We start from the raw sequence: 142855 nt of genomic DNA on the forward strand, positions 1-142855 counted from the left end.
CCAGTTAGAAGAGATAGAAAGATGTTGTTTAAGCGAGAGCCATGGGTCATAAGGTGATTTCTAGCTTTGATACTATGAGAACCTAAATATGCAGAGCTTTCAGTATTTTCTGTATTTAGTTTGACGAGAGCTTTCCAGTTGTCATAGGAGCACACCTTCCATACAATTTTCTCCCTGGTCAAATGTTTTATTGTATAATTCTGTGATCTAATGTTATTCCTCAGTATCCCCACAAGGAGGCACCACGTCACGGTCAGAGTCCATGGAGGAGACTCTTTGGACTCCACAAGGCGTCACAGAGCAAACATACTTTTATTCCTGTACGTCCTTTTATCTACAGCAATGTTACTGCATCTCACTGAATATTAACAAATACTAAAAACTGCACTTAGGTTGCTGCTGAATTGCATGTGGTGATCTTTTTGCATGTTGTCTGTTCAAAACTTCTGTTCAGCAGCATCCACATTGACTGCAACCCCCCCTTTTTTTTCTTCCAGCGTTATTAAGCTCTGTTACCAGCACAAACTAGGGAACTTTGCATGACAGAAGAAATTCGAGACACCACACACCACAGATGCATCTTGATCCCCTGCACTTCTCAAGGTCTCCTGTCTGTTCTGGCATGTATTTCTGAATATTCTTGTTTGTATTCACTGGTTCCCTTCAAAGCCTGGCAGTCACTGTAATTGTGGTCAATTGTGGTGAGTTGTTTCCCTCTTCTCTTTAGGCTGAGGCCAGGCATTTCACTGGCCAGTCAAATAGTGCGGAGAGGAAGTGTTCCCGTCTGGAGCGGGATCTGGAGGAGGGCTCCCGCCGGCTGGCAATGGCTCACAATGAGATCCGACGTTTGACTGATGAGTTGGAGTCTGCACATTTGACTCAAAAAACCTATGGTGAGAGATATTAATCAGCTACTGATAAATGGACTGTCATTCTCACAGATTCCTCATGGTGATAATATAGTAGCTGCTCATTAAATCAAGGTTGCCAAACTTTCAGTCTGATCCTAAATAATAAATATTTGTATATTACTAATGTTGTTATTTTACCATCATTTCTGAACTAAAACTGAAGTTTCCGCCAACTTCCGCTGCTCTAAGTTGAAGAGGAAACTCTGCCAGGAACTTTGTGAAGTGCACTGTGCAAACATATGTGTTTATTCTATCATTTGTGATTATCAGAGCCTGAGCTGCAGGCGGCACAACAGGAGGTAGAAAACCTGAAGAAATACGGTGAGACTTTTTTTTTTTTTTTCACATTTAAGGTCTTTAAAATAATGTGCAAAAATAGAGAAAAGATCTGTGTTACAATCTCCACACAGCTCAGATCTATCTATTTTGTGTGCATCACTATTAAAATAAAGAGATTGACTGACAGTGGCCTCTCTCTCGTACTTGGGTCCCGAAATCACAGCCCACCACTGAAGTGACTGATTAAATCACACGTAGTCCAGAAGTTCAGATGAGGAGGCCTTTATTACTGAACTGAATAACAGGGTCTGTCAAAAGATCCCTTTTGTGCATGCAGGGTTGCATATGGTTTAGTGTGTGTGGTTTCTGGAAGGAGGAGAAATAACCAACATAAAAATAATATAGTACAAACTATTACATAAATAACACCTTGCTTGAACAGTTTCCGTTGCCACATTGCCACAAGGTGGAACTATGAGACACTATGATGCCAGATAAGAAACAAGTAACCACTTACTCATCAAAGCAGGTTGAACTTATAAAAATGAATGATACATTTCCACTTGCACAAAAGATAATGTGCCTACAACATGGTGAAATAGAAAAACAGCCAATGCAACAAACCTAAATGCACAGCCATATGAACAAACGTGAACATGAAATTCCAAAAAAACAAAAACAAAACAAAATGTACTCACTGGTCAATGGACGCACACGCAACAGTAAAGCAAAGGCATTCACACCAAAACTCAACTGGTCTCTTAGAAACGCTCAAAATTCAGAGAAAAAAATCCAAACACCAAAACAAAGTCTACATGTGTTGCACTGGTGAGCTGGAATGTACCACTCAGAGAGGGGTGATGTGGAATCTTCCAACTGGTACTGGCCTTTTCAACTATCCTGTTTAGATGCTGCCAGGTCGCCGGTGTATTGCATGGCTAGCACTCATACACATTCATTCATTCTCTTTACTATAAAATTTGGGCTGATGTCCCTCTGCTGCAGCTCAGCAAGGAAAGACTGTCCACTTAAATTCTGAATGTTTGTGTTTTCAGTTAGTATACTTAAAACCAATCAGTATTTCATAGAGAAGAATGCATGATAATAGATTATTTCATTCCTCTGCATGTGCTATTTATAGTCTGATGATTGCATTATCTATTTTCTCTAAAGAAATGGTGGAACTGCGAAAGACCAAAGAGCTGAACGATCGTCTGGACCTTGAGATCAGAGCCTTGAGGAGCAGGGTACGCTCCCTGGATGCTGAGAAGAGTTCTCTGCAGCAGACGGTAAGATATGATAAAATAAGATAAGATGATGGTGAGGTCACACTGAATTAAAGAATTTGTTTTCTACAAAAGACTTTTGACTTTCAATCATTTCAATTTCAGTTTCAATAATATGCTGTAGTACCGGTAGGAACCACACACTTCAGTGTCATTATTGCTTTGAGCTGATAAATTATATGAGGGGTCAAATAAACTCATTAATTAATCCTTTCTCTCATTTGTGTCAACAGAGGCAGATATTTCAGTCGACCTTATTTCAGACCATGGGTCCATATTAAAAGTGCAAATGAATCGTACTTTTGGGAGAGTGTGTTAGAGTTTACAATTAAGCCTGAATGAAGTGCATGGTTAGTGCTGTTGCCCTTGTAATGTCTATAAATCTAATTTCTGGCAACCTTACTGTCCCAATAGTCATAATAACAAAGCAGTGGACTGATAGTGTTAATAAAGCATTAACTCTTCTTCTTAAATGACAGTTACAGCGAGCAGACTTTTGACCACATGCCTTTCCTGTAGCAGTGGTTAAGTAACCAACCTTGTGTCTAGAATAGCTAACCATGGAGTGACAACTGAAAGTTGAATATATATTGTAAATGTTTTCTTCAACAGTAAACTGTACATCTTTGGATTTTGGATTTGAATACATAAACTTGTGCCAGGGGAAATTGTAATGGACATTTTTCACTACTAAACCACATGAGTAATTAGTTAAACGAAAAACAATCATGTGTCTTTGTCTCAGGTTGTATCTCTGCGGGAGGAGATGGAGCAGGTGCAGTCAGCCTTGCAGCAGCAGCAGCTCCTCACTGTGCAGGTTCAGGCCGACCAGACCACAGAGCTGGCTAAAGTAAATCTCATTGCTTAAACTCATTAAATGTGAAAATAAAATTGCTGTCATTCAGAATAGTAGCACAGTATTCAAGGTCTACAGTGTTCAAGTACTGATTGAAAATTCCATTTAAAAACTATTTCTATATATGTATGCTGTCAAGATACAATTTTTATTGGTTTTAACTTGCCTGAACTATCATGGGCCCTGGTCAGAGACACAGTTTCAGTACATGAGTATGTCATATCTGATCATATGTGTTTCGATGTTTGTTTTTTCTCAGGTTGTATCTCTGCAGAAGGAGGTGGAGCGGTTGGAGTCAGCCCTACAGGAGCAACATCAGCAGGCGGAGCAGCAGCTGCAGACTGTGCAGGTTCACGGTGGCCAAGCCAATGAGTTGACTAAACATGTATTGTACAGCAGAGATGCCACTTAAATGATTGACTTTTCTGCCAAGACACCAGTTCAAATGCCTTGTTCATGTAATGCTCCAAAATGACCCATCTGATGGATGCATGTGTGTGTGTTCCTGTTGAAAATGTACCTCCTTGTTCCTTTTTTTTTTAGTTCCAAGCAGCAGAGATGGCACAGAGCAACACGACCTGTAGAAATTTAAAGGAGAAACTGGCTGCTCAGACAGGATGCCTTTTAGATATGGAGCAGACTGTGAGTACATACACGCAGGAAAAGATGAGCAGATAACTGAGACACAAAGTGACAATGATCTGACTGCTTCATTTCACCTCTCTCTGAAGCAAATTGGTAGTTGGTAGTTTGACAAAGCTACCATCAAATGTGTCTTTGTAGTTATGAAACATACTCCAAGTGGCATGATTCCAAATCCTTGCAGTAAGTCCTAAAAGTCCACCTGATTATCTCCAATATTTATGTCACTGAAACTTCTTTTTAATTTGCATAGTTTAACTTCCTAGTGCAATATGCTGTATATACGTTTAAGTCATCAATAACCTCTGTCATGTGTCAATAAAGAAAATCCTGGGGAAAATACTCTATATCCTAGGAATTGTAGACTAACCTTGAAATTGCTTTGAGACAAGAACAAGCGCAACAAGTATAAAATTACAGTACAAATGAAATCACTGTGAGTGAGGTGGCTGATGTGAGACTTCAGTGTGTTTTTTGGAATATAGAATGTGGCAGTATCCGATGCTTTAAATAATGCTGAGGTATTTGTTTTCTATGGCGCATAAAAACGTTTGTAAAATTCATGAGAAAACATGGAAATTATTCCGTTTGGGTGCAGTCAGTTTTAAAGACATGGATTATTTGCAAATTACAGATAATCACCTTTTGGAAGTTTTGGTGCCTGTGTTGTTATCAAATGTAAAAGCTCCCATCAGTTAAACCTCTAAAATGCATTATGAATGTGAACCCTGTGCTGTGACAGACATTAGATACCTACATTGATCTGTGCTACATTTCTCAGGTTGTATCTCTGCAGAAGGAGGTGGAGCGGTTGGAGTCAGCCCTGCAGCAGCAGCAGCAGCAGCTCCAGACTGTGCAGGGTCAGGCTCAGCAGGCCAATGAGCTGGCTAAAGTAAGTCCAGTTGTGGAAAACCTTGATCATTATATGGGAAGATTACACCTGTCATCAGCAGAAAAGTATTTTATATTGATATCAAAAAGTGCGGTAACTAGTTTTTACATGGTTAAAAAAATGGTCAGAAATGGTGGGAAAAAAACTATTTTTTCACCAAACAGGACTGTATGACTGACTCAGTCTTTCTAGAGAATCTTATTCCCACGAAACATAATGTTGAACACATTAATATAAATAAATGTAACTCAAGAAAAGGAAGTCGTGGTCAATACATTCCTGATTGTTGTTTTTGTTGTGTTTCTAGTCCCAGGAAACTGAGTTGAATCAGAGCAATCAGATGTGCAGAGCTTTACAAAATACACTCAGTACTCAGACAAGAAAGAGCCTCTTGGAGGAGGAGTCAGAAGTGAGTGAATCAATATATTTAAAAGATTAGTAATATGTTTCAGATCATTACATTAAATGCAAATTAAGTAACTGATAATCTGGTTTATTTATAAGAGAAATGGGCTGCAATGGCAGATTAAGACCCTCCTTGTTTCCTTTTACGTTATGTTAAAACTTTTCCATATCCTGTCTGATACATTCCCTTAAACAGCATCTGGATAATTCCCATGGAGATCTGGATAACGCCATAGCTACCATCTGCAAGAAAGACCGCAATCTTCAGGATCAAAAGTAGGATATTCTACCTCCATACCTTTCAGCTCCAGTAAATACACTATGTCCATGTCAACTCTTAATGTTGCAGTAAGTGAAGGTTTAACAGTATGTGTGTGTGTGTGTGTGTGTGTGTGTGTGTGTGTGTGTGTGTGTGTGGTGGGGTGTGTGTGTGTGTGGTGTGTGTGTGTGTGTGTGTGTGTGTGTGTGTGTGTGTGTTGTTGTGTGTGGTGTTGTGTGTGTGTCTATGTGAAGGCCATGGAGGCAAAAAGAGGTAGATATGCGACATAGTGAAAACACTCACTGGCAACTGGAAGACTCCTATACAGCAGAGGATAAAGAGCCACAGTCACAGCTGTGCAAGGAAAACAAACTGCATATGGTAATTTCTTATACAGTAGGTATAGTATATTTGAATATACCAGAAATATATCAGCGCTACATCTGGTTACATATTAAAACTTAGCTTGTGTTAGCGCAACTATTTGCATGTAGTAAAGAGGAGAGACAGTTAACCAACCATGTTTTAAGCCCAGAGAAGACAAAGATGTAAAGATGTAAGTGAGTTGGATAATGTACTGTACAGACTAAACACTGAAACCATCAATCCCTGTCACTGCTGATGTTTGTATTGTGGACCGCAGGAGTGTCCTGATCATCAAAATGCAGACAGGAATCTGCTGTCCACCCAGGATGAGTGTGAGACACTTAAGAAGGAGATCTGTGAGACCCTTAAATGCCTTGACAAAGAGCGCAGGTAACAGGCCCGTAATGTTGCTGCCAGCTGAAAAACTCTCCAATATTCAAACTAATCAGAAACTACAAAACACAATATTGTCTTAGACCTAATAAGCTGTTACTTTAATTTCATCCAATGATTTCACTTTCATCCTGTAGAGGTCACTGAAAACTTTGACAGCGTGTCCCTATATGGTATAATAATAAACAGAATATAATAAGAATAATAAACAATGTCTAACTTTCTTTTTATATTATAGATTAGATTATGAATAATATGATTATGTTTTATGTTTTATGTTTGTCCATCTGTTTACAGTAAATACTATGAGATGAAGGAAAAACACAAGGCCAAACTGTTTTGGGCCAAACAAAAATATGATGATGAAACCACGTGGCGAGATGAGAAGATAAAGAGTATAGAGCGAGAACTGTCTCTGTGTTCCCATTCATTGGCAAAGGTAAATTTGCAGATGTGTCCTGCTTTACTCAAAAGAAACCATATTGTTCGAGGAGGGACTTCAGACTTCAGATCACTGCAATTCTCAATGTATCTATATATATATATATATATATTTTTTTTTTTAAATGTATCTGGTTTATTTTACATATAAAATTGTATCATAATTACTGTTATGTAAAGATTTCTCCTCGTTTTTGAATTCACTCGATGGTTTTCAACATCACTTTTTATCCCGACCCACATTAACACATATTTACTCAGCTTATTTTTCCTACTGTATGTACAGTATGTTATATTGATTCAGTAACCATGGTCACAGACTGTCTGGCAATGTGTAATTTTTGTATTGACACAAGTCTCAGTATAGCCTGTTTTCAGATAAATGAGATGATATGAAACTGGGGCTGATAAATTATCTTTGTAATTGAAATGTTTTTTCTTTACCAGGAGAAAGAGCTCGTCACAAGTATAACTGCAGAAAATGAGAAACTACTTGTTGAGAGGACGAGGTTGTTACAACAGCTGAACGAGGAAGAGCACAACAAGAAAGACAGTAATCTAACAGCTGCTTTGTCCAAATGCAGGTATTGAACTTACACAGTCGGTCAACACGTCACTGCATGAGTCCAGACATGATGTTCAAAGTAAATAGCAAAAGTAATTTAGGTAATATGTGTTCACTGACAAAGAGGAGATGTTTATTTTGATCTTCAGGGTGGATTTTCTAGAGATGGAAAACAAGAAACTGGGAAACAAAATACTTCACATGTCCAATCAGCTGGCTGTCCTGGAACGAACCCTACAGAACATGCAGTCACTTCACTTTGCTGAGGTACTGGGCACAGTTAAACCTGCTTCATCTCTGGATCTAGAGTTGCTGGTGATGGTACGGCTGTAGTTTTAAATGCCAGCAACCCTGTGAGACTGTACTGCCTCATAGACATCCTCAGCAGGTCTCCAAAGTAATTATGTGTCACCCTCTGGGAAAAATACATGTCTGTACTGAATTGAATATATTTGTCGAGATAGTTGACCGTAAAGTGGAGCTTTGATTATGCTGAAATTGTTGAGTATTTATCTAACGAAGATGTTTGTTTTGTTTTATTAGGAATTGAAGAAAATATATAATCCTCAGCAGATCCGTACATCGCACTCTGTGCAAACTTCAAGGTAGGTCTGACCACAGCTCAGAACTTGATCAAAACCAATTTGTTTGGTAAAATAAAACACCATTAAATGTTTGTGAACTTTGGTTGTGTCCCTAGTGTGATGATGCCTGAGCCTTCTGAAATTCAGACCTTATGGGACGATACTCAGAGCGGTCACGCCAAGCAGCCACGTGTGACTTCTTCCCCACACTGTTTGATCTCTGCGGCCCTGTCTCGATCGGCAGAGATGGGTTACCTGAACCTGACCTCTGCTCAGAACCGCTCGGACCAATCGGCTTCCCCGGCTGTCCTCAGCAGCTCAGAAAGTTCAGGTTCCTGAAATGTTCTATCTGCAACATGAATATACTGTTTACTGTATATTATATACTGTCTGTTTTATTTGTGAGTAAATTAAATAAATAAATAACTGAAGAATTTCCTTTTGCTCTGTAAAATTCATTTTCACTTGACTTTTTAAATTTACTCTCAGCCCAACAATCTCTCGACCTGGCCTTCCCACGTATGTCACAACTTGGCAACAGTTCTCCATTTCGAATAAATGATGATAGATGATAGTTACTGTTAGTTACAGTCATAATGAAAATGAATCCACATTTTATCTTATCTAAATATAGACTTGAAACATGTCTGTGGTCTGTGTTCACTGACTAATGGGAAAGACATATGTGCCTTCACACAGTGTAACTCAGTTTCAGTTTTATCTTTATACTTTTTCTGGTTTTCTTCTTTGCACAAACTCAAAACAAGTTGTTTTACACAGCACTCTGGGGCCAATTCTCGTGGTGAAGCTACAGTTTATGTAGACGTATGTATGGTGTGTAGTGAACAGTCATTTGACCAGTCAGTCTCTTGGTCTGTTTAACATATAAAGTCCTAAAAGGCATTATAATAGACAGCAGCTACATTTCAGTCAGTGACAGTTTCACACTTTGCCTCTTAAAAAGAAAAAGGCGACAAGGTATTTTTGTATATTATACATGTATTTCTCCTTGAAAGAGTCTACAAAAATGTACATTGCCACAAGTATCCAATAATTGTAGAGAAACACTTTAAACACTAAACACAGGTATTGTTTTTTGTAGAAAAAAGCAGGCCCTGCAGGTGTGGCCGTGTCTCCACCTGCAAAAAATGCAGCTCAGAAGAATGTCAGCCACACTTCTGCTTAAAGAGTAAGGTTACAGTTAGAACACACATTGCATTTGCAATCAAAATGATCAACATTATCAACATGATCAATTGATTACGTGCTGTTTAGAATTGAATTAAAAATACAAAATTACAGAAATAAACATAATAAACTAATTTAAGTTTTGAAAATTAAAATGGACACTTCAAGAAAGAAGCAATCAGCAAATTTACAAGACAGTTAAAACTAATGAAATGTTCAGTAGCCAGGGCATCATCATCATCATCATCATCATCATCATCATCATCATCATCATCATCCAAAGTGTGAAATGCAAAGTAAACTAAATATAACCTTTCAATGTTGATCGAGCTCTAACGGTTTGTCTATGCAAATCAAATGTAATGTGAACCTGGGATTTTACAGTTTACATGTTACAAATCAGGTTTCAGTGTTTTACTGTACGTATCAAAATGAATAAACGTCAGAAATGAAACTGGGGCGGCTGACCCAGTTATCCCCGGCAGTGAACAAGCAAAAAAAAAAAAAAAAGCGGTTTCACCTTTCAGGCCATCGTCTTCACAAACAAGCTCATAAGACACTATGAAACTCTACACATCTTTGAGAAACAAAAGAAGCCAGTGTCTTGACTGTAGTTATGAGATAAATGCAGTCACTGTGTCTGTTCTTCGCTCCTTTTAAGCCTGGTTTCTGAATGAATAAACGTAAAGCTTCACTGACATAAAGCTGCTCTGTTGTTAGACATTGTCAGACTATGAACAATTTCCACTTTAATCTTCATCTGAACTTGAAAAGTACAGACCTGATTAACAAGGTTTGTGTTGTATCATGTCAGCTAGCCCCATTTTAATCAAACCCTTTAATTAGAGCAACTTAAAAGACGTCACTCTAATGACACACTGACATCCTGGAAGCTGCAAATCTGTCTGAGATTCAGACATGTTAATATGACTTTGACATTAGTACCATGGTTACAGAAGCAAAGAGGAGCAAATTGTTTCCCTGATTAGGATCATGGAATGGGTTTATGAACTCCCTGATCAAATAAGTTACATTTATTCACAGATATAAATGTAACTTGATTCAAACAATAAAGGCAGTCAAACATTTAAACATAAATATACAATCACTAATGCAATGCAGAAAAAACTAACCAAGATATTCTCTACTAGATTCTGGTTGCAACTAAACTGTACCATAGTCGCATCTAAAAATAAATTTAGATTTAAAAAAAAAAAAAAATCACTACCTGAAGAGCAAATAACTCGTTTTAAAGTTGCTATGTTGCCACTTAATTAATATTAACACACTTTAACTGATGGAAACAATAACACACTTAATTTGTTTAGCAATCAAAATATTTTGTTTGTTTTTTTTGTCTGTTTGTTCACCACATAATGTTACACACACACTGAAGCAAAGCCAACATTTTCATACATTTACCTGAGTCAAACAACCCTCACAAAACCCTCTGAAAACGCAGGCTGTCACTCCAACAGAAAAATGAATCCCAAGAGAACAAAAGAGCCATAAAAGTAAAAGAACCTCAGGGCATAATGTTTGTCAGGTAGTTTTCACACTGTTACCAAACATAGTAGGTGATTTTGCATTTTAATATATAATACACACTAGGGTGTGCGTAGTTTACCATAATGTTTTGGTGCCCACACTAGTCGGGTGACTCGTATGTCGCCTCTGTAGCCGATACTGGTGTCCCAGCAGTACTCAGGAGAGAGCACCCTGCTTGGCTTGTGTAACCACAGGTATTTGTTTAGATGACTCTCATCGTGCCACAAAGCCTCCACGTTATTCTGTTTATCCTCCATGATGCTCTGGTAGCAGGCGTCAGTCAAAGCTTGCACACTTTTCCACGAGCCTCCAAAGACGGCAGCGTGGTAGTAGAAATCCCCAGTTTTCATGTATGCTTTGGACTTCGGGTTGCTGTCATAGGTATAAAATGTCTTTGGAAGGTGGTAGTAATAGGCGTGGAGCAGAGCCACAGAATCACCCAGAGCCTCTGAGCCAAATCTCCCAGTAAACACCTGATCCACGTCAAAGCAGAAGACGTGCGTGCGGTGATGGCGAATATCCGACTCTATGACATCTGATATAGCCTTCATTCGCATCATGGAGATGTCCTGCCACCTGGAGTACCTCTCCACTTTGATCATCTTCAGGCTTCGCTGAGGAGCAAGCCTGATGTCTGGCACCTTTTCCGGCAAGTCTGTAAACACATAATATGTCACCGGCAAACCCGGCATAAAGTGACGTTCTGATGAGTTCAGGAAGGTCTTGAGGTAAGCATCCAGGTACCTTTGATGGGAGGTGGACACAAGAGCAGTTCCATGCTTTATTCTTATATCCCTACAGTTGCAGTAAATGCACTAAATAAAATGACAGCTGATTGAACAGATTATAGGTGTGTTAGGGAATGACAACAGTTTACCGCAACGGTACTGATGTGAAAACAAACCTGCCTACAGCAAACACAGTTAGAGCCACAGATGATCCTGACTTCTTGTGCATCTGGTCGTAAAGATCAGGATCAAACATCCTCTCCCACATGATGGGAGCTTTCCAAGATGTGCATGTTTGCACGTCGTGTCTGGACCTGAAACAAAAGAACACTGTTTAAAGTTTAAACCACAGGTGTCAGGCTCAGCAAATGATTTCTAAGAATTTTGTAGTGGTTGTGCTGTCTCTATGTTTGCCCTGTGATAGACTGGCGACCTGTCCAGGGCGTCCCCCGCCCTCGCCCAATGTCATCCTGTAGGAATGATGACTCAGTTTGAACAATGATCTGATTGGTTGGTAGTTGGCGTTGTTGATATGGTATAATGAATGTATGTAATATATTGGATGTGCATTACATGATTTAAATGAATGTGCTTAGATGGACTGTGTGGGTGCGTGTTAGAACAGAGGAAATGTGAAGTGGGTAATTGGTATTGGAAGGTGTGCATATCATTAATATAGAATAACAGGAAACCTGGAACCCCCCACCATGTCTCTTGAGAAAGGGCAGTGGAAAACCGTGTCTGAGTGTGATGGTATAAATATCAGTGTTGTTCTAGCCGGTTCAGTTTCTTTGCAAATAAACTCATTCGAATCCACAAGTCGTAGTTTCAGTCTCATCTATCACCCTCTCGGGGCCATGACATTGACAGGTTTTGATCTGAAGTAGGTCAGCTGTGCCACCATGGTGATATACCCCGGTTATCATGGCGATCCCAGTTAAAATTGAACCAGCTCCATGATACCTGAAAACCTGAGTTAAATGTCAAAGATAACTGGATAATCCCTTCATCTTTTTTGTTGTTGCTTTTGTTGAAATTCCACTTGTATGATCAAACTTTAGCTTCTCAGCACATCAAACCAATACATCTAACCTCAGGTTGGAAAAATCATAAACTGAAAGTGAGACAAAACTTATGGTCTTACCTGAGGTCAAGGGTGGCATCCACACTGTTGTCCAGAATCAGACTCTTTCCACTTTTCAAATGGCATTTGTCCATAGGTAGGAGGCCTATTAAAAGGCTGGTGTAAAGATAAAAACTACTCAAACTACATCCTCCAAAATGATCATTAAATTTAATTAGCACCTCATAAAAATTGTTTAAAACAAACTGAATACTGTGATCTTCATGAAGATCGGATTTATTGCAAGAATGTGGCACTAGACTGCATTAGCTTTAGTTAGCCATTCCTAATAAACTCATGTGTAGGCGTGTGTGGTGTCTCCTAAATTTAAATACAGATTTGTTTTGGTACTCACTTGAAAGATGTAGAGGTGAAGTAGAGAACACACAGCGCAATGGGAAAACAAAGCACACACTTTGAAACACTCTTCGTCTTCTGAACAACTCTGCAGGAATAAAGACAAAACAGTCACATTAAACTGGAAACAATGAATCTTAATTCAGAAACTTATGCAAGACCAAATGTTTTTTTAATAGTATTGATAAAGAATTTGTTTAAAAAAAAAGAAAAGACATAAGCTAACCCCATTCTTGAAAAATGCCGGCATCCAACTTCAGTAGACTGAAATCAGCTGTAGATTCACTAAGAAAATGGGAACTGAGAAAAAAGGACACCTGTTCAGAATGATTTTGTGTACAAGTTCACCAGTTGTGATTCACACATTACCGATAGGCTATCATTTGATTTTTTTTTAGGTACTGGTGCTGATTCAATACCTCAGTTTTAGCATCAAATCCAAAATTACATTTTATTTCCTACTTTTTCTGCAAAACACTTAAAAACACTTTGCAAAAAGACTTAACACAAAACAGTAAACTCAATAAAACAAACTCACACAAAATGAAAACATCTCTATTAAATTAACTAATACATTAGGGTCCCTCCATACCAACTCACCTAGGACCTCACAGTTAATGTCACAGATCTACTCGAAAAATTCATGTAAAAATGTCCATTTAGTTATCAATTTTTGAAGTTTGGCCCTCAAACCTAAATTTCATAAATCACAAATTTTTTCAGTGATTGGGTTTGAATTTGTACTAAACACCCAAAAAAACTCAAAAAGGACAATTTGCAACATCATGTAAATAGTTTGTTGCTGAATGTTTTACAGTAACCAAATGAATTAAAAAAAAAAAAACTGTGTAAGTGTATTCCAGATATTTAAACATTATTTCAGACACTATATCTTTCATAGGGTTCAGGGAATTTGCATGTTACAGTTTGTAATGACTTGGTATGCTGTGCACCAGACGATGTCATCTCCTTTCATGTGTCTGGCTAAAATATTAATCTTAGTTCTTTTGCTACACGTTGTATGTCAGCCTTTTTCTGAACTAATTTCACAAGGGTAATGATGTTAAACAAGAAGTGCTTGCAAACACATTTTGCGATCATTGAGTGAACTATTGTAAAATGTAGTTTCAGTATTCTTGAAACGGAGTATGTGACTTGGAGTTTTGAAGGAATCCGTCTGGATAAGGCTTTTTGCAGAAGCGATGAAGATGCCACAACAACCAGGTGTTGGCTATAAGCCAAACGAGTTGCACCAAAGAATCAAAGACTAAAACATCATCCATTTTTGACCGAATAATCTCTCGTCTTATACATTTTTCGTGAAATCCTCAACGCCCTAAGATGTAACTGAACACGTTAATACCTAATTCTAAGTCAAACAAAAAGATATAGTTTATTAAACGAACTCTTTAGCTACAGCCTACAAAATCTTCAAAGTAAGATGAAAGGATTTGGTGACCCACCTGTGCGTCGCTGTCAAAAGTACACTTCCATAACTCATCCAAAATATTCGCAGGTCAAAAAATGATCCTGGCTTTTGTGTAAGGTTCACACAGGCTGACCATTTCGGCGTTGAAACCTGAGGTGTTCTGAGACTTCAGGCCTAAATGCAAAGGGAGTGGCTCTTTTCAAATGTCTTCTGAGCTTCAGATTCCTGATAAAGCACATAGTCCCGGTGTTGATGGTATTTTCCCGTATGGTTTGGCTGCAGCACACATACAACAGGAGTAGGTGTACCACATTTCTTTTGACCAATAACCTGTATATGTAGTTAGAGATTACTTGCCTTTTTTTTTTTTTTTGCACCTGTAGCCATGTTGAAACTGCACTTAACTAGGACAGGGACAACTAATAAAAAATGCACCAAAAAGTGAAGTGTTTTTATTAGCTGCAGGGTCAAATTCTGAAAAAAAATTAAAAAAAGCTTTACGCACAAGCCTCACTGCAAACACAAAGGATAATGGTAAAAGTCAGAACAGCTGATGTGTAGGGTAAAAGAAAACCTGTGTAGCACACACATGCATAGAAATGAGTTTTCTTGCCCAGAGAGCCCTCCGGACACGCCCTGAATCCAATTTGAATATTAATGTCTTCCCCAATGAGACCAAACGACAACAGGCTAACAAGAATTTACTAATTGGATGATCATGCAAAAAAAAAAAAAACCCAAGAAAAAAAAAAAGAAGCAATGTTGGTAATGAAGGTAAAGTTTAAAGTGTATTCTCATACACTTTAAACTTTACCTGTTGTTTAGTAGTAACCCACAGAACTCCTGAAGTTTAGACCCGGTGTAACTGGAGTTCCAGGTACACCAGATCTATACAGCTAAGATCAATTCACTGATTTCTAGCATTTCAGTTCTTTTCCCTTATACTTTCTTGACAGGTGTCACTTTTTTCTTTCCTTTCCTATTCATTTTGATGCCAGAAACAAGGTTACTGATTATCTGACAAATACAACAACCAGTTGTTAGTTAACACATGCCACAACTCCAGTGCCTGCAGTGGTCAGTTTGCCAGTAATGTAGAAGTCACATAAACAATCTAAACATTGCATTTCATGTGGAAAATGCGTGTGAATGCTGAAAGCTGTGGGACAATGCTGTAGTGATGCTGAAGATTAAAAGGAGAATTTTTAAGCTGAGAGCCGAATTGCATGAAATGGTCGAAAAAGAGCTGAATTGTTGAAGCAACTTAGAGAAATGGTAGACAGAGACTGAAAAGTGAAGTAAAAATTGCACAATATTGTACACAAGGGTCTCACTCTCGTCTCATCTCGAAATTTTGTCTCAAAATGTCAGAGAAAAGAAGTTAAAATCCAGAAAAATATAAATGTTTCAAGTAGTTTTGCATAAAGCAGCAGTAACTCTGCAGACAACAGACAGGAGGAGCAGAGGAGCAGAGTGGGTTCAGGAGCTCGCACAGCTCGCAGTGCAACTCCCAGTGAGTCCAGTATAAACACCAGTGAAGTTTCACATTATAAGCGTAAGGCAGAAGACAAGGGGAAGCTTGTACAAGTTTGTTTACGAGGATAATGTTCGGTAGCTTCATTTTCTACTGTTATCATCAGAAATTCTAATAAGCCAATTTAAGTCATCAAAGTCTCTGTGATCGGTTAAACAGAAATGTTTCAGACCAGTTGAACAGCTTCTCCTCACTCTAGCTGCGATGGCAGTCACTCAATCATCTGAACATTCCTCACAATACAAACCCATTATGAACTCAAAAACTGTCAGAACTATATTTACTGTCTCACAGTTGTATGTTTCCGCCACTCAGACTAGTCCCAGGTTACAATTTATCTAGATTCATATTGAATATTAACCAAATGTGTGAAATTTTTGTCATAATTGCTGTGTGAAGTATTGTGTAATGGCTAAAGTGTATTCTGAGGTCACTGTGACCTTGACCTCTGACCTTTAGCCACCAAAATCTAATTAGGTCATCTCTGAGTCCAAGTGGATATTTGTGCCAAATTTGAAGAAGTTCCTTCAAGATGTTACTGAGATTTTGCATTCACAAGGCCAAAACTGTGTTTTTTGAGGTCACCACGCACTTGACCTTTGACCCCCAAAATCTGATCAGTTCATCCTTGGGTCCGAGTGAATGTTTGTACCAAGTTCTGTCAAGGCTTTCTCAGATATTGTGACCAGGAGAATGGACGGATGGACAACCCAAAAACAATATGCCTGAGGCTCTGGCTGTCCCTGGTGCAGAGGCATGCAAAAGCATAAAAGTTAAACTGCGATAAATCAAAAACTGTACAAGATCTTAAAAAGCTGAATGATAGTTAAATAGCTGAAAGTATGCTGAAGTAGTTGAAGTTCAAAGAGGAGAAAGTTTTCAAGGATTTGAACATCCTCCCCTCTACAAATAAGAAAAGCAATAGCATGAATGTCCTGAAAAACATTTTGATTGTTGAACGGTTTCTGCAGCACTAAGTCTGTAGGAGGAGAAAGCAACCGAAAAACATACAGGAGAAAAAAAAAAACGATTTGGATACAATACTAATATACTTATAATTTCTCTCTCTCTCCTTCTCTCTCTCTCTCTCTCTCTCTCTCTATATATATATATATATATATATATACTGTATATAAGTTATAGTGTAAGATAATACTGTATATTTGACAGACTGAATTGGAAGGAAAAACAGAGACAAAGTGCTATACTGTATGTACATTTGATTTAAATATTTAAAACAATCCACTTTGTTTTTTATTAATACCAGTTTACATGCAGGACGTGTTTATGCTTTGTTTGTGTGTGTACTGACTGTCAATTCTAATTGTTCAGCTTTGGTTTGTGTGACTGCAACAGCAGCCTCTGTATTTTGAGGTGGAAGGTGTGGCACTACACAATAGTGTTTAATCCATTAAGATATTCTGTTATAGTAACACTGAAAAGTTCTGGTTACTAATGCATCAGTATTACAGTAACACAATCAAATAATGCAATATATAATATATCCATATTCTTTTTCAGCAGAATGAATAACTTTACTTTTGATACTGTGAGTACATTTAGCTGATAATACTTCAGTACTTTTACAGGAGTTGTTTACATTGTTACTTTTACTTACTGCAAGTAAAGAAACTGAATTCTTACAACACTGGTTGCTCAAATTGTGTGAAGATTATATCAGTACTTTTTGCAAGTTTTAGCTCTTAAACTACAATTTGTTTATACATTATATTACCGCTGACCATTTTTCTATGTATTCTGTAGAATTTCAGATTTTTGTAAGTAATTTCCCAGATTATATAAGCATACATTATGAACAAAGAACATTGTCAGGCCTACATTCGTATCAATAATTATTGATTTCCTTCCTTGGTAATGCAGTGTAAGTGCAGACTGAGTTGAAAGTCAGTACTATGTGGCCTCAGAACAATAACATCAGTGATGAATTATAGATCTGAAGCAAATTTCAGGAGTCTACTAAGTGGCAGCTAATGGAAACCAGTGGCTGCTTGAAAGGCACTGTAAAAATACATTAAGAAAAATGAAACACTACAGGATGGTTTGCAGAATTATCAGCAGTCATTTGAAGTACTATTAAATTCAGCTAAATGTCATGTCAAGTGATGTGTTTTATAATTTGCGAATAGTATATTATAGCTTTTTTGGTTTGTGTGTTTCAACTCATAAGTGGTCATAAAGTCATTAAGTTCTGTAAATTTCCAGTGTTTTTATGCATGGATACAGACAAGTTTTTATATTTGCAAAGATAAATTACCTGATGCCTAGACACACATGACAACTACAAATGAACAAACCTGAATACTACAAATCCCTCATTTCAGGTCTTTACCCACCCTTGACTTCGTGTTTGTGGTTAACTACACAGCCTCTAATGACGAGTCAGGTTTTACATGGTGATGGTGAGGGTCCATATAAACTTTAATAATTGTCAAAAAGGCTATAAAAATGACATTGACCACAACAAGTCCATTGTACAAGGCAAAAGTCATTGATTATTCAGTCTGCATGTTCCCAGCAACTGCCAAGGTACGATGGGTTGTTATCACAACACACAACTTTTAGGTTGATATTAAAAACTTGTTAGCAAAGATTTGCCTGTTCAGCAATTATGGAGCAACAGGATTTGAAGTCATGTTTATGCTCACCTGGCAAATGTAAATCCAATACCGACCCTCTTTTTTAACACCGATTTTAGTCTCTACCAACTCCTGAAGAAAATATTTTTCTATTTAGCTGCTAAATGCTCCACTAGCTCACTACTTACTGTGTCTGTATGCTCTTTGGTGCTGTATAATGAGATTTCAAAACTTCTTGATGCAGAAAACAGTTGCCTTCTGCATCAAAACGTTTGCTGCTTTAGGGCAGGGGAGCTATAAACAGAAACTTGCTATAAAGCTCCATAAAGCTGAGGGGAACTGCAGATTCAGATGATAATCCTCTGTAGGTTCATCATTATGAGCGGCCCTTTCATGTTGTCACATCATTTCACATTGCCATTTGAATCATTGTTATACAAGATATTGATTATTGGTGATTTAAATCAATAAATAACATTATGGAATAATTAATCACATGGATGAATTGTGTATAATATTTGTAAATAAGCAAATTGAGAAAGATCTCAAGTTATTAAAACTCAACATAAGGTTAAAAAGTAGGAAGTTCAGAATTGATTCACCATCACCATGGGCATGGGGTGAGGATGCAGGATGAAAGAACGAAGGCCATTAAACATACAGTATATCCAATCCAACAGGGGTTTTATTCTCAGATAATTATTTCGAACATGAAAAAAAAGGAAGACACGCATGGGCTGTGGGTTTTGAAAAAACAATAAAGTATAAAGGTTAAATGTAGCACAACAAATCAAAATAGTCTAATTATGTATGTATTAAAGAAATAAGTATAATGAGGGTTCTCTGAGACTAACATACAAATTACAAGAACTAAAGAGCAACAAACTTCTCTTACCAGAACCTGCCGGCCCAGGTGAAGGCGAAAAAGAATGAATGAGTGGAGTTAAGCCCTTAAATAATGTTCGTTTTTAGCTCGTTCTTTACTGAAGCCATCTGAAACATTATCCTCTTCTGTCTCAATGCTTGATGGTCACAAGTGCCATCACGTCCACAGCTTTGAATCACATTTCCCTATAAACACATATTCATGGGTAACTGTATACTTTTGTGTGGAGTGAAAAGAGAAACTCAACACCTGCGGCACTGTGAAAAGGTGTTGGCTTAGAATCTGTAGGATCTGACATTTTCTTAATGTATTAGTAATTAACAACAATCAGGTGTAATTTTATGAGGAGAGACTCAACTTTCTTTTGAGGAGTGGTCTCTTCCACTCCAAGCATGAAAGTCAACAAGTGACAATGTCTACCAAGATTATTTTTTCGCAAACTTGGACTTGTTTATGCGGAGTCAGGAAAACCGAAAGAACGTAATTATAGAATTATTTATTATAAAACAGGCTGACAGTTATTATAGTTTATTTACAGTGTATATCATGCTATGACATAAAAGGAAAATGTAAAGTGATAAAAACAACTAAGTGGATCCTAGAGTTGTAACAAAGTTAAGGCTTAAATGCATACAAAATGGAAAAGTGTTCATTCATGAAACAATAGAAAAATGAATATTCAAATCAAATTGATGCTTCAATTACACATTATATCTGAAAAACCAACAGAGGAACCTCATTATTAATGTTTTTCAGGAAAAAACAAACACATATGTCTGTGTGGCAGCAGCAGAGTGGTGGTGTAACGTTTCAGTCACATTATGACTACATTTATTTATTTGCGCACCCAATGAAATACAAAGTAGACAAAAATGTACCATAAGTGCATCATTCATTGTGATGAATTTGGCATATAAATTGTTACATATTCGACCAATTGTTATATATTTGACCATATTGACCAGATGAAACTGAATACTTGTGTTTGCCTTGAGCATATTTTTATAATGCTGCAGAATATATCTGTAATTTTTAAAAAAAAAAACCCATCCACATGTGTCACACATCCTGGTCAAGGTGATGTTGGCAGCAGGGTGGAAATTAAAGAGGTTAACACATTGATGTGTGCATTTATGTGTGAATTATTTATGTGTGCATTATGGCCACATGGTTGGTGAAACATTGCAAACACTGACATAAGAAGTGGCACAATATACATGAATACACATCATATAAGCATTCACCTTTATGTTCAGTTGGCCACCCGGCTAACGGAAGACTATTTCTGATCTAAATATATATATTTTTTTGCAAAGACTTCATTAAAGAAAGTAAAGGACCATATAAAAAAGACAAAGTAATCTGTTATAACGCAGAAAGTTTAAAAAGATTCTCCATGTAGCTGCCTAGAGCAATACCTTTTTTCTGTCACATAGAAAAAGAAATTTTAGGCCTGTCATTTCCGGGCCTGAAAGTGCTGAGAAATCATCTTTGGATGTCCCCGATAATACTATCTGGTCAGCAAGAAAGGAAAGGAGGATATTCTCATCAAAAGAGCACCTCTTCACAAGATACGAGAACAATCTGGCACATTTTTGGAACCCACTTATGGGTTCAAAGTCCATCAGAGGGACGCTGAAATATCACAGGAAATGTCTGTGACGGGAGGGGAAGGAGACGGGTGAGGAGCTCAGATGAGGGAGATCCGTATAGGGAGGGTGGGTGACTCTGTCCTGTGATGAGGGGAGTGATGGGATACCACATGTTCCACCACTGTGTGCTTAGCCAGGTGCTTCATAAGGTATGTTTCCTGGCAAAAAAAAAAAAAACAAACAAAACAAACAAACATACAGGAGATAAACAACACTTTTAGATGTCACTGCTGCAGTAAATTCAGATTTTAGAATTTAACTAAATATGGATTTCCAACTCACTGAGGTGTAGGCCCTGCCGCACATGCTGCAGCAGTAGGCCTTGGCATTTTTGATGGCGTGTGCAGACAGGTGGATCTGCAGCGAGGCGGAGTCTGAATAGGCACGGTAACAGTTGGAACATTTGAAGGGTTTGTCTTTGTTGTGCTGCCTCTGGTGAGACTTGAGCAAGTACGATAAAACATACAGAAACTGAGTCACCTTATTGTGGCATTATCGCATTATCTGTCACAAATGAATTCAAGCAGTGAATGATTGAGGAGAGAAGCAATTAATGTTTACCTGCAGATTAGATAGCTGTGTAAAAGCTTTTTCACATCCTGGATGCGAGCATTTATACGGCCGGTCACCTGTGTGGATTCTGATGCAGGAAAAATGAAACAAATGTGAGACAAATGAAACGCTTTTTTTAAAGACAGACAGGAAGTTTTAAAGACACAAATTCTCAGAAGAAACCAAAATAAATCTCTCACCTCTTCCTTAAATTCACAGTTAAAGACTAAACATGGCGGAGGTTTGCTTCCAGTGTAACATGTAGGTGAAACTGTTCTTGTCTTTACACAGTGACATGTGCACATAGCAACAAAAGCTGCTGGCCAGCAAGGAGTAAAATAGGGCACCTCTACATCTGAACACTGTGCACGCTTCTCCTCAACAGACCAGACTGGGCACAACAACCTGAAGCACCAGTTCCCGCTGTCACAACAAGTTAACGTTGTTTTACAGGGTCAGTTCACCCAAAGTACAAAAAAAATATACCTAGCTCAAGTTTACAGTATATTACTTCTGGTGGTACTGATTTGTCCACGTTTTGAGATATCATTTCTGAGATTTCTGCCATTTCGCTTGCCATGCTAATACCATTATCCTGTTTTCTTCTTTTTTCTTATCTAAAGGATAGGTTCACATTTTTTCAAGTCTGTCTTAAAACAGCAGTCAGGTGCTGATATGAAAATCTACACTCCTCCTCTGAGGTTTATCTGAAGTTGCGGGGGAAGTGTCAGGAGTATTGCTTTGTAAAATCAAGTGAGTACCTCCCCATGCCTTTTTAGAAAGAAAATTCCCTCTTTTTGTGACTACTCTTCCACTTCAGCTTAAAGAGGAAATGTTATAATAAAAAGGCTGTATTGTTGGAAGATATCCCCTTGATTTCTCCAACTCAGACTCCTGGAGCCTTTAATTAGAGATAAACTGTTGAATATTCTTCCACAAAGTGAAGCCTATGGATTTTGTTCCTGATCTCTTTCATTGAAAGCATTTTAGCAAGGGATCTTTTAATAGAAATTATGTACAGGATGATCATCGCGCCAATTGTTTCACTGTTCGCATGGTCACCTGACTATTATATAAAGAAACAAACAAACCTATCCTTTAAACACTGTATCACACAACAGGTAACCTAGTCCAATTCATATTATCATCATTATTATATCACATGAAAATGACCTGACTAAAATCATATTCCACAACAGATCAATATTTGTATGCTGATTAGGAAACTATTGCATGGAACTTTTTTATTAAGGTGGGATTTCTGGGGCAAAACAAAGTATATATAATAATAGATACCAATAAAATCCCAGACTCCATTGTCACAAACATGATGACATGATTGAAACGTCAGACCTGGTGTGCTGCTGCAGGTGGGACAGCTGGCGAAAAGATTTCTCACAGTAGGAACAGCGGTAAGGTTTGACGCCCAGGTGTATGCGCAGGTGCTGGGCCAGGTAGGATGCGTTCGCAAAGGTCTTAGTGCAGTGAGGACACTTGTGAGCCTTCGCCTCTGTGTGCGTTTTAGAGTGAATCTGCATGTCTGACTTGGAGAAGAAAGTCAGCGGACACACTTTACACCTGCATCAAGAAAACAGTGACACAGAAAGAAGACACACATGAAGAAAATGCACAGAGAGACAAGCGGATGCACAGAACACATGGTGTCTGTACAATATATTTCATGTTGCTGAATTGCAGATTTATCCTGACTCTTGTCTTGCTTCACTTTTTAGAGGTTGTGTTTGCTTCCTCGTTGCACATTTGTTTGTTTACAGAAATATTTGAAATTGTAACGGCGTAATTTTGTTGAAACACTTCGTATAGATTGAGATTAAGAGATGAAGTCATAAACATCCCAACCGACAGTTCTCATCCTTCATTTCCTCCATATGAAACGCAACCAAACAGCCTATATTAATAAGCCGTTTTTAGGAAGTTATTAATATTTCACTAGTGTACTGTGTTATACAGTTCTCCAATGTGTGGTGGAAATTCTTGTGAGCTGACGAAAAGGAGTTCATCAGAAGTTCAGATGGCTCAGACAGGAGTGTTTATTGATAATTTGATGCGCACCAAGAAGAAATAGATTAGAGTCAGTAAGTGAATCAGTAAGTAATGTCACACCAATTCCTGAAGATGTCTTCTCCAACAGGGCGTATATTCCTACGTGCATGGTTACGACACGTTTTTGTACCATACCCAAATAAGGCTATTCTATAGTTTTTACTTGTATGTGTGAATCAATTAAACCTTGTCATTGTCTGTCATGTCTGGCCTGACTGTTACCTGTGTCTTGTCTTTTGCCTTTCTTCCAATGCATCCCTTGTCTGTGATTACTATGGGCAGTTTTCTCTAAGTCATACGTTTCTATCCTTATCTAGGAGACCTTGGTTTCCATAGCTACGAAGGATAAAGGTGGCTCCAATGTTTTTGGTCGCTCTTACTGTATGTGTTGGTGAATCGATTTTCCAGTCTGGTGGATATTAAGTTATATTCTATGCAGTTGATTCTATATTGCTGATTGAAACACTGGTTTTGTCAAGCAATGTAGTTCCGACCTCTCTAGGAGTACAGGGGAAGATTTGAAACCTAACCATCTGAAAACAATTGTGAGCCATGAGCCAGAGGAACGGAGGTGAGAGCATCTGCATAAAAAACAACCTATTTTACCTGTAGGTTTTTCCCTCTTTGGCAGTGATGGTAACACAGGACTGGTCATTGCCTGAGGCTAGGATCGGGTAGGGCACCACTAACAATGAAGACCCATTCTCTGCTTTGATCTTCTTACGGCCTCGTTCATCCTTTGGAGGAGGCCCAAGGAGTCCCACAAAACCCCCGCTGTTCTTCCCAGGCTCCATCCCGTGGCCGCCGGCTAACCCTGAGATGATGTGAGGGGTGGGAGCTCCGCCCAGCCGACTGTGGTTGCTCGAGGTGGGCGTGGTGGGAGTGATGATCTCTGAGGTGTTGAGGTTGCCTGTTCTGGATGCCAGCGCCACACCTGATGAGTGTGATGTGAAGAGAAGGACATGAGGGAAATAAGTTATCATCGAGGGGTTACATACAAATACATCACACTGAAAGTATAAAAATAAAGAACATGAATCATGGAGAAGATAATATTGAATAATCTTTATTTACTGTATGTAACATTTTTTCTGCACCACCACAAACAATCAGAAACCTGGATACTGTATGATCTTGTATAACCAGGTTTCTCACTTTCGTTAAGGCCAGATCTGAAGTTCTGTTATTCAGGCCCCCACCTCTTGAAAATTCATCTTGGTGAGATGTCCCACCAATGTTGAGCACATTGCCCACAATTTAGATGTGATTTTTTGACTCTGAGCTTTTTCAAGTTTCAACATCCAAAATATGAAGGTAGTGAAAGGATGCTTCCACCAACTTATAAATATTGCAAAAGTTAAACACCTTTTTTTATCTCGAGCAGACCACGTCTAGATTACTGTAACTCTCTGTGCTCTGAGACTTCTAGGGGGGGGGGTTTGAGGTTTGAGGGCACAGCAGTGGGGTATCTTTGATCATGTGACACAGGTTTAAATCTGTCCTAAACCATACTATCCACAACCCACCCCCACACACACCTTTGTTCAGTAATCTTAAAGGTAAAGTCATTTTACATTAAATGTTCACGTTATTCATTCAAAGATAAACCAAAATTCTCTGGTCCTGGTAATGAGGAAAAGCCAAACCCTGCTGACCTGAGTAGGACAACAGACTTTGTTTCTTTGTTTGCACAACAACAGGAAGTATCACACTGAGAGCTGTGTGGTTACCTGAGACGTGGTTTGTCCTGGAGGGATGATCTATGAGTTGACGCAAATGCCAGTCTTCCCATAATCCTCTGGCTTTTATAGCTGCCTTATCATCCAGATTCAAGTTTACGTCCCCCAGAATACGACCTGGTAAAGATGCAAAAAAAAAACAAAACAACCAAAAACAAATCTATATATTATCAAATAAAAATACACCGCATACTTTACATCTGACAGTTGGTGTTAAGATTTAACAAAATATTTTTACAATAAACAACTGACAGCTTTGTCTTTGTCTCACCAATATAGACAATCCACACAGTTTAAACAATAAACATAACACAATAAAAATAATAAAGACCACAAACGTCACAAATCATCTGCAAGAGTGGACAGAGCGGGAGTACCTGTGACGGAGCTGGAGGCGGGGCGGGCGTGCAGGGCGATATCAGGCTGAGATGAGCTGTGGCTGTGGAGAACTTGCATCTGCTGGGCTTTGGACATCCCGTGCAGGCCACTTTCTACCTGACTCGGGGGAGCCAGTAAGGGCTGTTGGGAAGGGGCTGAGGTGGTGGGCAGATGCGGCGGTCTGATCTTCTCGGCCATCAGCTGCTCCTTGATTTTATTGATCAAGACTAGGTTATCCAGCTGACAGCCAGGAAACGATATTTGTGACAAGAGAACAGCCATCATCAGTTCAGTCAGTGTCGGTTTATGACGCGATGGTTCCCTCTAATGGCTGACGTGTGACATTGTAACTAAGGCCTAACCTGAACGTTAATGAGGAGCTGACAAGTATTACACCAGTGGTTCCCGACCTTTTTGGTTTGTGTGACGCTTTAAAATGAAGCAACGTCTACAAGAGAGAATCAGGTGTATGATTTATTTGAGGGATTTCTCACAGCTGAGGAGATGTTCAAGCCTGAAGACACACGATACATTATTTCATTAATGAAAGAAAAAAAAATTAGAGAAAGACAAATTTGTGTGGGAGATCCTTTTACTGTAGGTCTATCTCTTAAAATCATGTAGGAACCCTTCTGATTTATCTTGGGACCGCTTGATGGGTTCTTATCCCCCAGGTTGGGAACCACTGTATTAAAGGAAGTCTGCTTATTCGCTTTCTTGGTGAGAGTTAGATGAGAAGATTGACACCACTTTCACATCAGTATTCTAATTATTCTGCCAGCAGCTAATTTGCTTAGCTTAGCATAAAGTTTGGAAACAGGCGGAAACATATACCCTGGCTCTGTCCAAAAGGTAAGAAAATCTAACTACTAACACCTCTAAAGGTCACAAATTAACATATTGTATCTTGTCTCATTTGTACAAAAACCAAAGTGTAGAAACAACACATTGTAGTGTTACAGGTCGATGTGTCCTGGACTATTTCTTGGTTACTGCTCCCAACACATAACCCCTTGTAAAACAGCAAATTTGCGTTTTTACACATCAGATTCAGTATAGATTTAAAAAACAAGATGTAATGTGTTAATTAATATATAATGGCAGGAAGTTTTTATTTACCAGCCAGGCTAGCTGTTTCCAGCCTTTGTGCTAAGCTAAGCTAAGTGTCTGCCGGCTGTAGCTTCACATCCAGCAGACAGACATGAGAGTGGTATCAATCTACTCGATAAACTCTGGGGCAGAATGCTAATGAGCGTATTTCCCAAAATGTTGAACTATTCCTATAGAAACTACATCATTTAAAATCATATTAAAAAAAAAAATACAATAAACCTTTACACACACAATGCAGTGATTTTGCCGCTTAGTGTTAATATGTTCAGAAATAAGTGTGGATACCAGCATCACTCACCTGGCCAGGCATCGCAGGAGGTGGAGGCCAGAAATAGGCATTATTAAAGCGAGGTTCAGCCATCCTGAAATGAAGACACAAGAATCATAAACAAAACAAGGGCATGACTCAGCCTCTCCACCTCTCAGTGAACATACCTGCCAGTATATGTAGTGAGTACATAATTGCAGTCAAACTTGTTAGACAGTTGCTCCCCTTAAATAAAGAATGATGAGAGGAAAATTTGAAGGTTGTATAGAAGAAAATATTTTTTTTCTAACTTCCTTCCCCTAGTAATCATCTTGCGACCCCTCAGGTTTATTGTCCCTGGTTGGGAACCACCGTTGTAAAATATTCTTAAGAATATGTCCTATAAATGTATGTGTGGATTTATTGTCAGTGTAGAAAACAGGGGTTAAAAACTTGTGTCAGTAGCTCTCCACCCAGTCAGCAGATGACTGTTTGATGTTATAATATGAGATAACTAGTCCCAGTCTTGTGATAGTGTATTTTCAAAGACATTCTGTATTAGCTCTCCTCCTCTCTCAAAAGCACAAGAGCAGTCCTGGTGTCCTCTCACTTTCTCCGAGCTTCGTCAGAGACAACAGAGAGGATGTTTCTGAGTTGCCGCGGTGAGTGCTGTTAGCATGAAATATATATATTTTTTTAAAAAGGAGGACGTTTCAGTGAGTGATACAGAGTCTGGCAGCTTTTTCTCAGGATTTCCAACCACAAGTCTGCACAATGGCCATGCTGCCTGAGAGATAAGCTCTCACGTGATTACAACAGCTAGTTAGGGAACTCTTCAAAATGGTTATCTGAGAAAACAGAAATGTTGAAAGTGATGTGGTTCAAATCCTAATCTGTGGCTGTCTGTTTCCTCCTCGGCACGTGGGGCCCTGCTGGTTAAGTAAGAGTCTGATGGGAAACGAGAGAATAGTTGCACAGTCTCACCTCAGAGCACAGCAAGACCCGAATGACATAGACAGTCTCAAAAGCTGAGAGGTCAGTAATCCGAGCTAAACGTAATGAACACTGAACAACTTAAATGAGGATGCTGCACAGAGGAAACACGTATTAGTAAGTGACACAGCAATTTTTTTTTCTTATACATCTGTGGCTGTGACTGCAAAATAAGAGCATGATTCTCTTTTTAAAAGAGAATACCTGATTTTCAGAAGCTACAAGTAAGCATGTTTGATCCCATTGCTTTTCTAGACTGTCTGACAGAAACATTGAAATGTTTAAGGCAGAGAGACAGAGAGAGAGAGAGAGAGAGAGAGAGAGACAGAGAGAGAGAGAGAGAGAGAGAGAGCTGCTTGCTGTTCACGTTGGGATCTGAAGGCCTTTCTTTCCATAGCTTCTCTTTTCAACCCCGTATGAAGTTCTTTTTTTTTTTTTTTTTTTTTAAACATTTTGCATTGCGTGCTTTGGCACACTTCACCATTCCTAAGTCTGTTTGGCTTAGCGGAGGCATAACACAGTCCACGTCTGCGAGCCAACAGAAACAAAAACGATATGTCCAGGGGTACGAGCGTACAGTAAACCCCACAAAATATTTCTCTAATGATGCCGGTGGGGGATCAGTTTCACTTCCTGGAGGCTTTTTGCCTCTCGGGAGCGGGCTCAGGAGTTTGACTGCTGCTGGACATCTCTGTGTCACTTTTTAGAATGACACACTTCACCAAGAAAATATTTATGACAGCAATGTGCTCTACATGACTACTGCTGTACATTCATCCTGTTTGGTGATGTGTGTTATACAGAGTCCTTCCAATCAGCAAGTTCATTTCTGCATATAGATGTCAGTCTAAACATCTGAACTGCATTACTTGTGCCACTTTTACCACCAGAGTTTTTTTTTTTTTTACACAAATGCAGCTAAGTTTCAATAAGGCTTAAAGGTAAAAACAGCAAACGGTTGCTCAGCTTGACTTGTACATGCAGTATTTTTGATGCAGGTGCATCAGAGAGGAGCTCAACATCTCAGCTCTTTATGGCTACAAGTAATTATTGCAATTAATTGTTATCGTATTACTTTGTTGACTGATTGATCACTTGTTTTGTCTATAAAATGCTTATGATAGTTTTCCAGAGCCCGAGGTGACACATTCAAATTGCTTGTTCTATCCGACCAGCAGCCTCAAAAGATCTCAGACATTCAGTTCACTAACACATGTGACAAAGAAAAGGCGGGAACCAACATTTGGCATTTTTGCTTCATGCTTCATTCTGCTCATTAATCAGTTATCAGAATAAACAACTAATCATCTGAGTGCACCACTGTCTAATAAGCCACTCTTTAGAAAAGGTTTGTGAGTTGTCACTAATGAATTCAATAACCGTTTATAAATCGTTCAGTGAAGATTTAGAAGAACCATTTAAAATGACGATTTTGGGGGTGTCAAGTTGTGATAAATCTCTTTGACTGGTTACTATAAATGCACTCATTAACTTTTATAACAGGAGACTTGGTGGTTTATTAGAAAGTTCCCTGAACATTTATTCATGAATTATTCCTGGATTATCACCAAATAGAGACCAGCCACATCCTGGAAACCCCATAGATCTTATTTATAGCTTATAACTAATCTATCAAGCAATAGGCCTAATAAATAATTTAATTAATAATCATTGATAAATCCATTAGTTACAACTTATAAACCCTTATAAAGGGCATCAGAAAGTGGTCCAGATGTAATATTAGATCAGTTTAGGCTACATGCTGTTAATTCTGTTGAGTGCGGTAATAATCCTACAGATGGTTAGCAGTTAGTGAGGGTCAAGTGTCACCACAGTGGTGTGCAGGTAGCACCTCCAATGCAAACACTTCAACATTTAAAAAAAAAAATTAAATTCCATTAAAAAAAAAAAAAAAAAAAAAAACTACATCGGTGTAAAAAAGAGAAAAGGGATAATTCCTGTGAGATCATCTCTGGAAGGAAATACTACCCCACCTTTCAAACAAAAGTTAGGGTTAACTTTTTACATCTTTGTACCTGCTGCGCTGGATTATTCCGCCGTTAAACACCAAAACGAGCAGGAGCTGATCTCTCAAATCTTAACGTGAGCAGTTTTAAACGAGAACATCTCCACAAAGGACCGATCCTGCTGCTGCTGCTGCGCCTCGGTCTCTCCGCCGCCTCTCCCACATTCTCAGACAGTTTATTAAAAAATTTCAGACAAAAGGAAAACAAAAATGGCAGCCCTGTCTTATTTTTATAAGCACTGGACGCCATATTCTGCAGATCCGAATATTATAGGCAGATAATTCCCCAGATGTAATGAAACGCTTTCGCGACGCGCCTGGATGTGGCATATTTGCATTAAGCGTACGAATGATTGTTTACTTTGATTTGCAGGTTTGAATAGCCCGGCTTGAGGAGGAAAAAAAAAAGGCTGACACTTCCTACAACAATCACCATGCCTTTGCTGAATGCTCTGCAGCTACCGAGCCGTAAATTTCAAATGTCGACGTTATTACTGACGCGCAATGGAAGCTTTTATTCGCTCGAGAGGAGAAAAGAAATCAGTCTTTATCATATCTGCGCTGCAAATGCTCAGTTTTTAATTGCAACTTTTGCACGACTTGAATAGAAACGGTGGCGAAGCGACACGGGAGAGCTGTGTGTGAGAGAAAGGAGCAAAAAAACAGGCAGAGAAATTGCATCGAGCGGCCAACATACCTGAACCAGCGAGAGAAGAAATATTTTATAAAGGATTAGTCTCTTCTTTCTGCTCGCTCTCAGTCGGACTTCAAACCTTCCGGGTCGCCTGCTGTTCACTTCTGGGTGCTGCAGGCGAGCAATTGTTCAGCGTAAAAACACTGAGATGAAACTGATTTTTAACCCATTTTCTGGGTTCTATTGTGGACGTTGGCTATTTTCTGGCAGTGACTGTGGTCGCCCCTGCGCCGCAGCGGTAGATAAAACTGTACACGTGCGTGGGAAGTTGATGGTCATAGATGGGTTTCCTGTCCAGTGACAGTTGTGCTGTTCATATATTATTGCATGTGTGAAGTTCACCTTCTCCTGAGCCTGTCATCACCGACTGCAGTCTCATTTATATACACAGATAAGGCTGTTATAGTTGTAATCAGAGAGACAGAGGTCCAGTATTAGTGTATCATAGTGACAGTGATTTGTTGCATCACAGGTGCTAATTCAAGCTCTGTGTAGAAGCTGTCAGTCTGTCCCAGGTCACAGCGGTCATGCACAGTAAATATGAAGTGTAATCCTCTCAGTAGCAGCAGCAGCAGCAGCAGTAGCAGCAGCAGGACAGGCTGCTAATATGTTCTGTGCTGAGCTCAGCAGGAGATGGCACTGCTGCCACAGCAGAGAGGTTCAGCTACTGGTGACCATGGTGCTTTACATCTGAAAATATGATGAATGACTCCTTTACATTTAACTGACCTTTCCTTAACCACACATGGTGCTCAGATTCTACCTTAAGGTCATGGCGGAGATCCCATCTAGACCATAAGAAACCCCGCTACTTTCTAATAAGCCACTCTTTAAAATGTTTGTAGTGACTTACAAACTTATGTGAATTTGTGAGGTCATAAGTAATAACAAATAAATAATTTACTGAAGTTATTATTTAGAAGCTATTAATAAGAAAAGAGGTTTGACTGGTGTTTGTCCATTGTGTTTGGTAACAATGCACTTTTGAATGTTGTGCTCATGTAAATGTGGAGGACTGTAAACCAAAGGGATTATTCACAACTTGGCAACTTCAAACTTTTTCTTATAAAGTGCTTCTGATTAATGTAGCAGTAAACACTTTATTGACAATTAGTGATCCTGCTTCTTTTCATGTTTTTTTTTTATAATCGTCTGCTACTAAATGTTCATTAGAAACGCAGCAACAAACTAAATGATCATACAGACTTCACCTCTCTAAAACAGTTTCAATAAAAACAGAGCATTAGAACCTCCATGAAGGAGGATTTATTGCAGGATTGTTTTATATTTAGCCAGGTGTACCTAATAAACTGCCAACTGAGTGTCAAGTTGAACAGAAGATTGTGGATGGAGAACGACTGACGTGTCGTCTGTTTTTTCATCATCACATCTGGAATCATAAATGTATTGTTTATACTTTGAACAACAACAAAATTCGGTCTTGAATGTCAGTGCCCAACCCTGTACACATTGTTTCTTCCTTACCTTAACGTTTGCTGTAAATGGTGCTTACACACACAAACACACACACAAACGCGCACGCACACGCACACAAGCAAACACACACACACACACACATTCAAATTTATGCTCATGTAAGCATAGCAAATGCAAAACTCCATAGGACTCCACCTCATCGCTTTGACATGAGTCAGTCTGAGGATACAAAATGCAAAGCACAATAATTAGAGATAAAGCACATAGGGAGTCACATAGGGAGTGCAGTGCTCAGGAGACGTTTCAAACCTTGCTAGAGAACAATGCCCCTGTTTACAATTAAAAGTACACTACGATCCTCATACTGGCGCTTCACTAACACCATGACCTGATTAAAATGTGATTAGATATCATTTTTCACAAAGAAACGAAGCATCTCGTACAAATTGTTTAGGCTTTCAAACACCAGAGAAAAAAAATCTTGTTGTTTTCAGTGTAGTTAATACTTTATTTAAACAGGTATTTTCACTGAGACCAAAACATCTTTTTCAGGAGAGACCTGTGTACAAGAAAAATAAAAAAAACCCATTGAAATGTAGATAAACATTGACACACAATTACAATTACATACACAACAGACAAACTATTTCAGTGACATTAAGAACACCTAAGTATAATCCAACTTAGTGCTCAGAGAAAATAGAAACATGAACATCTATAATTTTATGATAATTCAGTGATCTTCATGTGCTGAAGAAGACCATTTGATGTGATGAAAACCTCCTGAACAGCTACTAAATGGACCTCATGGTGAAACTGGTGGTCAACATGAAAATGAGATTTAACTCATATGTTTTTGTTTTTTTTATCCTACTCTATATGATAAGAGCAACTGCTTGAATATGAGCAACAGCTAAACTCAAACTGTGACCTGGTGTTATAAGTGGTGTTTTTAGATGCAATGAGAGAGCAGAGTTAATGAAGCAGTTTTCCCAGGACAGTCTTATAGATAAATATTGTACCAGTGGTTTAAAAGAACTATCACGCCTGTCCAAACAGTTCACAGTGGCTACTAACTGGATACAAAAGCGATCACGATGATACAACACTTTAGGGTCCGAGGTTAAATATGAATGAGTCATATTTCTAAACCTAATATTAAACCTTTGCTGTATAGACTAAAGATTGAAATGAGTATGATAAAGCATATGTCAACTACTGTCTAATCTTTCCTTATTTTCTGTAAGCCTTGAAATAACATACAGTAGCTTGAGCAAGGTGGGTGTAACACAGAAATATTTTCACATTGAAACATCTTCGACCCAGTAAATAGACACACACACACACACACACACATACACACACACACACACACACACACACACTATGACATTTACCTTTGAATCTCTCACTGTTAGTTATTCAGTTGTTAAACTGGTTTTCTTGTCCATACAAACAGTGCCACACCTTCTGAGACGAGTATGTTTCTCTCACCTCCAAACAGGCCAGGTGCAGGGAGCACAGGAGGGGGGAGGCGAGGGGAAGGAGGGAGGCTCATTACCCCCCTCCCCCCTCCCTCACCGAGAGGGCGGAGCAAAGGGGGGAGATGAAGAAAGCGGATGAAACATTTGAAGCTCATATTGACATGCTGCAGTGAAGGCTCCTGCGAGCACAGGTAAGAACCAATGAACTTCAAAGCTGTTTCTGTTCTAGACTGGATTTTTCTGTTACACATAGTTTGAATCCTCCACTATGACCATGACCATGTGATAGAGACAATGGAAATATTTTTTACAGGTTGAACCAGTCTGACTGTATAGTACTGTAGAGGAGGTGGACATATTTACAGACTGGACTTAGCAACAGAATCTGTGCACACAAGTCCACTGCAAATTTGCATGTGTGCTCAACTTACTGAGAAGTTTAATGGCATTTATGGTGTTAAATATAATTGCTGAAATTCATTTAAATATAATGCACATTGACAGAGGACGACAGTTGAAATTCCTGAGTTTCCACATTTTTGTCTAGTCCAGGGTTCACTACTAATGTACACACTGAAATATTGATCCACAACCACGGGACGGAAACATTCACTCAAAGTGGAACGATCATGTAAAACATTTATGTGAGTTTATAAAATGTAGAAACCACAGAAATATTTTCCATTGTTGGTATTATCAGCAGAGTGTCTGGAATTCCTGAGGTCCTCCACCCTGAGGCAAAAAGAAAACCATGTTTTTCAATATGTTGACCTGTGTGTATTTGTTGTTTTGTTATAGACATGGATGGTGTGTTGGAGGGAGCGGCAGTGTTGTGTGTATTTAAACTGGTCTGCAGCGTTCTCTTCCTGCCCTCACTGACGGCCTCCTATAGTCCTGTCAGCTTCTGCTGCTGCTGCCTTTTGATCTTCACCGACTTCCTGGTCACAGGTGACTATCAAGACATGATCAGAGTGCTGGTCGCAACAGGGCTCTGATCCAGTAGCTTCCAACCTTTGTTAACTGATGCACCGTAGCTCTGTAGTCACCACCTGTCAAGATAAAAAGGTCCACATTTGAACAGTGTTGGAGGAAGTATTCCACCAGATCCGTTGTAAATGTAAATGTAGCAATACCACAAAAAAATACTGTAAAAATACTTATATACTTATATACTAGTACAAGTTCTGCATTCACAATTCTACTTGAGCTAAAGTACATAAGTATTACAGTAAAGTAAAGCAAAAAATGGCCCCTTTCAGATTGTTACATTATTTTAATCTCAAATTAGCAAGATAAAAATTTGTGCACCCAAGTTATTATCTTGTCCTACAAGATGTTTTTCAGGAATTCAGGGTTGTTTTTTCTTAATTTTGTTGGGAGACACGTTCCCACTTTATGATTCTTATTTGTACATGGTGACCTCAATCCCAGCATAGCTGCACAACTCCAACCTGTGTAGGTTTAATTAACATAATAACCCAAAACACCTGTTTGGGTATAAGGGACCTTTAATTTATGATAATGTATCATATTTTATAAGTTGATTATATGTTTTGTAAAATCAAAGCACTTAGTAACTATTGAATACAAGTGGCGAGTCTTTCACTGTTCTTTGAAATTTTCCAAGACTGTGTCTGAATGGATTTTAAATTGGATGTTATGTAACACTTTTCAATTATATTAAAGTGCATTTTGTTAAGATATTATTTTTTTTATATTAATAAAATTACTTGCCCATTCGATGGACAGCAACAAAATGACTGCAACAAGTAATTTCACCAAATCTAAGCACTTCTAGTTCCAGCTTCTCAGTTGTGAGGATTTACTGGGTTTCTATGTCTTAAGCTGCTGCTGCTCTGATTTTGACCATTCTTCATTTCGTCTGTCTCTGAGTCCCCCGACTTTGTAGTTGTGCAATAATAAATAGCTGGACTACCCCTTTAATTTCTACTTTCTTAAATTAGCTGAGCTCCTCTACAGTCTGTCCATGCACCTAATCCAATCCCACCAGAGTCATCTAACTCACTGATGCCTTGCTTTGTTTTTCCCACAGTTTTCCTAAGTTTCCTTTGTATCTTTGAGTCATGGCTGACTGAACTGACCATACTCGGTGATGTCATTGCCCTGCGCTTCCTGCTGTTTCTCAGCCACACATATGGTGCAGTCTTGCTCCTGATCACACCTCTGATTGCTGTGGAGACTCTGACCAGACTGCTGTGGCCTCACTTCGTCGTCACTCACAGGGCCGTGAGCCGAACAGTGGATTCTGTTGGAGAGCGTTGTTATATTGAGGAGGGAATCGCGGACGAGGAGGAGGACAGCAACAATCCAGACAAAGACAAAGACAAGGGGTTGTCTCACGTCGTCGGCTACCTCTGCTGCCTGTCGGTGTGGGTCGCCGTCGCCCTGAATGTCAGGTGGCGGTGGAAGCTGGAGGAAGACTGGGCTGCGGCCTGCTTGCACACAACCAACTCCCTCATCAAATGTTTGCCCAACCTGTTCAGCCCCATGCCCAGCGCGGTGAATCCCTGCTGGGGCATGGCCTTCCTCTCCCTTCTCCTGTTCCTCCTTACCACGAGCAGCGGCGCGCATAGACGACACCGGGCCCCTGCACATATGGGGGACACACACCAAGTGAAACATGGAGTTAACAACAACAGTTACAGTTGCTGGCAAGACCCAGTTGCAGACCACTCTGCAACCTCCAAACCTGTGAACCCTGGGATGTCGGTGTCAGAGCCAGCACAGTGTGTTGACCCAGAGAAAACAGAGAGCAGCTGCACTGTTCACAGAGCATATTCCTGGAACATTGTGCAGATGTCGGCGGATCACCATGGAGACTTTGTCCTCATCTCCCCCGGGTGTTTGTCTGCGGAGAGGGGAGGACAGGAGCACGAAAGGACAAAGAGAGGGATACCTCTGACATTTATCACGGAGGAACACGTGGACTCACAATACAGGAGCAAGCTTGGGTGGCGACAGTGGGGTTTTCCCTGCCTGGGGGTGAATGTAATGATAGGGTTCGTGGGTGTGCTCTCCATCTTTGTGCTCCCTCTGAACCTCAGTGTGAACATTCTTCTGATCAGGACTATAGAGACATTACTGGAGATGTGTGCCAGATCTTTAGTCGGATCTGCAGCAAACACAAGCGACACATCTGCCTCCCTCAATGAAACATTTGTATAAAACCAAACTGGCTAGAGGCAAAAGTAGATGCTGATTGGAGGCGGGATCACTAGATTAATATTGCATGTGCAGAGGCAGCAGGTCTACCTGTCAACACTGGTTTGAATAGAGCATAAATAAGCATTTCTGAGCAGCTATTCACATGTGAGGAATAATATGTGGAAACTGCTGAAAGGTGCTGAGGAGGCAGGTTGAGGCGTGCTTTGTAGAAAGACACTAGACCTGACGGAAACAGATGGCTCGAAGGCCTTCTTTTACTATTCAGAGCCTTAAGATATGCAGCGGTTTGTCATTACACAATAGGTTACAGAATGAGCCTCTCCAATTTAAACAGGACTAATCCAGGGGCAAACAGTGTTTTGAAGTAATGATCTCATAATGATCATAAACCCTGAATAAGGCAATAAATAAATACTGAGTGACATGGAGGTGTACCACAGGTTTTTGTTTTCCCCTTTTGTAGTTTTGTCTCTGTTCTATAAAAGGACTTTACTGCTCCTCAGAGGTGGGAAGTAACTAAATACATTTACACAAGAAACACAATTTGGAGCTACTGAACTTTACTTGGGTACTTACATTTCATGCCACTTAACATGTCTGCTCCACTACATTTATCTGACAGCTATAGTTACTAGTTATTCTTCAGGTTAGGATTGCACATAAAAAACAGGATATGTTTATGAAATACAATATCTCTATTAAACCAGTGGTCCCCCCGCCTTTTTTGCTTGAGATAAATAAGCAGTGTCTGGGTGGGGCTCTTTGTCACATTTATGAGTTGTCAACAGTTTCACCAAACAGACATTTCTCCTTCTCAGATGGTTTCATTAAAATAATTGTTTGAGGCCTAAAGGGGATGAATTTATCCAATACTTCAGAAAAATTAGAGAAAAGTACAAACACAAACTTGTAAAGCAGAGCTAATCATCTCATAATCTCTTGTCTTTTTCAGTCTTTAGTTCATTAGGGAGACCTGTCCAATGGTCTGTTTGACCACTTAGCCTACCGTCTGGAAAAGAGCTGCAGAGCATCTGGGCCTAAATCCATTTATAAACAGATTTTTAACATTCACAACTGCAGACTTGACGTATTGTTCAACTCATGATTTATTAAAATGTATCATTGCAGGTGACTGACTAACTTTTGCTAAAGGCTCATTAGAAACTCAAGACCCTTTATTAATGTCATACTGACATGCGTAACCTGATAGCTTATAAGAAAGTGCAACACCTTGAGTACTTATTAATGGTTTACCAACATTTATAACTGCATCACTACTGAATAGAAACACACAGCCATGTTATAGCCATGTAAAACACTCATGCAAGAGTTTAACTTAACCGCTCTTACTATCAACATTTCACATTTACTTATATTATTTTCCTGTGTATATTTGTGCTACTTTAAGTTTTGCATGCGTCTCAACAGTTACACACCTGTGGTTGTCAATGGTAATAATCAGTTTATAAATAGATTTTGGGCCAGATGCTCTGCTGCTTTTTTTCCAAAAGGTGTGTGTTCAAATAGACCACTGGAGCGGTCTCCTGATGAACTACAGAGCTAAAAAGATGTGTTGTACCGAAGGAGGATTTTCCACAACTGGCAACCAAATATTGTTCTCATTAATGGGTTAGAAATGATACAAAAAGCTGTAGTAGATTATTTTTTAACCATTAATAAAGCCATTTATCACATCTTATAAACCCTTTATAAATGGGGCCTTACCCTATTTTGTTACCTTCAGACAGAGCCAGGATAGCTGTTTCCCACTCTTTCCAGTCTTTGTAATAATTCATGATAAACTAAGCTTGACAGCTGCTGGGTGAAGCTTTATATTTGCTGTACTGACACGAATTCAGTGGTATCAGTCTTCTCATTTGACTCTCTGAACAAAGGGAAATAAGCGCCTTCTTTAAATCACAGGTTCTATTTTAAAGGCTCCTACTGTTTCTAATGTAAGATGATACATGCAAATTCTACCTAGAGACACTGAAAGTAACTAGACAGGCAAAGGTACCGAGGTGCAGCGTTGCCAGATTTGACAGAGTTGCCCGGTCAGACTTGAATGTACCCAAACATTGTAAAAGTAGCCCAGTTTTCACTTTACAGTAGAGGGTTTTGTTTTGTTTTGTTTAAATATGAGTACAGTAGTAACAAGAAACAGGAAGTGTAATGTTGCCGTGGATTCAGATTTTTAAGTCCATAGTTGTTTACAATTTCAAAAAATAACACGCTGAATTCACCATTAGCAGTTCCTGTTTGCTATGAACGGTTGGATACAGTGAAAACAAGCATCAATAAATGACAGAAAACTTTGCTTTGTTTCTCAGACAGGTTCTGGAGTTATAAGAAGTGTCTTTTTTCAATGATTTCTAGGCCTGTTTATGAACGTTTATCTGTGATGGATATCGGAGCTAACAACATCCCTGCACTGTTTACGTCAGACTGAATCAAAAAATATGTGCATCGTGTGTGTGTGTGTTCAGATTTGACAAATGTATGTCTAATTTTGGACACAAATTACAGCAAGTGGGCATTGAGGGTTTTAAAATAGTCTACGTTATTTGCTACTGCTGCTGCTGCAACTGTTGATTACGATGATTACCAGCCAAACTACAATAACTAACTTCATGTTGTTTGTAGGTCACTGCCCCTTTCACCTCACACAGTATCTTTAACTCATGTCTCTCCCTCTACCCCAGTTTGAAAATGTGGAATAGAGCTGAGCTTTTAGCAGCCATAAACCACTCTAAAGGTACAAAATTAGCACAAATTATAAAATCTCACCCAAATTAATTTTTGCCCACCCAAAGTGGCTCAATTTGGCAAAACTGTTGATGTGCCCTCATCATGCCTGAGCTGCTGAGCTGACAAGTGTTCTCCTCCACTGGTGAGCAGGGACACAGGTGTCAACACCAGAGGGCACTCCGGTACAACAGCAACTCCCACTACAAATAAGCCTCCTAAAATGTGCCATAGATGAGCTTTAGGATGTAACAGGAGAAGGATGAAGGGGATTCGGGAAACAAAAGAAGACCTTTTTATGCTGTTTTACCTTTGATGGAGCCAGAGGCTTGCAGCTCACCTCTTCTTTGGAAGTGGAGAGACCTGTGCAGACAGATACTTAAACCGCAGCGCACACTGACAAGAAGACCGTGTTCCTCTGCATGTGCGTTCATGCTCTTTTAAGTCACACACTGTTAATGCAATGATGTATCCCAAGGCAAATTATTGCTTCATAACTGTAAGCTGACGTGCTCTGCTGACAAGTTTAAAAGTTTAATGAGTGCTGTGGTCTTGAGGATTATATATTAAATGAGGGCATGATGACATTAAGGCGAAATTTCTTAGTTGCTGTAAGTTTCCTCAGTCATGAAACTGTAACTACTCAGTGTACGGACTGTGCTCTGCGATTGGTTGAGAAAAGGGAAGTGCAAGGGTTGAGATAAATTTCTTCCTAATGGTGTTCAGTTTTATTGCTTTAACAGCACACACACAAATGATTTAACTGCTCCCAGCCAGATGAGTAATCCTCTGATTCACCTACAACTTTCTGCACTAGTTTCCAACTTTCAGTTTCCGAGGTGGGATGGGTCCCACTTTCACTACATACATTCCTACGTTGCACAGCAGGTGTAATTTTCAGAGGTTTTTTTTCAGGAGATCTTTAGTGTTACTCTACAGTTTGTTACAGCTCCAGATTAATTCCAGCTACATGGGGTTCAAGTCTGGAGACTGTGCTACTCTTCCATCATGTGAAGCCACCGGGTGTTTTTGTTCCTCTAATGTTTTGGGTCATTATCTTGCTGTAGGATGAACCCCTGACCAACCAGTCTGTCTTCTTTTGTTACTTGTTTTCTGAAAATATACAGCACTACTTCCTGCCGTACATCATTGTCCTAATAATGTATCATAGGGTGCAGTAACACAATTTGTTCCAACACTGCGTTCGTACAGACAGGGGGTTTGTAACCTGTCGGGGATTGTTTGCATTGAATTTCAAATTATCATTGAATCTGCAGGAAAGCTGTAAATGAAGCAATTGATTAATCTCTGAAAAAGGCCTGTTTTCTATGAAATTTACATAATTTTTCAGGTTTTGGTGACCTATGCATTTCTTTTTTCTACCTTGTACCATTAAGGTTATTCACCGTACTTGAACTGCCTACATTTCAATAAGAGCTCAAAAAATAGGGGTGTGCTAAAACTGTTGACTGGTAGTGTAATGGATTAATCAACTAATTGTTTCAGCACTGAGATGTTGTTTTATAACAATTTCCCTCAAGTCATATTTAACCTAATATATACGGCAATCCTGAAAACATGCACAATAATAGGGATGATGGATCTGTTCATGCCACCAGCATTATAGCTGCAGCTGATGACAAAAGCAAGCCTTCATGTCTGTTTCTTCCATCCCTTACAAGATTAAAAATGTTACAGTCTCGCCTCAGGAGGGCCACATCAGCCTGGAATCGGATATGGGTCTCTCAAAGGAGAGCTCAGTGACTTTTTAATGGATGCTATCCCCTCAGGGAAAAATGTCTATTACAGGATGGACACCTTCTCCTCGGATAAAAATGTCTCTATCAGAGAGGAGAGAGCTGAGAAAAGTGTCCAGAATCAAAGCCGAGAATATGGAGCCACTTGTCCTGAGGGTCTGCTGTGAATGAATGGCATGCCGCTTCAAACTGCACAGTTTGTTATGGAACAGCTGTAATCATGATGCAACAAGACTCAATTGCTTTGGAGTGTGAACTAATAAAACAGCAGGGTACGAAGTTTCACAAAAAAAAAAACAACAACTCTCTGCCTTTCTGATGCAGTGTATGACTCAGATGTTCGCTTTCGATCCTGATTTTAAACTGCATAATGATTTCTTCTCTCCGCTTTAACAACCAGTCATTCAGATGCGTCACAGATGGCAAATGAAGAGGACCTATTGAAGGCTGCGTCTCACCCGCAGTGAGGGAACACTGAACTCCTGCAGACATCTTTTTTATTCATCATGTCACACGCCTGGGCCTCAGCCTATGCCAAAATAGGGAAGAGTAATAAAAGACAGCGCACAGCCTCCCACCTCCCTGCTGGATAGCTTTTTTGTTTGGCACATCTCAACTATAATGTTTGGCATTACACTCTTGCTGAACCGGAGTACATATTGACAAGCAGAGGCAAAGTCTTCCTATACTACAAATGGGATTCATCTGCCTCCCAGATATCTTTCATTTTGAGTTTCAGTTTTGATATTCTTGTTCACAAAGTGATATGATAGATCTGACTAAAGGCTAAAACATTAAAGCAGTGTCAGCATTAGGGTGAATTGGCGATTATGTCCTCTACAGCAGCGGTTCTCAAGCATTTTAGCCTGTGACCCTTTAAAATTAAGCAAATTAACTTGTGACCCCTTGTTCAAGGTTTCATGTCTTCATGACCTATGAGCATTTGAAGCAAAGACTGATTTTTGCCCTCTCAGCTTGTTTTATTGCCCTGCAGTACCAGTCTGTCCAAAACTTTGTCATTTGTTGATATTTATGTCCAACACAGGAAGAAGTATGTTGACTTTGGCGAGCCTCTGACTTGACTGTCAGCAGGAAGTCTAAAGTTAAATTTGTCCAATACTTTGGTTTATACCAAATGAGCCAATGACATCCCCATCAGCCTCAGCTGTTCTTTGTGTTTAGTGCCAATTAGCAAATATTAGCATGCTAACACGCTAAACTGAGAATGTGAACATTATACCTGATAAATGACAAATCATTTTACAGAGCAGATGGATGGACCCCCCCCCCCCACCCCCCCCCCCATCTCTCTTAAATTGTTAATCCGCTTGAGACTCTTTGGATGTTGCCTAAATTGGAATCTAGGGATGACTCCAATACTGACCTTATTGATTAGATATCAGGTTTGACTTGTCTAATCAACAATAAACAGTTTCTCTGTCATTGTCATTATGAAATTCAATCTTTTTCCATCAGTTGAATTCATTCAGTCATGCTAACTTAGTTTTTGGTGCCGCAACAATTTCTGGTTCATGTTGCCGAAATAAAAAATGATTCACTTCCACACAGAGTGATGTACAGATCATAAATCTGGGAAAAAGAGAGCTCCGGTACTGGAACAGTACTCTGTATGGGAATTGGAAGAGAGGAAAATTGGATCAGTGATGCACAGTATTGATGCACATCCAAACCAGGACAAAGTTACAGAGACTGTCTGATTTTCTCAGTAATTTATTGTACATTAAAACATTTCCCACAAACCTCCAGCAGCAAAAGCACACTAGAGTGTGTTCATACAGTGATGGGTGCACAGCGGCCATCATCAAAAGACACAATCATTAAAAGTGTCATAGTTATATCATCATCATCATCATCAAAATCATTTTAACCATTAGCATCATCAGCATCACCAGTAACCCAACACCACCTCACGATAATCTCCTTCTTACTATTCAAACAGAAAGTCTTAATGAGGCGGACCGCGCTGAGGTCTGCAACACAGCAAACTGGGGTCAAATTTTAACATTTGTTTTAACCTGCATGAGCCCAGCAGGTTGGGATTTACTTTGGAAGGACATTTTATATAGTGATAGACAGATCAAGAGGATAAAAGTGAAAAATAACTGAATACAGTCCCGATTGTCTAAACCACACATTAATAAATAAAATTCTTTTTCACAAAGCAAGCTCACCAAGTTATCTGGATAAATTTAATGAGTAAATCCCAGAAAACTGACAGACAATGAGCTGTGCCTGGTTTTACTCGGATCACTGCAGATCTGTGCAAGTTAAAACAAACAACCAAGACTAGTTTGGAGATGCTCACAATTTGACCCTAGTTTGCATTATACTGCACATACCGGAATCACATCCTACAAAAACAAGGGCACTGCCCCAATTTTCTTCTAAATGGACAACACAGACTACACATACACTAATGCAGGGATGAGGATGTACAGTGGCAAAGGAAGGGTGAGGTGATCCTTTTGTTTGTTCATTTGTAGATTTCCCGAAGAAAGATCCGTCAAGTTCTCTCGGATTCCAAAGAATTTCATAATAAACACTTTTGGCCACTGCATGGGTTTGCTTTGAGGGCCAGATGGGCTTTATCAAGCACATCCAAAGCTGGATTTAAAATTACAGCTGAAGCACGCCACTCAAACATACCCGTGAACATGCTCAAACACAGACACACACATCTCTCAGTGTGCTGGACTTGGCGGAGGGACAAGAGCCTCTTGGAGTAGATTCTGCAGGACTTGTGTGCAACTAATGATAAACAAGAGCACTTGAGGCACGTGGGGCAAAGAAATAAAAGATGACTTGAGCCTCAGAGGAATTATCAGTGATTTCATCATTATATAACACAGCAGCAGCCAAGGCGATGCCAGGATCACATAAGTTGTGCTCAAGTCAATCCATCCTTCTCCATTTTCCTTGATAATTGCCACTTTCTAAAAACATACAGACTGACTTCATTTACATAAAAGATAGGATTTAAAATAAATGAGAACAGTTGGTCTCTGTAGCTTTTTTCTTTTAAAGCAATTTTCATCTTTAACTTTTCAGATTTTCATATCTGAGAACAACCAGAGGTCTCTGCCTCATGCGGATATCTAGTTAGACAGCATGACTTCATATTCTTTTGATTCCAAGACAAAATGATAAAACATCATGACAGGAAGCAGAAATGTGCTTGAATCCAATCCAATCCACTTAAAGTGGACAAAAAGCCCACATGTATAGTGTATGCTGAAGGCTAGCAAAACTAAAGGAGGCAAAACATGAGCCAGCATGATGAGAGACTCAAACCTTTTAACCCTTAATACGCTAAATACAAATATGAAAGTCCTTACTCCGTCAATAGCAGCATATTTCTTGACAATCTCCACCTCCAAACAGAGCTTCCTATCACGCATGGGTAGGACTGGGCAGTGGATGGGGATGGGCAGCCTATGAACTACTTTTTCATTGATTTAATTTGTCTTAGGTAACGTGCAGAATCATTGGTGCACATGGACGAGGAGCTTTCCTTGTTATGATGAAGACTGAGCAGACAGATGTGGATACGTCTTACAGGAGGAACCAAGTTCATGGTCTCAGACAGAAGTAAAAAGTGCCAACGGACTCGACAAGTTCAAAATAAAGAGCGGACTGCTGTCAATCACATTCCACAAACACAGCTAAGCCGACTGTACAGCACAGAGAAGACACGTGACCAGTCTTCAGTGTCCTGCTTGCCTGGACAGAGAGGGGACGTCAGGTCTGACAAGCCTGGAGCTTAATAATGGGAGTGGTGTCCCCTGGGAGTGTGCAAGGTGGGCCTGGGACAGTCACTTTGAGCGCAGGAATCACTTTTTTTTTCTTTTTTCAAACACGCTGCCACAGACCCCAGGGGAGCCCAGGGGTCCCGCTGTCTCCATTTAGTGTCATCTTTTCAATGAAAGATGTGGAATGAGGCTCAAGTGCAGGCCGTTATCTTATGGTGGTTTCAAGTCACAGAAAATAACAGCACAGGTTTTTAGAGCAACATCAAGCACAATTCTTAACACCGAACTGAAGGAAATAAACATTTCAAACACCCTATTAAACATTTTTTTTTTAATTTTTTTTTTAACAGATTTCTTTAATTATTTTTTCCTTAAGTCCTGAGATTTCACCTACGATGGATTCATCTGTCAGGACAATCAAAACCACAGATGTGTGTAGCTCTTAAAGGCGTACAGTGTTGATTCGCAATGGCTGCACGTTCTTGCCGTTAGCATGGCTCTGGCCGGGGCTGAAATAGGGGAAGACCTTGGCGGGGAATTTCTCTCGGTAGGTGTAGAGCCAGGACATGTCGTCCGCGTTGTAGAAGATGAGCAGGCCTTTCGGGTAGTCCAGATACACCCCCACCTTCTCCAGCTTGCTCTTGACGTTGAGACGGGTCCAGGGCTCGGTGCAGGCACTGTACTGGTTCCCGTCGTGCATGACGATGCAGTAGAAGCCGCGACTGGGCTGGATCTGGATGCTGCCCTTGCGACTGACTGTCTCGTTGGCCACACCGATCATCCACTGGGTCTTCTCCGACACCATCACTTCCCAGTAATGGACACCTGAGGCGAAGCCCTCTGCGCCCAGAACAGACACCTCCACATCAAAGCGGCGCGGGGAGTCCTGCAGCGGCTGCGGATGGAGATTCCCGTAGGCCACGATGGTACAGTCGTCTGAAAGGATCAGTCTTTGGTGGGCTGTGATGGGGTCGAGGGTCAACGCTGCTGGCACTGAGGAGGCAAAGGAAAGGAAGACGAAGACTCAGTATTTACTTTTAAATTCAACAATGTGGAGGGACGACAATCGGCCGAGATAAATGGGATACGTGGATATAAGTAGGTAGGAAAAACAAACACATCAATGTTTTACGACTCAGCTTGGCCAAACAGAAAAGTAAGGAGTGCAGTGTCATTCTCAGCGCCTTCTTTATCATTGCAGAGCAGTTTTATGCTGAGGCGGTCCGTAAATACACCCCGGCTGCTCAGCCACTTCACAGGAGAGGTGAGGTCAAGGTAGAGAATGGATCTCTGAAATGCTCCCGGTGAGAAGATTGCAAAAACAAAAAGACACCGTCTGAATGAAAGAATATATACTGAAAATATACACTGAAGATTATAAGTTCTGACCGAGATGGCACTGAAAATGACGATCTCATTTACATGTCTCTGAGGTTTCCTGCCTCCATCCTAAAGAGCAATCTGCAAAGAGAGCACTTTCTGAGGCACGTTTAATGTCCATAACCCACCTGCCTCACAGAGCAGACTGGCTTCCATTTTATCGAATGTATCAATCTACATGAATCCTGTGTGATGGAGTCACCGCATGACCCCCTGTGTTTTTATATGCTCCATTTCTATTTTTTCCCCCCTGGTGCACATAATATCCACAGGCAGCTTTTCAAATATCCAGCTGTTATATGCTGTGAACTTATTACTGGCATCCATAATGATTGATTAAGGCACCAATCAGGATAAGCTTTCTGGTTTCACAATATATTTCGCCCCGCCACAGTAGGAAATAAAATCAGTAACTCAATAAATAAAAAACATGTTTTCTTTCTGTCTACTCCGTATGGAGACTACATGAGAAATGGTTTCGTGCAGTCAACACTGCTGTCAGTCAGTCCGTACAGCTCACAGGTTAAATAGAGGTAAGAAATAGCACTTTTGTGATGCTCAAGCTTTTAATAAATATTCCCAGTAAGAAAGTGGAAGTGTGTGTGTGTGTGTCCAGGTTACTCTGGATGATCTGATCACTCATTGGCAGAACTACTTTCTACTAAACAATCCCCTGGTATTAGGACAGTACTCCGCTTATATTGGTGGTGACACTGGTGGTGGTGAATGGATTAGCACTGTCGCCTCACAGCAAGAAGGCTCTGGGTTTGAACCCTGGTTTCGGTCGGGGCCTTTCTGTGTGGAGTTTGAATGTTCTCCTTGTGCCTGTGTGGGTTTCCTCGGGTACTCCAGTTTCCTCCCACAGTCCAAAGACATGCAGCGACTCTGAATTGCCCGTAGGGGTGGAAGTGAGCATGAATGGTTGTTTGTCTTGCGTTAGAGCAGGGACCTGTACAGTGTACCCCGCCTCTCGCCCAGTGTAATCTATACGTAGTGGGGTTGAGCGTGCCGATTCATTACTTTTCACTTTACTTTTTCATTGCTTCACAAACAAAACTGTTTAGGAGTGGAGGATATCAGATATAACCTTGACAATTAAACCTAATCTCCATGTCAAAATAACACTAGAGGTACTGTAAGTGAGATGATATGTTTCAACAATTTGGCTGAACCCCTTCAGACCAGCAACCTGGTGGAAACATTACAGTATATATATCATTGCTGCCAGAGTTAGAGGAGGTGACCAAAGCCGTGCCCTGCGGTAAAAGATGATGGATGGCTTGTTATTATACTGCACACCCAACTGCTGCACAACTCTTATTTCAGGAAAATGAAACAAGGAGTTATGCAACGAGTAGTACTTTGAGTACGCCACGATACATTTTTTATAATCTGTTTTTACCTTCATGCATAAACTAGAGTCTTTTATAGTCAAGTGCTCTCCTGAGTCTGATAGGGTAGCTCATTTTGAGCAATATCAGACCACGTGAAGAGTGCAAACAATACAGTGAAGCAGTAATTACAGCGATGGGAGGAGCAGCTCCAGCTCGCTCCGCAGGCTCCGGGCTGGAAGGTGGCTGTTTCTCAGTGTTATGTTTCTCAGTTATGTGGTTTGGATATGGAACCATATCAGGCTGAACAATAACGGGTTGTTCCCTTTGCTCTCTTTAACGTAGAGGAGACTCAGGAAAGAGTGGGAAAGGCATCTTTCCAAGTTTGTCTGTATATTTATCAGCCGGGATAAATGGAGGTGAAATGTCTGGCGGCCAGCCAGCGGACAGGACAATGCCTTCTGCAGTCAATGACATCTCCAGTGTTTGTTACAATCAAGTCATCAAAATTTCATAACCCGAGTGCCTCTTTGTGCCACGCAGAGCAACATGCAAGCACACACACATCAGCGGAGAAGCCATTTTTGCTGCTGAACATGAGAGGGGAAAAAAAAAAAAAAAAAACCCAACGGCGTCTGGTAGTTATTCCCGCTAACCCATCGGTGACAGCGAGGGCTGAGGGATGATGGGAGGAATGTCTTTGTTGCGTCTCTGGCAACCGCTGGTGATGGATCGTAACCAATTGTTCCATTTGGCAGCCACTCAAGGGAGGCCAAAAAAAAAAAAAAACTGCCTGGCCTCCCTTCAGCTGGCAGCGGGCTGAAAATGGGAGGATTGATTGAGGGAGTAAAAAAAAAAAATTCCTCAGCACATTATTTTAAATAATCTCCTGTGAGAAAGTGATAGCTGTAGGGCAGAGGGAGTAGAGCCGCTCTCGGCACTGTCAACCGCAGCAGGGCATCGCCGCCCTCCAGGTCCCACCATCATTTCTCATCTGAGGACGGAAAGTAGTTCAAAAGCATCCCCGCAATATTAATGCAGGCTCACTCCACCTGGCCAAGAAACAGACTGGCACATAACTCTCCATAAAAGTATAATGAAATAAAACAAACAAAAAAAAAAAAAAAAAACACAGTGTTGTTTTTACACTGTGATTTTTGTAAAGATTAAGCAAACAAGATATAACATGTTAGAGAGCTTTCGGTGTTTCAGACAGAGCCAGAAATGGTTCCCTGTCTTCATGCTTAGTTAAGGCATCCATCTATCTTCCAGCTGTAGTCTTATATTTAATGGACAGATATGCGAGTGAGCGAATAATCATAGTTCCCAAAACTATTCCTTAAACACCTGCAGCCCTTCACACTGGATTCCACACTGTATATTTACTCACTTGCATGTTTAAGTTACACATATGTCAGGTTTCACTCATGTTCACATACTGTACCTGGTGAAATATCCTGGAAGAGCGACTTCCATATTGTGTACTGTAAGGGCCCCATGTACTTGGATGTTGGGAAGTCTTCATACGTCAGATTGGTCTCATGTATCTTCCCTTTAATCCTGCAACAGAAAAACAGATCAATAACAGTCTAAATCCAATTTTCTGCTTTTTCCAAACAATGGTGGCTCTTATTCAACCCACAATGCCGAAGCGTCGCGTAATTAATCTGGTTTGTGTGTCTGAACTGTGCTGTTATTGACGTTAAAACAGCTTACAAACTGCTTCATGAAAAAGAGATGAATACATCAGAGAGGGCGTGCAGGGAGGGGGTTCAGCTCTAACGCCAATACAATATGATTCAATATGATGAACCTCTGCATGAATCATTCAGTGCACTCCTACATGTAGTCCAGAGTTCAGGCAAGACACTCAGTGGGTTGCTTAGCACACTGAAAACCTCAGTCACACCACAGTATGTTGAAAAAGGGAGCTTACACATGTCCTGTAACATCAGGCTACTTGGGAGATATTGCTTGAAAATAAGGAATGAAAAATGTATATTCCGATTTTTCTGCAAGTGCCATTTCTAGGGTGCTCCAGCAGTGCATTGTTTTGAATGATACGAGTTCGTCTGGGGTTTTCGTGTGACTTTAAGATCTTTCATTACAAGACATGGTAGTGAAACCATCACCGTCCACCTGGATGAATCCACTTGAATGCGAGGGTGTAGAGATGGGTAGGTAAGGTGTATCAATGCTCTTTGGTATTGACTCTACAAATTGGGGGATTTCTGCAGGAGGGATGATGAAAAGCTTTTTATCTCTTCATTTGGTTTTCTGATGACGGTGATCGAGAGCATGTGCTTTGTTCTGTAGTCTTTGGTCTTATTTGTTTCCTTTAATGTATAACATTAACATACCCAGGCACTGCAGATGAAAACTTGACTTTGGGTTAAATCTGACATATTTGCATCATACTGATATCAACTCATGTGTGTTGTCCCTGATAAATAAATGAATAAAGTGCTGTCTCCCATAGGTCCTTAAATGTGATCCTGAATCCATCCAGCGGCCTCATGTGCCCTGCATCTAGGCATCTGCATTTGTTATGTTTCTCTACTTAGCTACTAGGTTTTGTCCTTTAATTCGTGACCTGCCTGTACAGTGCTATTGATCGCCTGACAGCAACACTATTATGTGGTCAGTGCAATGAGGTGACACAGTTTAATGAAGATTGTCTTTTCTTGGTCTTGGAAGATGGACTAGAGGCTGGGTTTAATTTACTGACTGTAAGGTGTGCAACATTTCAAATTCATCACCAGTGGAAATACACATACCACAGTTTCCAAACTGATAGGAAATTGGGACCAAACATTTTCCGGTACCCAAGTTTGAGGAATACTGTGAAATATTATTTTTCTCCCATGTGACAAAACATGCTCCACTGCTTAATGTTGTTATCTAGCTTTGAAGAAAAGTCTCAAATTAGGAAGGTTTGCTCTTTTCCCGATTTGGATGAGAAAATGTCTAATGAATATGAGGGAAAAAAAATTAAAGAGAAAGAGTCTCGCCCTGCACTCGATACTTGACCATTTTTGATTGTCAGTGTTACAGATGCTACATTTTGGTACCAAACCCTACTAATCTCCGGGGACAGTTCTTGCCGAGTGAACTGTTCAATTGAATCGTGCTCCAGTACCCCTCCCTGATTAAACATTACAGCTGGTTCATTTCAGGCCTAATACTCCATCTGTTCAGGGATTTGCTGACGCTGTTGCTCAAATTTGTACTTTCTACAAAATGTAAGCAGCCGTTAAGCCAAATTTAGCAAGTTATCAGCTGTCGGTTATCAAGAATTATCATTATAACAATTTTACTCCCTTTTTAGATAAAGTGTTGATACATGACTTGAGTTGACAACACCTGATCCTTCTTGGACTAAAAGTGTTTTTTATTTTCTTATGGGACTGCGGTGATGAAACAAGGACTGTTTTGCAAGGTCTGGGCAGGAGAAGCACCTCTCAGACGTGACGGCTACTCCCTCCAGGAAGTCGTGTCGTCCTGTCTCATTGAGGCGCTCCTGCAGGATCTGGATGCCCTCCTTGACGTCGCGCAGCTGCTGACTGTAGCGCTGGATCTTGTGCTCGATGTCGGCGAGCTTGCGGGCCGTATCCATCTCTAACTCTTCCAGCATGCTCTTCTGACGCTCGCGCAGGAAACGGTGAAGGCGCTCGAATGCATCTCCGATGGTTGCGCGCAGACTTTTGGCCGAGGACTGAAACACAAGTCAAAAGATGATTTAGTAAAAAAAAAAAAAAACACACCTTCATCTTGGATATTTTCTAACTGCCATAACAGGACTGTGACATAGACTTTGTACCACAGTTAGCTGGGTTTGTTGAGTGTTTCAGTTACAATTGCCTGCCTCCTAATTACATAACAGTCAGTAATTCAAGGGCTGACAAAGTGCTCTAAATTGTGTTAATATTACATTAACATTCATTCATTGATTCAGCTTGTACATGCATCGATTTGAAGTGGTTCTCCAAAAACAGTCAAAGTACAACCTTCTAATGAGAAAACTTTTACAAAGAAACAAACCAGAGTAATAGTGATAACCCAAAAAGAAGAGGTCAAGGAGGAGGAGGAGGGGGGCACAAAGGGTGTCTGTGAAGCTGAGTGGTTACAAGGCCGGCAGACAGGCAGAAAAGCAGAAGTCATTACAGTCACAGTCAAGCACTTTGCAAGGGACAGCAGGCTGAGAGCTGAAGAAACTGATTTGTTGCTGAAGAGGAAAAATGGGGAGTTGGACATCAAAGAGAATGAATCATCTGAGTGTTAGCAGTCCGAGTGTCTGAGAGACAGAACAAAGGGGTGTGATGTGAAAACCCTGTACAAATCGCACAGAGGATCCTTTCGACTGGAAGCTTCTGAGGAAAGCAAAGACTGGACTTCAATTCAGACATTTAGCGAAAACTTTCCCTGTCCGTCTCTTGCAGTCATCATTTTATACAAAAATGTTGGACTTGTGTTTGTGCACGGACTCTAAAGAAGTCCAAACATCTGGCCATCAAAGAGCAACTGAGAAAATTAATGACTACTGAATCACAGTGAAGTTCATCTAAACAAGAATTTCAGATTAATCTTGTCTGTACAAAACCTTAGATGAATGAAGCCTTTAACTGAGGACAGTTTAAACCGCTCCTCTAATCTTTAAATGAGGAGCTGGATTTGGGAACTGTGATCTGAGGTTTAATTACACTTGCCTAAAAATTCAATCAATCCCCTCCAAACAGCAGGCATGTTTCTCCTGTTCTCTCAGAGACCAGGGGCAGGAATTCTCTCTCTGCATGTGGGAACCTATTCAGATGACGATTTCTCTGCAAGCATGAGGGCTATGACATTCAGGTGGGCTGCATCCCAGCATCCTCCCACCTACTTAAGAGCTGAAAACTGGTGGTAAGGAGGAGGAGGACTGCAGCAGCCTTGCTATCAGTCTCAGTGACATGCCTGCTGCTTTGGCCCAGCAGGCATGTGACGGCACTGAGAAGGAGTCTGCAGCCCTTGGAGACAGGACGCTAGCTACCTTTTAGGGAAGCATGTGATTATCAAGCGAATCCCCGGTGGGGATGTGAATAGGACACAATGTCTATCCTTCAGACGGAGATCCAACCAAGCACACACAAGCCAAGAGCTCAAATTGGAGTGCAAGGAAAGCACATTCAGTTAAAATGGGAGCTGGGCTGCTGCAGTGCTTTTCTTCTCAATCTTATCCTGCATTCATGTGGTGTCGGAGTAATCGGAATAATGAGTTTCCAATGAGGAAAAATTCACGTGAACGCCTCCTCAAGTCGGAACAACAACAACTCGGAATGTTGGTGAAAATTTTGGTGCACAATTTGCCGAGTTGTTGAGGTCGTATTCGCAGGAACATGGCGGATGAAACTAAATGTTATGTTGATGGTGAGAAACATATTGCATATCATTTTTTTGCTAAAATGTAATTTTTAATATGGCATTAGGTTGTAACTGTTGACCTAGATTAATTAGAAAAGTTATTTATTAGCAGTAACCCTGATATTAGGTAACACAAATACTGGAAACAGCTATCAACATGTTGTTTTGACACTATGAGCAATACAATACAATACAGCACATCTTCTTCGTAGCATTAATGTTGTTAGAACACACCGAAGTCGGAAGAATGACTTCCCAATTCGGGAAATGGAACAATCTGAGGAGCACATGAATGCAGCATTAGTGCAAGAACTGAAATTCAGCTCAGTCATGAACATTAAAGATACACATCAACACATCTTTTAGGAACAATAAGGTAAAAAAAGAAGAAAAATAACTTCAGGCAAGCTCACATTTAGCAAGATGAAGAAGCTATGCAGGGAGACATTTCATTATCGGCAGCCTAAATGCATCAGGGATCAATGCAGTCACAGTGCGTCTCTCTTCCAGGCAGAGCACTCTGCAAATGGATGTAAATCTAATGAGAACAGCTCATTTCCAATGAGGAATGGGGGGCAGCTGAAAGGCCTGCATCTAGCAGTCAGACTGAGTCTGGCAGCAGAGGGTACTGCAGTGCAGAACCTGGACAGAAAGATGGGTGATGTGGTGACATTGGACAGCAGGTAGAAAAACAGGTCCCTAAATGACAAATAGCGCTGACGGCTGCGACATCGTCTCTGCCAGACAGCCTTACCTGGGTGATAGCTTCAATGTCACTACAGGAGAGAGAGAGATATATGTGTGTGTGTGTGTGCGTGTGTGTGTGTGAGGGGTTGTGCGACTGACATATTGAGTAGATGCTCATGGCTGGCTGATTAAAACAAGGTGTCGAGATTAAACAGCCACTCAATAAACCAATTTACGTGTGGGAATTTAACTGTCAGTCCAGATCAGTTAGGAAGGAAGGTGGATAGTCAGTGACTGAAAGACTGCACACATTAAACAGACCTGTCCTTTACTTTTATGAACCTGTGTTACTGAGGTTAGTTATTGAATGTTCCTGTTGCCATTTGGATGCTGAAGATTCAAGCAAGGATGTCGTGCTTCTGTAGATACCTACACGCTCTGTTACGACTGACTTTCGACAGCATTTGTTGCTGCAGAATTACTTGTTAGATCAAAGTGGGAATTAAAGTGACTACTCACTTGTTTCTTGCTTAATCATTCCTTCTTACAAAATGACAGAAAATAAGTTTATTCATCATTCTTTACGTTCAGATTTTTTCCTCTATGCCGACAGTAAAAGAAGAATCTTCAGATTTTAAACTGTTCATCAGACAAAAGGCATTTGAAGACGTCACTTTGGGCTATTTTATAAACTATTTCCTGACTTTTATCGATTAATGATTAATAGGGAAAATTATTTGAAGACTACTCACTACTGAAAATGATCATTAGTTGCAGCCCTACCAAAGATATTCAGTTTATTATTGTAAAGGACAAAAACCGGCCTGTTCACAATCAAGAGGCTTGGGAATAACTGGCCTTTGTTTCTTAAGAAATTACTCCAGCAATCAATGTTCAAAATAGTAGCTGAGTCTTTTGATTTACTAACTGATTATATCAGCAAATAGTTTCAGCTCTAGACCAGAGCTCCTGAAATGTAGAGATTTTCTGCTAACCTGTTTTATTTCTTTGTTAATTTAATATTTTTGGACTGACATTACCCTGGGAAAATGTGTTGGACATTTTTATAAACTATACTGATAATGAAAATGATTTTCTGTGGCAGCCCCACGGGCTACAATCGGTGCTGGTCCAGCTCTGTAAATGATATATTTTGTGTTAAAAATGTTACAGTACCTTGGTCTCAGTGAGTTGTCTCTGCAGGAGCTGCAGGGCCTCGGTGTGTCCCTTCTCACTGTCCTGCAGGGTGGCCAGCTGCTCCTTCATCTCCCTCTGCAACACAAACAACAGGTCACTAACCGGTGCCTGGACTTTACTACGACACAACTGTGGAACTAAATTCAATTAGCTGATGTGATTTCAGGTCCATTTTAAACGTTCAACTACTTGTTTGCTCAAATAACCTTTCAAACACAAAGTCAGTTACATAAAAATAACACCAATGTATTTGGCAGACACATTTTTGCAAATCTAACCTCTATTCTATTTATTTAAACTGCATTATTTGTATAACAGCTCTCTTTGCTTTGGTACAAGGCGGCAAAGATTTAAGCCTCAGCTACAAAGCAAGCAAGGCAGACGGAGAGCGAGATATGAAAGGGATCAAATGAAATCTCCGGAGGTATTGGTCTGTGTCAGAGAAAACTGGGTCTCATCTCTAGTCAGGAACACACTGGCAGAACCTGCACCATTCAGTCACCTCCAAGTCTCCCCAAGGCAGGAGGGAGGGCTCTGCAGGAGCTGGCTGGGATGGCTACTGTCACGAATGGTGCCGTTTTTTTTTTTTTTCTTTTTTCCTCCAGTGCATTCAGATTTAGGTTTTTGGACAGAAATGGTTCAGCAGATGTACTAACTTCAGTACAGACTTGGATATAATACAAACAAACAAATGTGCAATGTACAGAACTCTACAGCCCTGCACTTTGCTCATCAGTACTTGGCTGATGATTCATACTAAGCAACTGATGACAAATAAGCAAGTAGAAAGTTTGAAATTCAGTGTCTTACTCAAAAACCTGAATCTGTTGATCGGACGTGTTGGTTCTTGAGAAAATTGAAACTGATGTCATTTTGGGTCTCGGGACGGTCCCACGGCTCTGTGAGGCTGTATTCAGGTAGATGCTAAAACACCAACTTGCTCAGAATAGTGATGCTAATATTCTGACATTTAACAGGCATGATATTACCCATTTTAGGTTAGCATGTTAGCATGTGGTGCTACATGAAATGTCATAAGATCACCAAAGTCAGTGAATATCATCTTGAGATGGACATGAATGTTCAAGACAATCCATCTAAAACTTGTCAAAATATTTCACTTAAATCCACAAAGATGAACCTCGTGGTGGTGCTGGAGGAAAAGTAAGAGGATCACCAAAGTTAGCGTGAGTTATCCTCCGAGGATCATGAATGACGGAACTGACTGAAATAGTTGTCGAGATAATTTAGTCTAGATTAACCAACCGACATTGCGACGAGACCCATTTTTCTCTAATCCCTACAACTATGCCACTAGTGTAATCAAAAAGGTTTATGCCACCTTTTTTTACATTGATCTTTGATGATAAAATATTATTTTTGAAGTGATAGAAGATAAAGACACAACCAGATGAAAAAAAACTGGGTAATAAAGCGTGGTGTGTTGAAGAAGAGTTGTGCAAGTTTAATTTTGAGAGTTTTCCTCAACATCTGCAGGGAATCTGACCTGATTTATGAACTGGGATAGAGGCACTCCTAAATCACAAACTGATTTCAATACTGTGGCCTCCTTTAATCATTTTATTTGTTATGCTTATGTGTTTGAGCAAAGAAACTATATCAGAGCAAACGAGTGGTATTCTCTGCTGTTTATAGAGAAAAAAAAAAAGACCAGCAAAGATGAAATATAACAGACATTTTTCTGTATGAAGATGCATTGCACCATGGACCTGCCCTTTGTCAAACTGATGGATGGTGGATTCTGTTTTAACCCAATCTGAGCTGGAACCACCACTTTATTTATTGAGTTGGCAGAATATTAAAACCTGAGCTATCCATCGCCATAATCATGACTGGAATTCAACAAAAAAGTTTTATGAAATTAAAAACCTGAAAAAATTAACATCAGGGGAAAGAATTCAGTTACGCTCAAATGATACCTTTGCCATTTGCCAAAATTTTAAACAAGAAAATGGACGGAAATTAATTATACACAGCGCAGCTCCACATTGAACTAACTATGCATTGGACAAAATCCTCCTACATACAGTGACCATACATGTGTAAAAATGGCACCATTTCATTTGCTCTGATTCCAGGAGGAAATTAAAAATTGAATCAAATGAAACAACCTGACACAAGCCTCATTTATTTCAAAACGTGCTTAAGCCATCCTGCTGCCTGGTCTCTTTGCTAATGTAACCTGTGTGTCACCTTCTCTGTGACCCACAAAGTGTCAGCTCCCGTCAACACCGACCGCAGCAAAAACCCACCAAATGGAGCCATCAGCTTAGCAGGGCTAATAAAAACAAGCATCACTCAGCTACCGGGCTGAAATGAATGCCAGAATAAATCTAATAGAATAGGAAAAAACCATAATAATATAACAATCTAGTCTACAGGGACAAAAAAGGTTAAAGTACCATTCGGAAGGAGATAATAAGCCATGCATCAATTTGTTTCTTGACCTCGATCATTAGCTGCAAAATTAAAAAGGAGCAGTGGGTTGTGTGGGCTGCTGAAGTTGAAGCATGTTTCTTCTCAAGGACAGAAACAGAGGAAAACAATGGTTGGTGCAGAGGGGGAGCGTGACTCTCCATGTTAATGATAGGAGTGCGGCAGGCTCAGCAGGCTCTCCGCCTCATCGCTACACGCTTGTCTGCAGCAGGTCAAAGGCCGCTCCCACACACTGAGATAGACCAACACTGACAGACTGGCAGAGGAAACATGCTCCTCCACACTTCTGCTTTCGCATCGTCTGATTGACCGGTCAGAGAAGGGCAATGTTAACTGTTGCTGCCGTCACACCAACAGACGGATGCATCGACATGAACCCAAACGTCTCAGAACACCCAAAGTCCTCTACAGAACGTTTCTTTCAATGAACTAAATGTTAAATTCACATTGTCTCGGAGTTTTGCATCATCCTCTGCACTAGCACTTGTCGCTAACATATGCTAAACACATTGGAGAACATGTGTACGTTGAGCTGAATTTAAGCAGGCAAAGCTGCATTTTAGAAACAGCAAAAATCAGCCTTGGTGGAATCATCTTCATACACTTCAATCCCCTGAACCTCCTCCATAACATGCAATTACATAATCCTCTTTAATCTTCCTGGAAGCAAAAACCGTCCTTTGAGCATCCTACAGAGGGAGATTTCCTGTAATGACTTTCCTAGCAAAAACTGGAGAGAAAAGGCACAGCTGTGGTGTCCATCACCAACACATATGGACAAGAAATTGTATCTGAATTAGATGTAATTTACACTCATCTAGAGGAAAAAGTGTGCATTATGGCGAGCAGACCATCATTAAGTGACAAAACAAAAGCAAGTCCTGCAGGTGGATGAATGCTGGTACAGGCAGAGACTGTGACAGGGAAATTTGTGTGTGTGCAAGCAGTATGTGAGTGTGTGTTTTCGTTTTGTATGTGGAGGCGTCTCTCTCCTGTCCATCACATCTGGCCAACACAAGTCTGACATGACATTTCCCCAGGTCGTAAAGTTGCAGGAAATGGGGGGGGGTGGGTGTCACGGCTTTGGGATTATAAACCTAAAACTCATTTCATCCTGCTGTCATTTCCTTCCTCTTCCAGCATTCTTGGGTAGATATATACTATATATAAATGAATAAAATAATAGGCTTCAAGTTCCTTCGAAAGTGTGTACGAGGCTTCAAATTCCTCAAACTTTCCTTACAGCTGTGAGCTTGATTATATTCAGCAGCTCGTTCAGGATTTAAAGAGCGTTACTGGCTTCAAACTGCCAGCGCAGATGAGGAGGCGAACAAAACAACATGCAGCAGTGTCACAGCATGAATAATAAAAAGCCTACAGGATGGAGAACTTCCTCTCGCACACAGACATGAATAGCTTCCAGTGATTTCATTCAAACTGATGACAGGAAAAAAATAAACAGAGAAAACTTGCAACTCATCTTCTTACTGGAAGACGCACCGAATGCAGAGCCAATATGCTACTTAGACTTACAATTGCAGTGGGATCCCTTTCATCGGTTTATCATTAAGCAGAGAACGCAAACCCAAGCAGAGCCCACAATAACTCAATGTACTGCAAGTGATTTTCACAGGGACAGTCTGGCATAACCTTCATGGAGCTGAGGGTGTAATTCTGTAATGCAGATAACAGGGTGAGTAAATAAGACGCCAGCCAATAACACAGCAGTGAACATACTGCAGCTGTTACAGTCAGCCAGTAAGCTTTACGGGCTTGTTGTGATTTAGCATAGACCAGGTCTGAAATATATGTCCCACACCGAGAAGTCGCTCACACCAAGGTACAGCGTCAAATGGGCAACAACATACCATGATGCAATACCACCTGCAAGTACATGCACACATTACACACTCACGGCCATTAACTCTGCATTAAGTGAATTTTCCTCATCATTAGTAGATATTTGATTTTATAAGGAGTTTAAAAACCAAAATACTGTTAAAGATATCTGCTGATTGTGAGCTCTAAGAAAAATCTCCCCGTCTGTATGTGAGCAGCGTGTAGCCTTTATAGTATATAAATAAACACATTTTGTTCAGTTAAGTGCTGCATGACTTGTTTAGTAATTGGGGCCATACAGTGATGATGGTGCAGGATGACATCACCAAAATTGTCCAATCAGTGAGCTGCTTGTCTGTCTATATGATCTCATGCTTAGAGCTCTTGGTCTACTTGTAATAAGCATGCACGTATTAAGTGAGATGAATACAGCATTGCCACTCAGCTTCGCTGCCGATTCATCCTAGATTTTGTACAATAACCCAGAAGTCCAAAAAGCATTTTCCCCATGGACAAATAGGAAAGAAAACTGTTGACAGGATGCATCAAATTGCGAACATGGTCAGTTAAAACTCTTTCCCAAAGCCTTTATTTGCGTGACATCATCCCAGTGTAAAGTCTTTGGGCAGGGTGCATGCACTATTCTATTCTTGGCTCATGTACCAGGTGAGAGTTTTTCAGTGGGCGCCGTTTGAGTCCAGTATCCAGTTCCTTTAATGTGTCCATGGTAATAAGTCACTGTGAACATTAATTAAACCTTTTTTTTTTTTTGTTGGACCAGACCAACAGGAAGGAAAATAATACATTTTGTGAAACAACAAAAAGAAACATGAAAAATCAAAACACTTATGTCATTAGTAGATTCAGCTGAAAGTAACAGAACATAATGGAAAGACACAAAACAGAGGAAGGAGCCAGAATAAATAATCTGCTCGTAAAGGAAGAGTAAGTGCTGCGTTTTCTAATTGGGATACAGAAGCCAGGAGTAAGAGAAAATACACGAACAAAACCAACAGCGCACAGTGCAGGCCATCTGATCAGCAGGTTGTCCTGATGAAACATGAAGACAAGTGACTAGCCTGTATGCTGTCTCCTCTTCACAGTGCAGAGACCCTTTCGCAGCACTCAATGCCAAACCGAGTGCAGCCTGAAGACACTGACACAGGCTGCGGAGAACGAGCTAACAGCAGACCTCGTCAAGCAAACAGCCACTACTGATGTCACGACCACAGAAATACTCGCTGTGATGTGAGCTTTCGTGTTGGGAGGTGCAGGATTTTAAATATATTTTGTCGTCTTGGGCGTACTGGTCTTACAAGCGTGCCAGTCAGTGCAATATCAAAAATGCAGACCAGTGAAATCAGGGAATACAACACACTGTAAGCACACAGCCTTTCTAAGTGTTTCTTAGTTCGTTCTTAGGTCATCATTTTCATGGATAAGCCAATGCAGGCTGATTTATTTGAGCTGCGTGCAATGTCACGATAAACCGTGGGCCAAAGGATTTGAGGCCAGTCATGAATATGTTTCACCTGTCTGTGTGGTGTGATGGCTGCCAGCCCCTCTGGCCCTGGGGCGGCAGCCAAAACAAAAACTTGTGAAACGAAACAAAAAGCAGAGCAACAAAAATGCTGTCTCAGGCTGCAAACTCCGGTGTATTTTGTTCCAAGACATCAAATTGAGCTCAAGCTGTGCCTTACATCCCAAAGCCTTGTTTCCTCTGGCATCAGCAGAGTCTGCAGCCTCTCCAGAGGGACGAGTGCGTCCCTGCCGCCGGAGCTCAGCCAGCAGAGCAGGCGCAGGCTGAGCTGACTGAGCAGCTCTGGCTCAGAAAGCTGGAGGACAGAGACAGCAGTGTGTACTACATCTGTCCTAGTGAGACGGGCAGCGTGAGACGAGAGCAGACTGTGAAATGCGTGGGTATGTGTACATCTACTACACAGGACTAGTGCTGTCAAACTCTCAGCTCTAAATATCAGTAAGCATCTCACATGCCAGTGAAGCCCATTCACTCCTCAGTTACAATTCAGGTCTTATTTTTGGCAAATTGTAGATGATGTAGTCCTTACAAAGTCTTTACAGCTACAGCACTCACAACAATCCATCTTCCATTGCAGTTTCAGCACAATTCTGATGCTCATTCCTTGACAGATGAAAAAGATCTACTGTGACTGATCCCAGGTCTGAGTATCAACTCACAAGTGACCCCCACATCCACGACTTCTACTCCATAGGAAACATTTGCTGAAAGCAGTGGGGATGAGTGGAAGCGCTAATGCTGGCAGCCTCCTCCAGTCCTCTGAATATAGGACACGTCATGTAAATGATGAATGCTCAGAGGCTGCTGCTCCACTTCCTGGAGTGAGGAAGGGCACAGAGTATGCAAATGTAACACCCCAAACATGAAGTGCTATGGAAAAAAACTAAAAAAAACACTGCATGTCAGTTTTAATCATTTTTATCCTTAAAATTAAAAAGTTATATGATGTTTGAATTGCTGTCAAAGGTCTACAGAGTCTACACACTAAGCTGAGGGAGCAGTGAGAACACAGTTTGTTGTACTACTGAGGCAGCAAAGTGGGTGGATGTCTGAGGGTTTAAAGAAAGACAAGCAGGTCTCAGAGCCATCAGTGTTAGGTTTGATAATCTACACAGCGTAGGACAAGCCATTTAAGAGGAACACAGGGTTTGTTGTTGGCACTAGAGTGGAAATCTGAGAAGAGTTGAGCGATAAGAGCAGGCCTGCTGCTTGTATAAAATCACCAGCTTGACAGAAGCTACTTAGCTTCCCCTTCAGTCCGGAGCAGAACTAGCTTCTACACAGCTATACATTTCACAACTGAGGTTGGAAATGTATTTTACAGACAGCCCGTTTAAATGCTTACGTTGCCTGATGTGAAATTTCAGAATGTTATCACTACAACTTCAACCAGTTTCAACCCGTCTCTGAAGAGTTATCGATCAACCCTGTCAAGAGCAAGAGGCTAATCTTGGGGAGGGCTGTACATCATGTCAACAGGCAACCGATAAAAGAAAGAAGAAAACACTAACATTCAAAAAATGTTCTTCCTTTTAAGCCTGCTAGATTACACAGTATCCAGAAACAAACCACAAGCTTCACCCGTGAATCACTGACGTCTGTAATCATTTCCAAATGGAGGGATTGTTCGTAAAACTGGTTTAAGCTATGTTTGGAAGCTCCACCTGATTGTGCAGCAACCACAATCAAAACCCCAGTGACATTTGCAATAACTTTGGAACAGAGTCTCTCAGCAGTAAATAGTGTTTTTCATACCATATGTTTGGTTAAAGATGGTAATTAAAAAAGTATCTAATGTAATATAAACATTTATCTAATGTGTCTGGGTTTCATGGGTTAAACACCTTGGCTAGAGCAGAGGTGATTCGATGAGTGAGTCGAGGGCCCATGTTGAGATCAGACAGCAGGAGCAAGGGGTTAAATAGACTTTTTGTTTATACCCTGTTGAAAGTTTTTTTTTTAGGGGAGTGCTTCCTTCCTATTTCCCTCCTGCTCTGATTCAAAGTGTCCAAGGACAGACTGTGTTGCTGTAAAGCCCCAAAGGGAAATTTGATTTGTGGTCTTGACTTGACAGAGAGGACTGAAGGGTGTAGAAGGCAGAAGTGACGCCAAAAAGATGGAGAAATATTACTTTAGAAGAGAGTGTTGGTGAATTTTGTGGATATTTTATGGATCCCATTGATGGAACTATAAACCTTGGGCAGCAGGGTGCAGCAATTATCACCTCACAGCACGGAGATACTGGGTTTGAAACTGTCGGCTAGCTGCGGCCTTTTTGTGTGGAGATGGCATGTTCACCCTAAACCTGTGTGGGTTGAGTTTTTGTTTCCTCCCACAGTCCAAAGACATGCAGGCTAGGTTAACTGTTGAGACGAAATTGCTTATTTATTTTGGTGAATATGGATGGTTGTCTTTATGTCAGCCCTGTGACTAACTAATGACCTCTCCAGCGTGTACTCCGCCTCTGCAAAGGATAAGTGGGTGTAGCTAATGAATGAACGGACAAAACCAAGCTTTTTTTTTTTTTTAAATCCATAAGGTTTCAAGTTCTAATAGCAAATCCTGTAGTAGATCTGTCTTATAGAAGATGGAAAATAAAGAGCATTTCTATTTGAATTGCTTTGCTTCCAGTAATTAGATTTTTACTGTCACTTCAACTACAACTTCCAGTGTTTCAGCATTTAAACTATTTCAGATGTTTCACCTGCAGAATTTCAGTGGTGAGCACAACACCTGAATTTACTTAAATTAATCCTTTTCTAGCTTGCAAATAAAGGGGTCATTAGTCAGACTGGTTTAAACAGCTAAAATTGGGAGCTCCACCTGGCCCTGCAGAAACCAAACACACAGAAACCAAACTCAAATCAAGGCATAACAACGTGGCTCTGAAGAACTGCATTTCCTACAAACACTATTATCTCTTCTGTGCCGCAGAGCGACTTCATTCTGTCGACACACAGGGTAAACACACCCTGAAAATGACCCTTGGATACGTCTGACTGCCAGCAGATTTTCACTACCACCAAATAGGAGCTCATGTCATCTTTTAGCAAAAGCTTCCTAGGATTAGTCAAACCTCTAATAGTCAGCATGTTGTTAATGTAAAACCATGTAGTATGTGTCAGGCGCACAAATCACCTTGTGAAAAAACATGATGTGGTTGCATGCCAGCCAGCGCCACACGGCAGGGATAACAAACAGATTTGTTTGCTTCTACTTCGTCTTAGCGGCAGGGGTGCAGCTGGAAGCTATTCTGTTGTAGCTGTTGTGTATGCACTATGCAGCTCTATCTGACCAAATAAAGTGTGCGTCTGCTTCTCTTTCACTCAGTCCCCTGACATCAAATAAATATTTGGGATGTATGCCTCTTTTGTCAAGTCACACTGTAAAATAACAGACTGTTTCTGCAGACACTGGCAGTACAGTTCTATGAATTGTAAGTATAGCCTCCAGTCAGGTCTGCATGTTATTAAATCCCCTGATGATTTCCAATAATCTACATATTGTAGCCTGGATCATCACATTAAAAAACAAACTTCAGGCACTGTTCAAGTACAAAGCAGGAGAAACACATCTGTTCACAACTAATATGTCTTGTTTGTACGGTATCGACCGTTTTCAACCCACACAGGTCTTCGTCAGGCTTCTAAAACTTAAACTGAATATCATTAAGATCAAAAGCACACCATGTCCGTGTAGTCCTAATCATGGGGACGTTGAGACCATCTAGAGAAACATCGCACTGAGCAAACAAAACACTGAAAATAAAGTGAATTATTAATCAGTGCACTAAAGTAACTGTTTCACTTGCAAAAAGCCAGACAATGCAATTTCCTATTGCCTTCATTGGGCTCTCGAAAAAGCTTTTCTGTCCATATTCTCAGCCAAAAGGTTTATGCACTACTGTAATGGACAATGGTCACTTTAAGAAAGATGAAACTTCTTTTTTTTTTGCAATTCAACAACTGTAGCTCATGGGAACTGTAGTTTAGGTAGCTGTAGTTGTTGCATGTTTCTGCATTTAATACCCAATATCATTTTTTCTTTTTTTCTTTTTTTTTTAGGTCTTCAGAAGCAGAATCAGAATCAGAATACTTTATTGATCCCCAGGAGAAAATTAGATTGAGTTACAGTTGCTCCTCAGAAAAGAATAGAGAATATGAAGTAGGTTATAAAGATAAAAATATACATATGCATACAAGATAAATATATACATACATATTAAAAGGTATGTCCTTATACTATTATATACAAAAGAAATAAATATGTAGTATGTAGGGATATGAGTTTTAAAACTGCACTTTTGGCTCTGCATATGAAATGTTATACCTCACATCTGGGTGAAGAAATCAACATCATCTTATGTTTGCTTTAACTGTGACAAACAGTTTTATTGACATTTCTGTCCATAAGTTAAAACAACAAAACTGTGCTTCAATTCTAGTAAGGAGTCAAACACACACAGGTTTATTCAGCTTGATAAACTCTGTTCAGTCTCCTCCTGCTCTCTGTGATCATATATGCTGTGTTCAATGCAGCCAAATTCACAATTTTGTTGTTCTCATTTACATATTTTTCTGTTTCTGTTGTCAGACAGCCGAGTGAGCAGTAATTCCTACGAGATTTGTTCACTCTGCAGACTGTTTTCAGCTCAGTTTTTCAAGATGTCAGAAACATCAGCTTAGTGTGCACAAAAGTACAAAATGAAGAGAAAACAATGCTTTTTCAGTTTCTGCTGGCACAGTGTGGATGCAGACTGAGAGACGAGTCAGAAAACATTCCCAACCACGTCTACATACTTCTTTTAAAGTCGTAATGTCTTTTTCATGAAACAGCATCTTTTTTTTCTTTAACTTTTTTTTTGCATAACTTGTAAACCAAAAAAACCAATCGACTTTGTATTTTGATACAGGAGGTTTTTTCTGTCACTTCAATATATGAGATTCCTGATTAAAGCTGTAATACTTTTCACAGCAGTGAGTTTACACTTTTAATGCTTGAGGAATGCTTGCTTGTTTTACAGCTGCAGTTAGTGTGAGTCACAGTGGATAAGAACGTCTGCTAAATACCTAAACTGTAACAGCTGCTAGAGCAGGAAACCTCTGTTAATGTGCAGACTGAGAGCAACGATGAATAGAGGAGGCAGGGTACGGAGAGCTGGCCTCTCCCCACTGATTAGCCTGACCCTAGATGCATGCTAAATGCATTATGGGAAATAAACAAACTTTAAGAATACCTGGCCAGAGAAACTTGATTTGTCCACAATTTAAACTGCAGTTAATGTGTTTAAATTGTTATTAAGGAAACAATTATTACACAGACCAAACCAGGCAATGATGCAATACTTACCATTAAGAAAGCTGCATTTGCCAGCGCTGCTATGTCATTACAGTTTTACTGACTTTCATCGGGTGTTTACTATTCAACAGATAATTACAGAAGGCCATTATTTAATCACACCCCTGATTTTCTCACACGCCTAAGAATTACACAAATGTTTTACAAAGAATTGTTGATTAATTTAACACCATTTTTCTAATCCCACAGATAAAATTAGACTGAGACTGAGCATGTGAGAGATTTCCCAGCACCTGCCTATCAATCATCTGTCCCTGTGCACCTCGACTGTGGTGAGAGCCACAGACAGGTTTCTAGGTAACATCAAATATAGCTTGACTTTCTTATTTAAAGAGAGGTGGCATTAACATGTAAACATCTTTGCAACCGGCTCGCTCAGAGAGGGCAGTCAGATCTGGCTGATCGGAAGCTGTAAATGAGGACTACTATCGGCAGCACGTCTAATTAAATCATCTGCAGCAAATCACAGACACAGGGAATTACAGGAGATTATGGCCCAGTCCGGCCCTGCGCAGACCCCCGAGAACAATGGCCTGTAATCTGTCTTAATTCTCCAGCTAATCAAGCAATGCAGGGCTCAGAGTCTAATGGCTGCGGTGGTGGGGTACAGCACATCCACCCAAAAATCAAACCGACACAGACAAAACTAAAAGGCAAAGAAGACTGAATATGAACTGCTCTGCGCTCCGATTACTCAGCACTCATGGATTTTTTTAACATTTACCAAGATCTGCAATTGTCTCTGCCTAAAAGCCATCTTCCTCAACCTCTCATTTCACATTCAGCACTTTTGACAGGGTATTCTACCTCTGAGGCAGCTGAAGAAAGAGTAACCATTTATACAGCACCTTCCTCCGCCCGGTCTTTTTTTTTTTTTTTTTTTCCCTCTCTCATTTAATGTGTTTTATAGCGGTGTCACTGGTGTGCAAGCTACTCTCCCTGATGATCTGCCTCACATTAGGGAGGCCAGGGCTCAGCATTAAGCCTCACTTTAAGCCGCAAAACTTTAAGGACAGCACTTCCCCTTTCATTCACTGAGATGACCAGCAAATCTCTCCTCGCCAGTGATCCGTCCTCTCCCTTCTCTGACCTGCCAGACCAGTCACAGCTTGCACACATCATTCCTGTGACCTGCAGGTTTTAACTAGCTGACAGGTACCTGTCCAACTACTGATGTCATACAACAGGTACAATGCATTCAGTTATAATGAATCATCACGATACAGTCATGTGGGGGGAGTTGGTGTCATTTCCACAGAAAAGGAAATACACCTCTACACATCAATGTTGCTGAGGAAATATACAGTAAGTTTCAAGTTTATTCTACAGCTCTTTGAGTCTATTGCAGTGTAGTACAACAGCCCTGCAGTAAGTCCTTATTGAGAGTGATAATGTTCAGAAGAGAACAGTTCAATTATAGATTCAATTAAATGGTCATTTTGGAGGCTAGTTTCAACAAAAAGTATGCATTATAACCTTCGACATGGGATGTATTGCAGGGCTGTTGCATTAGACTGCATTAGGTTTAGCTAGCTGTTCCTAATAAAATGGCAATCAAGAGTATATCTTAACCGTTTACATGTTTTCTGTTTCTGTTGTTGAAGTTTGAGCCCGACTCTGTCGCGCGAGCAGTAGCCTGGCTGTACACAGCAGAAGTGCATTTCTCTGCACCAGTCAACAAGCAATTCTGCTCCTTTGCTCTTTATTAATCACACGAAGAGCTGATCTTTATAATAACCTCATGACTTTATAACGGAGAACATTTATGTGTTCCTGGATAATTCCTTTTCTTATGCAACAATGAAGTTAAAAGAACCGTCGCCTTGTGCGATGATCTGCCCGGGAGGGGCTTCTCTCCTGCCTGTGTGTGTGTGTGTGTGTGTGTGTGTGTGTGTGTGTGTGTGTGTGTGTGTGTGTGTGTGTGTGTGTGTGTGTGTGTGTGTGTCTCGCTCTCCGTTTAGACACTCCGGTTTATTTACTTATTACTCGAAGGTTCAGTTACGGAGTTTTTCCAGCCCACTTTAATCCCTGTTGGCAACTCTCTTATATGGAAAGTAGCTACAGTTTGTCAAAAAAGTCACTAGATTTGTCTCTAGATGCTTTTCTGAAAAGAAGTGTCTAAGTTTAGAAGTCTCTCTGCAACACTGCAGGCTGTAAACGCCCCCCTAACAGGAACACCTATTCGGCTTGAAAGGAGTTCATAACATGGATCGTATTGGCCTTACAATGCGGTTTCCTGGTCTCTATGCACCTTACAGCATGTAGCTGTTAAACAGGTCTAAAATGAGCCATTTTTACTTGCTGGCAAACATGTGAGAAATTGCAAATCCAACTCATCTGTGCCGAAGGCCTACATAAACATATCTAATGCATAACAGATGTACAGACATCTGACTCACTCAAGTGTAAGCCAAAGTAATCATCTAAACAAGACAAAATGTTACGTGTGATGGACGCAGCAGCAGCTCTTCTTTCTCCAATCATTGTAGCCGTTTATCTGCTAATTTCACCAACAGCATGGGCTGAAGTGAACATGCATCCTGCCCCAAGCATCATCAGCTGTATCAATATTAAGTGCAGGACAAGCTATCGCCTCTCTCTGGATGAGGATATTATGCCAGCAATACTCTAATGTAACATGACTGTTGTGTCTTTCCCCATGGCTCCATCTCCACATGAATGCTGCCTCTCTGCCACACCACCCTGACTGACCACCAAGCTGGACAAACTCATTTGTTTGGTGTGGGTGGGTGGGTGGGTGGTGGGAAATTAGCAGGGTGGGGGGCTGGGAACTAACTTCTTCAAAAGAATTGGTTACCAAACAAGATCTGTGGCATTTAATAAAGCACATACCTCAGGAACGAGGAGAAGATTACTGAGAGAGAAGACAGCACAGGAGAGAGACAAAAAAAGAGACAGAGAGAGAAAGAGAGAGAGAGAGAGAGAGAGAGAGAGAGATGGAGCTGCTATAGGAAAGGAGAGCAGTCTGAGGCGAGCCACAGGGGAGATGGCAGCCGTGGGTGCCCTTGAAATTGCCTGACTCATTACTGCAGCAGCACGGCCATGCGTGGTGATGGCAGGCTCAGAGAGAGCTCTCGGCTGGGCTCTGTCAGTTGGAGAGTGAAAGACAGCCCTGTTTTCAAACCACCAGAGGAACACTTCAAAGGCTGGCATGCTCATTCTCCCTTTTCAAACACCACCCTGCATTACAGCGAGGCAAATGAGAAAAATGCTAATACGTTCTCACGATTAATCCCATGTTTGTGGTGTGATAAGGAAGAAATAACTAGGTATAAGAATGGTGTTAATGGAGGACAGCACACAGGTGCATCTGGACACTTTGAGTGACAGGTCTGTGTGGGAGACTGTACAACGCCACAGTAATCATTTAATTCTTCAGCTGCGTGGGTTTTAGTTGAACTCAAACCAGCATCACTGCACAGCTGCCTGCTGCTATTCTTCTTTCCCATACCAACTACAGTATCTATAGTATCAGGAACAAAGTTAAGTCCCCAAATGTGCATGGATAACTAGGGGCTGCAGTCTTCTTATCTGGTTTTGCACCGCTGTCAAGTGGAGCGTAAAGATGTCCCTTGGGCAAGTAGACAGCAGGAAGAGTCTGTCTCACCCTGCAATACTTTGGTTGCGCACAGCCCACTGACAGTCTTGATCATCACAATTAAGGCACAGTGGCCGCTGTGGCTTCCACTTTGTCCTCCGCAGGAGCTGACTGCCAACTTTAGGCCACAGTGGTGTGATAATAAGTGCACAGCTTCGGCCAGCTCCAATCAGGGTTACAGCGATCCAGCCAACCTCTATTTAAGATGGCGCCAGCACCCCAAGTGTAGCATGACAGAGGGAGGGAACTGTAATCTCATCACCATTAGCCCATGATGCCTAAAATAAAGACATTATTTCCCAGAACATAAAGCACACACTTTACAAGGGTGGAGGAATAGAGGCTCGGTAGATAAGAATGTTTGGCTTCTCGGTTATAACCTCATCTTATGAGTTCAAAGATTGAGACTGACAGGCCAAAATTGTTCACAACGAAATAACAGAGGATTAAAATGATGTGTATTAAGAAACTGGAGATTTCTAGAGATGATTGTGGCTCTGTTAAATGTTTTAGTTCTCAAGAAGTTTAAGATAATTTTGCATTAAAAGGGCTTTCTGCTCTTGCACATTAGGTTTAAATGGTATTTAATGGCATCCAATACGATTGGCAGAATAAAACCGCTCCTAATCAGAATGCATTAGTTCCCTGTGAAATCTCCGCTCCCTGAAGCAAATGGCAGAGCCACAGACAAATCCCGCTCGATCCTACCTTAATGTCCTTTATGTTGAGAAATGCGCGGAAGAGAGCAATTATGTGTTGGGTGAATGTTTGTCAGATGTGTGTGCGTCACCGTGCAACAGTCGGGTGCTGGATGTGTTTGTGCATTTCAAATTTGGCCCGAAGGAGCGTTAACGGAGGAAAAGGATGCACATCAGCAGGAGGTAAAGCTCTCAACACAGCAGCAAGACTCAGGGCCTGAGGTCAGCAAAGTGACATGCCAGGCTAAGGAGATTACAACCAACCAAAGGCTGCACTCATCAGTGGACACTGGCCAACCAAACACACTGTCAACACACAGTTAAAGCGGTGGTGGCACAACATAACAGAGGTGTGTGGCATCTCTGAACCCTGTGGAAATTTAGTCTGTTGCAGAATACCAAATCTAAGGCTTTGAATATATGAATGTGTGGTAACAATGAATTAAAGATTATGTAAAATATAAGCCATGAACATAACCATACCATAATTACAATATGTATTTAGAGATCAAATGCTCCTACTGATGTGTCACCAGAGGAATTCAGCAGTTCTGGGTCCCGGTCGACTGTTTCCCGGCCCATTCTAAGGATTAGTCCAAATGTCTGAGTCTGAGTGATTACTGAAGATGCTGATTGGATTTTGTAGTTCCGATTGTGAGACAGTGATCATCAGTGCTGTGCTCTCTGAAGAAAGCTGAGTAACAACAACAAGGTGATGGAGCATATGTGTGTGTCATCCTGCTCCTCTAGCAGTTGATGGGGTGAGAGGATGATGTAATCTAATAACAAACACTGCTGGGAAAATGGCCAGTAATAATGAATCATGATTCCTCAGCCATTAGTATGTTTTTTAAATTACTCCGGGAAAAAATCGTGACTCTTTCCAGAATATTTCGCAGTTTTAAACAAACCACAAACATTTTACCCGCCCTCTTTGTGCACTCCTCTTAAAGTGCCAGAGTGTCAAACAATTCAACACAAAGAGACTAAGCTTTGGCTTTCAATCTACCAAATCCTTTTCCACTCATCTACCAACTTTCCCACCCAACAAAAACTCTAAGATTCATTTTAAAAAAGGCCACCAAGCTGGCATGACATGTGCCCCTGTGGCCTAGATAGTCAAAGCACTGATTGCTGCTGCAGTTTAACACATCCTCACCATGTTGTTTTGGCACTTTAGTTAAGTATTGTCAAGCCTGATGCTAAAAGTGAAGTCAGTGCCTGAGGACACAGCTCTCACACATTTGTTTCTATCCGACACGGCTCCTGTCTACTGGCTGGAAAGAAAAAGAGAAATAATGAGTAAACTTGTGAGCTGACTAATATCACAAGGTTCACAGTTACACTAGACACATTCCTAATGTACTTTGTGATCTCCAATGAACGTGACAGAAAATAATAGTAACGCCATCTGCTGCCTCGTTCTAAAGTTTGTGTTTGTCTGGTAAGGCCGAGATGTTACATAACAAACCACCCCACTTGTAGATCTAAAACGGCGACTATGCCAAGCTCATCGCAGGACATGGCTGTTTCCGATGGGGCCTCTGTGTACTCATACTCTCTCTCAGTATTGTAGATCTGGGAAGTCTCCAAAAGCTCCTGCCAGAATACCAAATGCCAGATCGCCGCCTTGAAAGGAGCTCCAAGCAGAGGGACAAGCTGGTGTCCAAGAAAAGGGAAACATCTTGTGCTGGGCCTAATTACTTCTGCTCCCAGATTACACAGTTTTGACCTTTCTCAGGCTTTCAGCGCAGAGTCTGATTGGAAGTTAAGGAGAACAGCATTGATGTTCACAGCACTGTTAATTATATTTAACGCAGAACACAGGCGGGTGCAACTGTAGCTCTGTACTACCCACTGAATATGTTTACGTGTAATCTATTAATTGAATTAATTGTACCTGTCTTTTATTCCATGTTTAATGTCTTTCTTTGTCCTCACAAAAACCTCAGCGGAACAAATTGGTTACAATCCAAACAAAAGCATGTTTTTTTCATAAAAACTAAAAACAGATTAAAAATTGCCCTAACCAGTAAGCAAGAGGCATATCCATCATATCTGTAAAAGCTGCAATAGCAGCTGCTTAGAGGAGTTAACTTTGTTTTTCATGAACATATGAGAAATACATCAACTTAAGATTTATTACTACTGTAAACTGACTTGAAAACCTGCATTGTTGTGCAATCTAGTCCACATTATTTTTGTGGCCACTTTTCTGGTTCTGAAATAGGAAGATGATGCCCTTATTCTTTATCCATCTGATGTGAGATCTTGGCCATGAGCCAAAACCTGGGGCAATTAATACAGATGTAACCATGACACTAATTCAACCATATTTACGTGGATAACTTGATAACTTTCTCTAGTTCTAAAGTTTGTCATCGTTAATTACAGTACTTCTGGACTAGACTGTCAGCTCATTGTTTGACAAGGCTTCTGGCCATTCATGCTGCCATTCGAAAACAAATGATAAAAATGACTGTTCATCAACGATTTGTCTCCCTATTCCTCCATCAGATAGAGTTTATAAATCAACTGCAGTCTGCATATAAACCTGCTCATTGATTTAGAGCATTCAAGGTAGATTGAGCTTGCCGTTGTCAAAGATGCACTTTTAGAAAGGCGTGAGAGGTCGGGGGAATGAATAGGCCATCACACTGATACAGTCTCTGCAACCAAAAGCAGAGATAATGCAGTGTGGTGGTCTGAGCTGCAATGAGGGAGTGTAAACCTTTCATAACCGCACAGCTGAGTGTCAGCCACCAACATTTTGGTCTGTTTCTCATCAAAAAGCTCACCGTGATGTTTGCCAAGAAAACTGGATATCTAATGCTTTTTTACGTTACCTGAAAACAGCTCTGAATATCTACTTTAGTAAGGGCAGACTTCAGAAATAAGACAGACTACATAACATTAGATTGGAATGTGTTTCTATGCATACTGGAGCAAAGAAGGAACAGGATTAGGAGATTTGTTTCACAGTTATTGGATTTTGGCTCTGTGGGAATGGAATTATCCAAACAGTGAGAGGAAAGCAAACACCGAACCAGCCCTGTTAAAGAGGAAAACATGACTCAGTGTAAACACATATGACGCATTAACATGTGGAAGTTCATCAAAGTCACTGTCATGAAAAGATTACTGGCTCATTAAGGGTTTTTAAGAAATTTAAGTGTTTTTTTCCCCTTCAATTCAACAAACACTGGTGTATTTAAATTTCATTCATTGCTGAGTCAAGATCTCTTCATGAAAACAAAACATCTTTTTTTCTTTTTTTAAGTATTTTTGTGCCATTTTGGGGCCAAATTCAAAGCAGAGACACGACAGGAAACACAGGGAGAGAGATTAAGGGTTGACATGCAACAAAGGTCTCCTGCCAGACTTGAATCGCGGATGTTGCATTTTATCTATAATGCTGATAAAACACAAATAAACTCTAATACATTTCTGTATGTATGTTATTTTACTTTTTCTGAAATATTTCTGGAATTTATATTTGTAATTTAAACTAACCACAGCAGGCAATATAAAGGCAAATTTGACATTTAATCCTGTGTGGGAAAAAAAAGAAAAAACTTTGCTTCAGAGAGGTGTGACACTGAACTGAACTCACAGATGAGTCAGGTAATGTGGGCATCAGAGAGGGAAAGGTAAATTAGATATGTCTCATTCCTCACCACCTACTGTGCTCAAAGTACTCATAAGCTAAGCACAGAATCTCCACACTGCTTCAGTGGAGATGCTCTGTGGCAGTAAAGGGACTGAGGCTGAACTGTCTGGGCAGCTCCCACGGGGTCAGTGAGTGCAACTGCCTGAATGTGGCGCAGAGTACTGACGGGTTTTAAGAAAATGTCAGCCTCACCCTTGCTAATGAGCTGTCACAGTGTGTATGTGCTACAGCTGACCTGTATCTCCTCGTAAGCCTCGTCAATAGTGGTCACTTGGTGCTGCTCGTGTAGTGCTGGCTCGTCGCAGAAGAAGCACACCAGACTTTTATCAGTGAGGCAGAAGAGCTTGACCTTCTCGTGGTCCTTGCAGGGATAGGAGCTCCTCTGAGCGTTAAGGATGGCGTCCAGCGGGAAGGCCGAGTAGCGCTCCACAATGTTGGACAACTTGAGACTCGGGGAGAGGAGAGGATCGGTGAAGGTCCTCCGGCACTCTGGGCAGTCTCGTGTTCCGTGAGGCTCCTGTCTGCTCCAGTGCTCGGTAATGCACTTTCTGCAGAAGTAGTGCTCGCAGCCAAAGCTGACCGGGTCCTGGTAGATGCTGAGGCAGATGGAACAGAGGAGCTCGTCCTTCAGACAACAAGCCATTTGCAAAGGTGAAGACTGAGCGGCATCTAAGTGGGCAATGCTTTGGAGCTGAGGGTGGTTTAATCTTCACTTGAGAGGTTCACTGCCATGTGGGAGTTGACTGACAAAATCTTCAGGAATCTTGGGATTTCACCTTTATCGTGTCTGTTGAAACATGACAAATAACAACAATAAGATGCCACTAATCTTTTATTAGTAGAGAATACTAGCACCTATCACATGGTCTAATACACGTATAGCAGAGAAATCATTAACTGGAGAAGATTCTTGTGGTTACACATTGACAAAAAGGATGTCAATGACAGCCCATTTAACATACAGAAGATTTCAGTGTGCTGTCAAAACTGGCTGTCACTTCGCACAGCCAACACTGGTAAAACCTGGGTTTGAAAGTAGAGGTGTAAACTGTTTAATTGATCAAAAGGAAATTAATCAACAGGAAAACTGATAACCTAGTTATTGTTTTAAATCATTTTTACCAAAAAAACACTGACAGATTTCGGTGTATTAAATGTCAATATTGGCTGGCTTTGTTTGCTTTTGATGACAGTACATTGAATATCTTGTGGTTTGGGGCTGTTGGTCACCACACCAAATATTCTAAAGACGTCACCTTTGGGAAAATGTTACTGCATTTCTTGCATTGTGCTTTCAGTACTTTCTGACTTGTTTTTGACCAAGTTGAGAAAATAATAAGCAGATTAAAGGACAATTAAAATAGTCGTTAGATGCAGCCCTATTTCAAAGCACTTTTAATCAAAGAGTAGCCTACTTGAGTTTTGTCGATCAAATCATTATAAAACCAACACTAACTAATGATGGCAGAACCTGCACAATGTCTTGCGCTTGCATCATTTAATAATTTAACAACAACATATACCTCAATTTCAACTTCGCCGCCTGCTACATCGCTTTCCCCTCTCACTGTGGAGGATTTACTGACTTCCACAGATGACTGTCTGCACCAATCAACAGGGAAATCAGGGAAACACCTGCAGCGGTATTATCTCTTACCCTGTCTTCCTCCCTCCCCGGTGTTAAGAAGCTTCCTTTTAAATTCCCTAATGAAGAAGGTTTCAGCAGCCTGGGCCACAAACTATCCAACCTACATATGTGCTTTAGCCTAGAATACATGCTTTTGCACTGGCTCGATCCACCTTGCTTGCGAGCTTGATTTGTAAACATAACCGACCAGGACCACGACACCTCCAACCACAGCGGGAGGATGAGAGGGGGCAGAGACACACACACACACACAAAAAATGGGGGCAAAACAATTGTTTAAGAAGCTATATATTAAAAAAGATGGATTCGAGGGGCGCATATAAAAGGCAAAAACAATATTAATATGACAGTTTATAATTGAAGAAATTGATTTAAAAAAAATAGAGAAAAACACTCGACTCACCAGCTTCAGCACAGCAACATCAGCGGCTCCAGTGCAAGTCTCTTTCAGGAAGGAGAGCAACACACAGCGGCAACAGACGGAACCAACGGTACTGAACCGTGGGGGGTGAAGGTATCAAACATTATATTTACGAGATAACAGCAGTTTGTTCATAAATATGTATATACGAAATCTGAATTATTCTGTATGTAATTTAGGAATTAAAGTGATTTGGTGAGTGAATATGAAGCGTAAAACAAATAATAAGTACAAGTATTGTCCCCCTTTAGGAATAGAATGGCTCAGACGTCCCCCGGTTAGCATCGCTGCTAAGCCACCTTGATTCGCCTTCATTACAACAAACAAACATAGCACTAAAATAAGATAGACTCAAACTGCAAGTTGACCCGTATGATAAGCTGACTTAAAAATGATGGTAGGAACAGCCTTTAAAATGGACTGTCACTGTTGACTGAAACGTTTTTATGAGCCGAAAGATAGAGGTTGTCATCGGCTGCCGTGTCCACCATTAACCAGCAGGTGTCAGGAGCGTCCGCAGAAAACGCCCTAGTGTTCACAGTACAGGTGGTGGAGGGTTCCCCATATGCCAGTGCATCCATAGTCTAAGTATAGGCCTAAATCCATTAAACTCACAGGATATCTGCCAAATACTGTATATAAAGATAAATAAAGAGCTTTATATACAGTATGAGGTGTCTGCAGGTCGACAAAAAAGTATTAAATTCAGTTCCCTCAACAAAACAAAAAAGGCCTTTGAAGGTAGGCTATTAAAAAATCTTACCTTTAATTAATAAAGGTCCTTGTTCTTTTCCGGCCTAACAGAAGCCAGTAGCCAGGAAGCGCATCAATTCATAATGTGGTAATTGTCCTGGTTGATTTTTAGCAAAAACTTAAATTTACAAATGAATTTTTATTTTTTAATTGGTTGAACCATCAATCAGTTTTCTGACACTTATTAGGGGCCAGGCATGGACAGATTATGAGACCCCACACTGAAAGAGTTGTAAAACAACTATAAATGAAATGTTTTGCGTCTCTTCGTGGTTGTTTGAGTCTTTTTTTAGGTAATTTTGTGGGTTTTTTTTGCCTATTTGTGGTTGTTTTGCGTTTTGTTTTGGTTGTGTCCCCTCTCTGCCTCTGTGTCTCCCTCTCGGTCTTGGTGTGTTGTCTGTGGCACTGGGGCTCTTAATGTTTACAATTGTAGGATTTATTATTTGTTTTCTGTCATCCTCACATTCTCTTATTCTCAACTCTTGCAAGTATGGGAAAAATTAAACTAGCTCCAATATTTTCACATAAAATCAGCTTTGTAAGTTCTGAATCAGCACTGTTCTGAAATACACTTTCTACTTGGACACGTCTTCAGTGATGAACTTCCAACATTTGGTAACATGTATGGGATATACTTTTATAGCCTACGAGACAAGTTTGAGGTGGGGCAGTAATTAAATACTGTTGCAAAGATAGGAAAATCTGGATTTTAACTTTTGTTACCTTATTACAGATGACGTCGGAAAATTTACATCCCTTTTTAATTTTCAACTACTTGTACTATCTCACAAACGGAGAGACAATATTAACATCTTTATTTACAATGTTCTGTATATACATATATAGTGACAATATGATTTTGATATGGAAAAGTTTAAGGTTGTCATGTCCTCATAAAAACAGTCAAATTGCTGTCAATGTTGCATCATGAGAGAAAGAAAAAACTAATCGATTTATCAGTTTTCCTGCAGGTGACTCTTCATACACTGTAACTTCCACTGTCCTGCACTGACATTTGTGAATGTTTGCCATCTTCTTGCTGTGGGATGCTATAAGATTTCTCTTCCTCTCCAAAGGGGAGTTGACAGTCTGCTTCCTTCAAGTTTGTGGGAATAACGGATGGCGTCCCGCCAGACCCGTTTCCTATGTGGAAAGTGATATTGACATTGACATGAGGACTGGTGGTCACAGGGCTGATGATCTGCGGGCTGGTAGGCTGAGAGGAGTGCTGTGCAGGGAGACTGGGCTGAGGTGTGACAGGTTCTGTGTTGGAAATTAAAGTCATTGGCTCTGACAGAGCAGAGCATGAATCGTCAAGGGCGACAGTTGATTGTAAAGGGCCAATGGAGTCATGGCTGCTGCAGCCGTCTGTTCGGGTTAAAGTTTCAGTATAGTTACTGCACTGGCTGTGGTCACTGCAGGCTTCCCCTTTTCCCAGCAGACCCTGTTGTTCTGGTGAGTGAACTGTCAATGAAATCAGTTGAGTTTCCCCCAAATAACCCGGAATGATCTGCGGGAAAAAGAAATGTGAAGTTTAATTTTCAACATTTTCAACTGCAGTCCGTGGTCATTTTATTAGGTGCACCTGTACAGTCTAATGCATTCTAATACAGCTGTTCAGCCATAAAGTCTGCTTTTATGTTTCAGTTTTCTTGACCCTAACATAGACGTGTTAATTCAATTATTTATTTTAGCATTGAGGTCATGGTAAGTGATGGCTCTGCACTATATTCAGAGGAGTTTCTGATATTCAGCCCCACTTATATATGTAAATAGGACAAAAATGAATTTGCACATTTCTGACAGTGTCTCCAAAAACTAAAATGATAAACTTTGTAAAGTTTTAGAATTTATGGCAGAGCTGTTGTATTGAATTGCAACAGGCTGTATAGGTGTACCTAATAAAAGGGCCACTGAGTGTATATGCAGTCACAAAGAAGAAAAGCCAAGGAAAACTCACTTTATCACCACTCTCACAGTTTCCATTTGCATCCACTTTAAGAGGAAATTCTGCAGTGTCTGGGCAAAAAAAAAAAAAAGAACATGCAGAAAGTATAATATAATAATATAATATAAGAAAAATAATTGGTCATTATCATTCTGTATTTCAAGTTGATTTGGAAGATAAATATAATCCAGATACAATCATAGCTTTTCCACAAAACAAAAATATGATTAATGAAGCTTTTTGCAGGATAAACTTACCTTTCTTCCAGAAATGTTTGTAAAAGCACACCAAAATGATAATGATAAAAAGCAAAATAGATCCAATGACTCCAGCATTGACAGCAACTAGCACAGACATAAAAACAGACACAACACAGAGGTAGAAAGAGAGAAATATTGAAATACTAATTATACCTCACAGTTTTCTCATGATGATTGCTTAGAAACACCAAATCAGTGACCATACCCAGAGTAATGTCAGGTGCTGTGAGTGGCGGTGGGCTTTTTGTTGAACGGTTGAATACTTCCTTTGAGACAGGCAGCATGGAGTCGGAGACTGCTAAGAATGTGCTCCTCATTGTACTTGCAGTCACGAACACAAAGCCAGTGTCATCCGCTTTTAATGTTTTTGGAAGCTGTGCAGTTGTAACACCCTGATGTTCACACAAGGTGTCCGAGGTAGTGTTACCTTTTCTGACAACAGCATTCCCATGACAGCTGTAGAGAAACAAAGGAAGAGGTAAAATATCTGAGTTTCTAACAGCTGTATACATTACCTGAGTTTCCTTCACTCACTTTGTATGAGGCCGACAGCGGTCCGTGAGGGAGATTGTGTCAGAGAACGTCCCAACTGGGCACTGTTCACACCTCACATTTGAGTTTGCCGTCCCTGAGAACAACATCCAAATATGCTGCAGTTTACTTACATTTCACCATCAGACATCTTATTTGATTTCAACTTTATGATACATACATATGTAACATTAATTATTGCGTTAAAGCATTGGTAGATTGATTGTCAAGAGCGCATTTTCTATGAATTATTTATCTATTCTTGACATGTGAAATTTCCAATAATTATAAAGGGCCCTCACAAAGAGGAGAGGGCTCATTCCATAAGGTTTGTTCTTAAAATTTTAAATAAAATATGCAAGAATTACATGTATGGTAAACACACACATGTTTGACTATTAAAAAATAGCAGATGCTGTACCTGGCACAGACACTCCATGACCAACTTTGCATGGGATGTACTTCGCACATTCTTTGCAGTATGGGCTGTTAAATCCTATCACACAATACATCCCAGGCATGCACTTACACCTGGCCCTTGTGGTAGAGGAGCAGTTCTGGGCGTACTCTACACCATTTCCTGGTCATATATAGAAACATATGTTTTTCTCACTGGGAAAGTCGTGTTAAAAAGTAGAACAAAAATAATAAATCAAAAGATATAAAATCAAATCAGCATTCTTTCTAACATGGAGATTTATAGTGCAGCTACTGACTTGATTTGCATTTTTCACAGGAGAAGCAGTTTTGGGCAAAGTTCCAGCTCTCCATGTACTGGCCTGGTTCACACTGTGCACACACACTCTCAGTAGTTTCAGTGCAGTCCTCTATCAGACGCTCACCTGTGATAAAAAATCCACATTAATCCATTGTCACTGTCACTGCATTATTTACACATTTTACAACAACATGTAGGTATTGCATTACGAAAACATAAAGATTCAAAGATAAATGATTCCTCATATGTTTTCATTGTTGATCATAGTTATCATCGTTTGCCTAAAACGGTGTGAAAATGAAAATGAAAATGGCAATACATAGTTTGTATGACACAGATACTGGCTTACATGTATTTTACGTTTGGTGAAGTTTTTATTTATGAGATTTACGATCATTATTAGTAACTAATGCAAATAGAAGTGTTACTTTTTCACTCAGATGCTTGAGAGGAGTAAGATATAGTGGCTATTCAATTAAATACACACATTTAACAGCTAAAAGCAATTCAGATAAACACCCACTGCTAACCTCACTCACTCCATAGTGGAGAAATGGAATGTAAAACAATTAACTCCACTCCGAGTGGGAGAGATGAGGTTAGCAGACACATGAGATATTGCTTGAGCACTTCAATATTTTTTATAGCTCAAATCTTGATTGGGAAAGGGTGTGGAGGACAGCTCTGATGAAAAAGCTTCTAAGGAAAATTCACCCTGAGAACTAAAATCTTCACTAATGTAATTTGACTCACTGTGTTTACATTTCTGCTCTGTATGAGTTGCAGCTCATGCTAGACTGCTGGCCACACCTGAACTGCAGATGTCACAGTCGTACTGTCCAAAGCCAAAACACTTACTGTGCTACATAAACTACAATGGTACCTTTAATCTCAATCACTTAGTAGAAGTAACAGTCAAAAAATGAAGGGCATGAATGGACAGAAATGCAGCACAAACTGGTCTTCGCCTCTGTCATTTACCACTAAAGTATATCATGTTTTAGCCACAAATGCATTTTGAAGACCCCCTTTTACGGGATTTTTGTTTTAAAACAAGTCAGCAGGAAACATTAAAGAGTCAGGCAGAGACAATGTTTTCAACCAAATCATGGATTTTAACGTTAGCTTAATTAATCTGCCAGCACCAGTTCGTATTGAGAAATGATACACTGCTTTTGTCTCTCTCTGTCTGGTCCGGTGTTAAAAAATAAAGCTGTCAGCATTCTTTGGAAGACAAAGTATGCCTAGGCAACATTTTCTAAACTACCCCAAATCTATTTTGAGATAGTTGAGGTGGTAGCTACTCCTACTTCCCATTACATATCTGCTTATACACAAATACCAATACTGTATGAAATAGCAGTATATGAAAAAATTGACTTCATGCTCCTTGTTTCCCCAGATGAAACAAGGAGCATAAAAAATGTCTTTAGCTACAGTAGCTAGTATTTATCTCCTTTCACACCTTCACCCCCCAGCTTTTAACAACAAAGTTTCAAGTTATGTGTGTATTTCTGAACATTAAATCCCCCACAGTATGACTCTCTACTGTAATGTTACATCGTCTACACTCAGAACAAAACTGATATTTATACAGAAAAGGACGGTTAAGAATGATTTAAAAGAAAAGACTTTTTTTTTTTTAAGTTGGCTTCAGGACAGGTACCAGGATAGACCATCAAATAACTTTTTTATTTTAAACTACCCTGAGACAACTTTGAGTTTCAGTACAGTATGTACCCAAGCACTGATATGAGTCTGGGTGTGTGTGTGGTTTTTTTTCTAATGAAACTTTTGGAAAAAAAAAAAAAAGATTGCAGTCCTTGCTGTTGTTTACAGCACAGTGCTTACCAGGGCGGCATTTCTTGCAACACAGGTTAGATTCATCAAACATGTATTCTCTTGTTGAGTTGCGACAGTTTCCATCTGAGTCCACCGTATAGGGCTGAGAGCACACCTACAGGAAAGTGAGACGATGCTTATCCTCTGCTGGTCAGATGAAGATGGGGGAAAACATAGAAGTCTCTTCTCATAACCTACTGACACACATGCAGAGCCACATTAAGACTGCCAGAGGGCAAGGGCTTGGTGATTCAGGTAAACTGAGTAACTTTGAAACTACTAATGTGAAAAATGTTTGCAACCCAGACATGTACGTGCCAGAGCTTTTTCCTTGGAATGCACCTGCTCTGAAGTACGATAAACCTACACCTTCAATCCATCAATAAACACAGTAATTTTAAAATCAACAATTTAGTCAGTCAGTTGCTAACGGGGGAAGCAGACAAGTTGACCAATGACTGGTTAAACTTTTCATTATGTTAAACAAGAACCTAAAGTAGTACCTGACCACCCACACCTGCGCCCACTTTTTCCCATCTGGTACTGCACCCGACCTGAGTTGCAGACATGGTCAAACAGGCAGACATTGTTCTGAACTTGTAGGCGGTGCATTTCATTTCCACAGTATCTCTCCTCTATGTGGGGCCCTCTTTAGGCATTGCACACATGCATACATGTTGTACAAGTACAACCTCACTTTAATTCTCCCAGTACTAAGATATCATAAATACAGTAACCACAGCATTGGTGTGCTGAAAAGGTTCACACACCTATACTGTGCATAAACCTGAAACTCTCTCACCACAGTACCCACCAATGACAAGCAAAATATGCAGAATATGCTGACAACAGCAGTGTATTTCTCGTATTACAGGAAATAGAGGCGGCAACCAAGAAGCCCTCGCTTCTGAGGCACAAAGTTCTTTCTGTGGAGTGACCCCTGATAGCACAGGGAGCGATGATAAGATAAACCTCCGGGAAGGGACAATCAAAGAGAACATTACTGTTTTTTCCTTTTTCTCCTGACTGCATACCACAAACTTGTGTTTATGAGAAGTGCAAAGTGAGATTGAAAGACAACAGAGAAAGTTGCTACATCATCTCATAACTGGGTGTCTCAACAATGAGATATTCAGTCTGAAACTGAACTCAAATGTCAGACACGCGAAACCAAATATTCATAGCTTCACCACAACAAAAACTATGCTTTAAACCTACTGTAATTTCACATCGTCTACACTCAGGACAAAACTGATATACAGAAAAGGACTATTGGGAATGTTTTAAAAGAAAAGGATAATTCTCTTTGTTGGCTTCAGGACAGGTACCAAGATAGACTTTATGGTCTAATGTGTTTCCATTTGTATGACACAACCATCATTTGACATATTTTCAAATACTAACTTTAAAAGTCCCCCAGTGCCTCCTACTTCACATTCCCAGGAGTAAGTGAAACTTACTAACAACTCAAAGACAACTTTTCAGAGTGCCTGATAAACAGTGCAAGTGCATGACAGAATAAAAGACAGACACGAAGCCTACCTTGGCAGTTTGGGCACTCAACAGAACCAGCAGTACAAGTATTTCCTTCATTGCTTCTTAAAAGAGAATTATAGACTGTAGAGGATACAGCTACCAGCATGTGCACTGTACTGTTCATTTTAAAAAGGCGGGCCAACAGTCTGTACAAACAGCACCAATTTCCTTGAACTGAGACGAGTGCTTGGAGGAAGGAAACGAGCAGGCAGGCATTTAACCCACATTCAGTGCTCTGATGTGAACAACCATTATGAGGTTAGACTTAGTTTAGATGAGGTTAAAAACTGATGCCATACCGCCACATGGAAGACGCCTGATATCTTTTGTTTATAGAGGTTTTCTTGTTTTATGGAAGCACGAAAACTGTTTTATGGTTTTACACATTTAATGTGGCTTTTTGACACAACAGAAAAAGAATTTTATTGTGAAGACAGATTCCTGAATTTATTTTTAAAGATCAAATACAAAGTATATCTTCCCTGTAATAGGACACACCTAAATCATCACTGGTGCAGCCCAAAGGACTTTATCACAGGAGCCATTTGCACATGCCGGAAAAGCACAGGTGGATCTAATAATATTAACGATGGCTCAGTTGTAGTCAGTGTCCCAGTGAACCATAACAAAAAAACAATAGTAGGGGCCCCAGACTGCCAATTTCAATGGGACACTGTCATCATTAATGTTATTGATTTCACCTGTGCTTTTCCTCTGTGACATTTGAAAATGTCTGCTGTCAATAAGGCACATCATTACTTCCTTAAATGGAGAACATGTTTCTATGGTCAAGGGTTTTCAGTCTGGAAAGTCCAACATTTGGTCAGTTGGTATTTTTGCAAAACCTGTAGTATACAGTACAAAAGTACAGGTCCCACTTCTGGAATTCAAAATGGAAACCCCCTACATTAAAAATCATCTCATTCATAAAATAATATATTAGTTATATGTAAGTGTAAAATAGAAATAACCCCAATAGAGGAAGTGGAAACACTGAGATTTTCTCTTCGTGTTTATAAACAGACAAGTCCAGATTCAGTGTAGCCTCACAGACCCCAGCTTGGTTTGCAGATATATATCATTTTAGATATCGCAGAGTTTGAATATTCAGGACATCAACCTAATTTACTGTTTTTAGGAGAATTGATTCATGCTGCTGGGTTTCTAAACTGTGGCAGGATACCGTAGCTGAAAGTTACATTTGTGATAACAGAAATGTTGTTTCAACCAGAAACCCTGGTTAAGCTCTGTGACTGTCATTGGTGAAGTGTTCCTGAGCAAGGCACTAAAGCCCACTTTAAGTGTGCCCAGTTAAATGCCCATGTGCTTTACATAGTTTGTTCCTGCGTGAGCTGCTGACATTTCATAACAAAGTTTCCCCTCCCACATCCTGAACATTTCTCTGGTACTCATGCACAGTTGTAGCAGCCCTTTTGTTCATTGTGCTCAATATGTTTTTGTCTGTTATATTAAATGAGTTTTAGCGTGTTAATCTGGAGCGATTTAAAGTCAGACCTTAACAAAGCCTCACTCTGGTATCACAGCAACCAAGCTCTAACATAACTATCAACAATCAGATAACAATGTACAGATGATAGATGTTGGTTTGCTTTGAAAAGTTGTTTGTGCCATAAAACATCAAAGTACTGTAACTTCAACACACAAGACACAAAGAACTCATTGTGAAAAAAAATAATTAAAAGGAAGTAAAGGAAATGAGATGGTTTCCTTTACTTTCAATTAATTCCATTTATCATTTTTATTGATTTTATTGAACACAACTTGATACATTTTATGTACTATCTAACCTCTCAAATACATTAGCCTGCTTAGCACAAAAGTAATGTCATAGGAAGGGTGGCTACTGTATAGGTGGTTGTGGTTTCCTTTGAAATCTGTATAGTACCTACTGCCCTTGTGTCTTCATGTTCACAGCCCCACACTGAGGAAGTCACAAAGGAAGTTAAAAACAGAAGTATACATGAGCCTGGGAGCCAAAGAAAACAGCTGGAAAGGGAAAAACAAACTGGTACTTCTGAGCAACAGATGATTCAAAATAATTCCCTTATTGTTGTGAAATTTACAAGGCGAACTCTATATGTGCTCTAAACGTGCTAAATGTCTTCCCTTTCCACTGTGGCGTAATGTTATGATCTCTTGCTTCACATTCACAAGGCTGCTGACAGTCACATGCGGAGCCTAAATCTGCTCAGAAAAAATGAAGAACTAAAATGCAACTCCTGTCAACATAAAATATGCTGCTATGTCATGTGCTTTTATTCACATAATGTATGAATAAATAGACATAAAACAAGCTAACATGAAGCGTTTCATTCTCTTGAAAACAAATGGTCTAATATTTAGGATCAATTTACGATCAGGAACACATAGTTAAAAATAAAAGTAAATAAAAATGGAAAATCTTTTAGGGTGGTGTCAAACGGCTTGCAGGAACTACAAGGATCACTTAAAAATAGACTGAATGATGGTTGATTTTTCAGCACACTGGGTAAGATGTGCTTCCTAGTTTTGTTTGGGTTGAAAGTGTTGGAAGTTGTGACGAGCCAAGCGTGACACATTTAGGATCTGGTCAGAGATCTGGTGACTGGACACTTTGGGCACAGAGAGATCCTGAAAAATAACATGACGAACAGAGCCGTTTTTTTGTATTGTAATATTTGGACTTACAAATACAATGATGTAAGGCTGCATTGTCTCACCTCCAGTTCCTTGTTCTGTGACTCTGTGGAGCTCTTCGTTTTCAAACTGCTCTGCAGATCGAGGGTGCTGGGTGGCGGCAGGGTGCTCTGACCTGTGTGCGACCAGCCTGAGAGACAGTGCTGGAAAAGAGTGAGGAGATCCACTGAGATGTACAATTTTAAGTTAGGCACAGAGGTGCTCGCACAATATGTAAAGACTACAGAGGGGAAAATGGCACAGTTCATTAGTTGAAAAACAAAAATCACCATGCAGTGGGTTCTCTCATTTGAACGCCTACTCACCGATGGCAAACCCAAACTATCAGAAGGGTCAAAGCTGCATCGCCGATGAGCTTTGTATTTGTAAGTTGGCAAGAGGGTGGAGCGAGGGATGCTGACCCTTACAACAACAAAAAAAAAAGTTAGAGGAAGGGTAAGTGTACTTTAAGCTCAACGAAAACTCGAGAAATTGCCCATTCATTTTGGTGTGGGTACCATTATTTTACAACAACGTTCATAGACGTACAATTGCTTTTTGCATACCTTATTATGAGTAGATTTAATTGTAAATAGATAAAATTGCCCATCAATCCACACCCAATAGGCCACAATGACAAAGTGAAAACATGGTTTTTGTTGGTTTATTAAAAATCAAAAACTGAAATCCCTCATTTACAAAACTATTCAGGTCCTTTACTGTGGCACTCCAAATTGTGGTCAGGTGCATTCTGTTTGCTTTAATTATCTTTGACCAGAGCTTGATTGCAGTTTACCTGTTGCAAACTGACTGGACATTGTTTTTAAAGACACCCATCTGTATATGTAAGGCCCCGTGAGTCACACTACAGGTCAGGACAAAAACCAAGCCATGAAGTCCAATGAACTCTCTGTAGACGTCTGGAACACTTTGTGGCGAGACATAGATCAGACCAAGGATATAAAAGCCATTTCTAAAGCTTTGATTGTGATATGGAAGAAGTTTGGAACCATTAGCACTCTAACAAGGTAGGAAGGGCCTTGGTCAGTGAGGAGACAAAGAACCCAACAGACCTTCAGAAGTCTGGAAGGATGACCATCTCATCAGCACTCCATCAATCAGGCCTTGTCCATAACCTGGCTACTACCATCCCCACAGTGAAGCATGGTGGTGGCAGCATCATGCTACGGGGAAGGCTACTCAGCGGCAGGGAAAGGGAGACTGGTGAGAATTAAGGATTAATGCAGCCAAATACAGAGAGGTCCTTGAGGAAACCCTGCTCCAGAGTGCATACGACCGGACACTGGGGTGACAAGTTCCCCTTTCAGAAGGACAATTACCGGAAGCATAGAGCCAAGGCCATGCAGGAGTGGCTTCAGGACAAGTCTCTGATTGTTCTTGAGTGGTGCAGCCAAAGCCCAGAATTGAATTCTATAGAACATCTGCGGAGATACCTGAAGATGGAAGTCCACAGACACTTCACATCCAATCTGACAGATGATAAGAAGATCTGCCAGGGGGAATGAGATAAACTCCCCAAATCCCACTGTGCAGAATTCGTAAAGACATACCCAGGAAGACTCCATAATACATCAAATGTTTTTAAAAATATATTTTCACTTTGTCATTATGGGTTATATTGAATGTAGATTGATAGGCAAAAATCACATTTAAATCTTCAACACAATCAAGTGTGCACAAAGAGAAGGGCTCTGAATATTTTTTGAAGCCACTGTACAAGTAAACCCAGGAACAGGACGTTTCAGAGTGCAATACATAGACAGCTCGGGAAATTACGTGCTCCGTAGCCTTTTGGATTCATCTAGCAGGGACAAATTTAAAATTTGTCTTTCGGCTGGTGGCAGTTAAGTTTTTTTTTTATTGTGTATAAGTTGTCATAAAATGCATTTCACGATATTTATTACCTGATAAGAGCTGGTTCAGCTGTAGTGTGAGGGTGGGAAGATTTGTGCGTTTTGCACACAGGACAGTGCTCCTGAGAGTGAAGTGGGACAGGGAACAGTCTGCTGTTAATCCTGTAAGAGAATGTACCTGTAGGAGAGGAGGAGAAGAGGTGAACAAGCGGAGACAAGAGTTTCTTCAGCTGTCATGAAAAGAAGAATGAAAATGAGAGTTCTGTGAGTAGTAGTATTCAAATAAATGACCGAAACCCTCTTACATTGATGAGTGTCTGTGTTAGTTTCTGGGTCATCCTTGTTAGTTAGCAGCGGCAGCCCTGAATGGTTCGCCTCAGAAAATCTATGAAGAGAACTCATTAATATTGACTAAATGAAGCTATCATCAATCACAGGTAAACTTGACTCACATACTCATTTGCAAGTGCAATTAAGTGAGAATCACTCACTCTGCTTGTGGGCTGTGGACACACTCATCTTTATGGAGTGATCGAAACATGTGCAGGTCATTGAAGAACTCGTCAGAGCGCTCTACCAAGGAATCCTCAGCATCCAGGACTCCTTAGAGGAAAAAAAAACAAACATCACATATTAGACCTCCATTAGACGATTATGCATTTGAAAGAGACATAAAAAGAGAGACCAGTACCTGCGATCCAGTCATATCCAAGTAAGGGCTGCAAATGATGCCTGTCACAGGCAGGTATCTCTTCACATTCGTCAGACTGAAATGTGACTCGACTCCGCACCTCCCTCTTCAGAAAACAAATTGTGAAGAGAATTAGTGATCCATATGTTCTTCTTCAGATATTTTTGGATACAGTCACTGTTCTTTGGCTTGGCAGAGATTTAACGCTTACACTTAAGAGGAATTGTTTATTGTGCTGTAAAATTTAAGTTCATACAAAAGCATAACAAGCATGTTGGCTCTGTTGTTCCGTCTGTGTTTCCTCCCAAACTCTAAAGAGTCATCACTTACTGTAAAAGCTTAAAAAAAGCAGCTGAAGCTGCTTAATTTAAGTTTCATGTGGACAAATGCTTGAACTTGTGGGTCCTAAAAAGTCTAAAACCCATCTTGCTATCTCCTATACTTCCTCATTGGTTAAATATCCCCCCCCCCAACAGTGCTCTGATAAATTAAAACTGTAAGGTGGCTGAGTGACTGTAGAACGTTCAGTAAAATAAACATATGGAAATCAAGCAAATCAAATTATGTTGAAAATTATGTTGAAAATGTTTATCTTGGACAACTGATAAACATTTTATACTTCTTTTAAGCTGTAAAAAAAAAATGGCAGAGATTGGTTTACAGTATGGAGGTCCTGCAGGTTTCCAGCACATCTGAGTAGATCATCCTGCGTTTCTTTTGCTTACCTGTTCTTTACTGTGATTTACTAAACATGGTTTATTGCTGTGTGGCTTTGTGTCCTGTAGCCTCTCCTGGACATGAGGATGTCTGTCACTGTCTTTGAAAATGACTGATGAGTCTGTATGTTGAGCAATCCCTCCTTTATGTTTGGGGGTCAAAGATGGTGTGGAAACAGTGCGCGAGATGCCTGTTTGTCTCTCACATGTATCTGATGGAGACAGAGGAAAAGATTTCCAGATCAATGATTCAGGATCTTTCTTTCAATTCATCGCTTGCACACCACAGAATGCGGAGATGTAAAGTCAAAAAGTTGTACCAAAGTTGTAAACGCTTAAATGCACCTCAGCTCCGGAGAAAGCTAGTAAGTGGACCTAGTGAACAAGTGTATTACCTCCAAGTCATTAGCAGTGTAACTGACTTTCACTAGCTCCTTGTTGTAGACTGCAGGGAGTTAAACCAAGCTTTGTGTTTAATGTGGTGTGTGGGTTATCTCACGCATTACAAAAGAGTTTTTTTTAATGACTGAGTTCAGTGCAGATTTCATAAATGAAGTGACGGTACATTAGAACGTTTCTAGACTACGACAAAGATCTTATCTGGTAGCTAACTCAGCTCATATGTGCAGTTTTCTCTTACGCATTCAGCTTCAATTTACACTGTTTCATTACCCGCAAATTTCACGGTAAGTTTGGCGAGGGCGGCCCTTGCCGAACTGCGGTCTCCACCGCTGCGCGTCACCATGTCTTCAGGCTGTATCCTCTCCTCTGCCTCGTCCTCTCTCTCCCTCTTGCGGCTATGACTGCAGCCCCTTAGACGCTCCACTTTCTCTCTCTGCCGCTTCAGCTGGTTCAGTAGATCTTTGTTTTGCTCTCGTAAAGCGTCCAAACGGTCTATGGAGGACATTTTAAAGTTTAACGCACGTTGAAATCGCGTTGAGCTGACAAAAGGTAAAACAAACTCTCTTTTCGTGAATTAAACTGGACGCCATAACAACGTATTGACACAACAATGATCTGATTGGCTGCGAACGTTCTACTCGTCATGCAGTGTAACCGTCCAAGGTTTCTCTTAAAGTGACAGACATACCTTTGATTTAAGCTACAGGACATGATATTGAACAACAGAGGGCGTTATTTACTCAATTAGCATAGGTGATGCAGCTAAGTAAATAAACCAGGATAAAACACAATATTAAATTAAATTTCAAGCAGCAATGAGTTACAAGAAGTTCAGTTACTTCAGCAGAGTAGATAGATAGATAGATAGACAGACAGACAGACAGACAGACAGACAGATAGATAGATAGATAGATAGATAGTAGATAGATAGATAGATAGATAGATAGATATATAGATAGATAGATAGATAGATAGATAGATAGATAGATAGATAGATGCATAACTATACTGTGTGCTGAATCCACTATAAAATGGTTCTCCATGTCATATACTATAATACTTAATCTGATATATAACAGATGTGATAGATAATGTAATAAATAAAAACTCCAGGTGAGCACTCTGTACTGTTACGAGGAAAAACTATCAGAGGAGTCAGAGGAGTCCCCTCTCCTGACACAGAGGAGAATCATTTCACAGAGTGATAGCAGATGACAAGAATGACTTCCTGTTGTGGTCCTTCAGCAGAGCTGAAGAAGTCTCTCACTGAAAGTGCACCACTATTTGACCAGCAAGTCGTGAAGGGCATGTGAGATGTTCTCCATGATGTTCAACAGTTTGTGCAGCATCCTCCTCTCCACAACCATATCCAAGGGCTCCAAAGAAGTCCAGCCAGCACCAGCATAGAGATTTTTTTTCTTTTTCTTTTTGGAAATGTATGTCACTTTTAAGGAAGGTATTAGTGTTTTAGTTAATTCAACAGGTAGGGTTCTGGGATCAGTGGTGAGCAAGCTATGTAAAGATCTGGGACTGTACTCGCACAGTTATCTCGTGTGTGTCCTGTTTCAGATTCAGTGAACATTTCAATTGTAGTACTATACATTACAGAACAATTTGATTGTTTTTTGAGTTCGTACACTTACACCGGTTTTGGTTGACGTGGGATGATAACCTCCAAATATCAGACATACACTAAATGAGAGATGATTCGGCTTTGGAACAGGCTTGTGAACATCTCTGAACAACTGTTTATTAGAAAGATCTTGTCAGGTTGAATCAATTCATAAAGCCTTTGACAAAGCACAACTCAAAGAATTGGACAAAAAACTGATCCTAAATAAATCTAACTATGAAACGAAGCAAAATGATTAAATACAGTATTATCAGCTAAACCTCAAGGAAATAAAACAAAGAAAAACAGTCTGTTGAAGACATAACAAGCCTTCAAAGGTTAGTTGAGCCTAAACAGTACCACTGCAGCTCCAGAGAGAACAGGGACAAAATACTCCCCAGAAAACCATATTAGGTAGAAAGAAGGAATAAATGTCACGGCAGGCTAAGAGGGAAAAAGGAAACTCCCATGAGGACAGCTGCAAGAGGTGCCAGGACAAAATCAAAAACCTGGAGTAACATGAAAGCATGAGGTCTCTAGTCCATGAGGTTTACATCAACAAACTTTACACTATACATTCACAATTCAAGCTCATTCTTTCATTGTTGGTTATAATGGTGATATGGGAGCCAAAATATAAATTATTTACTCTGAGATTTACAGCATGTAGAAACAGACTTTATACCGTCTGACTGTGCACCCTGTCGAGAGGCAAATGTAAGTATAACGTGACGTTATTGGAAAACTACTAAAATCCAATTTAGGGTCTGACGTCTTCCTTGTCAGAAAGAGGTTCACAGGTCACTTGAGATGTAACTCAAACTCCAACAACATGAAATATCAGATGAGGGGTTCACTAACCTATATGTAATAAACCTTTAGCTGCCACCAGATCCTAGACAGTGGCAATAAATTTACATTTTATCAGTGCACCTGTTTTTATATTTTACACTCAGTGGCCACTTTATTAGGTACAGCTATTAAAATCTAATGCAATCCAATACACCAGCTCAGCCATAAACTCTACATTTACAAAGGTAAGTTTGCGGTGGTGTTGAACTGGACAGCATTATATTGAGAGGTGTCTCTAATGTTTTGCCCAACCCATTTACAAACATAAGGGAGGAAGAATTAATACAACACCTCCAAACCACCACTAACTACAACCTCAATACTCTAATAAACATGTATTTGAATGAGCACCTCAGTGAAAGTTTTAACAAAAACAGACCATTCCAAGCTTTGTGAAGGTGTAACATATGACAGTGCTGTTATATGGCATTCGTTTTTACAGGTATATTTATCAACAACTGACTGAACATGTTGTAGACATACATGTTGACTGATAGTTGATGGGCCAACCTGTTGATTTTCTACTCACTGTATCGACAACATGTGCTTGTAACAGTGTTGACAATGGTATGTATTCATCCTTCGCTGGGTGGCTTGATGACATTAGTTTATTTATATTAAACCTGTCCATCCATGGTGGCACTAATGACAGTGTTGCAGGTGGTGCAGGGTCACAGCCGTAATCATATGCCTGATGCCCCGTGGAGCAAATGGGGTGGAACTGCGTGGGCAAGCTGCTGTTCACTATTCCAGTCACGGCTCGTTTGCGCTGAGAGCTGTCCAGGCCAGTCCAGTATGATTAGCTGACCACGGTAGTGTGGAGTTGCACCCCATTATCATTAAACGGTGCCAGTCATGAAGTTATATACTCCTCCCTGTCTCTCTAATTACACCCCCACTGTTGGGCTTCAAGCAATTACTGCCTGCCGCCAGAGCGCTTCATTGTTCATTAGGCACAGATAACGGACACATCAACAACAAAAACAAAAGAAAAAGGTGTAATTACTCACATTTCTGCTAAACAACAAGCATATGACCTAAGAGAAATGATTCTGATGTCATTATTTTAAGGAAACTAAAGGTTTCGGAGAAAGGTGGTAAAATTATTGTAGAATGAATCACATAACCGTGAAACCATAACTGTGGCTTGATATGCTGAGGAGGGATGTGTCCTGCTCTCTTGTTCTGTGCAATTCAGAGTCCTGTCCTGTGTAAGAAGGTCTTATATTGTACATTTAACTCTGTCACAACCATTACTCTGTAAACAAACAAAAAGCAGTTTGCCTAGTTTGATTCCTGGTGGATTAGTGAGTCCCTATAATCATTGTTTATCAGTCCATCTTTCAATCACTATTCATAGAATAATAAGCTCAAATGTCAGGCATTTGGAATAACAAATGGGTTATAATATATATATATTACTAAAATGAACTACATCACGAGTGAAAAGCAGTGTATTAGTAAACCCTGTGATTTACACATTCACTCTTTCTTTTTGATTGTTTTTTTCTTTTGTCTTCTAGATAGTTTTAGTATGAAAGATCTTATATAAAGTAATTACATAGGATTATCTATGGGTAACTGTTTAACATTGTCACATCCTGTATAATTATAGGATACAGGACACATTTTAAATTATGTATCTTAAATAAACAGCTTCTCCAGACATGATTTAAGACGTAAAAATATCTACTAATCATAATTTGTGGTTGATACGGTTTTTCCAGGAAAAAGTTCAATTACCTGGTTAAAAATTCTTTAAATTACATCTACTCACTCTCACTGCCTCCCAGGTTTCACTCTTTTGTTTCAAACTACTGGACACAACCCGTCTTCACCTTCACTGCAAGTCCATTCTTAGTATACAGTATGCGCGCTGGAGGTTTCAAGTTTTCACATTACTCTTGTGTAACCTGCTTACTGCACCCGTGTCACAGAATCCTGCTCATACAAAGTGTACATGTCTTAAACTGAGATTTAAGGTGAGCACTTGGAAACTTTCCCCCTCTTCAGCAGATGAATGCGCACATGTCCAAGCCTTCTAGTGCCAAACTCTGCACATACATCACTCGCGCAGAGAAGGTCAAACATCCACGTGAAGTAACAATAAGCAGAACACATTCCTCAGTGGAGGGGGTCTTCAATAACAAACATACAAACACAAACATGAACATGTTTATGTCAGGCAATATATGAAAATTCAAGTGACATTCTCACCCAGGTCCAACACATGATCACATGTCTATTTTTAAGTGATTACTCTTAATGTGTATCTCAGTCAGAGGAGTGTCCCAAATGTAACAACTTTAGAAAACTTTCAAAAAGTAGGAATTTATTTACTGATGTGTAAAAACAATGGTTGTTTTCGCTAAATGCACAGAAAGATGCATTAAAAACTGTAACAAATCTAATTATCTGTCTATCAACTGATCTGACAGCTGCTGAGAATCTGATGGGGATTTTTTTCAAATCACACATCAGAAATGATCGTCTGAGCCAGGATTATCAGCCATGGCACAATGTTTCTGTATATGAGTTTATTTCATTAGACAATGATACATATTCAGCTCTGGTATCACCACTGGAGAACAAAGAGGAAGAAACATGTGAATTGTAAGATTACATTTACGCTGAGCTACTGGTATTTTAGCCTTAGGTCAACCCACTGCCAGAAACAATAAGTCAAGATCCCTCCAAGTAAATGTGGTTTTGAGGTCAAATACAGTGAGATTCATTATGTTGTATAAAAATAAAGTCTGACCTAACTTGTTAAAACATAATTTATGCACTTATCTTGAGTTGAGCAATTGTCCAGGGAAACCAGAGTTTGTGGTTACTTAAACTTGATATTAACATTTCCCACTGCAAGCAGCTATCTCTGCTTTTTTTTTTCCCTTTCTTTTTTTTCAAATCTGATCTGAAAAGTTTTTCTTGACTTCCCTGTCCCTTCCCCTGTGAGGCTGACATCACAGTGAGAATATGAGAAGGCAATGGAAAATAACCCAAAGCCAAGGTACACATCCACCCTGTGTGCTCTGTGTGGTGTGTATGAGGATGTTGTCCTGTCAAAAAACTTGTCCTTTTCATCAGCCACAACATCTCCAAACAAGCTTGTAATATTTTACTGGAGGCAGGCATCTTCAAATAAATACTAGTTAGGTGAGACTGTGACAAAGCACAAGATGAGGTTGAGGAGCCGAGGAATCTGATGGAGAGAGAGGGTGGGTCTGACAGCAGGGGCTGAGGGAAGTGGTTTTTGCTGATAAAGAAAGGGAAAGGGTCGATTGTCCCCACCGCTGCTGCGATAGTGGTGGATGCTATTAAGATAAGGAGGATTAGACCTGCCACAGTGCTGTCCTAGATGCTCCAACCTGAGTGACAGGGACTGGAGAGTAAAGGGGGGGGGGTTTGTTGTCACTTCACCCTTCAGTGACCACACAGAATGATGCAATCATGTCGATCTGATGATTTAATGTGGTATTGTTATGGTTAAGAGTGATCCAAGTAGCATTTTTCACTACTAAACTTAAAAATCTGAAAAACATAAGGAGTATTCAGGTCCTTTGTTTAAGGGAAAAGTAGCAACAATACAAATAAAAGTTCTACATTCAAATAGTTACTTAAGTCTAAGTCTGAACAAAAGTCAAAGTACTCAATGCAGAATAAATTGCCATTTTGAGAGTTATAGTATTATTATATAATTTGATTATTATTACTGATGCAAGAATGTGTAAGCATCATTTTAGCAGCAAAGACTGCTGGGTAGTTTAATCTGTAACACTGCATCACATTTTATGAGCTCATCATAAATGTTGTGTGTAAAATCTTAACCACTAACTATAGCTGCTAAATAAATGTCACGTAGTGTAAAATGCACAATGCTGCCTATGAAGTTGTGTGAAATCTAAGTGCAAGTCTAAGATTTGCGTAATAAATGTGTGTAACAGGAAAAATAACACTCTAGGACTCACGCTTTCGTCCTTTCGTTATTATTTTCGGATTATTTCTATGCAGTTATACATCTGTTTGAGAAAACATTTTGAAGTGTCTGTGGGAGAATAATATTCACAAATAAAGAACAGGACAAGACTGAAATCAGGGTATGCCTCATCTACAATATCCTTTTTGTACTGTTGCAGCAGCACCAAGTTAATTGAGATGAGTAGAGCCACACACACACACACACATGCGACGCACATAACAAATCTGTACGGAAAGAGAGAGGGACACTAATACACACTTAACATTTTCTGTAAAGCAGGCCCTGCATAAGAGGATTACTCTTTCTTTTTAAATGGCCTCTGTTTTTTACTTCTTTTCAAAGAATTTATCCCCAAGGCAATTATGCTTGGCCACGCTTGGGTTTTGCCTGAGTAAGACTGAAGAGTGAAGACGCCAGTGAACAGTGACCCTGGCAATCTTGATCTGGCCACCCATGTTTCAACATATAACACCTGGAGACCGTGATCGAATGGACGCTGATTTATGAGTCTTACGAGACAGAGACCATGACGTTTGCTTCGGGTTTGGTTCCTCTGAATTAGTCAGCAGTGGGACCTCATTTTGGGGCTTTCATGTCACTGCTGTGCTTAATGGCCTGTGTGTGTGCGCCTTCTCTGAGGCCTCTCAAACACAAGCAGTAAATCAACAGAGGAGGAACATACCAGTTAATCACAGCCTTTGTTTCTGGCTGAGAGAAGACAATGAATCTAACTGACTGCCACCCAGTTGACAGTGAGTGCATAAGGACGACTTAACAGCATCATGTCAGACAGACGGACTGCCTCAGCAGCCACCTGTGTCTGACAAGAATCGATGCCACTATTTCCTCCGGTCTCTACCGCTGTCAGCAAGGCCTCCTTATATAACCGAGATTAACGTATTTGGAAGAAGGGACAAATGTAAGATAGTATCACCTCATCACACAGTCACAATAAAAAAAAAAGCTTGTCACTCAAAAAAGGTTTTAAACATTGCAATTAAAAACTCAAATATTCTGGAGCTAGTTAAGCTCACGCTGACTGCTGGCCTAATCCGACAATATTTTACACGGGACATAATTAACAGGAAGAGGAGAATGTAAAGCAGTGATTACAGCCATTGTCAGGCTGCGAGTGCTAAAATAGTCGTTTCAGGCAAAACTAAAAACAACAGAAATGTCTACGAATGAGACAAAAAGAACATCTTGTTTTCTTATCGTGGCTGTCTGTTGTAGCCAAAGAAACAAACATTACTATTTTGGCCCACATTACGCAAGCTGTAATTTAATATCATTTTTAGATTTGAGACGATTTTTGCCAAAATATCTAAACTGTCACCCTGCAAACAGCAACAGCAACAACAGCAACAGCCTTCTCCCCTCCACATTACATTTTCTGCCACAGGCTTTTAACAAAGTTTAGCAGCCTTCTCCATCAAATACGTACAGTAGCATTCATCAACAGTGGCCTAATTAAAAAGCTTTCAAGCTTGTTTTTCAGATCCACTAATCACTGAGACAGTTCGGTATTTGTTTATGGCCTGTGTGAGAACAAACATACACTGCTTTACAGCAAATAAATCTCTGATAATCGAATTTGAGGTTGCCTACTTAAACGTAATTAGACTTACTCTTGCAAGAACCGAGGATATAGTCTGCACTCAACTCAAGCATATAACATGCAATATCCAGACTGGAAGCTGCAGTGTGATGTTAGCAAACAGCTTGTTTGAAGTTAGGTAAGGATAATGGTAAAATGGAGCAAGCAACACATGAGCTGACAAACACAGCTGGCAAAAAGCAAAAGGTTGTGACTCTTGGAAATGTGACAAAAATCTTATCCAACACAGCATAATACAGAGTAGGAAAAAATGGGAGAAAGGAAAACGTAACCCACCCTTTAAAAGCACTGCTCATCACCTACTTTGAATGAAAGCTCAAATTAGTAGAAATACATTACAAAACAGATGCTCTTCTGTGAATAAGATATAGTAGCTTCTTTTGAAAATATTCAGAAGCAAAAAAATGGATTATTACTTTAATTCTGTGGCTCTTTGCAGCAGTCATATGGGTAGATGTGTTTGCAGTGACCTCATAGTTCAGAGGCACAATGACTTAACACTGCAGCCTGATTACATGTTGTCTCCTGGCCTCTTCTGATCTTGGTGGGTAAGAAGTACGTCTCTGTATTTCCCAGCAAGAGGTTTGGCAGAGTATCTAAATTTACTGTGGGAGCTAAAAATCCTTATCCTTTTTTTTTTTTTTTTTTTTATCTGTCCGAGTTTGCCAAATGTATGTTTTTGGGCGATGTAATCCACATATCGTGAGCATAAAACATGGGAAATGACTAAAAATTCAAACAGAACAATATTTTTGCTGTTTTTTTTCCCATCTACCTGAACATTTACACCCATTATGAACCTTACAGAGGTGTAAACCACTTCTGAATTTGTGTGACACTGAACATGAAATTAAAGATTTAAGATCAACGTTGAAATAAATGAACTACACTCATGCAGAAATACCTAACACGATGAACGAATGAGAGGAAACATCCTTCCTGCTCAATAAATCTATGAATAAATGATGAACTTAGTTGCAAACCTCGCCTCCCCACCGTGTTACACCCCATCAGTCATGTTGTTGTGAATCTTCTTTTGTAAATATTTCTGCGACTTTCCTCTTCAGCACATTTAAATGATGCAGCGTGTGAGCATTTAAAGGGATCTTCAGCGTATTCATGCGCCTTAAATGCATGTTCTATTTTGGGTTTGACTGAAATCACCCTCCACTAAACTTGTTTACTCTCATCTTGTCTCAGCACCTGAGCAACCGGGTGTCCACGGGCATCAGCCAAACACACCGTGGCCTCCGCTTTCTCTTTATTATCAGCTAATTAGTGTGGTTAATCAGGCTGATAATGAGCCTGAGCACCGTGCCATTTCAATCTGACACCAGGCCAGAGTTCAGTCCCCACCATGGGCATCTGAGATCTCCCTGAAGACAAGTCTTCCTGGACACTAGAGGACAGAGGGATGACAAGGGCAACAGCGGTGAGCGGTGTTTGTTTGGATGATAATAGGAGGGCATTGATCCATACCTCTGTTGTTTCTGGGATTATAAAATCAGCTAAAAGATTGGTTTTTGGATTCTCTGTCTGCAGAGCACTTCGAGAGTTTGCCTTTATCTTTCCAGATCCTTCCGCACTTTCCGCTCAGCAGCTGGGGACACTCCACAGTGAGAAAAAGAAATTGATGCTCACTGTGACACATCCAGTACCACGTTGACCCCTCAGATTCACACAGACATCAGCTCATAACCCACCTCAGCCCCTTCATAACACACACATCCCCAACAATTCTCTTCTCACAGTCATGTAATCGGAAACAATACAGTACTATCACCTCCCATCTGCCTCCCTCCCTCCCTCCCTCCCTCTTTCTCTCTCTCTCTCTCTCTCTCTCTCTCCCTCTCTTTTGCTCTCCTTCTCTCTCTGTGCCGCCTCACTCATTCCCTGAGCAGGCACGCTGAACTGGATAACGTCTCCTTCAACCCGCAGCACAGACTCATTTCTCTACACACCAGCTCTGAGTGGATGCTCAGCAGGGGTGTTTGAGATATTAGCGCGCTGTGGGGGAAACGGCTCAGGGACTTCAACCATCCACACAAAAAAAGGTAAGCCTCTGGATCCTTGAGATTAGATTTCTGTTTGCAGTCAAGTCCCAAAGTGAAGGTGGTTCAGAGGTGGGACACTGGTGACAGACAGTCAGCAGTCTTGGGACAGATTTGAAACACTGAATGCACTCCACAAGGACATTCTCCAAGATTTGAAGCTGTTTGGACATTTCTGCATGTGGAGGATGTCATTATTATAAAAGTGAGGGCATGCGGTCAGTTGTGAATAACACTGACCTGGAGAAAGTGTGCCGATTGTTGGCACAGCTTGACCTGAGAGTTAATCCTCGTTTTGTTTGGAACACCAAGTTTAGACAAGAACAGTACCAGTCGCTGGACACAGTTGCATGTAATCTTAATGCGCTTAAAACAAAAGGGATCTCAAAACATTTACTACAGATTAGTCTCACTTTCAGAGAAAGGATTTTTTTTTTTTTTTTAACAGACTGAACCCCTTACCTGTTCAACTACACCACTATGTTTCCTGCATCATATCATATGCTTACATACTGGTTTTTGTTCCTGTCAAAAGTGCTGCGGACATACTCTGAATACTGTCACTCACTGGAAAACGAACAAGTCTTTAACATTAAATCCTCAAGCTGAACTGAGTAAAACTGAACCATTTGTGTCACCGTAGCTTTTTGCGTTGATGCTCCTCTCACTCAGAGGGCTCAGAGCGCCTGCCTACCTGTGTAGAAATGAAACCCAATACGGCCCGTGTTCTCACAGTGTTCTGCAGATGTCGGTTCCCCACATCAGGATGTAGAGTAGGGCAGAAAAAGTACACTGCCCTTCTCTACTGGAGCAATGTATAGGAGGACTTGAAATTGTCAGAGCTGATTAATGTTGTGAATTTAAATCCCTTTTAAAGAATCTGTAAATAGTACTTTGTTTTTATATTAGTTTTAGTTTTACTAAGTCATATGTGGTCATGTATCTCAACTGGCTATTGTTTTTGTCTAACAGCGGACTGTTTATGTTGCTTGTATTAACTGTGAGAGATTTTAATCTCAACAAGATTTTAACCCGTTTAAATAATGGAAAATGTAAATGCCAGCTCGGCCATAATAGACAGTATTATACTTCCTTGTTAAAAGCTTGCTGAAAGAAAGAGCCACAGAAACAATCATGATGCAAGAGCTCTGTTGCCGTCAGGTGGTTTCTGAGCAGTGAAGCCTATAAACAGTGCTTATAGAGGCTTAGTTTTGTATTAAACTGAACAAAAGACGCCTGGTAACATCATGGCGCTGTGAGCCGCGCTGTGATCACCTACTACGTTGTCAGTCTCTGAGTCTTTGAACTGACGTGAAAAAAGAGAGAAAGATTTGAACCAGCGAAATGCATCATTTCCTGATCTTACTTGGTCACTCACTCACTCAGCGACACTGGGTGTGGAAGCGGAAGTGTCACGTCACTTTGCTGAATCGAATCATTTCATTCAGTTCAGTTCAAAGATTCACAGGCACTGACGATGTAGTTTGTGCCCTTATTTTCAGCATTCAAATACACTTCAGTACATACATTAGCATGTTATCATGCGTCATCGTGAGCTGAGTGTCTTCTGTTCAGTACTATTTGCAGACAAGTGAAGGTGGTGACAGATTGTCAGCAGTCTCAGGACAGATATGAAACAGTGAATGCACTCCATAAGGACATTCTCCAAGATCTGACTGACGATGTACTCAGTTCCTGCATCTACCAAGGAGTGATGTACTGAGTGTGACGGCTTGATGAAGTTGATAATGGTGTGAGTTAGTTAAGTTTGAAGATTCACTTTGATTCTGTTTGCACAAAGCTAGAGCGTTGTTTAGACCAGGAAGAGTAGGAAGAGAAGCACATTTTCCCCTCTGTCACTGCAGCTTCTTACTCTGTTGCCGGTTTTTTTGTTTTTGTAGTTGATAAAAATGCAGATACACTCCCAGATACACTTGGGGTCGACCGTTACCCTGCACTCACAGCGGTGAGCTCTTTCGAGTCCTGTTTATTCTGGGCTTTATCTCTCAGGCTCACAGGGGTTGTCCTTCCCATCTGGTTGGTGAATCTCTGCAGGACACTCTGCACACTCTACTCAGGGGAAAAAAAAGGTCTTTTGATTTACAAGTAGCAAATGTCTCATACTGTAGCTCTTCATGTTTTCAGAAAATCCAGTTTAAACAAATTTGAACAATCATATAATTTGTTCAGATTGATCACATTCTACATGATGTAGTCCTTATCCAGGGTGTAGATTTTTTGGGTTTTGTGTCATTATTATCCTTTTCAGATTATTACTTTTTACCATTTTGTGTTGGCAAGGAGGAAAGTAATATAAATAATATTTACTGAATGAGCAGCAGTGCATGCAATGGGTAACATGGACGGTACATTTACTATTTTTTCCCCACAGTCAAATGCTATTTCAAGTTTTGAATAAAAAATAAAAAAATACCTGATGTGTAATAAGATATTTCTCAAAAGAAGCTAGAATTAAATAATCAAAAGCTAAAGCAGTACAGGACAGTGCTTGTGATTATTGTTGGTCTCCTTCATCTAAACAAAACATGATGTTCTGTAAGGTTAGCGCATTTATAAAACCAAAATGACATTTATTTCATTTCTTAGGCTGCCATTATTATGAAATGTATGAGCACTATGCTCACATCAAACCAGATACAGACACTGATTTTTCTCTAAATCTGTCATAGTTCTACAAATGTGTTTAAAACACCAAATATAATTGATTGACAGAATGTTTTTGTAGTTTGTGCATATCTAATGCCATTTATTAGAAAGCCAGTGAGTCTGAATTATTACTATGATTAGAAAAATCCTAGCATAAAGCCATTTCACCAAGGATTAACATATTAAGATTTTATTTTTACCCTTTTTGTCAAAGTCTACCGTTACGCTGTATTGTGCTGGAAATGAGCCACCGACTTAATATTTATGGTGTTTGTAGTTGGTTATAAATACAGTTTGCACATTACTATAGATATTTACAAACTAGATTCTGTCAAGCAGAGAGCGGTAGACATAAAGCCAGCACAGCGATCTGAGGACATTTAAAGATGTAAATAACTCTTCCCACTAGGAAACAAATCTTGTAGTGACACAGTAATCTGCACGTTATGGCACAGTTTCCTATAAAGTGAGGCCTGTCTTTATTGCAATAAACCAGGATTTTGCCTCAGAGAGCATTTCTGTGCAGTCTAATGCCGAGGATGAGAGTGAAGCTCTAACAAGCCCCTGCCTGCCCTTCATCACTGTAGTGCCAGATATGTGCCCATGAGTATTCATCAGGAAGGGCTAATGGGGCACAGCAGTGTGAACCTCTGATTTACAGCCCGATCTCTGTCAGGCCTAATGATAGGGCAATGTGGCTGGTTATGGAGAAACAGGTGCTGCAGAGTGAATAGACTGAAGCAATGCGGCTGAAAGCCACGGGTGATTGCCGTTTCGTCCCCTGCACAAATGCTCATTTGCAATATTGTGTTCACACGTCCATAATTATTGTACAGGGTTGGTTTGTGCGTGCATGTGCGTGTGTGCGTGTGTCTGTTTTTGTGTCTGTGTGTGTTCGTGATGGGAGAGAGGTGGGGGGGCAACTATGTCAAACAATAATGATCAGTGAAAGTAAGTTTAATGGTTAATTTACTGTTTGCCAAATTGTTTCCAGCATTACTGTTACATTCCCTCCACACAACGACTCTCTGTCCCAGATTATATTAACAACAGATGGAGCTCAATGATAAAGTGAGAAATAATGTCTAAAATGAACTCATACACTGAGTAAAATGTATTGAACATGGTCAGGTTATTAGTTAAAACAGGTGGGCTGAGACTTGTAGAACCAAACTAATCAGTTTAACAACCAAGAATATAATGTCACTTACAGTATGTTGTTAATTTAGATAACAAAATTGTGTAACAGCTACCACACTACCTTTAAAATGGACAATCAATCATATGTATTGCCTTTTTACTTGGTGGCTTCTTTTAAAGAACCAATATCCAATATCAACGTTTCATTCTATTTATTTCTTATTCCTTTAATCATAGTGTAACCCTTTGTTGGGTCCTGAACCCTCATGTTGGGAATCAATGTTTCATGATATACTTTTAAGGTACATTACAATTTCATTTGACAATGAAACTCTCCTACTAAATCTCCCAATTCCTTTCAAATTGAATCCCTCTCATATTAAGATAACTTTGATGATAAATAAATGAATCAGCCTACTAGCTATTTAGCTTTATTGATGCTATCTTGATTTTTCAGGGTGAGAAAGGAAAGGAAGGAAGAACCCAAAAGCAACTTTAATGGATTTCATGAGCTTAAAAATAGTAATGCAACTATAAATTACACTATAAAAACCTGGGCTGAAACATTTACTTAGAGAGATTAAAAAGAGTGAAGGAAATAAAGAGTGACAAACTGTTTTTGTGCAACGAGACCAACAGTTTCACAACTCCTGTCGGTGAAGTTGTTGTAGGTGTTCAGCAGTTGAAGCTCACTCACTGCAGGTCAGCTGGCACAGTTTACCGATGGATCACTGCACAGCCCACACACACACACACACACACACACACACACACACACACACACACACACACACACACATAAACACACACAGCTTCCTGCCTGGACCATCCCACACTCTAACGGTGTCTTTCCCACAGAGCCGGCAGTCAGGAGGAATATGGGCAAATCCGAAAGCCAAATGGATATCATGGAGAAATCAAGTAAACCTGGAAAGCGTCGTTGGACTGTTGCAGAAATCGGTCTGTCCGTGCTGCTGCTGTTGGTCAGCTGTGCCTTGGCGGGGCTGGTAGTCCTCTACACAACGGTTGTGAAAGGTAATGACTCACTGTGGAAAGATCCAGATATTACAGATGACAGCAGCAATGAAGTGTCTCCCTACTCTGTGTTGTTTTTAGTGATTGCAACCTGGCCTTGACACAGGAAGTGATCTTGACCCTAGAAAATGTCTTCAGAAATGACCATGATATGTTTTGTGCAACACTGATGCACATATGTCATCGGATAACCTTTCACATAGTTTGAAGGTTAATGTTACTCACCAAAGTTAGCAAATTAGTTTTGCTTTATAATACCAATTGTTTTCTGACTACATATGCACACACACACACACACACACACACACACACTCACACACAGAGGCCTAACCTTTAACTGCATCTATTCCTCCAGGTTCTTTTAAATCTTTTGTGTGCGCTTGCAAACACAATTATAATGCTGCATATAAAACTTAATTGCATTTCCTCCTGCTTTAAAGGTTACCACCTGATGCAACCAATTGTAATTATCGTTATAATTTACAGTAAACTCGTCTTGACTGTGTTTCTGTTTCTTCCATCCAACTCAGAACAATCCAACAGGCCGAGTGTGTCAAGGAGCTCAACAGGAGGAGGTGAGACTTTTTTAATCCTGTAAACTGAACACAGGATAAACTGTGGGACAAGTGGGTTGGGCGTGTGTCATATCCAAGCCTGCACCTCTGATAGTCACTGTAATACTGTAATTCCCTTTACTGCCTGATCAGCAGAGCCACACAAAAGTGAAAGAGTCATTGCTGACATAGACATTGCCTGTCACACACAGACTATAGATGTAGGCTAGAGTAGATTTAGCGCCATACTTTACACAGCAACATCCTCCTTGCGGCAGTTGGGGTGTAGTTTGTCAAAGAGTCTCACATACTGACATATACTGACTTTTCCAGGCCAGCTGTTTCGCTCCAACCCCAACAATGTGTGCACAACTGCGGACTGTGTTACTGCAGGTGAGCGGAGCTGCTTTTTCTTTGCGTCCCTGCTGTTTCATTTGGCAAACAAAGTCAACTCCCATCCTTGCAAAAAACAAAAAAAAAAAAAAAAAAACAAACCCCCACCCTTGAAAAAAAAAAAAAAAAAAAAAAAAAAAAAACACATGGCTCTTCACCATCCCGTCCCTCTGTCTCTCTCTCTCCTCTGTTTTCTCTGTGACACCTTTAAAGCGGCTCGGCTCTTGCAGAACATGGACACATCTGTGAAGCCATGCGATAATTTCTACCAGTACGCCTGCGGGGGCTGGCTGGAGCGCCATGTCATCCCGGAGACCAGCTCCCGCCACAGCGTCTTTGACATTCTGAGGGACAAGCTGGAGATTGTCCTGAAAGGTCAGCTGGCACAGTGGTACAATGCCGGGGTCATGGGTTTAATCTTTGGTGGTGGTCAGTGGGCTGCAGTATTCAGAGCTACGTGCGTGGGTTTTACTCAGCGCGGAAATGTTTGCACATGTTTTGTTGTTGCAGGTGTTCTCGAGATGGAGAACGAACAGGACAGGGATGCCATCAGAAAGGCCAAAGTTCTTTACAGCTCCTGCATGAATGAGAGTAAGGATCTCTTTGCTCAGACTAAAAATTAGTATTTTTCTATAAAGTATGTTGACAAAAACAGTTAGTGTTTCTGATTTTTAAAGACCTTTTTAATACTACATAGAATGCTATTTAATACCTATTATTGATCATGCAAAGTGTGAAAGTATGATGGGAAACCAGTTCAGAGATGGAGTTGCCCAGTTGTCATAGAAATGAGATTTGAGATTAGAAGATGACTATGGTGCGTATAACCAAAGTCCAAAGCGCAAAAGGTTTAACACACCCAAATCAATTAGACATTACCTTCAGTTTAAATTGTCAAGTCTGAGCAAAGGGACAAAATGCACAGGCTTTTTGGCTATGCTCGCTTCAGTGTGCATTGTGCAGTAGTCCTTCAGTATCATGGTTGGATCCAGCTTATTAACCAGCAGGTGTACAGGTGGCTACCTGTTACCAGAGGCATCCTCTGGAGGCGCGTAATAAGATGATTGACATTCATTGTTGGCGAAAAGTAAAAAGGATTCAACCATGAAACTGAAGACTATTGCACACTGAAGAAGGTATAACTGAAATGTCTGTACATTTTTTCCCCTGTGCTCATAATTGACAATTTAAACAAAATAAAAATGTGTCAACCCTTTTCATGCTTTAAAATTTAAGATGGTGAGATTGTTTTCGTGAAAAGCTGATTCAAAGGTTGAGAGTGAACTTTCACTCTCAATAAGGATGAATAGTAGACAGACTGCAGTGTGGCTGTTGTATGTTATAGAACATGATATTTTACCTGCAGGCCTCATAGAGCATCGTGACTCCCAACCCCTCCTGAAGCTCATTGAGAGTATCGGAGACTGGCCTGTGGCGTCAGATGACTGGAACACCACTACAGGTAGAAATGCCTCTATACCACACACTGATTAAAGTCTACAGTCTCTTCTGTGCAAACAGGCAAACGTGCGTATGCAACACATCCACACAAACAAGCACTCGTGTTCACTTCTTACTCAAATACATGTGCTCACACAGGGCCTGTGTTGCTATATTTGCACTCAGTGAATTGCTGAGTATGAGCTTTGTTGGTGGGATCAAGAGGCCGACCGATGCTCTTCAGCTGAGCAGTCAGGTGTGGAGCTTGGGAGCGTGATGAGTGGGTAGAGGAGCAGGTCCTCAATCAGGACTGTGAAGGATGCTTTAAATAGTCTACGCTGCTCTTCCCCAAGCTCCAGCCTCTTGCCACTTTAAGTAAATGTAATCATGGATGGTGGCTCAAACTGAATTATCCACGCATATCTGTACAGAGTACACAGTTAAATGAGCAGCAGAGAGGTGCAACCTGCTACATTTACTAGTTCTTTACAGTGTTTAGACAAATGCATTTAAATAGAAGTACTCATTTTCTTCTAATGTTGCAGAGGAAGCATGGAGCCTTGAGGACACACTGGCCACACTTACTGCTCGTTTCCACAAGAAGGTTCTGCTGGACATGTACGTGTGGACAGATGACCGGGACTCCAGGCGTCATATCATTTATGTAAGATCACTGTTTATCATAGCAAAAATAACAGGTAACAACCGTCATGCAGTTATTATAGCCTAGATAAGGTTGGCATTATTTTATATTTTTGTGGTGGTGTATCTCTCATTACTTTCTAACCCTAACCCTCCCTGACTGTGGCACTCAGCTCGAAGCACCTTAGTTTCTACTGAAGACGTCACAATTTATATTTATGGCAGCAGGACAGTGTGCGTGGGATACATGCAAAATAACCTACAATGCCCAAGTTCATCAGAATGAAGAAACATTTGTTTCAATAATGTGTTTTTAATAGTGTTTGGAGAACAATGGAAATAAATGGCACAGAGGAATGAGCCATATCAGGCTTTGGAATTCAGTTGATTTTGGTGTTTTCATGAGATTTTGACCATATAATAAAAGTATAGAGCATTGCCTGCCTTATCTTTTAATGATACTGTTAAAATACACAAAACTTAAATATTATGAAAAGATTATAAATGTATAAAAATGCATAATTGCTATTCTTGTGTATTGATTAGATTGACCAGCCAGGACTTGGGATGCCATCAAGAGACTATTACTTCAATGATGGAAACTACAAAAAGGTGATGCCTAATGATCTAATCATACAAATAGCTTTGGTTTTATTTGTTGAGATTTCGAGATATCCTTCTACAAGATTTCTGTTTTCATCTCAGTACAATGGAGGTGAATGGACTTTTGTTACTGGAATTTAGCAACGATTTTTCTTTTCAAACCCGCTGTCCTTGGTACAGTTTCATTGGATCTTCCCACCGGATCAATAGTTTTGATGTTACATAGTGAGGACTATGTAAAGAAGTACTGCTGTTGAGTTTTTAAGCATAACCATAATTCCATTCACCTTGGGTTGGCAGCAACAAAACTACAACAACAATCAAACTCATATCTAACTGGCACTGCCTGCATGGCTAGATATGAATAGCTATAACTGAAAAACATGATCTGGCTGAATTGGCAGTTAAAAATGTATTTCCTGACACAACCTTGATTTTGCACTGGAAACAAAATTTATGTTTATTGTACCATAGGTTCGAGAGGCCTACCTACATTTCATGGTTTCCATTGCAAAGATAACCCGAGAGGACAGGAACTTGACTCAGGATGACGACCGTGTGTGGGAGGAAATGATGCAAGTGCTGGAGCTGGAGACAGACATTGCCAATGTGAGTGCCAGCCACAACAGGAAATGGAATTGTGGGACAAGGGTTAAGGAAAATGAATAATGACAAGATGAAAAATGAGCACCTCCTCTCTGCTCCGAGTGAATGAAAGAACCAGGCTACATTAAGTGTAGACCTAGGAGATCAGCCAAGCCTTCACCTGTTTTTTTGTTGTTTTTTGGGGGCCTGTCAACAGCATGACAAATTAGACTCTGCTGATGAAAGAAGAACAAAATGTGAATATATAATAAAGCATCAGTTTATATAGGGTTTTTTTTCCTTCCTGTTGCTGGATAGGCCACATCACCAGCAGAGGAGCGCCAAGATGTCACTGTTCTCTACAACAAGATGACACTTGGTGAACTACAGAGCACATTCAGCTTTAATGTAAGTGTGATTTACTTCTTCACTTCTTGTGCATTTCATATTCAGAGTGCAGACAGTTCACTGGTTCAAATCACATAACTACTGTATCTTTGACAGTTTTGGTGTAAAAACTGAATGAGTGAATGAGGATGTTTCCACTTACAAAACAAGTAGGCCTACTGTTGAGGTGCCTTTCAGCAAGGCCACATAGTGGGGAACTACAGAGGGCAATTAAGTAAGTCAGGCACACTGTCAGGGATATTTTGTTTGGATTGTTACATTTTTAAAAGGGGGCTGCAGGGTAAAGAAAAAAATCTTATGTTGATATTAATGTCATACGATATATCAATTAAAACAATCCGCACCTCTAGGCTACTAAATAAAGTGAATTAAAATATCAATGTAGGCCTGTATTCTATAGTGAAACATGATCAGACTGTTCCCATTGCTTCTTTACCAGAGCTTTGGAGGTGCTGGTAGATTTTACCTTTGACAGAGCCAGGCTAGATGTGTCCCTCCGTTTACAGTCTTTATGCTAAGCTAAGCTAAACTGCTGCTGATTCTAGTTTCATATTTAGCACCAATCTTCTCACATAGCTCTTGGCAAGAAAGCAAATGAAGTGTATTTCCCCAAAATGTTGGACGAGTCCTTTAAAGCTGTACAAGAGGAACCTAAAACACACTGTAGTTTCAGGTAGCAATAATCAAGATACAGTATATTAGACTCCTCGTAACCATAGCAACAGTAGCTCTGCTGGGTGCAACACTCTTGTTAACTCTCACAGGTGAAACTAACTGAGTTAAAGTGACTGAAAACCAAATTTAACAGTGGATGAAGGTGTGACTGTGTTTCTTACTGCCTGTGGCCGTATGTGTGTGATAATACACTCCAAAGCGTCCTGGTGTAGAAAATAAAGGACTCTGCAGAGGAAATGTCACAGTGTGAGGTGATGTACTTTGTGCCTTGGTCATGTCCATTTTTTTGTACATAATGACACCTTGTATGTTAATGTTTACTCACTACATGATTGCTTGTACATGGTAATTGAAGGCGTCACTTAGAAGACTTGCTGTACCTGGAAGCTTAATGTGTGGCTGTGTACAGCATAAGTGTTTGTTTTGGTTTACTGACAAATTTCTAAAATGTATGACATACAGAGATATTAGATTTTTGTCAGGGACAGAGCAGGTAAGTACTTTGTTTATTTTCATTGTTGTTGCTGGTCTTTTCATAGTCCACATGGTATTCGATATATGAATCATATAGGCAAACAATCGGCATTTTTCAGGGAGTAGACATGGTATGTATCTAGTAAAGCTACACATGTTAAAAAACAATGTCTTGCCTTTTGTTTGCCAGGGTTTCAACTGGACACGATTTATTCAAGGAGTTCTGTCGAGCGTGTCCATTGAGGTCCAGCTAGAGGAAGAGGTGGTGGTGTACAGCTCTCCCTACCTTGAAAAGATGAATGACGTTCTCTCCAGACACAGTGTCAGGTCAGCCCAAGAGCGATATGCAAACACGAGTCCATGATGATTAAGTTACTACAGAACCGCTTCAATCTAGCACGAGAAAAACAAAAACAATCTATGTTTGCAGAACTATGCAGAACTACCTCACCTGGCAGCTCATCATTGACAGAGTTAATAGCTTGAGCCGTCGCTTCAAAGATGCCAGAGCCCGTTACAGGAAGGTGCGATGTGCATGGCATAACAGAGCAACACAGATTAGCCTAACAAGGTAAAAACAAACAAACAAAAAAAAACAATATTACAGTGTGTGTCTGTGTGTATGGACAGACTCTCTATGGGACCACTGTGGAGGATGCTTGGTGGCGGGAATGTGTCCGTTACGTCCAGAGCAGCATGGAGAACGCAGTTGGAGCTCTTTATGTGCGTGAGACCTTTGCTGGAGAAAGTAAGCGAATGGTGAGTCTTTTTGTTCTATGAACAAATCAGAAACAAATCTTCCTTAGAGCATAGAAATCAATGACTACCACGGCAGAAGTTTACGTCAAACTCTGGTGTGCAAGCTATTATACAAAGAAATTCATGGTATGACATACATTATGTGCGACAAATTGATTTTGAGGGGCCAAGTGTCACTTTTCAAGCTTCACATTACATTATGTGCCACTGAATCAAGAACATAAATTTTGAGTCATTAGCTCCTCTATTTCCTCTAAATTTCAACACTTTTTTGACACCACTTTTGTAAGACAAAATATCTTTTCTGTTTTATAACACAAACCTATCTAGTCCTAAATGCATTTCATGGCACATCGAAATGTTACACATATAGTGGTAATAACGCTGCAATTATAACTATTCCAGATTCATTATAAATACATTAGCAGCACTTTACATTAAATCCCCCTATTTGGCAGTCACAAGCAGTATACAGACATTCAAAATATGGTTTATAATGCAAGATCATGTAGTTGTAAGCATATATAAGTGTTTATTAATATATCTGTCAAGAACTGTAACTCCACCTGTGGGTAGCCATAGATGGAAGCTGCTGGATAAGCAGATAACGAATGATAGTATAGTAAAACACAGTTGTGATAATATAAAATATGTCTTCATAGAAGAAGGTATAATTGTTGACAAATATTATGCTTTAATAAAATTTAGAGTATGTGGCTGGTACATTCAGAGTGCATTTCTTAAAATAAATCACATTATTTTTTACACACAAAATGCAGCTTTGGTTACCTGGGGGCTTCTAATTATGAAAATGCATCTCTGTATTGGAATTATGGTTACAGTCTTTGTATTTGTATCATATGTTCACAGGTCAGTGACCTTATCAGTAAGATCCAGAAAGCCTATGTGGAAACACTGGAGGAGTTAAGCTGGATGGATGCTCCCTCGAAAGAGAAAGCGAGAGAGAAGGTACAGTACAGTTTGTAGTCAAGCTGAGAAAATAAGGGTGTATCTTGTCTAGATGTTAGGTATGGTAATACAGATTGTTGTGCATCTCTTGTAGGCCATGGCAATCAAGGAGCATATTGGTTATCCAGATCATATTCTACAGGAAAGCAACCAGAAACTTGACCAGGAATATGCTCACGTAAGTAAAAAATGAGACTATTTCTACAGGCCACACTGTGAATAACTTAAAGATGCACTTAGCACTGATGTCTGATTTATCCTGTTTCTCTTTCCAGCTAAACTTTAGTGAAGAACACTACTTTGAGAACATTCTGGAGAACCTCAAGTCTGAAGCGCACAAGAGTCTGAAGAAGCTCAGAGAACCAGTTGACCCAGACTTGTAAGCTGCTGATACATCTGACAGTACAAACCGTCCAGGCAGTCACCATGTTGTCTTAGTGCTCTGAGTTAAAGTGCGAGGCAGAAAAATGACATCTGTAGTTACTAAGTCCCTCTTTAAATGAGGTTGATTAGACAAAAATGGTTTGAAAAACAATCCTACATATTTGCACTTTCTTTTTCCAGGAAAAGAAACAAGGTTGAGCTTAGCCAAAATGTAACTGATTTTATAAAATGGACATGATGCATCGAATATCCTGATGTAATTTGCTGCTTTCATAGTTACAAGAAAAAGATGTTCTGTGTCCTCATCAAGTAACTCTCAAAGAAAATTGAAGAGGAGGGTTTGAATATATTGTTTCATGGTACAAAATATGCTCCATGCATGAAGTGAACAGGTGCTTCCTCCAGCTACAAATGCAGTTTTCAGTTTTAATCCATTTCTCAATCACTCCTCAGGTGGATCATTGGTGCTGCTGTGGTGAATGCATTCTACTCACCCAACAGAAACCAGATAGGTAGGAGGTTTACATGAGGCAATGAGGCCACCGGGGGCCTGCGTGTCAAATTAGAGATTGTTTTTACATTGTAACAGTCTCTCTTCATTGTAATCCTGTTTAGTGCCTTTGCCAGTATGTGTTGTGTTTTAACTCCTGTTGTTTATGTCTGTGCAGTGTTTCCTGCAGGAATCCTGCAACCGCCTTTCTTCAGTAAACATCAGCATCAGGCCCTTAACTTTGGAGGAATAGGAATGGTTATTGGCCATGAGATCACACATGGATTTGATGACAATGGTGATTCACTGTGGATATTTTGGGAAACCCAAACAGATAAATACAGCTTATCAGTTGTGGTCACCTTATCATAACAACTGATTTCAAATTTGCCTCTCAAATACACATGTGCCATGTTTGGCAAACAGTTCTTTACTTAATGCATTATGTTTCTTTACAGGTCGTAATTTTGACAAGGATGGTAATATGCTAAACTGGTGGAGTAATTACTCTGCTGAGCATTTTAAAGAGCAGTCACAGTGCATGGTGCAACAATATGGCAACTTCAACTGGAAACTAGCAGGTGGACAAAACGTAAGCACCCAGTGGCATGTATGAAATGAGAGGTTTTGTCTCTGCAGTAATCCCTGACTATGTAAGCCATGTATTTAGTGATCACACAGTGTGAGTGTTTTCATGCTGTTGTGTGCGGTTGCAGGTCAGTGGAATAAGCACTTTGGGGGAGAACATCGCAGACAACGGAGGGGTTCGTCAAGCGTATAAGGTTGGATGTTAGCAGCAAGAGCACAAAACTACATGTTACTATTTAGGCAATAATGACGAACTCTAAAATGCTAATAATAAAGTTTATGCACACCTGAACTCTGTTTTTAAGTGTGTGTGTGTGTGTGTGTGTGTGTGTGTGTGTGTGTGTGTTTGTGTGCATTTACAGGCTTATCTGAAGTGGGTGGAGATGAAGGGTGAAGAGCCGTATCTACCTGGTCTAGACATGGATCACAAGCAACTGTTCTTTCTTAACTTTGCCCAAGTAAATGAGAATACTATGGGAACATGTTGTTTCTGGATGTGTTATTTCAGCAGACAGGGTAGGGCAGATAATATTTTCCCCACCTGGAGTTGAGAGCCAAAGTTCAGGAGAAGCATTTTTCAGTAGATGTTTGGTGCTGAGAATTCAACACTGGGACAAAGGGAGAGGGTCAAGGGGTGGTACACTGGAGCAATCCCAGAATAAATCAGTGTTCAGCTATACACATAGGAGATGAGAAGACCTACCAAAGTAAACAGGCTTGGGGTGCCAGGGAATGTAAAGCATAAGCAGACTAGAATTATGTCCTCATGGTTGTATGACTGCGCCAACTCGCAAAGTTGGAGGAAATATGATCACAGTCTCCCCCTCCTGAGTTACTGCATTGAATAACGGTTATAAGTGTTTTTAGGGAACATTATGATGTCACAGTGAAGTTGACCTTTGACCATTTAGATATAAAATATCAACACTTCAACATTTTATCCCATAAGATATTTGTATTTAATGGTGTCATAATTAGCGTATGAATTTGTTAGTTATGGCCAAAAACGTGTTTGTGAGGTCACAGCTCATCCTTGAGTCCAAGTGAATGATCATGCCAGATGTAATGAAATTCCCTCTTGGCATTCTTGATATATCGCATTCAAGAACATGAGGTCATCATGATGTTGACCTTTCACCTTTTCCCACCAAAATCTAATCAGTTCATCTTTGAGTCCAAGTTTGTGCCAACTCTGAAGAAATGAACTAAAGGTGGTTTTGAGATATACATTCAAGACGTGAGGTCACAGTGACCTTTGACCACAGAAATCTAATCAGTTCATCCTTAAGTCTAAGTGAGTCTTTGTGCCAAATTTGAACGTAGTCCCTCACAGCATTACTGAGATATTGCCTTCACAAGGTTAAAACCATGTTTTGCGAGGTCACAGTGACCTTGACCTTTGACCATCCTCAAGCCCAAGTGAATGTTTGCTGTGAAGGCCTAAAAACTGAACCTGCTCTACACTGAGATGGTCAACGTTACAAGTCAGTACATGAGTAAAACAACTTGGACCAAACTTGCACATAAAAGCTATATAGCTTGTGCTATAATTTATAGTATAAGCAGAAGTTATATTTCAGGTGAAATATTAATTTTGTGATTTATAAATTGTATTTCTAATAATAACAGTCTGCAAAGACACTTTTTAAAACATTTAAAAAATATAAATACTCTCTTCTTCTCTCTGTCCTTTTCTGTAATCTTTTATTTTTCCAGGTGTGGTGTGGTGCTTATCGGCCTGAGTATGCCAGCCAGTCCATCAAGACTGACTCACACAGTCCCTTAGAATACAGGTAAGGAGCTTCAGTATGATCTGTTGCTATCATCAGAGGTGCACCGATAACTTTTCAAAACCAGTGAGAATTTAGTATTCAGACTGATCTAACTGATGAAGTACAACTGCGTTATTTGGAAATAGAAGAATCTATTGTAAAATAACTAGAGCAGGTAGTGCTAAGTGAGACATCACTGTATTATGTCAGTTTCAAAATGGGATCCATATTGTTGATGTATTTTTTGGAGTTCCTGACTGAATATATTTTAGAAAAACTCTAGTCATTGATGGATAAAAAATACAGCATACAAAATACACCTTGTTTTATTAAATTTAACTTACCCTATGTATTAAATAAAACTTTTAAAGTGTATAATTGATATTTTTATATTAATAGTGGATCACTCACTACTCAAATTTGAAAGTGGTCGCTTGTGGTGATGAAACCACATTGAATTACCACCTGACTCTGCAGGTCACCTGAGCTCTACAGGATCTTTTACCATCTTTAGAAGTCATTGTTTTGGTTTATTGGCACACCTTTTCCGTTTCGGTTCATTCTCATCGCTCTCATAGTGTAACTTCCCAGCACAGCAAACAGCCGTGTTCAGTGGAAAAACCCACTGTACACCACCTGAACAGCATGAAACAGCAGACAGGCAGCGGGACCCCTCTGGCTCTTTTCCTCGTAAAATTTAAAGATTCACCACACTGTAAATATAAGCCAATTACTCCTGTATTCTGTTGTGCCAAAGCACAACTCATTATAGCACTGGAATCAATGCAGCTCCGTTTGCTGATTGAAATATGAGGACTGGCTGGGTGCATACTTAACAGTACTCCTAACTTTCATAACATATTTCAGCCTTTATCCCCCTTAATCTTGTGTTTTTCTTTTGTTTTCAGAGTGCTCGGATCTCTCCAAAATTTTGAAGCATTCTCAGAAGCTTTCCAATGCCAAAAAGGCAGTCCAATGAACCCTGAGCTGAAATGTCGTGTCTGGTAGAAAGTTTTACTCATGAGATAATTATTACTTGACATGGGCATCTCAAATCAAAAGAACAAGTTTTACTTTTTGAACTCACAGAGACATTCTGCTTAAGACTTGTTCCGGTTTATTTGGGGAACAGATATTTGGATATACTTTAGATGTTTATAAAATGGATGATGTCCTGGACTACACCCTAGTTTCAAAACGTGAAGTATATTGTATACTGTATAAAAAAAGAAACTTGCTTGAGTATTTTCTCAAGTTTGAAGTGTTGTCTCTGGATGAGTAGGTCACTTGTTCTCATTTTGCTGTGTCCCACAACAGATGATGAGTGGGTACATGAATGAAGAGGCTCTGTAGAAAACATAAGACCTTGTCAAAAGGTTTAATCTTATGGCTGACTTTAAATGCTTTACCAACCTTTCTTGAATTGATCCTAAAAATCCTCTTGTTCAGATCTTTGTGATTTATCCATTACCATTTGACACTGAGTTGCCTTGGTGTCTTTCCTCTGATGTGTTGGTTTCAAGATATTGTGCCACTTAATAGTGAACCAATCTAACTCTGACTGAAGCATGAGTATGAAATAAATGAAAATTGAGGCTTTGCTGAAGTAAAGCTACAACAGAATTAGTCACACTGAGAGTTTGGTTATTCACTGTTATATGAAACAAATTACCTAAAGACTTTAAGACTGTTAAATCTTTGCAGCTTTAACCTTAAATTAATGTTCTGAGAGCATTTTTACACATACACAATGGATAGATATTTAAAATTCACAAAGCTATTTAGTACTTTTTGCAGTTTTATATTTCTTTATCACACCCTACAATTGATTCTTGCTCGATACTACAGAAATGTATATGTAAGTCATGATAGTTTGCTGTAAGAAACCATATTTGATGTTTTCATGAATACTGGTGACCTGCTGCTTTTTAGCTAGTGTGAAAAACTCTTGTTGGAGGTCGAGAAATGTAATATTGATGAAAAGTCCACTGTATTGCATTATTGGTTACAGCCATGTCAGACTTGTGTGTTTGAAGCTCACTCCCCCCTTTTTTCCTGCTTCCACACATTTCACCTCATGATTGTTACAGGCTCTTCACCGTTTGTGTATTCTGGGCTGATCTATCACTATTAAAACTAACATGTGCCATTTGTTAGATGGCCCATACCCACAATTACTCAAAATTATACTATCTACTTGTATGATATGTGTATGTTTACATTTAACCCAAAAAAGGCGGAAGATTTGTCAAAGAATAGTGTTTCCATTCACTTCACAATCTCCCGAGAGGAGACTTGAACACAGTGATTACTAGAGACTAGAAGACTTTTAGCCTCGGGGGCATAGCCAATTACATGCTAAGGGGAAGAGATACACTCACACAGGCAGACAGCAGATGAAGTGGTTTGCCTTCTGATCTCACATTGATCAGTGCTGTCTAAGATGAAAGGATGAAGCGCAGTCTGCTGAGGCATGGTGACCGCTGTAGCCGAACCACGAGCCTGCAGGCAAACACACTGAAGAATGGAGCTTGTCATTAAAGAGATGGCCAGGGCCAGGACTGTTATTTTCTACCTTTATTAACAAGTAATGACAGAAGAATCAAAGCTGAGCAGAACTCATGAGATATGACAGAGGTACTAGCAGCAAGAAGTCACCGTTTTTGTGCTGAATAGAGCTTTCAAACGCAGAAAAAACACAAACAGCACCGCCGTTTTTGAATGTTTGCTTGTCGTTGGTCACATTCAGGATGCCTTGGTAAACTGAACATGACTGTTAGGTCTCAATAGAGGCTGGTGAATTGAATGTGCATGTTGAAGCTTTATATTCTCAGTTTGTCTCTCAAACTTCACATTATTGGCAAATGTTGTGTTTTATAGAGGGAGGGACACAATTAAAGACTGTTTTACTCAGAATGTAAGTGGTGATAGTGCACTGCCACATTAAAGCAAAAGTTCATAATTTTGTGAAATAGGCCCTCTAGCTATCTGATGGAGAGTCAGATGAGAAAATTCATACTACTCCCATAGTTCTCCCTTGAATGTGAAGCTATTGCCAACACGTAGTTATCTTAGACTGAGAAGACAGCTAATCTGGTTCTGTCCAACAGTAACAAAATCTGCTGACAAATACCTGTAAAGCTCATTAATTAAAAGAAATGATCTTGTTTGTTTAGTTTGTACAAAAATCTAAGTGTAAAAATGACAATTCACATGTTGATATGCCAGACTATTTCTTTGTTAAAAAGGTTTTTGTTTTTTTTAAAAATAGTAATTTGCCAATTTTACAATTTATTTGTATTAAACAAACAACAGGTAACATGTTAATCAGTGAGGTTTAGAGTTGCTGGAAGGAGGATTTTTTTTTTTTACCTTCGGAAAGAACCAGGCTAGCTGTTACCCCGTTTTCAGTCTTTTTGTTAAGCCAAGTTAACCAGCTGCTCACCGTAGCCTTAAATTCAAGGGACGAAACATGAGGGTAGTATTAATCTTTCCATCTCACTCTCTGCCTGAGGCATATTTTCCAAAATGTCGAACTATTCCTTTAAACAACAAGGCACATTCATCATGTCTTGCACAAAGAAATGCTGGAGGCGACTTCATAAGCTACAATGCGACATCCAGCTGCCATTTGAAGAGCAACAGCTTAGAGCTTGTATAGTTTGTCTGACTTTCCTCAAAATTAGTAAAACAGCTCAAAACTGTTAATTGAACTGTTAAATGTACAAAAGGTACGTAATATAAAAGGCGTTACTGTAGATGCTTGGTGTTCTATACGGCAGTATTTAGATAGTAAGGATTCAATTCAGGTGAGAAAAAAAGCATACATTTCTTATTTAATTACATGGTGAAATTGTGTCGTTTTAAAATGATAAGCCAAGTACAACTAGATTTTGCTATATATGAAAATGTTTTCATCTACAGTGTATACCCATCAGATGAGTTTATTTATCTACATGAATATTTATGAAATAAGATTGTTGCTTTGCAAGGATTCAGATGTTAAAAGATGTTTTATGATTGTTCCTGCTGCTATGTAATTATCTAGACTAACTGCTATTTTTGTGACTCAGATCTGTAATTATTGCCATTAAAGTGACTGTCTCAACGGTAATGACATCATGTATCTCCTTTAAATGAAATGTGTAATTTTAACTTTATTTACATATAGAAACCTGAAAAAAAAAAAAAACTTGGATTCATTTGCATCCAGTGCAGAGGCAAAACTTTTAACTGGGTTACATTATGTCTCCTTATCTTCCTTTTTTTTTGTTCTTTTTTTCGCTTTTGTGAATACACCATGAAAAAAATGTCAGTTGGCATGACATTATACATTATGATAATTCAAAAAATCTCATCAAAATATGATGTTTAACCATCAGTAATATTATCTCTGCCCATTAAGTACATTTTCAAGTTAAAACCAAATATTGTCAATAACAGTAGGCTGATAGTTAACTTTTGCCACATCAGACCTATATTTTAAAAACCTTTTCAGCAATGTTAGCTGCTAAGTTTGACCATGGCGCATGAATTTCCTAATAAAATGAAACATATTCAGTAACATTAGCTGCTAAGTTTGGCCATTAAACATGAATTTACCAATAAAATGAAACCTATTAGTTGCCAAGTTTGGCCATTAAAAAATAATTTCCTGTTAAATTAAACCTTGTGAAACTATTTCAAAAATATGCCATAAACATTGGCTGCTAAAGTGTAAACTAGGTTATTCAATAATTTTAACTGCTGCATCTTGTGTACACATATCCAATGTTGAGGGAAAAAGCACCAGTAACACTGGCTGTTAACTTTGGCCACGATAACATTCAGATATGGCCATCTTGAAAGAAAATGAAACAATTACTTGAGCAGAATGAAATGAAAAGAAAAATCAAAGTTACATTATCTGCTTGGTTTTACCTTTAAAGATCTAAGACTTTAATAATTTAATAACTGTAGTTTCTAACAAAAGTTAATGTAATGCTAACATCAGCAGCTGCATTAGGCATTAGGCATTACATGACCACCATAGCACTCAAACCTGCACAAACATCCTTCTCCCTTGCCTGAGAAAGAACAACTGCTTATATAGTCCCTGTTTCTGCTAAACAATTAGCCTGGGCAGAACCAAACTTCAGTCAGGGTATCCAAGTCTATCTCATTTAAAAGATTAATTGACAAAAAGTTATTTTTTATCAGCAAACATTAACAGTACAAACAAAAGAAAACTGTTATTTTCTAAGCAAACTGCATAATTCTCCAAATCCGACAAATACTTGTTAACACAGTATTATACACTTATGACCACCCCCAAAGTCATGGTATAACCCGTGACATCACTGATGACATCAGGAAGAGCACAAAAATAAGGAAGTGTTCCTTCTCCCTTTAGAACTGTTTGAGCCTGTGGTGAGTGTGTAGGATCAAGATGCTCAGATTAAAGCAAAAATAGTATTGTATCTGTATGAATTTAACCAGTGATGTTAACTGTAACAAAACACAATGCTAACCACAAACAAACCTGTGATACTAAGTGTTTCCAGTGATTAACAGTAAGTGCTAAGCTAAAGCATAAGTTTTGTGTTCTCAGTTGCTGTATACACACTCACAGACACATGTAAGTCCAAGTGACATCAGCTGCTAAATTTTGGGCCTTACAATTACAAAGATGGCTTTAGCTCCTATAGCCTCTGAATATTACAAGGCTAGCTTTAGCTACTAACTTGGACAAAAAGTAGCATTAAGCTGCTTTACCAGTGCCAGTAATAGTGGCTATTAATTTACGGCCTACAAGGCTAGCATGTAGCTAAGTAATGCAGAGCCACTGACATTAATCAGACATTATCAGGCTAGATGTAGTTGCTAAAGATCTCAAGTTTGGACATTATAAAGATAGCATTAGCTGCTAAAGTTCTAAGGTTTAGGCATTACAAGGCCAGCATTAGCTGCTACTTTTGGGAATTTCAAGGGTAGCATTAGCTAGCATTTGGACATTAGGTTAACATGAGCTGGTAACTTTTGGACCTTACAATTAAATTAAAATTAAAATCATCAAAGATAGCTTTAGCTCATGTAACTTCTCAACATTACAAGGCTCGGTTTAGCCACTAACTCTTGGACAAAGAGTAGCATTAAGCTACATTACACAGTGCCAGTAACATTAGCTGCTAACTCAGTGTTTCTTAATGTGATTGTATGATAAAATGAAAACGTGAGTAATGTTGGCTACAAATTTATGGGATTAGTAATAAGTAATGCAGTGCCACTGGCATTAATCAGATATTATAAGGCTAGCATTAGCTGCTATCTGAGAAAGGGTTTTTTTTTTATTCTCATCATAATATTTTCTTTTCAAGTGATTTTGCTGGCAAGTAAAGTAACACAAACCTATGAACTGGCCGCACGCCACAGCTGTAAGAATTACAACACCCAGCAGCTTTGCAGTCTCAGTGTTAAAATGAAGGTAGCGTGTGTCAGAATGCATCTGTCTGCGTTGGCGTATCGATGATTTTACTGCAAATTTTCTCTCTTGTATCGTCTCTTTATCAGAGACACAGAGTGGAAACGTTTCAGAAAGGAAATCCCAGACGAGACGGTGCTTATCGGTGAGTTTATAATACACAACATATTAAAGTTAGTAGTGAAGTAATAGTTTACCGTGTAAGTGTTGCAGATCACATTAGAGGGTTTTCTGTTATTTCTGAAAGTCAGTGGATCAAGTATCACATATAATGACTGGCGTAACATCATAGTGAACATGCTGACAAATTAGATGCTGTTTTGGACTGAGAAAGCTGTCGTTGAAACAGTCAAACAATAAACTTGATTCTATACTTTTAAACAGTCATTTCATTTTTAATGCCTTATTATTCTCTTAAGTATTGTACATACCCTGTCTGCAAATATGAACAAAATACAGTGGCCATGCCATTAAAGTAGACTCTTAGCTGGGGGCTGGAGAAGTTTGTTTCATGATGTTTTACATCAATTACATCAAGCTCCCTGGAGTTTCTCTAATATTCAGTGTATTGTATCTTATGGCCTCTCAGTGGTTTTGGCACACTAAAGTTCTTTCATACTTAGCAATCAGTATCGTAAAATATCATCACTGGACTAACTTTCAGTTGTGATTCGTTACATTTATGCACCAGTTTTGGACGACACCTAAATGTATGGAGGTTTAATAGTCGTCTAAAGAGCCAGAGCCAAGTATCATTGATCTACTCCTCCTGCATCTAATACCAGAAGCAGTTGCTTTACTGCACGTGACTATCATTCACCAGTGTATGATGATCAAATTGTTCATACACTTTTGCTACTTCAGCATTTGCAGCCTCCAAAGTTTCTTCATCACCCGTCAGAGTGGGTGACAAGGAAGAGGAGTATTGATTGTATTGATTAAATCCAAACAGCCACTGAGCTCCAATGTCAACAGATCATGATAAATGAGTAAACTCCATCCATTTGATATGGTTGAAAGCAGCAGGAAAAGCTGGGAAGTAGACATTCAGTTTGGACTATTTTGTCAAAAAAACAATTTTTAAAAGGTCAAGAGTAAATTTTCATGCTCGAACGATTTTCAGTTTTAACCCTCAGGTAAAGAAATAGGAGAGATGACAGTGGGAGATGAGCTGTTGGAAGAATTAATTTTGCATATAGGCAGGATAATCATTTGTCATATCAAAAAGTTAGATCCCTCCTTACATTTATTTAAACTCTCATGTCACATATGGAAACAATTACACATAAGAGCTTAGATTTATTTGCATAAGGGCATGAAATTGCAAAATGATATTAACTCAACCTGCAATGATGAACTAGTAGAACTAAGCTTGCTTTATTTATTTTAAGTTAACTAATAATTCATATTTAAAGCAAACATCACATCAGTTTTACACTTATTACAATTAGATACATAAAGAAATCATTTTATTCTGTAAACTAAGTGTAATAAATGCAACTTCATAAATTTCCAGTATATAAAAACAATTAATAATAATCAGTGATCAGTATGTTAGTGTGAGGTAAGTTAAGTTTAAAATTAATGAAATTCATTACAATTAAAAAGGTTACAATCATAGTGGAATGTCACCGCAACTTTCACTTTAGATAATATAATATATGACTGTCACAAAGAAATTACAAGCAATTAGGAATATTGGCAATAGTTTTATGTTCACTTCAACAATTTAATGACGTTCCCCTCGTTAAATCTCCATTTCAGTCTCCCAAAGTGTTGTTGTGTTGTTCAGGTATGAGGTGTGGTCATCGTGTACAAACATCGTCATTGCACTGCAGGAGAAGGTACAGAGGGTTATTCAAACTTTACGTGTAAGTCCAATTACTGGCAGTCAAGCTAATCTCCCAATTCTAGTTTGCTGGAATTGATTTAAAAAAAAAAAAGAAGTGATATAACGTTGATGCCAACACCTTAATTATAGATTAGCTTCTATTGATAGCTAAATTAGACACATTCCCAATTACTACTACCCAGAAGCACAAAATGGTCATAATGTATCTGCAGTGGGCTGATAAAGGCCGATATATTTCTTTTAACTGCTTAGTGATGACACTACAAAAGAAGCGCTGGAGAATATTATTTCATTTTATAGCTTGATATTTTTCTTTCTTGCAAGACATTTCCATTTCACATTTGCTCAAATAACTACTAATAGTTAAAGCAGTCTGATTTTCTGTTCTTTTTTACTTTAACTTAAAAATGTATTTTGTGAGTTGGAGGTGTGTCATGGGTTGCCATTCCCCCCCATTGGGGTCCCCTGTGAAATATTGTCTCATATTAGTGCATTTCTAATTATGTTATTTGAATTTTATCATTTTATTTGTTCATAAGGGTATAACAGGGAGGAAATGAGCACATATTTGGTCATGCATTGCCAATATATCATATTTTATTATTTGGTGTCATAATGCTCTGTAGTCATTTCTGTACTTTGTCACTTTCAAATATTTAAGTTCATACTTTTCTGCATGTTAGATTTGGCTAAGGTCAGGAGAAAAAGAAAAAAGAAAGAAAAGGTTGATTTTGCAATTATTTTTTTTTACATTTACTTTTACACACAAACTCCAGTTGTCTCTGTGCAACCCCAGACCACGAGGAAGTAAAGCCAGTGTCAACAACAAGTGAGCGTTAAAGCCAAGTGAGCCTCTGAACAGTGTCAGTCTTTGATTTAAAGACAACATTTCCACTTCCCAGTCTTCCTGTCTTTGTATACTTATTCAGCCTCTGATAAAAAGGCCAAAGGTAAACCAGTCTTCAGCTTCTGCTGCCAAAATCCATTTTGGATTACAGCCAGTGGCCTATTAATGACCATGAGTGATTTTTTTTTTTTTGTGCTGGGACCTGCTGGAACATAACCATGAAAATATTTAAAGCTGAACAGCTAAGCACCGACTTACATGCTTCTATTCTAATTCAACAAATCCTGCAGCTACACAACTGGAGCTTTCAAAAAGAGGTCAAATAGCTTTTAAACAAAATTCACCGTTACATGTCAACACATTATTTAGACAGACGTAAAGGGCTATTTCACTTTATGTTAACATATATCTGAACAGATATAGCAATAATGTTCATTCACACAGTTGCAGTAAATAATCACGTGTGTATCCATATAGTGTTTAAATCAAATAAGATCACAGCTCCGGCACACTGGCTGATCATCTGTTAACCTGATAGTTACTGTAAAGATGAAATTAATAGTTGATAAAGCACAAAAAAAAAGTTAACTATTTTGTGAATTGTTCAGACAAAACAATCAATTTGATGACATCCCTTTGGGCTCTGGGAAATTGTGACAGTTCTCACCATTTTCTTACATTTAAACCAAACTAGTAATCAGGAAAATAATTATTACCACAAAGCCCAATTTTTTGAAACCACTTGTCTTACTTACAGATAAGGTGTTAGGTAAGCCTTTCAATTTATATGATAAAAGTCCATCTGTATAGAGTTTAGTCTGTCCAAACAGGACCTTTTTAAAAAAAAAAAAAAAAAAAAAAAAAAAAAAAACAGAAAAAAAAAACAAAAAAAAGCACTGGAAATGGAGACCCAGGTTATTCCTCAGTTAAATAATATCAATTTGAGGGTTTTGACCTCCAAACACAGGAGACAGTTTCTGAGGAAGTAAATACTGTCTCATGTTTAAACAAGAGGACACCTTTACTTCTGAATGCAAAACTGGTAATCACTCAAACATCATGATTTTACCCAGATCTTGCTCTGTATAAAGCTTTAACTTTTTCAGAGCCTTTTCCACACTGTTGTCAGCTAGCTTGTGACTTGCACTCGTTTCTGCTATGTTTTGATACTCGGTAAAAACAAGGTTGATTCTGTTTGTGGTTCTGCAGTGATGACATCCGTTGATCTACAGACAGGTTATGGGGAAATCTACTGTACATGTTGCAAAAGCTCTGATATAGCGGGTGTTACAGGAAATGAGCTACAGAGCCAGGAGGCAAGGGTGTTGAAGACCACGTGCTATATGTCACAGGCATGCCGAAAGCCCTGATGATCACAGGACAAACCGCCCAGCTTTCTGGACCTGAGATAAGGTTCATGACGTCTGAGCAGTTTGGTTCTAAATGTGCCATTTATGTATCATGTATAGATGAGGGGCTATATTTTAAACTGTAGTTTCTATTTTATAATCTATTATATATTGACACCAAAGACCAAGAATCACTTATGTAGCTCAATCTCTCTTCTGAAAAGATGAAAACGAGAGTATTTTTATGTTGTAGTCATAAATAGTACACTACAAATACAGAGCCATGTAAATGTCTGCAACCCCCTGAATCTTAGCACCCACTTTGTTTTTCATTGGAGTTTTAATTTATATTCCAAAATTGTTGTAATGTAAAATAATTAGGGCTACATCTTTTTACTCACTCAGTCTATACAATGTCTCCTATTATACACCAAAGTAATAATAAAAAGAAATAAAAACATTTCTCCCTGAATAAATTAAGACCTTTTCTTCAGTTTTCTAAAAAAAAAAAAAAAAAAAAAAATTCTTTATTCATTTGAGTTGTTGACTCAAAAAATAAAACTGTTGTATGTGTTGCTTTACATCTACGACTTCTGTAAATGTTTGTGTCTCGTGTCTTTCTTTGCCCTTTTTTCTTGCGTGATATATTCGATAATGAGGATATTAGAGGCTGTTTATTACTTTGTTTCTGAGTGATAATCAATTTTGAACAACATTAACTCATCTTTCTTTTATAAATCAGGCTGTGCACATTAAGATGCAGAGTTCAGCATAGCTTCTGCCGTAATGATGAAAACATGGTAAAAAGGCACAAAGCTCATGCTTATAATCTGTGGCAAGCACCTTCTATCTCAGAAAGTTAAGTCATGATTTAAATGTCTGGCTCTTCTGTGCTATGTGTTAAAACTTTCCATTGTTAATATAATAACAGTAATCACTACTATGTTAAACCTACATTTAATTCTGTAGAGCACTGCAGTTGATTTGTGATGGTACTTGTGAGTAGAATAAATACCTCATAAATCTTGGGTAAGGCTGCCAGCACTGGTTTTCCATGCTATACCACTTATATGGAAGTTGTATAACTTCTGTTTGTGCTTGAATAGCATTTTAAGTGCAATTAGGCACAGACTGAGATCATCACTGACAGACCATGAAGATGGAGTAATAAGTGTGAAATTGTCTGTGAAGAGGCTCCTCTGATGCATGTGTCCCTTCTGACGTAAAACAGAGTCTGCTGAAAAAACCTGACCAATGGATCAGTCCAGTGTTCTTCAGTAAACATAATAATACCATTTGCTTCTATTCCATTTAACCCTGCACTGTACTGCTTAGGTTGAAGAGGGGAATATGAAGTGGAACATGGGAATAATGTGCATCATCATAAGACATTATCATGGGATGTCTTACCACTGGCCTCTGTCCTGACGTTACTTTGGCTGCGATACCCAAAGACTTGGAAATATCCTCCAGAGGAACGTTGTCTCCAGGTGAGTCCTGGATGAAGTGCAGTAAAACCTTTTCTCCACCTTTGCAGAGTAAAGCATATTAAGAAAGTATCAACAAGTAAGCAGCATGTCGACTCATGACTTGGTCTGACACAACAGTTGTAATAATATACAGCACAAAGTTAATTCAATACTGGTGATAAAAAATAAATAATAAAATAATAATAATAATAATAATAATAATAATAATAATAATAATAATAATAATAATAATAATAATAATATATATATATATATTTCCAATGCAGTTTGTTTTTACGTCAAAGCTTATATTTAATGACTGACCATTAAGGAACTAAATTGCTTCCTAAACCATTTAAATTCAAGCCTAAATCTCCTTCAGTTGGGTGGTGCTCTGTAAGGAATAATGTTGGGTGAGAACTCCCCCAGTAAGGACTTTTACTGGAACCAAGATTTTTAAAAATTGAGCACTCAGACAGGATGACTTGTAATCTACTTCCTCCCACTGATTCCTTTCCAGTAGGTCATGCTGCCATACCACACCATAAAAGTGAGTACCAGCACACACAGATTTAGCAGACTTTTGGTGATTGCCCTGTACAACTGGACTGTGGCTTTTTCTCTCGTGCTGTATTCAAACAATGTATGTAATTTGCTACCACACTTGGAAAGAAACACCATCATCTGTTTAACTCCTTCAACATCATTTTATTGTTGTGGTTATGTTTATCACCCTCTGCCTAAAATCCTTGATGTCTCTTTATACATTTTTTTTTTTTAACATTACATCCAGTAGTGTCATTTGCAAATTTTAATAGTTTAATTGGTTTAAATGATCTTCATTTCTTCTAAAGTAACAATGAGAGGCAGCAGCCCTGTGGAGTATCAACATTAAGGGCAAGTGGTTTGGAGAAGTCTTTCTGAGCCTCCAACCACTCGACACTGATGTGATGCAGCATTGCCCTCTAGAGGGGAGACTGGAAAAATAGCCATGTTGAATTGCAGTTTAATTCTTTTCCTTCATTCAAATGACTGGGCGAACTTCACACTTAAAAATGCCATGCTACAAAGTTATTTACAAGTTGAAACCGAGTTCACAAGTCTTTTGAACCATCCTTGCTTTTGACAGACCCTTATTAATATCCCCCTCTGGTGTGTATTAAATGTACCTCTTGCTACAATCAGCATGCCTCCGCTCTGCATTAGATCTCCTGAGAAGTTTCCCTGGATTCCTTCAGCACTGGCCTGAAAACAGCATAGAAAACATGTAGTCAAAAACAGCCAGTTCAGCTATCAGTCTGTGGATCAGCAACTTCACCTTTGCTCCTCTGACCACAGGACATGCAGTATGAGGATATCTACCTTTGACGTTATATCTCGTACTTTCTTCCCCAAAGCAGCAGGAACCACACTTAAGGCTGTGTACCTGAGAGGGAGATTGGAGATCAACACAAAGCAGCTAATCAGTGGTCAGACTTAATCAGTCACTTCAGAATTAAATGTATTAGCGCTACAATTGACATTTCATTTTTATCATCAATGAATCTGCCGGTTACTTTCTTGGTCTATAAAATATAAAACCGCCCAAAACCTAAAGATATGAATCTAGACTTTACAAGTTACTCAAATAATCAATTATCAAAATTTTTGCTGATTTATTTTCTGTTGATCAACTGATCGATTAATTGACTAACTGTTGCAGCTCAGAGGAATATAATTAAAGTTAAAGCTAATCATCTTTGACAAATAAAAACAATTCACATCATTGTCAAAGCAACCTGAGATTCATATAGATCAAACAGCTTCTCTATTGCATGTGATGAACATGGATTTACTATACTCACCTTTTGAAGCCCAAATCCTTGTAGCTTTTCTTTTGTTCATCCACATAAATGGCTAAAAGAGAAGATGATCAGTGATTATTTACAATTATGCACAAAGTGATGGGCTCAATAACCATGTCTGAATCCTGTTGGTGCACCCTATCTTACTGTTACTTAAGTTTGGTTGTGCAAATAAGGGTTGTTACAGAGTGAAAGCTATCGAGAAAAAAACAAAGTAAAAAAAAAAAAAAAACATTGTGCCAATTCATTTTTGTTTCACTTCCAGTGTAACACTGATTTGCTTATTTAAAAGTTTCCAGAAAAAAGAAAAAAAAAAACAGATTCTTTTCCTGGATAGAACTACATTCATAAATGGTTCAAACTCTGATGCATACTTAATTCACTGTATTTGTTTTCTTTGGGTGATACTTCAAAAAGGACCCTCTGCTATTTGAGAGATGCCTGTATTTTTTCAAAACCACATGGGATCAATGTAATTTAGTGTTAACAAAACAAACCAACTAGGCCTGTGGTGTGAAAATAGTTTCAGTGGGCCAAATTTTCCAATGAAGCCCTGTGTGTCAGGATGTGTTTGCCATAATTATAAAAGCCACAAGACAAAAATTATTATTTATATAAGATATGTGTACTATACTGCTTACATCCTTTAAAAAACCCTCTTTCCTTGAACTCCTTAAGTCCAACCTCCTCTGGTCCAATGCCCACCAGCGCTACACCACTGGCTGTAAGGTCTGGCTCCAGTTTGCTGATCTCTGATGCCATCCACCTGCACACCTGACAGCCAAACCTGCGCAGGAAGAACAAGACCACAGGCTGGTCCTGCCACAGAGACCTGAGCTCCACACTCTGAAACAAAAAAAAAAAAAAAAAAAAAAAAAAAAAAAAGACACAACTAGTTATCACTTTGATTTTCTTGATTAAATCAATTAATCATTTGGTTAATAAAATGTGAAATGTCATTTCCTATTTTCCAGAGCCCAAGGTGACTTCTTCAAATGCATTGTTTTGCCTGATAAACAGTTCAGAAGCCAAAGATAATGTGTTTACTGTCATAAAAGACTGGAAACCAGAAAATATTCACATTTGAGGAGAGTTTTGATATTTTCTACTCTTATCAAAATAGCTGTCAATAATTTTATCTGTTAACTGATTAATTATTGAAGCTAAAAACAAACCACAAAACAGGTGACACAAAGCAAACACAAGTGAAATGGTGTAGGCAGCATGTACTAATTTTACTTGTTATCAATGAAATCATACATCATAGATTCAAACAGTGATGATGATTCCCAACAGATCAACATTAGGTCACAGTGGAGGCGTCATTTCATGACAATTATAACATTACTGAGAAGCCTAATGGCAGGTAAATAGAGTGGGTCACAGCAGGGAACACGGCACTCTCATGGGAACAAGTCAACCTGCCAGCTCGGCTTTAGACTACATTAAAAACAGAGCACCTTTAAACACAGACCAACAGAACCTGCTAGGAGGAAAGCTTACAGCTGCACATTTTAGCCACATACATTTTCATGTTAAACATCTTCATGGCTTACCTCTCCAGTTTCAGCGCTCTTCACGAAGTTCTTTCCAACCTGAGTGAGGTCGACGTTGGCCATTTTCTGTCTTCGCTTACACCGAGTGGAAACTGGCTCGATAAAGTTAAAAAATCTTGTAACCACAGTTTATAGGCTAGTCGTACAGAAAATATGCTTGAATAACAAGCGCACAACAGTTGCAAAACAAGTGCTTCCTCAAACACCCACTGAACGCTGCCGTCCAATCAGGTCCTGCCTGTGCTGGGAAATCATCCAATTACAGCGCACGGTGTGCAGAACGGAGGCGGGGCTTAGCGAGGGCAACTTAAAACACGTGGATCTCATCAAACCTGTTTCAGTTTAATTTATTCGTCTTTAAAGAGTAGCAATTTCTTTAAGTGGAACGTTTTTAATTGCTGAAACAATTGCTCGCCAGTTTTAACATTAACTCAAGGTGGTGACTTTGAGTGGCGTAGTCCATATTTGAAAATACTCAGGTTTTCGTAATGCAGGTTGCATAAGGTGTGGTACAGTCTATAAGTACAGGTGAGCTCAACGTTAACGGGATTTATGGTATGGCCTTTGTCCTCTTCTGCTGGTGTTTGAAATGTCCCAGCTGTGTGTCTTCTGTTAACCCCTTGAGAGAGCCCTGTGTCTACTAGAATATCACCCTGAGTTTACTCAAGTGTAATTTTAAGCACAATTTATTTTTACTTGAATATTGTCGTTTTCTGCCGCTTTACACTGCTCCACTTCATTATAGTGGGAGTTTGGGTATGTATGTATTACACTATCTGAGAGCTATAGATGGTTACTCTGAAGATCAAGATTGTAGCCTACAAAAACATGTTTCCATATATCCAGGGCTAAATTACCCAAAAATTTCATTAAATAAAAAAAGAAAAACATCATCCTCTTGGTTCAGTGACAATTAATTCATTACATAGTGCTTTAGAGACCTCCACTGTATCCAGCCGGAACAACCCGCAGGACAGATTACCTTACTACAAGTCAATTAGACACGATGAGCCTGCTATCAGAGGTGGCCATTAAAATCACATCAGTTTTTCTATAGGGACCAGTCCATCTTAGTATAGTTTATCAAATAAAATAAGGTATCTATGACTTTTAATGTAATAAGCCTATTGGAAAACTACCGTCAACTTCATATTCATATACAGACATGAAATATGTCCACATCTGCTAAAATCTCTTGATTATGACATACCTGTGTTGAGCTCCTCTATAGATATATCAGTGTATTGTTAAATATATTTTATCACTATCTAGCCATCTTTCTATGATGTCGCTTGGCACTGGAGAACTTAAGGAGATGGTAGCACTGTAGGCATTAGTAAATGTAAAAGTGGTATCTTGGCACAGACCCAGAAATGTCAACAAAAACTAATTAAACTTGAAGCAAAGAGAGTGAAACAGCTCAGACCCACTCCCTGATAGCAATGAAGCACTTACTCTACTGATCATCTCACCTACCATCTGCTCAGGTTACCATCAGGTGGGCCAAACCAATACAAACCTCTCAAAGAATATAGAAAAACAAACAAAGCAGTGATTAAAAATTCCTCTGTTGCTGCTGACAAACACAGTCTGTCCATGACCACGCACACGTGTTGATTTACTGCAGGCAACAAACCGTTTTCACAGCAAACATTTTGGTTTGTTATAGAGGGAAAAGCACAGGTGTAATTAATAACATTAAAAACAACTGCTTTCCATTTAGGTGAGCTCGTCTGAAGGCCATTCTATTGTGCACACCCATCGTTAAAGAAATTAGTTGCACCTGTGATTTCTCTGTTATGACAAGTCAACATGTTTGCTGTGAATAAGGCCTGTCTGACCGTCCCTCTGCACACTGACACACTGTCACAGAGCAGAAGATCTGCACCAACAACACAAGTAGAAAAAGAAGAGGCATCACCATGGTGCATCGATTTAACACGAAACACAAAAAAACTGCACAAATTAAACAAGCTTGTATTTTGTGGAATAACATGTTAAGTTACCTGTTAAGTTGCCAGATTCACCAAAACACTTTCTATTCCTTTGCATGCATTATTTTCTTCAGATGAATTACCAATGTATTGCTGCTGCTGCTACATCTCTCATCTCCTCAGGGTTCATTTAACCAAATGTAAAAGTACTTATGAAAAATCACCTATAATACAAAAAGGTATTTTTGGATTATATGGGTAAAGTATCACTTTAATATTGCAGCTGGTACAAGTTATATTTTGTATTAACAAGGTGAATCTGTAGGCTAAAGTAACTAATAATTAAAACTTAAAAATAAATGTAATGGAGTACTCATTACTACAAGATTATATACTGTACATATTGTGCATTGCCTTTAACTTTGTTCAGCTGGTCTCTACTCTGTAGAGTAGTTCTAGATAATGGCAAACGTCAACCTTGCTCAGATTGGAAAGCACATGCTGAAACGTACTGAAACTGGAGTTGTGAGCCATGAAGATGTTTAGTATGAAAGCTTAAATGCGAGCTGTGAGATTTCCTCTCTTTTTTCACATCTATTGGGCAGTGGTGGAACTAGTAGTCTGCTCAGGAAATATTCAGATCCTTTACTTGAGTAAAATATGTATGTAAAACAAATACTCCTGAAAATTCTGCTTAAGTAATATACTGGTCAGGGTCCCAACACAGGGGCCTTGCCTTCCCAAGCTGACCACAACATAAATCTCTAAATCATTTAATTATTAATGGGAGTGAAAAGAGGAAAAAAAAAAAAACAAATTTCAGAATACGAAACTCTGACCAAATAAGGGAAAAATGTCTTTGACTCATAGACATCTTAAATGTGACAATCTTGAACGTAAAATCCTCATCTGGAAAGCAGCAAGTAACTGGATCTGTCAGATGAGTGTAGCTGGGACTCTTCCGCTGGTGCTGATGTTGCAGGGAGGGGCGTGACGTCACCGGAGAGACCGGAGGAAAAGGCGAAGGGGGGAGAGGAGAAGAGGGGGGGAAAGAGAAGGGACGGAGGAGAGAGCAGGGGATGACTGCATCAAAGGAAAAACAAAAAGAATAACAAAACAATCATGACTCTTGTAATTCAGCCTACGTTTTTTATAAATCATAACGGTTGCTCTGTTTACCTACACTGTATGCCGCAATAAATGACGAGTCGCCCCGGTAAGGTAATTATGATTGCACGCCTTCTTCATCTTCTAATACAGCTGAGTCGATTGTGTGGTCGTCACCTTTAGACACAAATGTCAAGTCCAGGAAAATATCGAGAGTCTTTAGATAAATAGTCGATCGGTTACGTGGCTACAAATACGTTCTATAGGCTATTGGTCAAATATTTCATTTGCATTTGAGCGATAGTGACACGTTATCCTTGTGATTGTCTTGAAAGCCGTCATTATAACCCCCAGCGGCTCCATTGTGTCCGATCTGAGCTTCCTCCATGAAAAATTAAAATGGAAACAGGCTTCATGAGAGCGCTGCCGCATACTACACTGCTGTAGTCAGCCACGCCGAGCACATGGGCTCTGCGCACAACACTTACATGCGCATTGGTTGCAGTGCGTCGTGCCCATCATTGCTGTGCCATCGCTGCTGTCTGCTGATGACTGCAGTGTCCTCTTGGTAGCACTACACAACCATCAGCAGCACTAAGTTACTCACATGCTCACCATGCCAAATTGTGGTGCTCTTGAATGACCTCTAATTTGAACAATTAAGCCAGAACAAGTTGTAATCATGTCTGAGTTTTAACTTGAAAACCTTCATCCCCCTTTTTTTTTTTTTTTTTTTTAATACTGCAGTGTAAACTGGCTTGAGAGAGATGTCATCTCCAGGCATGGGCACCCCCAGTGACCCCCTTTTGGCCAGTCCAGGAGGGAGGTTATCCACAGCTCAGGAAGGTATCTGGAGGGGCTCACTTCCCAAAACTGCCAGCTTTCCCATATCCACCACTCGGCACCTCAGTCACCGAGCCAACAACTTCCAAAGACAGCCAAAGCGTCGGAAGCTGATAAGACCTTCTCCACCTCCACCACCTAACACACCCTGTCCCCTGGACCACCTGGACCTCAGTGAACTTCCCCCGAGACGAACCTTCCAAGAGCTACTCTTCAATGGCTGCATCTTGTTTGCTATTGAATTTAGCTATGCCATGGAAACAGCTTACGTGACTCCTGTGCTTCTTCAGATGGGCCTGCCTGATCAGTTCTACAGCTTGGTGTGGTCTATTAGCCCCATACTGGGTAAGCAAACAACTGATGGAAGTTGACGTGTGAAACATTGTACTTGTGGAAAGCAATAATATTGTTGCACTCGATCAGCAGCCTCTAACTCGCTCCTCTGTTTTTGGCTTGAAGGATTCCTCGTTCAGCCTCTCATAGGAGCGTGGAGTGATCGATGTACATCCCGGTTTGGGCGAAGGAGACCTTTCATTTTTGCCTTGGCTATAGGTAAGAAATTTTAAAAGAGTGATTAAAATCATAGCTGCAGAGGCCAAGTTATTGTGAGTTTTAGTCCTTAATATGAAGCAAAACAAAAAACACACACACACACACACACACACACACACACACACACAAAACCATTGCTGTTTGCTTCCCATGCTGTAACTTAATAACAGCTTTCATCACACCTTTTCAGCCTGGTAAATGTCCTCATATTGCACTCTCCATGGCCCCAATGTTTCACCCTGTTTTGTAGCATCCTAGCCCAAGACGGAAGCTTTTTTTCCCCCATGAGAAAGATGTCTGTGGAGCTGTTGTTCGGACATTAAAAAACTTTCCTCTGCTTTGCTTCTTCATAGGTGCTTTGGTTGGTTTAACACTGGTGCTGAACGGGCGGGACATTGGAGTTGTTCTGGCTGACACAGCTTCAAATCACAAGTGGGGAATTATCCTGACAGTGTGTGGTGTGGTTCTGATGGACTTCAGTGCTGATTCAGCCGACAACCCGAGCCATGCCTACATGATGGATGTGTGCAGCCCAGAAGACCAGGATCGGGGGTTGAACATCCATGCACTGCTGGCAGGTAAGGAAATACTTTACATGGTTACAAATTCAGGTTTACTTCATTATTATACTGTATAATTTACACAGTAGTGAGGTAGAAGATGGTAACTATAACTAATATTCTGTTAAGATACTGTGGTGAAAACAGCTGAAAATGAGCTTTAAGTAATCAGCAGCTATTGGGAAAAGTGAAATGATATCTTTTCATCACCCTGTTATTTTTATTCTTATTTTTTTTTATACAGGACTGGGAGGTGGATTTGGCTACATAGTGGGTGGTATCAACTGGGACCAGACACACTTTGGAAGATCAATGGGAGGTCAACTGCGGGTCATATACCTGTTTACTAGTATCACTTTGGTGATCGCCACAGCCATGACTCTGATGAGTATCCCTGAACGGCCTTTACCAAAGAGCCAGCCAAACAAAAACTCCAGCAAAAACCATCTGAAGAGTCCCAGCCTTCCTCTTCCTCCCTCTCCCCCTGTTCACCCTGGATCAGCTCTGGGACGGGATGAAGAAGACGAGGATGGTCTTTACAGCTACAATTACTCGAAATCTCACCCTGCTGGCCCTCTGGCCCATTCTTGCAGCGGCCTCAGTCTTGCTAGCCCCATATCCCCCCTGAGCCCCCTCACTCCAAAATATGGCAGCTTTATAAGTAGGGACAGCTCGCTCACAGGCATCAATGAGTTTGCCTCCTCGTTAGGAACCTCCTATATAGACAGTGTGCTCATAGACTGCTATACAGGTCAGCAGATGCCACAGGCCCTGCCCCCCAATGCCACCACTGCACCCCTGCCTCCAGGGGGCTCCCCTCCTCCGGAGGAGTCCATACAGGGGGCAGGGAGCAATCCTGCAGGACAGACCCAGGCTGATGTGGTGTCTTGTCCGGTTGGAGAAGCTCAGGATGTAGAAGCACCCCAGCCCGAAGGAGATGCACAATCTCATGAGGCATCTCAGGTCACAGCTGGAACTGGAGCTCAGCCTGCTGCAGGGTCACATCGGGGCTCCACTGCTGGTATCCTCAAGCGACCCCAGAGTCTTGCGTTGATAGAGGAGCCCATGGCAACACAGATTGTTGGGCTGGAGAATGGACGCAGGAGAACAGTGACCTTCAGCCAGCAGGTCAGACACATTTTTTGAAAATGGCAAAAGCTGTTTAGTCAGTCGGTTAGCATTTTTTAAAACAGTGCCTGTCTGTTTTTGTCTGATGAAGGTTGCAAACATTTTGCTGAATGGGGTGCGATATGAGAGTGATCTGAGTGAGAACATGGAGACAGGAGAATCCCAAATGTCAATGAAGCTGCTGTGTATAGCCATCTACAGGATGCCTCCCTCTCTGCGGAGTTTATGCACTAATCATTTTTTAGGTGAGAAAAATGATTTCCATTCAAATTCAGCTTAGTAAAAAAAAAACCTGCTACACCTTCACAGCTGGCTCTGGTTTTGTATTTAAAAGGAACTGAGATAATACTCTTTGTTTTTCTCTGTGCTGTAGGCTGGCTTTCCTTTGAAGGCATGCTGCTCTTCTACACTGACTTCATGGGGGAGGTTGTGTTCGAAGGAGACCCCAAAGCACCCCACGACTCTGAGGCTTACCAACGCTACAATGCTGGTGTTAGTATGGGCTGCTGGGGCATGTGCATCTATGCATTCAGTGCTGCTTTCTACTCAGGTAAAGTACACTCATAATCACATCATGGCTTGGGTGTCAGTATAGCGCTGCCCCAGCAAGAGTAATTTCTCATCCTAGTTGAATTTGTGCAGTGACTTGTCTTCCTTACAGCTTTACATTTATACTCTCTGTTCCTCTCTCTGTTCTTAAACTTCCAGCCATATTGGAGAAACTGGAGGAGCGTTTCTCTCTTCGCACTCTCTATTTTTTCGCCTACTTGGCGTTTGGTTTGGGCACAGGCCTTGCCACACTATCCACCAACCTCTATGTGGTACTGTCTCTCTGTGTCACCTATGGGGTGCTCTTCTCCTCTCTATGCACGCTGCCTTACTCTCTGCTGTGTGAATACTACCAGAGTCCTCAGGTCAGTCTCCAGATATGTGCAGGTCTAGCATTAACTAGTTTGTAGAGCAATAGCTGTCCTCATGGTATGCTTAGAACTTAAAGGAATACTTAAACAGCTTGGGAAATTTGCTCATTTGCTATCTTCCCAAGAGTTAGATGAGAAGATTGATAACACTCTAATATCTGTCTACTAACACAAAGAAATGTTTTTCAATTTCTTTGTGAGCTACTTTATTGCTAATGGTTGTGGTATCAGTCCTCTCATCTAACTCTCAGCAAGAAAGCAAATAAGCCTGTTTCAAAAAATTATGAAGTACTGTTGTGATTTGTGATGCATCTTCGAGATTTAGCATATAACTGAACTTTTCCTGTATCTTCTTTAGTTTTGTGGCTCATTGGAGGAAGGGACCAAACGAGGGATGGGGGTGGACATCTCTCTGCTCAGTTGCCAGTATTTCCTGGCTCAGATCCTGGTCTCGGTGGCGATGGGACCTCTGACCTCACTGGTGGGTGGGGCCCAGGGAGTGATGTACTTTGCAAGCCTGATGTCATTCGTGGGCTGCCTGTACTCTTCTCTCTGCGTGGTGTACCAGCTGCCCCCCCCTGAGGGTGAGCCCCCCGAAAGCGAGACTCAGCCACTGTTGGTGCACATTTAGAAAAGTCTCTTAATTTACTTTACCTCACACGCACACACACACACACACTCAACGGCACACGCTCTCACGCTGTCGCTTAGTGTCTGAGTGTGTTAACCTTCACAGCACTGATAGGACAAATGCACTGTACATCCTGCCGCACACTGTACAGCACAACTCCATATATCGTTTCACACTAATCAGCACTACTGTTCTCAGAGCTAGACAGACAGACAGACATACATTGGCCACTGCTCTAATACGTGTATACATGACCAGTGTGTTCATACAGTGTGTGTGCCCATGCATTTTTTTTCCTAACCTTTGCAAATGAATGTGACCTTTTTGAATGCATTGTGGGACGAATGGGTGTGTGTGTGTGTGTGTGTGTGTGTGTGTGTGTGTGTGTGTGTGTGTGTGTGTGTGTGTGTGTGTGTGTGTGTGTAAGTGAGTGAGACTGTGAGTGACCTCTTTAAGTATAGATAAGCTGTTCTTGTGTCTGATTCTTTGCTGTAAAAACTTGCATCATCTTTTCTTGCTTGTTGGTGTTTAGTATAGAAATGTTGATCACCACATACAGGCTAACCACAGCTTTCCCCTCTTTTTCTTCCTTTTATCAGTTGCCTAACGTCTGCATGAGCTGCAATGTAATCTCTTAAAGCCTTGTGTTAATGTTTCGTTGTGGTCATACGGCCAAGGGAATGTCTACCTGCCTGTTTCTCTGAGTTAGCATATTAGCATCACACTTCGAGCAGGATTTTCTGACTAAATGAATGTGCTGCCAGTGACCACTCACACTCACTGTTAACGCTTCTTCATTAATTCAAGAGTTCTTTTGGCATAATTTAGCAAACACATACTTAATATTCACGTGAAGCTGAACAGTGCTTAATCACAGTTACAGACTGGAAGGGCTTCACATTTTAACAGTAAGTAAAAAAAAAAACACTTTCCACACAGTCCAGTCATAATATGACTTAACCAGTGTGCTATCCCCAAATTTCACAGTTTAGTGCTGGGTGACTCTTGGTCAAGCCCAGAGTATGAGTACAATGCCAATTAATTACTTAATCAGAGCTATGACTAATAGGGTGACACACATAAACACGCTTATACACAAACTTTCAAAAACACAGAGAAATGTGTACTGGTGGCAAATTCTGTCTGGGCCCTCACTAAGCCATGGGCAGCCCTGTGAGCTGTCACGCTACTCCTGGCCATACCATTGTAATAATGACAGTGATTCTTGTCATTATCAGGAAGAGGAGAAGTTGAAACTGGGGTGTGAATCAGCATTCAGTCGGAAACCGAACAAAAGAGAAGAACAGCAAACAGAGAGAAGACTCATGTGAACTATGGGTCACCCCGAAGGTGGACAACAGTGAGACAAAAGACTGTGGGGGTCCGTAGAGCCAGCAGCAAGTACTTATTGGCATCATTAGGGCGCATGCTTAAGGTAGTAGGCTTCTGCTCCACCACGCTATGCCCATCAACTCAGTGTAGTGATGATCTTACATTTGTTGGCCAAGTTCACCACAGGAATTATCAGACTTTATTCCTTTTCCATCCTAAAGCAGCCATCTTCATGGTACATTTATTTTTTACATCTGTTATGCCATGGCATACAATATGCTTTGTCTGTTCAGCCTCAACACAGGTACCAAGTCTGACTTCAGGGCTTTAACATAAGGTAAACTTTGGTATGTATTCCGTTTTAAACTTTTCATTGTGATGGTTTCATTGACTGGCTCACACATTGAGCACCCCAACATTATTGCTGCCTCAGCAGTGTCAATAATTGCCTACTATTAAAGCCTCCTGGACTGACTGGATGCACACCATGCTAATGTTTCTGAGGAAACTAATTGTATGGCTCATGCTGTTGCAGCTTGCTTGAGAAAAAAAAAAAAAACACCACATTTGAGCTTTTGTGTTATATGGTACCACCTATTGCTCAATATTAGCAGTGTTACTGTAAACGCTACTTTTATTCAGGGTTCAGTTAAAACTAAAATGATGATTTTGCCATTTCTGACTCCTGTGTCAATTATTGTTGGGATTTTATCTCTGATCATTGTAACCCATACCAGTTGTCACCCAGATAACTTGCAGAATAATGTTCTGCAATCCTTACCTACACCACATGGGGGAGCCAAGAGACAAAACCACTATCCATTGATTCTGTGCACCCTTTTCCATTACCAAGTGAGTGAGATTATTCCTGTTCCTTCTTGCATCTAAGCCAGCCATTTTCCATGTTAAGAAAAAATTGGGTCAAGTGACATCATCTACTTATAAATACATGGTTTTAAAAGGCAATGATTTTCTACAAACAGGTAACATGCACACAAAATAAATAAACTTAAGTAAAAAGACAATTTATTTGTTAATCAGAATATACAAAGCAGTGGCTGAAGTAACCGAATGTCATTCTGGTTCTGAAAAAGGCAGTCTTGGACACAAAACTGGGCTACCCAGCCATAACATAAAACTCATTGAAAACGTAAGAAAAACAAAGTATAAATGGTACAAACTTGCGTGGAATGCATACAGAACAAATGACCAAAGCTTTAAGATTTAAGAGGGGTTAATTTACATTGCAAAATCCTGCCTCCATAGAACAAGGTCAAGCAGTCTTATCATGGAGGCACAAGACAGAGCCCCTTTATTCATTTGCACCATCTGTCATGTTAACAGGGCAGCCAAGCCAAGGATTAACTAGCAGCTCAACACAAAAAATTATGCCTCAACTAATAATGCTAACAACTGTCCATTAGCCCCTGCTTAAAACTTATCTTTGGTCCTTTAAGTGAATCTGAGAGGTCAACATGAGCCTTGGAGGAGGTGAGCAGCTGCCTGTGTGTATGAATCATCTGGTCAGCACTGCCATAATAGAGATTGTGCTTCTAACATACTGATATAAAATCAAAAAATTAAAGAACTGATCTCATGGTGTGGCCCAATTTGTACAAGTAGAAAAAAGCTCATTTTAAAGACCAATAAATAACATTTCATAAAAAAAAGGATGCAGGGCCACTATGTTTCAGGACTCCAGTGCAATGTGATAACATGGGAGCAAACAAAAAGAAATCTCTCTCAAAAGAAACAGAAAGCACAAGCTCTACAACATTATGTTGACCAGGCTGGTAAGACAGTGCTGCAAACAAGTTGCAGGGCAGAGATCTAAGCCTCCACTTCTGCCTCTTTTGAGTCTCCATTTTCCTCTGTCTTCTGCTTTTTTGTCTCCGCCTTTTCCTAATGGAAAAAAAAGAGGAGTATTTCATGCATAAGAAAGGATTAAGAGTTCACCAGATTAGTCAACACATATGAAAAACAAGTGATTACATTGTACACCCACCTCATCCTCCTCAGCCGCACGCTTCACCGGCTGTGCATCAGTCTCCTCAGCAGGGGGCGCCTCCTCTGCCTTCCCTGTAAGCACAGTTTGCCACTTCAGAAAATACATCCTTTACTTTCAATGTAATTAAAACAAAAAGATTTACTTGTACAAGGTCTACACAAGGGAACAATATCTATGTGGCAGATTGGAAACTTGTTAAACATGGTTGCTTGAGTCTTACTGCAAACAAAAATGCAGTTTTCTATGAACATACCATCTCCATTCTTGTGTTCCTCCTCTGCGGTTTCTTCCACTTTGTCACTGTGATCAGCACCATTCTACATGAGAAGAGGAAAATGTCAATCCATGCCAGGGCTTTTATTATGTGAGCAATATTGTAGGATAATGGATAATATTTTCAGTATTAAAGAGAAAAAGAAATCAAAACATGGAACATAGTTGAAATAACCCTCTCAGTCTTACATCTACAGACTCC

The 142855-nt window shown here is 39.9% G+C and overlaps 10 protein-coding genes and 1 long non-coding RNA gene across 16 annotated transcripts in view; 4 read left to right on the plus strand and 7 right to left on the minus strand.

The window, feature by feature from the left end:
- Positions 1–10674: 10674 nt before the first annotated feature.
- On the minus strand, positions 10675–12561 carry LOC111224019 (alpha-1,3-galactosyltransferase 2-like). The gene is made up of 3 exons (XM_022748372.1): positions 12488–12561; positions 11520–11657; positions 10675–11359 (listed from the first exon to the last, which is right to left on the minus strand). Exons 1-3 carry the CDS (start codon positions 12559–12561, stop codon positions 10675–10677), a joined length of 897 nt encoding a protein of 298 aa, XP_022604093.1.
- Positions 12562–19787: 7226 nt separating this feature from the next.
- Positions 19788–30780, minus strand: LOC111223989 (zinc finger protein 362-like). Of its 2 annotated transcripts, none has more exons than XM_022748328.1 (9): positions 30731–30780; positions 27066–27129; positions 25654–25861; positions 25268–25393; positions 24144–24471; positions 22827–23051; positions 21483–21561; positions 21204–21362; positions 19788–21079 (listed from the first exon to the last, which is right to left on the minus strand). In XM_022748328.1, the coding sequence occupies exons 2-9, from the start codon at positions 27126–27128 to the stop codon at positions 20960–20962; spliced, it is 1308 nt and encodes a 435-aa protein (XP_022604049.1). In that variant the 5' UTR covers position 27129; positions 30731–30780; the 3' UTR covers positions 19788–20959. The 2 variants fall into 2 exon arrangements, with proteins under 2 accessions (XP_022604049.1, XP_022604048.1); XM_022748327.1 differs by having other exon boundaries at positions 25654–25894.
- Positions 28022–39370, plus strand: LOC111223990. Its single transcript, XM_022748329.1, has 4 exons — positions 28022–28124; positions 33669–33839; positions 34447–34596; positions 35702–39370. Exons 3-4 carry the CDS (start codon positions 34449–34451, stop codon positions 36832–36834), a joined length of 1281 nt encoding a protein of 426 aa, XP_022604050.1. The 5' UTR covers positions 28022–28124; positions 33669–33839; positions 34447–34448; the 3' UTR covers positions 36835–39370.
- Positions 39371–43051: 3681 nt separating this feature from the next.
- trim62 (tripartite motif containing 62) lies at positions 43052–75051 on the minus strand. The gene is made up of 5 exons (XM_022748355.1): positions 74515–75051; positions 55078–55173; positions 51276–51532; positions 49262–49377; positions 43052–46099 (listed from the first exon to the last, which is right to left on the minus strand). Exons 1-5 carry the CDS (start codon positions 74920–74922, stop codon positions 45549–45551), a joined length of 1428 nt encoding a protein of 475 aa, XP_022604076.1. The 5' UTR covers positions 74923–75051; the 3' UTR covers positions 43052–45548.
- A 2848-nt stretch (positions 75052–77899) lies between these two features.
- LOC111223963 lies at positions 77900–84095 on the minus strand. Of its 2 annotated transcripts, none has more exons than XM_022748283.1 (9): positions 83943–84095; positions 82410–82515; positions 80557–80682; positions 80262–80420; positions 79844–79937; positions 79515–79765; positions 79307–79393; positions 79062–79120; positions 77900–78611 (listed from the first exon to the last, which is right to left on the minus strand). In XM_022748283.1, the coding sequence occupies exons 1-9, from the start codon at positions 83991–83993 to the stop codon at positions 78081–78083; spliced, it is 1464 nt and encodes a 487-aa protein (XP_022604004.1). In that variant the 5' UTR covers positions 83994–84095; the 3' UTR covers positions 77900–78080. The 2 variants fall into 2 exon arrangements, with proteins under 2 accessions (XP_022604004.1, XP_022604005.1); XM_022748284.1 differs by having other exon boundaries at positions 82410–82544; positions 83943–84091.
- Positions 84096–84366: 271 nt separating this feature from the next.
- Positions 84367–90874, minus strand: miip (migration and invasion inhibitory protein). The gene is made up of 9 exons (XM_022748303.1): positions 90566–90874; positions 89903–90105; positions 89178–89283; positions 88978–89089; positions 88792–88871; positions 88538–88664; positions 86939–87035; positions 86657–86776; positions 84367–86567 (listed from the first exon to the last, which is right to left on the minus strand). Exons 1-9 carry the CDS (start codon positions 90798–90800, stop codon positions 86460–86462), a joined length of 1188 nt encoding a protein of 395 aa, XP_022604024.1. The 5' UTR covers positions 90801–90874; the 3' UTR covers positions 84367–86459.
- Positions 90875–105095: 14221 nt separating this feature from the next.
- Positions 105096–116996, plus strand: mmel1 (membrane metalloendopeptidase like 1). Of its 3 annotated transcripts, XM_022748340.1 has the most exons (23): positions 105096–105252; positions 105783–105827; positions 106140–106199; positions 106413–106574; positions 106710–106790; positions 107566–107661; positions 108185–108303; positions 108828–108893; positions 109359–109493; positions 109788–109877; positions 111217–111353; positions 111457–111550; positions 111657–111785; positions 112656–112754; positions 112849–112932; positions 113030–113133; positions 113592–113650; positions 113807–113926; positions 114087–114220; positions 114345–114410; positions 114579–114674; positions 115933–116009; positions 116897–116996. In XM_022748340.1, exons 1-23 carry the CDS (start codon positions 105096–105098, stop codon positions 116994–116996), a joined length of 2310 nt encoding a protein of 769 aa, XP_022604061.1. The 3 variants fall into 3 exon arrangements, with proteins under 3 accessions (XP_022604061.1, XP_022604060.1, XP_022604062.1); XM_022748339.1 differs by lacking the exon at positions 105783–105827 and having other exon boundaries at positions 105096–105305; positions 106145–106199; XM_022748341.1 differs by lacking the exon at positions 105783–105827.
- A 4449-nt stretch (positions 116997–121445) lies between these two features.
- Positions 121446–126448, plus strand: LOC111223975. Its single transcript, XR_002665195.1, has 3 exons — positions 121446–121540; positions 122538–122593; positions 126357–126448. It is a non-coding gene; the product is annotated as an uncharacterized LOC111223975 (long non-coding RNA).
- On the minus strand, positions 122640–131557 carry fam213b (family with sequence similarity 213 member B). The gene is made up of 7 exons (XM_022748305.1): positions 131366–131557; positions 130451–130655; positions 129810–129861; positions 129328–129391; positions 129135–129210; positions 127907–128025; positions 122640–124280 (listed from the first exon to the last, which is right to left on the minus strand). The coding sequence occupies exons 1-7, from the start codon at positions 131426–131428 to the stop codon at positions 124254–124256; spliced, it is 606 nt and encodes a 201-aa protein (XP_022604026.1). The 5' UTR covers positions 131429–131557; the 3' UTR covers positions 122640–124253.
- Positions 131558–134410: 2853 nt separating this feature from the next.
- On the plus strand, positions 134411–141047 carry slc45a1 (solute carrier family 45 member 1). Of its 2 annotated transcripts, XM_022748221.1 has the most exons (10): positions 134411–134520; positions 135154–135594; positions 135709–135801; positions 136155–136379; positions 136606–137489; positions 137581–137734; positions 137863–138039; positions 138198–138403; positions 138768–138993; positions 140279–141047. In XM_022748221.1, exons 2-10 carry the CDS (start codon positions 135174–135176, stop codon positions 140305–140307), a joined length of 2415 nt encoding a protein of 804 aa, XP_022603942.1. In that variant the 5' UTR covers positions 134411–134520; positions 135154–135173; the 3' UTR covers positions 140308–141047. The 2 variants fall into 2 exon arrangements, with proteins under 2 accessions (XP_022603942.1, XP_022603941.1); XM_022748220.1 differs by lacking the exon at positions 140279–141047 and having other exon boundaries at positions 138768–139429.
- A 338-nt stretch (positions 141048–141385) lies between these two features.
- The window catches only part of LOC111223916 (prothymosin alpha-like), a 2630-nt gene continuing 1160 nt past the window's right edge, over positions 141386–142855 (minus strand). Inside the window, exons 3-5 of the mRNA XM_022748217.1 lie at positions 142634–142697; positions 142378–142451; positions 141386–142274 (exon numbers count right to left, since the gene is read on the minus strand). Of these exons, the coding sequence (XP_022603938.1) occupies positions 142203–142274; positions 142378–142451; positions 142634–142697 (210 nt within the window). The 3' untranslated portion in view covers positions 141386–142202. The remainder of the gene's footprint in view (positions 142275–142377; positions 142452–142633; positions 142698–142855) is intronic.

The sequence above is a fragment of the Seriola dumerili genome, unplaced genomic scaffold, assembly GCF_002260705.1.
Source record: "Seriola dumerili isolate Sdu_G_001 unplaced genomic scaffold, Sdu_1.0 BDQW01000121.1, whole genome shotgun sequence".
Lineage (NCBI taxonomy): Eukaryota > Metazoa > Chordata > Actinopteri > Carangiformes > Carangidae > Seriola > Seriola dumerili.

Bases quoted from the DNA above. Each gene is read 5' to 3' on its own strand.
- LOC111224019 (XM_022748372.1), bottom strand. From the start codon at position 12,561: ATGGACAAATGCCATTTGAAAAGTGGAAAGAGTCTGATTCTGGACAAC. The intron at 11,658-12,487 runs GTAAGACCATAA...CTTTTGTTTCAG, and splicing joins GATGCCACCCTTGACCTCAG to GTCCAGACACGACGTGCAAA. The intron at 11,360-11,519 runs GTTTGTTTTCAC...CTCCCATCAAAG, and splicing joins ACTGTGTTTGCTGTAGGCAG to GTACCTGGATGCTTACCTCA.
- LOC111223989 (XM_022748327.1), bottom strand. From the start codon at position 27,128: ATGGCTGAACCTCGCTTTAATAATGCCTATTTCTGGCCTCCACCTCCT. The intron at 25,394-25,653 runs GTACTCCCGCTC...CATCTTTACCAG, and splicing joins CGCCTCCAGCTCCGTCACAG to GTCGTATTCTGGGGGACGTA. The intron at 24,472-25,267 runs GTAACCACACAG...CACACTCATCAG, and splicing joins CAGGACAAACCACGTCTCAG to GTGTGGCGCTGGCATCCAGA.
- LOC111223990 (XM_022748329.1), top strand. From the start codon at position 34,449: ATGGATGGTGTGTTGGAGGGAGCGGCAGTGTTGTGTGTATTTAAACTG. The intron at 34,597-35,701 runs GTGACTATCAAG...TTTTTCCCACAG, and splicing joins CACCGACTTCCTGGTCACAG to TTTTCCTAAGTTTCCTTTGT.
- trim62 (XM_022748355.1), bottom strand. From the start codon at position 74,922: ATGGCTTGTTGTCTGAAGGACGAGCTCCTCTGTTCCATCTGCCTCAGC. The intron at 51,533-55,077 runs GTACTGTAACAT...CTTGTGTTTCAG, and splicing joins GACAACTCACTGAGACCAAG to TCCTCGGCCAAAAGTCTGCG. The intron at 49,378-51,275 runs GTGCTTCTCCTG...TTTCTGTTGCAG, and splicing joins GTAGCCGTCACGTCTGAGAG to GATTAAAGGGAAGATACATG.
- LOC111223963 (XM_022748283.1), bottom strand. From the start codon at position 83,993: ATGAAGGAAATACTTGTACTGCTGGTTCTGTTGAGTGCCCAAACTGCC. The intron at 82,516-83,942 runs GTAGGCTTCGTG...ACTTTCCTGTAG, and splicing joins TGAGTGCCCAAACTGCCAAG to GTGTGCTCTCAGCCCTATAC. The intron at 78,612-79,061 runs GTGAGTTTTCCT...TTTTTCCCGCAG, and splicing joins ACTGTGAGAGTGGTGATAAA to ATCATTCCGGGTTATTTGGG.
- miip (XM_022748303.1), bottom strand. From the start codon at position 90,800: ATGTCCTCCATAGACCGTTTGGACGCTTTACGAGAGCAAAACAAAGAT. The intron at 88,872-88,977 runs GTGAGTGATTCT...TTCTCTTCATAG, and splicing joins GTCCACAGCCCACAAGCAGA to ATTTTCTGAGGCGAACCATT. The intron at 86,568-86,656 runs GTGAGACAATGC...GTTATTTTTCAG, and splicing joins CACAGAACAAGGAACTGGAG to GATCTCTCTGTGCCCAAAGT.
- mmel1 (XM_022748339.1), top strand. From the start codon at position 105,096: ATGGGCAAATCCGAAAGCCAAATGGATATCATGGAGAAATCAAGTAAA. The intron at 107,662-108,184 runs GTAGAAATGCCT...CTAATGTTGCAG, and splicing joins TGACTGGAACACCACTACAG to AGGAAGCATGGAGCCTTGAG. The intron at 111,354-111,456 runs GTCAGCCCAAGA...CTATGTTTGCAG, and splicing joins CTCTCCAGACACAGTGTCAG to AACTATGCAGAACTACCTCA.
- fam213b (XM_022748305.1), bottom strand. From the start codon at position 131,428: ATGGCCAACGTCGACCTCACTCAGGTTGGAAAGAACTTCGTGAAGAGC. The intron at 129,392-129,809 runs GTGAGTATAGTA...TCTCCCTCTCAG, and splicing joins AAGGATTTGGGCTTCAAAAG to GTACACAGCCTTAAGTGTGG. The intron at 129,211-129,327 runs GTAGATATCCTC...TGCTGTTTTCAG, and splicing joins TACGAGATATAACGTCAAAG to GCCAGTGCTGAAGGAATCCA.
- slc45a1 (XM_022748220.1), top strand. From the start codon at position 135,174: ATGTCATCTCCAGGCATGGGCACCCCCAGTGACCCCCTTTTGGCCAGT. The intron at 135,802-136,154 runs GTAAGAAATTTT...GCTTCTTCATAG, and splicing joins CATTTTTGCCTTGGCTATAG to GTGCTTTGGTTGGTTTAACA. The intron at 137,735-137,862 runs GTGAGAAAAATG...TCTGTGCTGTAG, and splicing joins ATGCACTAATCATTTTTTAG to GCTGGCTTTCCTTTGAAGGC.